Raw genomic sequence first — 144,179 nt, forward strand, 5'->3', positions numbered from 1 at the left:
AGCTTGTACGGTCAGGAATTTTTGGACACCTACGTTAGCTCTTAGAAACAAATCTTACGGTGTAGAGATTAAGGACTAGTTTGGATGGTAGAGTATATTTATTATTTTATTATTATTATTTATTACGATTTAATATTCTATCATTATTTTTTTATTATTATTTATAAAATATCTGAGATCACCTCACTACCAAAATATAATCTAAGCGAAGTTGCAAAAAGTCCTTGTGCTTAAGAGGGGTTTCCCTTTTTAAGTAATGATATACATACAACACATTATATAATATATTGTACAATAATATTATAAAATAAATGTATTTTTATAAAATAATATTACTTTTATAAGATATTTTATAAAAATACATTTTATTTAAAACATAGTTGTGTAAAATGTTATAAAAATATTGTGTGTAAATCATTTTCCTTCTCCTTTTATACGCCTTTCATTATAACCAACTAGCCATATTTTTAGGCTGATTATGGGCATGCGTGAGAAGTTCCTAGGCGGTTGCACAAGTAGGTTTGATCTTTTAATTTGTTTCTAATTAGATTTTACTTCATTTTAAATTAAGAAAAATACGTATTTCTATTGCCACAAGACACTAGAACCCAAAGATTTAAACATATTTTTTACTAATTTCAACAATAAAAAGAAAAGCTAATTATTTCTTAAAAAAATTTTTGGGTTTTCAATTTTTGTGTCCCCATTCTAAATCTTTTTTTCTTCAAAATATAAAAAATTAATGTTTGATTAAAAAATTAAAATTGCATCTCACGGGTTCGATTTTTCACAAGTAGATAAATATAAGATATAAAACATACTTATATATGTTATAACAAGACTTCCTTTTTTTTTTTAAATCCTATAATATAGTTACTATAATTATTACTCGTGTTTAATACAAGAGATATTAGGATCATCTAATCATTTTCTCTTTAGGATAAAAACAAAAAGAGAGAGAGAGAGTAAGAAATCAATATGACATGAGATTTTAACAAAATAAAAATAATCCGTTGAAAGAAAGAATAGAGAATATCAAGAGTCTTGTATTGGTAAGCCAAGAAAATTTCTATAAGCTCTTTTTTTCCTAGTTAAAAAATATTCATAACAAATACGTGTTATACAATTAAATGTTTATATTTAATATATCAATTAGTTTGTAGAAATAATTAATGGTAATATAACATAGTATAACGTATAATAAATGTATATAATATGTGGAATTTTCTTTAAAACTACGTACATAAATATAACATAATTGTATATAATATATCATTTCTCAATATAGAATATGCATATCTTTAATATAATAGAACACACATACACATATATGTTACGAACTTTCAAATGAACTGAAATAAACCAAGCCAAGTTTATATTAAGTTCATATCAGCATTGCTCATGAGCCAAATTTGAGTCCAATTTTACTTTTAAAATAATAGTAGAATTGAGCTTATAAAAATTTAAATTTTTTTTTTTTAAGTTTAAATAAAAATTGTGTCTGCTCCAGCCCTTATTTGGGGTTTTGACAGAGAACTATGGTGTCGGAGATGTGCCCCGCACGGATCATACCTCTCACCCTCTGTGAAACTAGTTTGTGCTCGCATGCCCGGTATACAAGTGTGCAATAATGCACAACGGAAATGCATCTTTGGTAGGGCAAGACTTGATGTTTACAACTTAGTACAAGAGATATTAATATTGTCACTAAATCAATATAGTAAATATCCATAAGTCGCCCTGTCTCAAAATTACTTAAAGTTATTACACTCCAATATGAGTTCACCCAAAGTCTCTAACAACATGACACTAACGTCTCTACATAATCTTTAGAGTAAATCTTAGAATTGGTCGGGCTGTTTTACTGCAAAGAGCAGCCCTCCAATGGGCGACCTCCATGTACACCTAACACTTTATCTATCATGTGCCCCACTGCAGGAGAAACGAAAAACAAACCCAGCCCCTAATCATGATTTCTCTCCCACTACAGGATAGACGAAAAACAAACTCAGCGATCTCCGTGACTTGTTCTCTCCCTCTCCGCCACGATCGATGACAACCCATCTCTCTGTCATCGCAAGAGGAACGCGAGCCCGCCCTCCGCCATAAGCAACTCTCCCCCTCCTTGATTCCTCAGAAATCTCCCTCACTGCCAGCCCCTAATTGTGACCCTCCCAGTGTTGTCAACGACATTTTTCTGGCATCAACCCAATGCCACCGACGACGGATAGAGGCAACATTGAAGTAAGACCAGCTTGGCTTTGACCCATTAGCCATCCTTGCAAAGAAGGTAGCTCCCAACCACTTGGGTCTCTGTGAGGTAAAAGTTGAGAAAATTGCCCATACCGAGAAAGATCCAAGCGGTTTGGAATGTGGCCCTAGCTAACTGAACCCTCACCAGGTGGTAAGAAAACTCAAAGGCAACAAAGAGAAAGAAATTCCTACCCAAGAAGGTTAGTATGGACAACAAGTGCAAGTTTCCATGCCTTAAAATTGTAAGTTTGTGTAAGAAGTCTAGAGGGAGACCCAGATTCACAAGTCTCCAAAGCTCACTGTACCTTTGATTGTAACAGGGAGAAAAATCAACTTTTGGTTTCAATGATTTTTTTTTTTTTCGGAGAGAAGCATGTGTTAAAGTATGGCCTGTTTCAAATAAAAAGGGATGCTTTCAAATTAAAAAAAAAAAAAAAAGGACAAGATTTTAGAGTCTACGCACTGCAATGGCAACAAAGCATGCAGCAAGATTTTCTAATTTTTCCTTGCGCAAGAAACTTCACTAGGAGCAATTTAGAGATAGAGATGGATTTGCCACATGCTCAATCGGGCCTCTATCATAGAATAAATGCCACAACCTAACAAATAAAAATCAAAATGAAATATACGACAAAATACACTTCAGGGGATGCAATTACAGATGATACCTCTAGAAAATATGCACTCCTAAGGCCACAAAACTGCAGTAGAAACTTCTCCTGGAGCAAGTTGGAGATGGAAGAAGGGCTTTATGCTATCAGTAAAAACTTCTCCAGGAGCAAGTTCGAAAACCTACTATCAGAAAATTAACTCAGCAAACGACAGGGGGAGGGCGTGTAAGGAAGTAAAACAGTGGTAATTTGAGCAAGGAAAAGATGAAGAGCAGATCAATGGAAGAAAAGTTTCGTCTCCATTTACTGTCAAAGTTTGTTGCTATACAAGTCTGTGCTCTCGAGCATATATACAGAGAACCTTTCAACAAACTAACAACCTAAAAGGCTCACACTATGCCAGCTAATTAATGTGTACAAAAAGAATAAAAGAATTATAAAAGCATACGATAATAAAATGAAAGAAACTGAATGTATGAAACGACTTGCAGTTTTAGTCTTGGTCTATATCTGTTAACACCCCCCCGCAAGATGGAGAATAGTAATTTACTATTCCCATCTTGGACAAGTGTGCTTGAAGAAGATAGGATGGTAAAGCTTTGGTGAATGTATCGGCCAGCTGTGCTTGAGATGAAACATGAGCTGTAGTTAGACTTCCTTCTTGAATTTTATCACGTATCAAATGACAATCAAGTTCGATATGCTTAGTTCTCTCATGGAATATCGGATTTGCAGCAATGTGAAGAGCTGCCTGGTTGTCACAGTAGAGAATGGCAGCTTGTGGATGAGAAACACCAAGATCATGGAGAAGATATCGAAGCCAAGTGAGTTCGGAAGAGGTGGCAGCCATGGAGCGATATTCAGCTTCAGCTGATGATCTTGAGACAACCGTTTGCTTCTTAGTTTTCCAGGAAATAAGTGATTGTCCTAAGAAAACACAATATCCTGTTGTAGATCGACGGGAATCCGGGCAAGAAGCCCAATCCGAGTCACAATAAGCTGTAAGTTGAAGCTGAGAAGAGGATGAGAGCAAAAGGCCTTGAGCAGGTGCAGTTTTAATGTATCTTAAAATACGGTAAGCTGCTGCCAGGTGTGAGGAAGAAGGCTGATCCATAAATTGACTTAATAATTGAACAGCAAAACAAATGTCGGGACGGGTTATTGTGAGGTACAACAATCTACCAATTAACCTTCGAAAGATACTAGGATCAAGAAGTGGAGTGCCTTCAGACTTGCTGATTTTGAAATGTTGATCCATAGACAGTTTAAGGGGCTTGCATCTAAGCATACCTGAATCTGCCAAAATGTCTAAGGCATATTTCCTTTGACAAATATGTATGCCTTTTGAAGATCTAGCAATTTCCAACCCCAAGAAATAACGAAGACAACCAAGGTCTTTAATCTTGAATTTGTTATTCAAAAAAGTTCTTAGAGAAGCAATGGAATCATTGGAATTGCTAGCAACCAGAAAATCATCAACATAAATCTGCAAAGCAATAAAACTGTCCCCTTCATGCTTAGTAAACAAGCTGTAGTCAGACTTTGACTGAATAAAACCAAAGGCAATGAGGGATGAAGTGAGTTTAGAGTTCCATTACCGTGAGGCTTGCTTGAGACCATAAAGGCTTTTAAGTAATTTGCAAACCTGATTTGGGTTACCTTTAGTGTATCCTGGGGGTTTCTTCATGTAAATTTCTTCATGTAAGTTACCATTAAGGAAGGCATTATTTACATCAAATTGATGCAAATACCATCCTTTGATGGCAGCAACACTAAGAAGGCATCTAACAGTTACAAGCTTTGCAACGGGTGAGAAAGTTTCAGTGTAATCTATGCCTTCTTGTTGAGTGTAGCCTTTAGCTACAAGTCTAGCTTTAAGTCTTTCTACAGTACCATCAGACTTGAATTTAATGCGATAGACATACTTACAACCAATTGCTTCTTTCCCTTTAGGCAAATCAGTGATGGTCCAAGTATGATTATTTTCGAAAGCTTCAATTTCAACATCCATAGCTTTGCACCACTCAGGATCTTTAATTGCTTGTTTATATGAAGTTGGCTCATTTTGAATGGAAATGGATGAGGAAAAAGCTTGAAAAGAAGGATTAAAGTGCTTGTAAGATAAGCAATCAGAGAGAGGAAAAGACTTACCATTTAATAAAGGACCTGTTTCGGAGTCTGATTGCTGATGTGAGGCAAGCCTGACTTGTGTGCAGTGAAAATCCTTCAGATATTGAGGAGCAGTTTTGTGTCTGGTGGATCTGCGAATTGCAGGGGCAGCAGGCAAAGGAATAATGTGATTGACTGGTGGAGAAGGGGGGGAGAGGGAAGAGGGAGTAAGGCAATCAGCAGAGACAATGGGAGGAGTATGGTGTGAAGGAGAAGAACTTATGGGAGTAGAAGGGTTGGAAGTTGGAAAATCTGATAAAGGTGCTAAGGGAGGAGAAAAAATGGGTGTAGGTAAGTTTGTGGAAGGAGGTAAGAGAGATGTTTGAAAAGGATAAGTAAATTCATGAAAAGTAACATCCCTTGAAATGAATATGGCGCTAGTTTTGAGATCCAAAAGTTTGTAGCCCTTGGTACCAAAAGGATAACCAAGGAATGCACATGCAAGACCTCTAGGGTCAAATTTTTTTCTGTTTTGGATAAGTGTGGCAGCAAAACATAGGGAACCAAAAATTCTCATATGAGCATATTCGGGTTTCTTTTTGAAAAGAAGCTCATATGGGGTTTTATTGTTTAGAATGGGTGAGGGAAGCCTATTAATAATGTAAGTGGCTGTAAGGATGGATTCAGTCCAGTAAGTTAGAGGAAGACCAGCTTGAAAAAGAAGGGCACGAGCCACATTTAATAAGTGCTGGTGCTTCCTCTCAACAATGCCATTTTGTTGAGGGGTTGCCACACAACTTTTGTGATGAATAATTCCTTTTTGATTGAAAAATTCTTGCATGTTAAATTCAGCACCATTATCACTTCTTAGAATTTTAATTTTCACTTGAAATTGTGTTTCAACAAGATTGTAAAAAGCTTCAATGCATTTTCTTGTTTCAGTTTTGGCAGCAAGCAAATAAAGCCATGTAGTTCGTGAAAAATCATCAACAATAGTCAAGAAATACTTTGAGCCATCATGGGCAATGGTGGAACAAGGGCCCCATAAGTCACAATGAATGAGCTCAAAAATTCTTGATGAAGAGTGTAAACTATCAGGAAAAGGTAAACGATGAAGTTTAGCTATGGGGCAAATTATGCAAGATTTTTCATTAATAGATGAAAGTTGCTTGTGTACAAGAGAATCTGAAATTAACTGTAATCGAGGAAATGATAAATGGCCTAGGCGACAATGCCATAGGTGAGTATTAGAAACAGAGTTTGCAATGGAAGTAAAACAATTGAAATTGTTGTTTTTGCTGTATGAGTTTGTTGAGAGGAAAGTAGATAGAGTTGAGGGGAGAACTTCTTTGCGAATGAGGTGGTACAAGCCATGCTTGAGCTCACCCTTCCCAATCGTTATCCATGAGTGCAGGTCCTGAATAAAACAGTGAGTGGAAAAGAAGAGCAAACAACAATTGAGAGTAGAAGTTAGTTTGTTTGCCGAAATAAGGTTGAAGGAAAAAGATGGCACACAGAGAACATCATGTAAAACGATAGAGGTCGTTAACTGAATTGTTCCAATGTGTGTAACAGGGGCGGAATTGCCATTAGGCAATTTCACAAAATAATTAACCGTGGATGTGATGGAGGTAAAAAAGTTGGTGTTGTAAACCAGGTGATCTGTAGCACCTGTGTCTAGTATCCAATTGATGGAAGATGTATTTGCGAATTTGTGTGTGTGTGTTGACAAAGAAATGAATGTACCAGACATTTTGGAACATGATGCTGTATGAAGAGAGGAGTGAGGTGGATTTCTGGAGTGAATGGCAGAAGCCGCAATTGGAGAATCCTGAGGTTGGATCAATGCCATTAGTTGCTGATATTGTTGCTTAGTCAAACCAAATTTGTCATCACTCTTGTCTTCAGAGTCATTAGCAAATGAAAGAGAAGTCTGATTTGCAAGCAAGCCAGAGTTTTGCTGCTGCTTGGTATGATATTTGTATCCAGGCCAGGTGGATATCCATTGAGTTTGTAACATTTCTCAATGGTGTGGCCAGTCAAGTTACAATGTGAGCAGACTGGAGGCTCAGCATTGCCAGCCTTGAAACAGGTCTCGAAGGTGTGACCAGTGATTTTACAATGGCTGCAATATGGACGATCTTTTTTGAAGGATTGGTTTGGTTTAGAGATAAATTTGGAAGGTTTCTTGACTGCCATAGCCATGGTTTCGGGGGATGGGGTGTGGGAGGTCATTTGATGGTGTCGTTCCTGCTGTTGGATGAGAGAAAATACTTTGGGGACAGGGGGAATCGGATCCATAAGCATGATCTGGTCTCGGATGGGAGAATAAGAGTCGTTGAGACCCATTAAAAATTGCAGCACACAATCTCTTTGATATCTATCCAGTAAGGTTTTCATAGTACCACAATTGCAAGGGGGAATGGGATCGTATACAGAGAGCTCATCCCAGAGAGCTTTCAATTTGCCATAGTAAATACTTACCGGATCGTGATCTTGAAGCAGAGCAGCTAGAGCCTTCTTGAGTTGGTAAATACGGGGACCATTTTTTTGGGAAAATCGTTCTTGAAGATCCAGCCAGATTTCTTGAGCATCATCAACAAAGAGAACGCTGGGCTGGAGAGAAGGATTGATGGAGTTTTGGAGCCAAGAAACTATCATGTCGTTACAGCGCTCCCAAAGTGCAAGTAAAGGGTCTGTCGGTTGGGATGGTTTTAGGAGTGAGCCGGTGATAAAACCGAGTTTGTTTTTCGCACGAAGAGCACGACGCATTGAGCGAGACCATGTGGCGTAATTGTCTGTGGTAAGAAGGTCAGCGACAAGGGTTAGGGCTGGGTTATCACCATGGTCAAGGCAGTATGGGTTCGCCGGATCACTAAGATTAAGGTATGGAGATGATGTGTTTAATTTTGGGTTTGAGTGAACTTCAGAAGAATCGGAGCTAGGAGTTGCCATTGAAAGTGCTCTCCCTGGCTCTCTGATACCATGTAAGGAAGTAAAACAGTGTTAATTTGAGCAAGGAAAAGATGAAGAGCAGATCAATGGAAGAAAAGTTTCGTCTCCATTTACTGTCAAAGTTTGTTGCTGTACAAGTCTGTGCTCTCGAGCATATATACAGAGAACCTTTCAACAAACTAACAACCTAAAAGGCTCACACTATGCCAGCTAATTAATGTGTACAAAAAGAATAAAAGAATTATAAAAGCATACGACAATAAAATGAAAGAAACTGAATGTATGAAACGACTTGCAGTTTTAGTCTTGGTCTATATCTGTTAACAGGGCGACAGAGATGAGCGACGTCTGCGATGGTGGGCGATGACAGCAAGAGAAGAAGTGCTTTAGAAAGCAACAAACGTGAGGGGTCAGGCTTAGTTGTCATGCAAATGAATAATCTAGCGTGATGCACTTTTTTGACTTTAATGTGGAATAACTCATGTGTCAAAATATGGTTGGTGTTTGCTATTGGTTGAAAAACAGCTCAACCGCTCCAAAGCGGCTCTGTAATCTTTATCAAAACAGGGACAAGCCCTCATCTCACTCCACGGGTTGTGATGGACCCTCTTGCTCATATCCACCCTCAAAGCTTACATCTGCATCAAAACTTACAATTTAGATATGCGAAACCGTAGTAAGAATACAACGGTAAGATTTCAAGAAATCTCAATAAGTAAGAAATTAAGCCAATGCATAAAACATATGTGATAATAATGAGTGTATAGAAAGAGATAGAATAAATCCGGTCAATGAGACTTACTTACCGGGGAAAAGAAAATAGAATATTATATTTTGATTTAACTTCATGCATACTTTAGATTTAGGTGCGGTTTGGATAGTTAGTTGAGATAAAAGTTGAATAAAATATTATTAGAATATTATTTTTTAATATTATTATTATTATTAAATTTGAAAAAGTTGAATTGTTTATTATATTTTGTGTACGAATTTGATAAAGTTGTAATGATGAGATGAGACACTTCTTGTATCCAAACAGGACTTAAACACAACAAGACAAAGTGAGTTTTCCTTGCGAGCACTGTCCAAAACTCTAAAAAATTCAAGGAGTCGGAAAGACGAGCATTTCATTTAACCTGATCTTAATCACATGCACACCCATCTTTAAAAGATAATTAACAGAAACCACGTTATAATATCAAAAAGGCTTTGCGGAACTCAAGTAAAATAAATGGGAAGATCTTATTTTGCAACATAACGGTGCTTGGTTGAATCATTGTTTCCGAGCAGTCCCACGTTGCTTTCGGGCACTCTAGCTTTGCCGAGTGCACTCGACTGGACTCGCCCCGCATTGTTTGTTGCTTGCTCTTTCTTTATATAAATAGTCGTTGCTTGCCATGCTTTGTGTTCGCGCGCCGCACGTTACTCACCCGCTCTACTGCTCGCCCGAAACGTCGCAATTTCTTACGTTACCTCCCTCCCTATATGTCGCGTATTTACCTTTGCTTGCTTTTGCCTTCCCTCACCCAGGCTTTGCCTGCTTGTTTGCAGGTATGACTTTAGTAATAACCATTTTACAGCTCTGTTTTAATTGAATGACTGTTATATAAAATTGAGAATTTAAATAAAAAAAAAGTTTAATATTTGTAATGAAGTAGCACTGTTATATTGATTGACTCTAAACATCAAGGTCTCTTCAAGTATTTGTAGTCTTAAAGGCATCAAGTGGGAGATAGGAATATGAAGTGAACCCTATTGCATTTAATACTTATTTAATACTGATCGAAATATTTATATAGATGTAATAATTTCTGTATGACTCACTTTATGTGTCTTTCTCTCTATTATTTGGATATTTAAATTCGAATAAAAATTTGAGTAATTTTTTATATTCTAAAACGAATTTTAAAGTAATTATAAAAATATATTTACTCTCTATTTAATAAAAGAAAATGCTATGTTGCCTTATGGCAATGATTAATAAACCCTTTTCGTGTTTTTTAAATATTAACAAAAAACATGAAAATGATCTTTCAATCATTGCTATCGGTCCGTGATGCAAGTTTATTAAATAAAAGAGAAATAATATTTATAATTTTAGAGTTGGTCAACTCTGTACGGTTTTTTTTAAAAATTTAAATAAATTTGAAATATATGAAAAAAATTATTTTTTAGTGGTGGAATTTACTCTTTTTAAAAAGAGTATATGAAACTATATCTCGTATTATTCTTTAATTTATTAAAAAATAAAAGCATTATTCTTTAATAAAATTAACTCAAACTAAAGTTGTATAATGGATTCGTTAGGAAGTTAAATCTATCTCAACTCATTATTATAATTTTTTCAAATCTTAAAATAATAATAATATTAAAAAATAATATTATAATAATATTTTATCAACTCAACTCAGTTCAACATCCAAACGCAGCCTTAAAGAGGCATACACAACTATTTTCTCGAAAGGTATAGCTACTCGCAACCCTCTAACGAACTCAACCATTATTAGTAAGTCATATAAAATTTAATAGGATGTTGCCACCATGCCGCCCAGCGATAAATCATATAAATAGGGCGTTCTTCAGTATAAATTATATATATTTTTTTATTTTTTTAAAATATTTATAAAAAATACACCTAGTTAATTCTTTAATAAAAAAGATTATAAAAAAAAAAAAATACATGAGCGAAGAGGGAGCAAAACCATGCTGGATGGTATCATTTTCCTTTTCCAATTCAAAAAGTGAAAAACAAGGAAAAAAAAAAATGTATAAATTCGGTAAAAGGCGTGCCAAAGTCGTGAAAAATTCACTGGCGAAACGGAAGCAATCGAAGGTCCTATATCTTCAGATTGATCGAGAGAGAAAGGGAAGCAGCAAGGAAATCGAGGTCCGTGAGCAGGAGGCAAACCTTCTCTTCCTCCCCCTGCCCTCTCTCTTTCTCGCTCTTGCTCAACGCTGCCTCAAATCTCCGTAGCATCGGGCGGAAGAAGAAGCAGAAGACAGAAGAAATTGAAGTTACGAATACAGAGAGAGAGAGAGAGAGAGAGAGAGAGAGAGAGAGAGAGAAGGAGGGAGGGAGGTTGAGGGTGAGGGTGAGGGAGAGGAGAAATGTCGAAGAAGAAAGCGAGTGGGAACACCATGACTCTCAAGGATTTCCATGGCGGTTCAATTCCCTCCGATCTTCCTCTCCCTTCTGCACCCGGAGTGTAAGTACCTTTTACCCCCTTCTCTTCTAAACTTTTTCTTTTGTAACTATTATTTGCTCTTCGATATAATCGTTTTCATTTTAATATTCTCCTCTGTCATTAATTTTTCAATTCATAGTGGCGACCTTTTGATTTGATTTCAAAACCTAGTTACGATTGAGCTGGTGCAGAATCCCGCTTTCAAGAACCCCTGTATCTGCTCGTACAAAGCCTAGTTATATTTCCTTTTCTTTTCTGAATGGGTTTCTCGTTCTTTATTCTCCTCAATAGAACTGTGAAGCCGTCGGATCGCTCGGGTCAAGACCGCCCAAACTCATGGGGAAACCCAATTGGGAGACCTGATAACTGGTCTCGGCCACACTCCTCTCCTGCGACGAGGCCTTTCGATGATAAGACTCCTTTTCTCACTCATACTGCCCGCATTGGCCGGAACTTTGATGAGGATGAGCGAAAACCCCTTGATGGGGTTTCGGCCCCTCGTCGGACTATCAGCGATGAGAGCATTCAGGTCCCTGCATCCCGTGTTGAGCTGAAGCCCGAGTATGGGTCAAGTGGCAGTTTAGTGGGTTGGCAGGGGTTGGCTCCGAGTGGGGTGGTGAATGCCTATGCGGCTAAGGTTAATGAGGTGACTCATGTTGGTGTTAATTCACAGAACTTAGGTGGGAATAGTGGGCTGGCAGTTGGTGGAGGTTATCCCAATGCGTGGGCAGCAAGGAAGGAGATGGTGGGGGTTAATGAACCGGTGCAACAATCTGCCTGGTCTGGACCAACAGCTGTCTTGAAGTTGGCTCGCGCCAGTGCACTTGAAAAGGTGTCTTCAGGTCGATGGCAGTCAAAGCATGCGATTCATTTTCAGGCTGATGTTGAGGATTTGATGTCACCCGAAATTGAGACCGTCTTTCAGTCCAACAGTTATGGTAGTAGTAGCTACGAGAGGGTTGATGTTTTGGGTGGAAGAGATTATCAGGACACAACCTTAGCGAGGCAGGTTGAAAGGGGTCTGCATATTGAGGATGGGGTTCGAGCTGCTAGTAAGGAGTTGCCGAGATATGAAATGGCTGTGGGTCCCAAGTATTCAAATGTAAAAGAGTGGAACGCTGCAATTCATACAGATAGGACTCCACTTGCTCATGATGATGGAAGACTTAGTGGATCTGAATTGCAACCCCAAGTGCCTTTAGAACCATCAGAGCGACCTAAGTTGAAATTGCTTCCCAGAACAAAGCCATTAGAAAGTTCAGAAAAATCTGATATCGATCATAGACAGGTATTTATAAGATTATGACGGTTTGATAACCATATTGAGAAAATGAATGAATAGCACAGTCCATGTACTTAATTCCTTTTATGTTTGTGGATTATAGGGGTGTCAACGAGTGAGTGAAACTGGTCATGCTGAAGCTTTTGAAGTGTATGGAAATATGTATCCTGCAAAACTTAGCATGGCAATCCATGAGAGTGTGCCACAAGCTGTGGAGCATCCCAAATTGAGTTTAAAGTCTCGGTTGCAGCCTCTTGAGCAATTGGAAGGAAGTATTGAAAAAGATAGGTCAGTAACTGATTTTTGCTTTTTCCTTTTTAATTAATTTTCCCTTTCTGAGATTATTTTTATATTTGATATGCTTGTGATTAAGATCACAAATACAACGTTATTAAGGGTCAAAAGATCTGTATGGCCCACCATTAGCAATCTTCTGAGCATAGAGTTGTGCATGGAGTTGATGTTTGTATGTTTTAAACATATGTAAATTAAACATGTGACAACACAAATTGATGCTAAGTTAAATGTGTATCTTTTAGTTTCTTTATTTGAGATCTTGATAGTGTATGTTTTGGAATTCGGTATGTGTAGCCTCCTGGCTTGAAATTAGAGAATTTTATTTTATTGGGACCGGGTGTTTGAGAACATCGTCCCGACTAATCCTAGGGATGCATAGGCCCTCGGTAAGGAGTTTTCCGCAAGTGCACCTCAAGTAATTCAAGGGAAAAATCCCCCGATGGCCCCTAGAGATTGTTTGCACCCAAGAAAATTCGAACCTTAGACCTTGGAGGGATCATACCACCAAGATCATGGCCTTTACCACTTGAGCCAACACCTAGGGGTTTGAAATTAGAGAAAATAAAAATGACCTTGAGTCTTGAGCTGAGATCTTGCCCATGTAATAAATGATTTTACGACGTGGCCCAAGTACACAAAACATTTATGCGGAATTTATATTTGATATACAGAATTTATAGCTTTGAAATAATGTAATATGTGAGTGGTCCTATTGCTAGTCAGTTACCATTGCAGTGGAGTGACATGTTAATTAACAAATTATGAACGCACTTGTTTTATACTTTTAAGAGACCATGTATTCTACCATTTTGGTTCTCTCTTGGATAAAGAGAAAAAGAAAAAGAATAGCACATGGTTCAAATGGCAGTAGCTGGCCTAATAATGTTTGTTCCCCTTCCTGAGTCTCACCTCCAACCACTTACTGGGTTGAACTTCAAACTGTTCCAGCTTAATGGGGGAGAGTTATAGCATGGCTACAAAGGTTGAGGGAATCTCATCAATTTAGTCAACTTAGTTGCACTTTTGGGATTAGGAGCATTTTAACAACCACAACATAACAATATTTGAATCAAAAGCCTTTAATTTGGCTCTGTAGGTACATAAATAGGTGGAGAGTAGCATTTCATTGACATCATACTTTGGGTTTTGGTTACTTGAATATTGAATTTCAATCCCCTGGTGGAAATCTGATGAAGGTCCTGTATTCTTTGAAATCATCGATTATAAGTGTTTTGGTCTTTGTTTTAAAACATTGATCACTGATCGTTGGGTGGCTACAGCTATCATGGCTCAATTTGAAGCTTGTGGAGAGATTTGCTAAAAGTGTCCAAAAATATCTTTACACAGAGACAGATATATGTGTTGTGGGTGTTTGTGTGCACGGCGCACGCCCATCTTATGCGCGCGTTAGATCATGATATTATGACTCCCAAATCACTCATTAACTAAGAGTTGGAGGGTGAGGTCATGGATGCTTGAGTTTTGTATCTACCTATTTGGAAGGTTGCTAATTCCCCTTATATGTGTTGACAGTCTTCATTTTGTAAATATTCCATTCCCACAAAGTATAGTTGTTCCAATTGTTATCTCTGACATTAAGGTAATGCTCTTTGTTCCTTTGAAGTTATCTTAATAGCAGATTGAAAGGAAATTATCTTAAGAATGTGAGATTGACTGTAGAAATTGGCTTATTCTATGGAATTGAAATTTAGTTGTCTAATAGACAGGTATGAGATCTTATTTACCAATAAAAATGGTGGACTGGTATGAGATTGGAATGATTAAGAGTAGTGACTTGGTTATTTGCCTTTAGTTGTAAAAAATCATGTTCATTTGTATCCAATTTAGTTGCAGTATTGGTTAGTCTTGTTACAACTACTTTGAGTTGATATGACTCAATATGTATGATTAAAGTTCATGGAATTCGCTGAGAAATTGGAAGCATCTTACTTATAAAATAAAATAATTGGAAGCATCTAAAAATGCCAGAACCATGAAATGGATATAATATATATAATAAAAGTTCTTGGAATTCATTGAATAGTGTGCTCTGCATTGGTAAGATAAACAAAGAGTGCATATATTTGTGTCTATATTGGCCTGCTGCTCAGTTTTACTTACATTTTTCATAAATATTCAAGAACATCAATGGCATCCTTGACTAATATTGGAAAAAGCTTACCTTAGTACGTTTTACCTCTAATTTTGGCATTCAATCTGGTGAAACCAAATTATCCTACCCAGTCAATTCTTGTAACTACTTTATATAAAAAAATAAAAAATTAATTTCCTGACCTCTGGGAAGAAGTTTTCATGTCTTGCTGTTATGGTTGTTTGGTTGGGCTGTATTTTGAAACATGGTAGAATTTAGTTTAGATTTCGACAATCATTCTTTAGTCAATCTTCCATAAGAAGTAATTGATGTACCATTTAAGTTGCTAAATCTGTCCTTAGTTCCGAAGAAATGGTATGTAATTTCTTTTCTGTGCTTTTGTTTTCACTGAATACTTGGTCATTTAATGCTACTGAAACAAATAGTCTAAGTGATGCAGGAACGCGTTGTTTGGTGGTGCTCGTCCACGAGAACTGGTGAGTTTTTTTATATAATTTTGAATTTATTAAACAATTTTGAATTTTGAATGCCAGTTACAAATTTCATGCTGCTTTTGATAAATTAGATGTAATCATCTGTTCTTTGTGCTTTTACTCCTGGCATGTCTCTCTCTGGGGTATATGGTGACTTCAGAATTTTAGAATTGTTGTTTCACTTGTTCCCCTTTTCCTCCACACATTGGACAATTTACTAGTCTGCATGGGCATCGTCTATTTAGATTGTTCAGTTTCTTTCGTATTATTCAGTGGATTCATATTCCCAGCTCAACAGCATTGCTAATCTGCTTCTCAGGTTCTGAAGGAGCGAGGGGTTGGTGATGTTGCGATCAACAACCATGACTTGGTTCAACAATTCGATAGGTAGTGAATCTCTAATCTATGTTTTGTTCTTCTATCATATTTACTTTGTTTTGTTGTTTCTAGATAACATTTTCACTAAATTAATTATTTTTGTTTTGTGAAGAACTGAGCATAATGTTCCCAGGACTGAAAGAGACATGAGAGGAAAGGATTGGAAGGAGAATCCAATTCCTGCTGAGTACAGTGAAAAAACTGAGAGTCCTCTCCTTGATCAAAGGATTGGAAAGAGATATGAGAGGAAAGATCATCGGCAAGACACTGAGAGAGTTGAAGTGCAAAGGAGGAACTGGCGTAATGAGAACCGGAGGAATAGCAGAGAGACTGAAAGGAATCAGCAGCAGGTTGAGAGGCCACCTTCACCAGAGACTTGGCGCAAGCCTGTAGAGCAGGTAAAACCAGACTCCCCCGACTCCAGTGGTCCACGCCATGGAAAAGTGGCCTCAGCCGTTGAGCTTGCCCAAGCATTCTCTAGGTCAGTCTCAGATCCAAAAACAGCTGATCACTTTTCCGGGCAAAGGGGCCATCCTGACCGCACTCAAATGCCTTTCTCACGCCTGATGGGTCCGACCCCAAGGCCTCAGATTAATGGTTACTGAATGTTTGAGTGATTTCGCGTGCAATTGGGCACATCTGTGGTCAGAAGAATGTGTGGGGATACATTGTGTAGATGTGAAAGTATCTGCTGCTGATTCTTTCCAAGGAAAACAATTGTCCTACAAAATTGATTACAACAACCAGCCTGGCTGGTGCCATCATCTCTATACATAGTTTCCTCGTTCTAGTCTAATCTTTTTGCGTTTTCCTCCTTTCACAACTATATTACGAGGAATTGTTCTGTTGTTGCCCTTTTGTCTGAGAGACGAGGTCCCTCCAGGTTGAGTTTACAATTTGCATTCATGGTATTGATAGTGTTGTTACTTCTCTTACAGCTGTATTCTAGACTGTTGTTGATGATCACGGGCGATCTTGATAAGAACTGGTTTTTCTTGCTCTTCGTGTTTCGCCACATCAATGGTAGCGTTTTGCAGTTTACTTTATACCAACTGTGTAATCAGTTCGGTCTGGTTTGGAGAGGTCATGGATTGAAGATTTCGGTCCATCAATTTTGCTGGACTAGACTGTTAGCTATTAGTCATATTCGTTCCATGAACATTTTTTTTAGCTATAAGTCATATTCGTTCCATGAACATTTTTTTTCTTTTTATTTTTTTTATTACAGAAAAATTAATACAAAAAATTAATTAAATTAATATTAAGTGATGTATTTAACATTTTATTAAGTAATTTCATTATATATATGATCGATGGTGATCCATTAGATGAAAATTACATAATTTAACTTGTATAACTATTATGTAAAATAATATATTATATATATAATATTTAAAAAATATATATTCGGTTGATTTCGGTCCTATCTAGTTAAAAAAAAAAATTCACACCTCGAGATCGACCAATAAGACTATCGGTCTAGTTGGTTTTTCCTGTCCGAGGCAATTGTCTTACACCCCTAACTAGGGCTGCAAACAAATTGAATCCGGTTGAACTCAAACAAGGGTACTTGAGCTCAATTAGCGTATTTACTTGTTCGAACTCGAATAAAGTTAAATATCCTTGTTTAAACTCAGCTCACTAACCACTAATATTGTTTAAACTCGATTCGAGCTCGAGTGAAAATAACGAAGGAGTCAAGCTCAAGTCGCTTGTTTGGGTTTGAGCTCAAGCTTGGGTTTTTATTTATTTATTAAAAAAAAAAAATTTATTCTTATCTTTTGATTGACGTAAAAAGATCTTAAATTTTACAATTTAACTATTCACCCAAATAGTTTTGATAAAAAAAAAAATATGTTATAATATAATATATATTTATAGATACGTTATGTACATATATTACAATATAAAAATATAATAGTATGCAACTATAAGTCATAAGTAATAGTTATAAATTACAACATGAATTATCATTTGTCTAGTATAACGAAAACCATAATCTGTATGAGATTAATGATATGATTTCTTAACTAAAGAAAAATATTATCAACTTAATGACTTATCAACTTACGTTATGATTTGTATTATTTATACAACAAGGAAATGTACATTCATATCCCCTTTATTTATGATTATATCAATAGGCTACAATTTATAATAAAAGTAAAAAATTGATACATAATACTAATGTTATATTATTAATACGTAATTAACTAAATTTATAAAATAGCTTTGTGTGTGTGTATATCTATACTATATATAATAAGTGGGGATAGCCTTGAACAATGCTTTTTGTTGTCCTCTGTGTTGTGATCCATTTTTTGTGTGCTTTCTCCTTTTTGTTCTTCTGCGTTTTGTGTCTGTTTAAATAAGGATATTTTGGTATTTGAGGGTGTTTTGGTCTTTTGGTTTTTTCCTTCCCGAGATTTGTTTTATTGTCTTTGTGTCTTCTCTCTCTAGCTTTTATTTCCGAAATGGCTTCTCTCTCTGCCTTTTATTTCCGAAAGCGACGATCTCTCTTCTTTGTGCATCTTTGCGTCTTCTCTCTCTGTGCATCTTTGCGTCTTCTCTCTCTGTGCATCTTTGCGTCGTCTTCTCACGAATTCTCTCTCTGGCTTTTATCTTCGAAAGCGACGCTCTCTCTCTGGTTTTTTTTTTTTTTTTTTTTCAATTTTTTTTGTGCCGTTAGTTTGGAATTTTACATGGATTTGTTGGATTTTATTATTTTTTTTTTGGGTGCCGTTTGTTTGGGGATTTTACATGGGTTTTTCAGATTTTACATGGGTTTGTGCATGCTATGGGTTTTTGGTATTTTTTGTGAAAAAAGAAACTTTTCTCTTCAGATTTGCATGTTGTGGGTTTGGATATTGTGGAGTTTTTGATTTTTTTTTTTTTTTCGAAACTTTTCTCTTCAATTTTGCATGTTGTGGGTTTGCAACTTGTTGTCTTGTAAATTTACAAAAAATTATATCTATATATATTTAATGATATAAAATCTTTTCTTAATAATGATAAGTATATATTAATTTGTGCTGGAAATATATTATTTTAATATTTTGCAGGGCAATCGACTATAAGCAACCATGTTTGACAAAGATATTGATTCAAGTGATGACACTTTGCATGTATTCCAGTCATATTATATCAGTAATGTTTATGTGAAGCCGTTCGATCCTAAGTATAAAATCGAAACTCATCAATACCAACGGATCTTAAATTCAAGGACAATAATTGAAGAAATTGCAAATGGTGAAGAAGCATTGCAGCCGCTAGTTTATGATATTGTTCCATTTAGTGAACTTCACAATTATAAAGATTCCATTGCAAAGATAGGTAAATATTTATTCAAAAATTTTAAATCCTTTCATAACTACATTTATTAACAAATTAAAAACTATAAACATGATTTATTAAATTTGTTGCCAATTGCATTATATATTAAGCCAATTAGAGAAGTGAAGACAGCAAATGGTTCCAAAATCTTGCAAGAAATATATGTGGTTGATCAAAGGTAAATATATTCTTTAAATTATGTATTTATTTTATTGCATTTTCAATAATAATTTTTTCTAATTCCATCTATTGACATCAAATTATTGTTTACTCTTGTTTTAATTTTGTAGCTTAAGCCTTGTGTGCTTGACTTTGTGGGGTCGGTTTGTTGATGCTGAATGTCAAGAAATTTAAAAAATTATTGGAACTAAACCAATCATTTTTGGCAGGTGATTGAAAGTCATTTTTTATAATAGTATTATTGAAAAATTCAGAATTTTATATTTTTGTTTTATATAAAATGTTCATACCACATCTAACACATTGTTTTAACTTAGAACTCTCTTTGTCATCTCAACCAACATGTATGTTTACAATAAATCCTAATATTCCTAGTGCAGCATCATTGCAAGAATGGTAATACATGTTTTCTTCTTTTCATTTAATTTTAAAACAAACTTTTATTAATTTTTGTTTTCAACATATAATTATGCTATATTTTCAAAAGTTATTATTTATTTTTAATTTCTTTTAAATTTTTGCAGGGCAACACTCAATGATTTCTTGCTTGAAGATGTGATTATAAAATTTTTGGATCCAACACACACATTTGCCACTGCTCATCTTGTCCGAAAAATAACGAACATTTCTAATGTTGTAGAACTACTCAAGGCTTCACAACCTACAATAGAAAAATTATATTCTTAACAATGATTTTCTAATTATTGATTATTACAACACAATCATTTTAATACCTGTTATAAATATCATATAGAAACTAAAATTTTGGATGAAAGGCAAGATAAATGTACTTGATCTCTGGAAAATCTTCTTTTACATGTCTTGCATCTGATGTAACAAAGGAACAGGCTATGATTACAATGAAAAATTTTCATGTTACCATTGTAAACATATCAGCATTGCACAACCATGATATGCACTTTTTTTTAAACCTTTAGTTTATGTCACTCACTTAAAAGATTTAAAAAATTTAACATATATTTTCTAGACATTCTAACAGATAACTACATTTTTGTTGATAATAGTTGCCAAACATATGTTGAAGTTGATGATGGTACATGACAACTAGCTGCGATAGTGTTTGGTGAAATCGCAGAAAAAACGTTGAGTTATTTAGCAATTCATTTTATGAATCATATTGGCAAGGTAACATAATATTACATTTTTTTAACTCTTTCAATTGAAATAATAGAATTATAAATTAAAACATAATTTTTATAATAATTTTTTTTTTTTTTTTATATAGGAGCATTTGCCATTCTTGAAAAATATGGCCAAAGAAATCTCAGAAAAAGAATGGATAATCGAACTTCGTGCAGATATAGACCAAATGAACCAACAACGCCATAAGAATTTTAATACCTTATCAATTAATTTTGCAGAAGAAAAAGAAAAGGGCTGATTAATATAGTTGTGATATGAACTTTACTTCCTCTTTAGAATTTAAATCAAACTACATTTTGTAAACTTATATCAAACTTCTTTTGCATATATTTTACTATGGTTGTTGCAGTTGTGTTATTTATAATTTCTTATGATGCAGTTATGTTATTCGTAATTCTTAACTATCTATATATAGTTAAGAAAATATAATTTTTTTATGATGCAGTTATGTTATTTATATTTCTTAACTATTTATATATAGTTAAGAAAATATAATTTTTTTTATAATGCAGTTATGTATTTTTTCCTCTCCACTGGGCAAACGTCCCTTGGACGTTTCATTACTACTAGTATATATATATATATATATCGCATATCTTGTAATAAAACACACAACTAAATATAGATAATTAATTACATTAAATATATATTTTTTTTCTCAATCTCTCTCTAAAACCCAAAACCCTATCCCTTCTCTCTAAACTCCCTCAAACACCAGATCCAGCTAGAGGGGGTGGGAGCTTTGGCTCCTTCCCCCCTCCCTCCTTCCTTCTCCTCTATTCGATTTCTTTTCCTATGTAGTGTTTTAGTTTTGTTTTTGTGTTTTTCAGGCGAAATAAGGGAGAATCCTCGTTCGAGACCTTCTAACGTCTCCATTAGCCAACACAATCCCCACCTGGATGCTGCCCAGCCGCTAATCTTCAAGACCACCAAATGCAGCGCCAAATGGAGTGGGGTGTAGCCCACACGCGCGGTTTGAAGCCTTGGAGCTCGTAGGCACGTAGCCCTCACGCGCCACGGAGGAGCCTTCTGTCAACGCAATGCTCAGCTTTTATGGGACCTCTGACTTCGGGACTTCCAAGATCGACTGTCGGTCTTCCTTCTAGAGTGGTGTGTGTCTTGCAAGCGCCACTGCCAAATCTTTGTGTGCTGTACGTCCATTTTTTTGTAGTATTTTTCTTAGTGTTTTCCCATTACCTGAGTGAGGTGTCGAGCCTCTTGGATCAGATTCAATCTGGGGCAAAAGCTGGTTGAGGGGGGCGAGTGATGCTATGGTTAGTGGTCGTGCGGCCGGTACTCATGCGTAGGAGTCGCCTATGCAGTGGAGGCTGCTGTTTGTGCGAAAGCTAGGTGTTCGTGCTGTCTGGGCTCATGAAGCCAATGCTTGAGGTGGGCATGCTGTCTGGGCTCACACGCCAGTGCTCTTGGCGAGCGGCGGTGGCAGAGAGTTTTTATATATTTTTGTGTTTCTGTATTTTTTTTAATGCGTTTCTTTCTGTTATTTTTGTTTTTTGTAATTAATAAAAAAGAAATAGACTATTGGACTTGGTGTCCATAGCATCAGAGTCCCATACTCCTCCTCCCTGGGAGGATGGAGGGGGCGAGTGCTTCTCTTCTTTGGAAGAGGGGTCGTGTAGTTTTGTTTTTACATAACGCTTTCTCTGTTAGGAGAGAGTTTTTAGAAGTTAAGACAATGTTCGCCATAAAGGAATTTGTGTGCGGGGGTGCCCCAGAGTAGATGCGTAGGTTGGCTTATGTGAGATAAAACAAGAATTATGATGGAGTAGGTTTCAATACCTTACTCACTTGAAGATATGTATATTTATAAAGCACTATCGTGCTGCAGTTACAGATGGAATTTAAATGTACAAGGATAAGCAATAAACTTATTTTAACAAACTAACAAACTAGTTCAAAATTCAAAACTCTGTTATTTACAAATCTGTTTTCTCATTGCTGTAGACTCGGGATCTTGTGATTCCTTTGTATACTCAGTCAAGCTAACACCCCCCTGCAAACTGATGGGCAGCAAGCAGATCATCAGTTTGGACCTGAGAAATTTAAACCGTAAAGCAGTGTGTCCCTTAGTAAATATATCTGCTATTTGATCTTCTGTTGAAACGTGACAGACTTGAATATCTTTATTTACCACTTTTTCCCTCACAAAGTGATAGTCCACTTCAATATGTTTTGTTCTAGCATGGAAGACTGGATTGGAAGCCAGTGCAATTGCTCCTATATTGTCACATCGAATCAGTGGACATTTGGCTAGAACAATGTTTAGCTCTTTGAATAACATTCTCATCCAATAGAGTTCAGCAGTAACTAGTGCAAGAGACCTGTATTCCGCTTCTGTACTGGAACGGGAGACCACACTTTGCTTCTTAGCACTCCAAGAAACTAAGTTGTTGCCCAAAAAATTCCATATCCACTGCTGCTGCGTCTATCATCTGGATTGCCTGCCCAATCCGAATCACAATAAGCATTTAATTCGATCCTTGATGGTGAGTAGTAAAGGCCATAATCGACTGTCCCCTTGAGGTATCTTAGAACACGTTTGAGTGTTGTCCAGTGGCCTTCTCGTGGGCAATGCATGAACTGACATAATTGATTAACAATATAAGAAATATCAGGTCTTGAAATCGTGCAATACTGAAGTGCTCCAACTGCCATTCTGTATTGGCTTGGATCCTTGAGTAGTAATCCATCGTGAGCTGTCAATTTCTTTCCAGAAACTGTAGGAGAGGACAATGGTTTTGCTCCAGCCATGTTTGTCCTATGCAAGAGATCAGTGATATATTTACTTTGTCGTAAGTGAAGACCATTGGAATCACGACATGCTTGCACACCTAAGAAGTAATTCAAATTCCCAAGGTCTTTAAGTTGAAAGCAGGTGCCAAGCTGAGCAATGAAGTGATGAATGGCCTGTTGAGATGATCCTGTGACAATGATGTCATCTACGTAGACAAGAATAAATATTTGTAATCCATGCTTGGTATAAATAAAAAGAGATGTATCAACTGATGACTCTAGAAAACCATAGTTAGTCAGTTGTTGAGAGAGTCTTCGAAACCAAGCTCGTGGAGCTTGTTTTAACCCATATAAAGATTTATGTAACCTGCAAACAAAATCAGGTTGAGTTTGATCAATAAATCCTTTTGGTTGCTCCATGAATACCTCCTCATCCAATATGCCATGCAAGAAAGCATTAGATACATCAAGCTGATGAATGGGTCAGTGAAAATTAACAGCTAGTGCCAGAATTAAACGAATTGTAGAGGGTTTAATTACTGGCGAAAAAGTCTCATGGTAATCTACTCCATCACGTTGATCAAACCCTTTGGCCACCAAACGTGCCTTGTACCTCTCTATGCTGCCATCTTGTTTTCTTTTAATCTTGTATACCCATTTATTTCGAACCACAGGTTGATGATCTGGTCGTGGACATAGGGACCAAGTACCATTGGCCATTAAGGCATCAAACTCACGACCCATAGCATCCCTCCTTGCAGAAACAGACACAGCTTGCGTGTAGCAGCTTGGTTCATTTTCATGATAAAAGGTGGACAATACACGAAGGGGATGTCGAGTGGAGTAAAAAGTCTGAAATCCTGGAAACTGTTTGGGCTTAAGATTTCCAGTTTTCGAACGGGTAACAATTTGTGGAATTGTTGGAGGTGGAGGCAAGTTGAGAGGTTGGTCAATTGGCGGAGATGGAGAGAAATTTGGTGTAGTGGATTCTGGTTGAATACTTGGATGAGGAGGAGGAGCAGGAGGCAAATTTGGAGATGAGGAAGCAGGATTGATGGTGATATGAGTAGTGGGTTCTGTGTTTGGAAAAGACAAGGGGCTACCATGACATGAAGGAAATGATGCAGATTGCTGCGGAATATCTGGAAGAATTGATAATTGAATAGAAGTTGGGAAGGTGAGAACCTTACCAGCAGTATCAAATTCACGTCTGGTTGAGTTTGGCACCATATCAGCTGCTGGAAAAGAGGCCTCGTCAAAGATGACATTGCGAGAGATGTAAACTCTACCAGTAGATAAGTCTAAACATCGATACCCTTTTTGTTGACCCGAATATCCGAGAAAAACACATCTTTTACTTTTGAAACAGAGCTTATGTTTTTCATATGGTGTAAGCAATGGGTAACAACTGCATCCAAAGACACGCATTTCACTGTATCTTGGAACAGATTTATGGAGTATGTAAAAGGGAGATAGATTGTTGAGAACTTTTGTTGGCAGTCTGTTAATTAAATAAACTGCTGTTAGGAATGAATCAGGCCAATATGTGTTGGGTAAACATGATTGGGCAAGAAGGGTTAATCCCATTTCTCTGATGTGGCGATGTTTTCTTTCGGCTATACCGTTTTGGGGAGAAGAATACGGACAAGTGAGACGGTGTAAAATACCATTTGTGCTTAGGAAGAATTTAAATTCATTGGAGAGATATTCCCCACCATTATCTGTTTGAAACTGTTTGATCTTGCAAGAAAAGTAATTTTCAACAAGAGCTTTATATTGTTTGAAAATATGAAATACATCAGATTTATTAGCCATGGGATATAACCATGTGAATCGGGAAAAATCATCAATAAAAAGGACATAATAACGACTACCACCTGCTGAGGTTATGGGAGATACCCAAACATCAGAGTGTACAAGAATTAAGGGACCATTTGTTTGTCGTGTAGACCTGTCATATGGAACTTGTTTTGCCTTTCCTAGAGGACACGAGTTACAAAAGGTAGACTTGTTGAAGGATTCTTCATGACTAGGTAGATGTCCAGATTTAAATAAATTATGTAAGACAAGATCAGAGGGGTGGCCTAGTCGACTATGCCAACCATCTTTATTTGTTTTTATGCCTAGCCTAGCTGCAAAGCAATGCATCTTATTGGAGAAGCTCTTGTTGCCAGGTAGAGGATATAGACCATTCTTAGCTTGACCGTGGAATAGGATCTTGTTGGTTTGATTCTGTTTGACAAAGAAATGGCAACCAGTAAGAACAAAATAACAATCATTGTCCACACAAAATTTGTTGATTGATAAGAGATTAACAGATGCATCTGGACAATGCAAAATGTTATTTAATTGAAAGGAATGTTTGTCAAGCAGAAGAGAAGTATGTCCAGTATTTTGAATTGATAAGCCTGTGCCATTGCCAACTGTGATCATGTCTATGCCTTCGAAGGGATGCTGAGTAGTAAGATTTTCTGCATTACTGGTTATGTGTGCATTAGCCCCACTGTCAGCATACTATATTTGATCGTCAAGTGTAGCGTTGGTTTCATAGCCATGGCAGCAAGTTCAGCAGGGGGAATTCGACCTTGAAATGCATAATTGAACCTTTCATAGCAATCAAGTGCTATATGATTTATCTTACCACAAATTTGGCAAGTAGGCCTTTGGAATGAAGTATTTTGTGACCGAGAGTATTGCTGAGGAACAGAACTGGAACCACAACTGTTGAATGTAGCTGGAGCTCGAGGCTGTCTGGAATTATTGGACAGACCTGGCTTTTGAAATTTTTTATGAAAGGTTGGTACTTTTGACTTGTTTGCAGCAAAAGCATAGTGAGTATCTTGAGAGGTTTGCTGGTGACTGTCTAAGAGAGCCTCAAAGCTGAGTAGTTCAGCTTGAAAGTCTTCCAAGGTAAGATCATTATCTCGAGTAGCAAGAGTGTATGAGGTAATGAATGGAGTGTAACTTACCTTGAGTCCTCCCAGTAAGTGAGCAATAAGGTCTTGATCATCCATGGGTTTGCCAGCTGCTGCCAATTGATCAGCAAGGGCTTTAGCTTCATCAATATAAGCAGTGCAGGTTTTATTACCTTGAGAGAGTGTTTGAAGCTGTCTCTTGAGCAAAGCAACCCGTGACCTGGAAGCTGAAGCAAAGCGGATTTGGAGAGAATCCCAAGCTTGCTTAGCAGTCTTAGTTCCATACAGAGAAGCAACTAATTTCTCTGAAATAGAAGCAAGAATCCAGCTTTTGACACAATTGTCCTTCCGGAACCATATTGTATAAGCTGGATTGGGGGCATCCTGTGTGATTTCTGCAGGAGCCGTGATGGTGCCATCAACATGGCCAATAAGATCATGGCTATTAAGGAAGGCCATGAACTGCATACTCCATGCCATAAAATTGGTACCAGTTAACTTTTCAGTAACAGGTTGAGAAGTGGCATGAATGTTTACATTTGAGTGAGGCATATTTGAAGTATTGCTTTAACTGGAAGACATTATGAAAAAAAAATTTAAGGTTACGGAAGTGTTGAGAAAGGAAAGGATCAGGCGTGAGCCGTGCTACTGGCTGATACCATGTGAGATAAAACAAGAATTATGATGGAGTAGGTTTCAATACCTTACTCACTTGAAGATATGTATATTTATAAAGCACTATCGTGCTGCAGTTACAGATGGAATTCAAATGTACAAGGATAAGCAATAAACTTATCTTAACAAACTAACAAACTAGTTCAAAATTCAAAATTCTGTTATTTACAAATCTGTTTTCTCATTGCTGTAGACTCGGGATCTTGTGATTCCTTTGTATACTCAGTCAAGCTAACAGCTTATAGTCTGGATTTTCCTTATATTGATAAGTCACATCTGTAACTTTGGTTTATTGAATGAAATAAAGTCTGTTTCTATAAAAAAAAAATTACGTTAAATATCTTCTATAAAAACAATTATACAAAATATTTATGCACATTTTGAGAACATAATAAATATGGTAAACTATAAATAAATATAGTATATAATTAACTATATAAAATACAACGTATTCTCTTTAATTGATAAGAACAATACTTCACGTTCAATCATATAGGTCAACTAACAGTCTAAAAAGAAACCAATAAATATTCTCTCGACTTGTGACTCAAGATGAGAGATGGGTCTGACATGGATCATTATATAAATGTGACTTGGACAAAAGTATCATATGGCTGAAAAACCAATAAAAAAAATTCAGTATTCCTCTATAAATCAAAGAAATAAGAATGTAGCCGTGATGAATCATTATATCAAAGAAGGAAAATGATAGAACTAATGATAGTTGGGTCCGACATGGATCCCTGCAATTTTTTTTTTGGTTTATTTTTTGTATTTTTTTACTTAGTGATTAATGATATGTTTTTTTAATGTATTTTTTTTTTTAAAAATATTAAAGATATGAAAGAAAAGAGGATTTGGATGATATGAATTATAAAAAGACAAACAAGTAGACAATTAAATGAAGGGTGCTTAAACAAGATGTTAATAAGATGCTTGAAGAAGAAGACCAGAACTGGAAACAAAGGGCTAAACAACAGTGGCTTAAGGAGGGAGATAGAAATACAAGCCTTTTTTCATAAATGTGCAAGTCAGAGAAGAAAAACTAATTTCATTAAGACCATTGTCAGTGAGGATGGAAGGGTACTTCAATCTCCTGCTGAAATTACTGCTGAGTTCCAAGTTTTCTTCCAAGATTTATTTACAACTTCTAATCAACATTGTTTATCAAGCATGGAGCAGTGTGTGACATCAACTATGAATGCTTCTTTAACTAAAGATATTAATGTTAAGGAGATTGAGGATTCTGTGTTTTAGATGAATGGTCTTGTTTCTGCTGGACCAGATGGTTTTCCAGCCATCTTCTATCAATAACATTGGCACATAGTGGGTAAAGGAGTGTGTGCAGTAATGATGGAGGCTTTCAAATCCAACTCTTGGGATGGTTCAATCAAGAAAACTTTCATGGCTCTGATTCCAAAAGTTTCTAAGCCTTCTAAAGTAATTGAGTTCAGGGCCTATTAGTCTTTGTAATGTCCATTACAAGATTATAGCTAAGGTGTTGGCTAATAGACTTCAATGCATTTTGTCATCTATCATCTCCTCATCTCAAAGTGCCTTCATTCCTGGGCGATTAATTACTGATAATTTCATAGTGGCTTATGAACTCTTGCACACAATGAAGAATAGGATCAAGGGAAAGAGTGGATATTTGGCTTTGAAGTTTGACATGAGTAAAACTTATGATAGAGTTGAATGGTCATTCTTGGAAGCTGTTATGATAAAAATGAGTTTAGATAGAAGATGGATTGAATGCATTATGAAGTGTGTATCAACTGGCTCATACTCACTTCTTATTAATGGAAGCCCTCAACTGAATTTCATTCCTTCTGAGGCCCTAAGTTCCATCTTGAATCATGCTGAGTCTACAGGGTACATTTCTGGCATTCCATTAGCAAGAGGACAGTTTCACATGTTAATCACGTTTTCTTTTCTGATGACAGCTTGATATTTTGCAAGGCCAACTCTATTAAATGGAGCAGGTTACAAAGACTTCTATCCACCTATGAAATGGCTTCTGGTCAAAGGGCTAACAATGACAAAACTTCAATATGTTTTAGCAAGAATACGAGGGCAGAGGTGAAGAACATTCTGATTAGGATTGATGGGGTGGAAGTTATTAAATCATATGAAAAGTACATTGACCTTCCTGCCATGGTGGGTAGATCTCGAATTGCCTCTTTTAATGGCATTCTAGATAGAGTGAGGGTAAGACTTTCAAACTGGAAATTGAAGTTTCTTTCTTAGGTTGGGAAATAAATTTTAATTAAATCTATCATTCAAGCAATACCTACTTATAGCTTGGGGGTTTTCAAAATCCCTAAAGGCATCTTGCATGAGATTAATAGAGTGATGCTAGCCTATTGGTGGGGACAGAAAGCAGATGAGAGGAAGATTCAATGGATTCTAAAGCATCAATTGGGAAAAAGAAAGGCTATGGGAGGTTTGGGATTTCGAGACTTGGAGCAGTTCAATATGGCTATGTTGACCAAGCAAACTTGGAGGTTAGTGCAGAATCCCTCTTCTTTGGCATCTCAAGTATTAGCTTCAAAGTATTTCAATACAGGTGAATTCTTGACTGCAAACCTAGAAAGGAACCCATCCGATCTATGGAGAAGTTTCCTGCTAGATAGACCAATTCTTCAGGAAGGTTTAATTTGTAGGGTAGAATGGCAAGGGCATAAGGATCTGGTCTGATAGATGGCTTCCAAAAATTTCTTTCAAGATTCAAAGTAGATGTTCAATTCTCCCTGAAGATGCTCTAGTCTTAGACCTCATTGATGAGACCACATGTCAGTGGAAGGATAAACTTATTAGACAAATTTTCAACCAGGATGAAGCTGATATGATCACCAGGATACCTGAACCAATGTGGAAGTGGAGATAAACAGATTTGGAAATGTACAAAGAATGGGATCTTCACTGTGAGATCAGCTTATCACATGCAAATTGACCTCAAGGAGAGTAAGTAAGCTCATTTTTCTGTTAATAGGTCTAATCAGGATAAGTGGAGTGCATTGTGGCCCCTAAAGTTGTCTAATGTTGAGAAAGTTTTTTTGTGGAAGGCATGTCATGAGGGTTTACCTACAAAGCTCAAGTTATATCAAAGAAAGGTTGTTGATAATCCCATGTGCCCAATTTGTGACCAGTCTGAGGAACTTGTTGAGCATGCTTTATGGTCCTATGTTGCTGTAAGAGATGTGTGGGTTTGCAGCTTCAAGAGATTGCATAAAAGCAAGATTGCAGATTAGTGCTTCAAAAAATTGTTGTTTCATCTGTTTGATAAAATGGAGGAAGGGGAGCTTAAGGAGATTGTTGTTATTATGTGGAAATTGTGGAAAAGAAGAAATGTAGTGGTGTTTGAGAACTAGTTCACTACTCCCTTAGCATTGTTCAATCAAGTAGGTCAAAGACTTATGGATATAAAGACCAATAATCAAGTCTAACAAATCAAAGTTCCTAGAGCAGATGCTGTTCTATCTCCTTGGGTGCCACCACCTCGAGGCATAGTCAATATTAATTGGGATGCATCAGTAGATTCTCAACAATGTTTGGTTGGTCTTGGAGTTGTAGCAAGGGACTGTGAGGGACAGGTTTTGGCAGCCATGAGGATGAAACAATCACTGCTACCAGACCCTCTCCTTGTTGAATCGTTGGCTACTTTCCATGCTTCTAAATTTGGGCTTCATCTTGGTTTTCAACGGATTATCTTGGAAGGGGATGCTCTTAATGTTGTGAATGGTATAAAAAAATGGGACTCAAGGATGTGATAGTTCCAGTTTATTCATTTCTGATGCAAGGACTGTTTTGGCAACAATGGACAACTACTCACATTAGAAGAACTTCTAATGTGATTGCACATGCTTTGGCTAGGGAAGCTTGAAATATTGCTGATTCCATTTTTGATGTACATGAAATACCTCATTATATTGCTGCTCTGTTACAAGAGCTTTGTTATGAATAAAGATTCTAATGTTCCTTCCCAAAAAAAAAAAAAAAAAAAAAAAAAAAAAAAAATAAATAAATAAAGGGTTTGCACATTGACTTTCAAATAGAAAATCTTTTGAGAGATTTTATACATAAATCGGTACAATACACACTATATATTATTAATATGAAAAGAAAATCTAGTTTGTCAAAAAAGTCTATAAATTTAAATTTTATAAATCAAATCATGTCAAATAAAATATGTGGATGAGTAATATGTATTCTACCCACCTACTTGTGGATAGGAGTAGCTCATAAATTTGTATCGTATGAGTAAAAAATCATTAATAAATCTTGTGAGTAAGAATGGAATAATTTGAGTGAATATATTTTATTAGGTTTTGAAAAACGATTGAGAAAAAGTTGAATAAAAATATTATTAAGTTAAAAATTTGTTTGAATATAATTTTTGAATATAATTTTTATTTTTATTTTTAATAATGATTAGATAATAACTAAATGAAAATTTTAAAAATTTAAAATTTAAAAATAATTTATATTTAAATGATGCTTAAAAATTAAATTACCATAAATTTTGAAAATTTGAGAATTTCTATAATTTCCAAACAAGCCCCCAGGGGTTTGGTCCGGACCTGAAGGCTGAGGTACGCGTCTTCATCTAATTAATAAAACCAGACAAACCGTACAGGCGAAACCGGTAACAAGCGAAGGTCCTAGAGCTCCAGATTGATCGATCGAGAGAGAGAGAAAAAGAGAATCAAGTTCCGTGAGCAGGAGGCAAACCGTCTCTCTCGCTATCGCTATACGCTGCCTCAAATCTCCAAAGCATCGGGCGGAAGCAGAAGAAAGAAGAAATTGAAGTTACACATAGACAGAGAGTGAGAGAGGGAGGTTGAGGGAGAGGGAGAGGGAGAGGGAGAAATGTCGAAGAAGAAAGTGAGTGGGAACACCATGACTCTCAAGGATTTCCATGGCGGCTCAATTCCCTCTGATCTCCCTCTCCCTTCTGCACCTGGTGTGTAAGTACCTTTTAGCCCCTTATCTTCTAAGCCTTTTCTTTTGTATATATTGTTTGCTCTTCGATATAATTGTTTTAAGTTTAATCTCCTCTTCTATTTTTCATTGTCAATTCATATAAGCGAGCTTTTGATTTGATTTCAAACCCTAGTTACGATTGAGCTCGTATAGAATCTCGCAAACAAGAACCTCTGTATCCGTTCGTATATCTCCTTTGTTTTCTGAATTGATTTTTCGTTTTTTTCGTATTTAGAACTGTGAGGCCGTCGGATCGCTCGGGTCAAGACCGCCCAAACTCATGGGGAAACCCAATTGGGAGGCCCGAAAACTGGTCTCGGCCGCACACCTCACCTGCGACACGGCATTTCGATGATAAGACTCCTTTTCTCACTGATACTGCCTGCATTGGCCGGAACTTTGATGAGGATGAGCGAAAACCCCTCGATGGTGTTTCGGCCCCTCGTCGGACTATCAGCGATGAGAGCATTCGGGTCCCTGGGGCCCGTGTTGAGCTGAAGCCCGAGTATGGGTCGGGTGGGAGTTTAGTGGGTCAGCAGGGGTTAGCTGCAAGTGGGGCAGTAAATGCCTATGCGGCTAAGGTTAGCGAGGTGACTTGTGGTGGGGTTAATTCCCAGAACTTAGGTGGGAATAGTGGGCTGGGAGTTGGTGGAGGTTATCCTAATGCGTGGGCAGCAAGGAAGGAGGTGGTGCGGGTTAATGAACCGGTGCAACAATCTGCCTGGTCTGGAACAACTGCTGTCTCAAAGTTGGCTAGCGCCAGCGCACTTGAAAAGGTATCTTCAGGTCGATGGAAATCAAAGCTTTCGCTTAATTTTCAGGCAGATGTTGAAGATGTGATGTCACCCAAAATGGAGAGTGTCTTTCAGTCCAATAGTTACGGTAATAGTAGCTACAATATGGTTGATGTTATGGGTGGAAGAGATTATCATGATGCAACATTGGTGAGGCAGGTTGAACGAGGCCTGAATATTGAGGATGGGGTTCTTGTTACTAGGAAGGAGTTTCCAGAATACGAAATTGCTGTGGCTCCTATTTATTCAGATGTAAAAGAGTGGAACCCCACAATTCATATGGATAGGACTCCAGTTGCTCGAAATGATGGAAGACTTGGTGGATCTGAGTTGCAGCCCCCAGTGCATTTAGAACCATCAGAGCGACCTAAGTTGAAATTGCTTCCCAGAACGAAGCCATTAAAAAGTTCGGAACAACCTGCTATTGACCATGTACAGGTATTTGCAAAACTACGAGGGTTTGATAAACATATTAAGAAAATTAACGTAAAGCACAATTTGCATTCCATGCACTTAATTCCTTTTATGCTGTGGATTATAGGGGCATCGACGAGCGAGTGACACTGGTCATGCTGAAGCTTTTGAAGTTTCTGGAAATGTGAATCCTGCAAAACTTAGCATGGCAATCACCGAGAGTGTGCTGCAGGCTATGGAGCGTCCCAAATTGAATATAAAGTCTCAGTCACAGCATCTCGAGCAATTGGAAGGAAATATTGAAAAAGATAGGTCAGTAACTGATTTTGGATTTTTTCATTTGCATCAATCTTCCATTTTTTCTGTTATTTTTATGTTTTATTTGTTTGTGATTGAGATCACAAATACAACAATATCAGGGGTCAAAATATCTGTTTAGCCCAACATTTGCAATCTTCTCATCATAGAGTTCTTCATGGAGTTGATTATTGTATGTTTTAAACATCTGTTAATTAAATATGTGGACAACAAAAACCAATGCTATGTTAAATGTGCATCTTTTGGTTTCTATATAGAAATCTTTGTTTTGATAGTTACTGTATCAAAATCTTGATGTTAAATGTTTTAAGCATCTGTATAGAAATCTTGATGGCATATGTTTCAAGATTCTGTATATGTAATTGATCTTCTGGCTTGAAATATAGAAAAAATAAAAATTACCTTGAGTGTTGAGCTCGGATATTGCCCATATTTTAATGGGTAATCAAATATTTAATTGAAAATGCGAAGGCATAGCCCGAACTATTGTATGACGTAATATGCTAGTCCTATTGCCAATCAGTTACTATTGCTATAGGGTGAGTTGCTAATTAGCAAAACTTGAATGCACCTTTAAGAGATTATGCGTTTACGATTTTGGATCTTGGATAAAATTGACAAAGAAAATATAATAACATGGTTCAAATGGCAGTAGCTGGCCTCATAATGTGGGTTCCCCTTCCCAGTCTCACCTCTAACCATTACATGGGGGAGACTGATGAGTTGGTGGAATCTCATCAATTTAAGGCTATGTTTGGGAAGTGAGATGAGTTGAGAACATCTCATCTAAAATCTTTTCATAATTTCTTTCCCAAACATCGCTCAAACACAAAACACTTTTCAATTTTAAATCTTCAACTTTTTCATCTAATCATTACCTAATCATTACAACTTTTCCAAATTTCCAAATAAAACACAAAAACAATACAACTTTTTCAAATTTCAAAACAAAAATAATATTAATAAATTATATTCAAACACATTTTTAACTTTATAATTTTTTTATTCAACATTTTTCTCTCATTTCCCAAAACCCAATAAAACATCTTAACTCAAACATTTCACTACTATTCACAAACTATTTCACTACTATTCATAAAATTCTCATCTCATCTCATTACCCAAACATGCCCTCAACTTAGTTGCACTTTTGGGCTTAGGAGTATTTTAACAATAACAACATAAAAATATTGGAATCAAAAGCCTTTGTTTTTGGCGCTGTAGGTAGATCAATAGGTGAAGAATAGCATTTCATTGATTTCATACTTTGGGTTTTGGTTCATGTATTAGAATGTTGAAGTTCAACCTTCTGGTGGAAATCTTATGAAGGTCCTGTATTTTTTGTAGTCATCGACTATAAGCGTTTTGTCTTTTCTTTAAAATAATGATCATGGATCTTGGGTGGTTACAGCTATCATGGCTCAATCTAAAGCCTGTGGAGAGATTTACTGAAAGAAGTACTCTTCCCGTTCTATTATTAGCATATATCATACGGGCAAAATCTAAGAAAATACCAAATGAATATTTGACCATAGTGGGAAGAATCAGTACATGAAATTATAATGAATTTGAAAGAAATTTTATCGAGAAGTAATCTGTATGGAATTTGTGGTGCATCTATAACTGCTCAAGACATCATCTTACCACCTTCTGTGGAAATTGTTGATAATACACAGCGTATTTTTTTAATAAGTAATACAGTGAACGCAATGGAACCAATAAATTTGTGTATTAAATTATGAAATGTCTAAAAATATCTGCACATACATACAGATGCGTGCTTGTGCGTGCGTGTGATTTATTGTCACTCTTGAATCACTTATTAAGTCAGAGTTGGAGGGTGAGATCATGGATGTTCGAGTTTTATATCTACCTGTTTAAAAGGTTGCTAATTCCCCTTCTACCTATAAAAAAGGTTACTAATTCCCCTTTTATGTTTTGACAATCCTCTGTAAATATTCCATTCCCACAAAGTATATTTGTTCCAATTGTAATCTCTGACATTAAGGTAATACTCTTTCTTCCTTTGAAGTTATAAAAAAGTGGATAGAAAGGAAATTATCTTGAGCATGTGAGATTGACTGTAGAAATTGGTTTATTATATGGATCTGAAATTTAGATGTTTTATAGACTGGTATGAGATCAGTATGATAAAAGGTAGTGACATGGTTATTTGCCTTGTTGTAAATCATGTTCGTTATTATTAAATTTAGTTGCATTTTTGGTTAGTCTAGTCACACCTACTCTGAGTTGATGACTCGATATGTATGATAAAAGTTTCGTGGAATTCACTGAATAATTGGAAGTGTAAAAATGTCAGAACCATGAAATGGGTACAATATGTAGAAATAAAGTTCTTGGAATTCATTGAGTAGTGTGTTCTTCATTAGTAAGATAAAAAAAAGAAAAAAAGAGTGCACACACTCGTGTCTATGTTGGTCTGCCACCAATTACATACAATTTTCTTAAATAGTCAAGAACATCAATAGTATATTTTATCGCAAATTTTGGCATCCAATCTAGGGCGAAACCAAAATAGCCTACCCAGTCAATTCTTGTAACTACTTTCTTAAAAAAAATGTGACTTCTAGTAAGAAGTTTTTATGTTTTACTGTTATGGTTGTTTGGTTGTGCTTTATTTTGAAACATGGTAGAACCGAATATACCTTTCTAGTTTCCACAATCATTTTTTGATCAATCTTCCCTAAGAAGTAATCGATGTATAATTTACATTGCTACATCTGTCCTTAGTTTCAAAGAAATGGCATGCAAATTCTTTTTTGTGCTTTTATTTTCACTGAACATTGGGCGTTTTAATACCACTGATACAAATAGTCTGATTAATGCAGGAATGCGTTGTTTGGTGGTGCTCGCCCACGAGAACTGGTGAGTTTAATATAATTACGAATGCCAGTTACAAATTTGCTTTGTCAGGTCTTCATGCTGCTGTTTTTAATTAGATGAAATCAGTTGTTCTTTGTGCTTTTACGCATGGCCTTTCTCTGTGTGTGTGTGTGTGTAGGGCATATGGTGACTTCAGCGTTCTAAAATTGTTGTTTCTCTTGATCCCCTTCCCCTTTTTTCTCCACACTTTCAACTATTCACTAGTCTCTGTGGTTACTGTCTATTTGCATTGTTCTCTTTCTTTCCAGTTATTATGTGGCTTCATATTCCCAGCTTGACAGCATTGCTAATACTGTTCTCAGGTTCTGAAGGAGCGAGGGATTGGTGATGTTACCATCAACAACCATGATTTGGTTCAACAATTCGATAGGTAGTGAATCTGTATTCCATCTTTTCTTCTTCTATCATATTTACCTTGCTTTGCTGTCTTTTTCCTCTATTAATTATTATTGTTTTGTGAAGGGTGGAACATAATGTTCCCAAGATTGAAAGAGATATGAAAGGAAAGGATTGGAAAGCAAATCCAAGTCCTGCTGACTACGGTGAAAAAACTGAGAATCCTCTCCTTGGTCAAAGGATTGGAAAGAGACATGAGAGGAAAGATCATCGGCAAGAGATTGAGAGAGTTGATATGCAGAGGACCTGGCGTAATGAGAGCAGGAGAAATAACAGAGAGACTGAAAGGAAGCAGCAGCAGGTTGAGAGGCCACCTTCACCAGAGACTTGGCGCAAGCCGGTTGAGCAGCCAAAACCAGACTCCCCGGACTCTGGTGGTCCACGGCATGGGAAAGTGGCCTCAGCGGTTGAGCTTGCCCAAGCATTCTCTAGGTCAGTCTCAGATCCGAAAGCAGCTGATCGCTTTTCAGGCCAAAGGAGCCTTCCTGGCCGGAACCAAATGCCTTTCTCACGGCTGATGGGTCCGACCCCAAGGCCTCAGATTAATGGATACTAAATGTTTGAGTGATTTCGTGGGTATTCGGGCATATTTCTGGTCAGAAGAATGTGTGGTGATACAGCATTGTGTATGTGCTAGATGTGAGAGTACTCGCCAAGTGATAGTATCTGCAGCCAGCTGACTTTTAAGTTTCTGCTGAAAAATATTTGTCCTACAAAATTGATTACAATAACCAGCCCGGCTGGTGTTATCATCTCTTTACGGACGTCCCCATTCTAGTCCATTCTATTTTAATTTTTGCCTTTTTCCTTCTTTCATAACTGTGTTAGGAGGAAGTGTTCTGTTGTCACCTTTTTCTCAGAGCTGAGTTTACAATTTGCAATCATGGTATAATTTATTGGCAGTTTTGTTACTTATCCGACAACTTCTTGATAAGAGCTGATTTTTCTTGGGAGGTCTCCTTCAACACCTTCCTATACACAATCGCGTCTACAATCTGGGGGGTATTGCAGCTCCATTTTGAAGGAGGCGAATATGTTCTTGCTTCCTTACCGTACCATAGTAAGTAGCCTGATGACTTCTAGAATAAGTGGAACTAGGAAAAGCCTTAATCTTAGCTACTTGGTGTGCACTCGACCAATGTTTCATGTGGTAGCCAGAAAGAGAAGAGTGGAACTCGTCTAGGGAGTTCATTTTTAGGGTACAAGAGCTGGATCTAAGGCCTTGTTTCGATTCAGAAAGTGTCTCATTTCATCTCATCCTTTCCACATGCCCTTACATGTGGGGAGGATGACTTTACGTATGCTTGAGCCTTTGTTGGTAAAATTTCAAAAAAAATTGGCTGGTTGGAAGAGTAAGTTGCTCTCATTCAGTGGTAAAATTGTCCTTATAAAGCATGTTCTTAATAACATGCATATTCATTTATTGTCTGTGCAAAATTTGCCTAAAGGAATATATGCAAAGTTGAAATCAATTTTTGCAAATTTTCTTTGGGGGTTGAGCATAGAAGTTAAAAAGCGTAAATGGGTTTCTTGGAGCCGCATTTGTTTGCCGATTGAGGGAGGATTAAGAATTCGGGATCTTTATGAGATTCAACAATCTTTGTTCATGAAGTTTGCATGGAAATTAATTATTGGTGGTTTTATTTGGTCGGAATTTTTTTCTTCTAAGTGTGTGGGAAATGAGTAGATTTTTAAAACAACTATGGTAGTACTGAAGGGTTCCCATTTCTGGAAGGGGGTTGTGCAGGTTTTGCCTTTGATGTTCAGCAATTCGAGATGGTTGGTTAGAGAAGGATCCTTGAATTTTTGATTTAATAATTGGCTTGGGGATGGTCCTATTGTTAACCAGCTAACTATGGTGGGGGATTCTAATTTACAAGTTCGACAAGTATGGGATGAAGCTTTGTGAAATTATGGGTGGTTGCGGCAGATTGTGGATGAGAAAACAACGGAGAAAATTCATCAATCTTGGATGTGTGTTCGTGAGGGGAAGGATGTGTTGGTTTGGGAGCATTTAACTGATGGTCTTTTCTCCACAAAATCGGCATGGCAGCTAGTTAGATCGCATGGTACTGTTAGTAATTGGCAAAAGTGGCTATGGCGAGATCATGAGCCAAAGAAGATGCCATTTTTATGTTGGAGAGCACGTCAAAATGCCATTTCGGTGGATGATTCTATTCAACAGCTTGGTATTTCTCTTGCCTCTAAATGTCATTGTTGCTTGTCAAATAAGGTTGAGTCCTTGGATCATGTTCTTTGTGATGGGGAGGGTCCAAGAAAGGTTTGGGATTTTTTTGCGGCTATTTTTGGTGTTCATCTACCTTCTACGCGGGTTTGGGTTGTTAATATTTGGTGCAGTCGTGCTTCTTATTGCTCAGAAGTTCGTTGGCTTCGTGGTATTATTCCTATTCTTATTTCTTGGGCTCTTTGGAGAGATCGATGTGCGTCTTGTATGAAGGATGTGCAATATGATTGGAGGGGAATTATTCGCATGGTCAAAGAGTTGGTCATTGATTTGTCTACGTCGATGAAAAAGTTCAAGAGTTTGGGTTCACTTGATAGATGGGTTTTGTGTGAGTTTAATTGTCCATTGGTGCTGGTTGTTGTGCGTTGGCCAAGGTTGATTGTTTGGTCTCCGCCGAAAGTGGGTATGGTCAAGCTTAATGTGGATGGGGGTTCAATTGGGAATCCGGGTGTATCTGGTAGTGGAGGTATTGTTCGGAATGCAAATGGTCGGGTACTTGGGGGACTTGCACATTGTTATGGGCATGCTACTAACACCATTGCTGAGTGTCATGCTTTATTAGATGGGTTACGTCTTTGTCAACAGTTGGGGTTGAGGGATTTGGTGGTAGAGTTGGATTCTAGTGTTGTTATTGGTTGGTTCATCTCGGGGCCTTGTAACTATTGGTATTTGTGGAATTTTTGCGAGGAAGCTCAGTCTATTATTTCTATTTTTAATATTCAGTTTGTTCATGTATTTAGAGAAGCAAATATGGTATCAGATTTTTTGGCAAAATTTGGTTCTAATGGTGGGAATTGGGATTTTTTGGGTGAGGAGTATGGGGTGGGGAGGCTTAGGGGTCTTATTAGAACGGATAGGTTGGGTATTCCGTACGTTAAACGTTAAGTTTTGTTGGGTCATTGTTGGTGATTCTTTGGTGTAATTAGGGTTGTTCCTTCGCCGTAAGTGAGGATTTATTAATAAAATTGGGGAGGGGTCACTCCTGGACATGTGACTCCAACTCTTTCTTAAAAAAAAAAAAAATACTACAACTTTATCAAATTTTCACACAAAGTATAATAAACAATTTAACTTTTTCAAATCTCAAAACAATAATAATATTAAAAAATAATATTTTTTTCAACTTTCATTTTTTATCTAAAACCATCTCACTTATCTCTGAATCCAAACCAGTCCTAAGTTTTCTTATCTTTTCAAGTTGCAGCGAATTCCTTCAATTATTTGCTGAGCCCAACTCTCCGATGGGAGCAATTATACGGATAATGTTAATTCGGTTTTGAGGCTTGAATCTCCTGGGGTTGGCTCCAATGGTAAGGATTTTGATTATCCATTTATAGGTCTACTTCTTTACAACAAACTTCAACTTCCCTTACAAATTGACAAGACTACTATTGCCAAAATGCCCATGTCACCATTGAAAGTCCACTTGCTGTTAGACTAAAAACAATTCTAGAATGCAGAATTACACTTTAGAAACAAGAATTGATAGGTTTTAATGTCAAGAAATAAATACCTCTGGCCATTGATACTATTCACTGTTTTGCTGCGTTTCTCTCTGTGTTTGGCACTTCCAAACTCTTCTCCACTCTATTTAGATGGTGTAATACCGAAGGGAATTGAGTGAGTGAGTAAGTCTGGGGACCAAACACTGTATTTATAGCCGAAGCCTCCGTCAAACTTCGGTTTTTTACGTGTCCCACGTGATCCTATTTTCATGGGATCAATTATCAACGTGATGGAAGAGTGTTGGACCACTTCAAGGACTCTTAACTGATAGACTCGTTCTCACGGACGTTTCCGTGAGAAACGGTCAACATTCTCCCACTTGGTCCACACTCCTAATCAAAGATTTCATCTTAAACCCATCGATAATCTCCATTTAAGTAATAAATACATGAATCATGGCGATAGGTCCTCTAATGACGAGTATTACTTTCCATGTATTACTATGTATTTATTCTTTAAATATTATAATTTATGTGGGAACAATTTCTTAATGAATAAACCCTATGTTTATTCTTGGTCCAACATAGATGAATTTTTCTCAAAATTTAAATTAAGATGCACATCAATATGAGAAAAAAATCAAAATATTTATGAATTTCATTAAAATAACATTGTTCATACAATGAAAAATTACATAATGGAACCAAGTTCCATGTTCACTACATGATCATTGAATTTCAACGATGGCATGCCCTTAGTCAAAGGATCAGCGATCATTAGTTCAGTGCTTACGTGCTCAATGACCACTTTATTTTCTTTAACACGTTCCTTTATAACTAAATATTTAATGTCGATGTGTTTACTCCGACTCCCACTTTTGTTGTTTTTAGCCATAAAAACAACAGCTGAATTGTCGCAATACATTCTTAATGGCCTAGAGATCGAATCTATAATTCTAAGCTCAGAAATGAAACTCTTAAGCCATACACCATGTGAAGTAGCCTCAAAACAAGAGACGAACTCGGCTTCCATAGTGGAAGTGGCAGTCAAAGTCTATTTGGCACTCCTCCATGATATAGCTCCACCGGCCATAAAAAATATGTATCCTGATGTTGATTTGCGTGAATCAATACAGCCAGCAAAGTCAGAATCTGAGTAGCCAATTACTTTCAGATTATCCGTTCGTCTATACATAAGCATGTATTCTTTGGTTCCTTGAAGGTACCTCATTACTTTCTTTGCAGCTCTCCAGTGGTCTAAACCTGGATCACTCTGATATTGTCCCAACATTCCTACAACAAATGCAATGTCAGGTCTTGTACAGACCTGAGCATACATTAGGCTTCCGACAGCAGAAGCATATGGAATGTTCTTCATTTGTTCCCTCTCAATGTCGTTCCTTGGGCATTGGTTCAAATTGAACCTATCACCCTTCACAATAGGAGCTACACTTGGTGAATAATCATTCATCCGGTATCTCTCTAAAACTTTATTAATGTAGGTTTCCTGAAACAGACCCAAGATACTTTGAAATCTGTCTCTATGGATCTTAATGCCAATGACATAAGATGCCTCACCCATATCCTTCATATCAAAATTTTTAGAGAGGAATTGTTTCACCTCATGCAGCAAACCCTTATCATTAGTTGCTAGTAAAATGTCATCCACATATAAAACAAAAAAACATATTTTACTCCCACTGACCTTCTGGTATATACATTGATCCATAACGTTTTCTACAAAACCGAATGAAGAAATTACATTATGGAATTTCAAATACCATTGTCGAGATGCTTATTTTAAACCATATATGGATTTTTTAAGCTTGCAAACCAATTGATCACCATCACTAGAGTGGAATCTTTCAGGTTTTTTCATGTAACCCTCCTCCTCTAGATCTCTATTGAGAAATGCTGTTTTCACATCCATTTGTTGCAACTCTAAGTCAAAATGGGCTACTAATGCCAAAATAACACGCAATGAATCTTTCTTAGATACAGGAGAGAAAGTCTCCGTGTAATCGATTCCTTCTTTCTGAGTGAATCCTTTAGCAACGAGTCTTACCTTGTATTTCTCAATGTTGCCCAATGAGTCTTTTTTAGTTTTAAAGACCCATTTACATCCAATGGCTTTTACACTATTAGGCAACTCAACAAGATTCCAGATTTCATTACTCTTCATAGAATTCATCTATTCCTTCATGGCATTGTACCATAATTCTAATCTTTTGCAACTCATGGCTTGTGAAAAGAACTTAGGATCATTTTCGGCTCCAATGTTATAGTCAGATTCTTGTAGATACACAACATAATCACTAGGAATTGCCGATCTCCTTACTCTAATAGATCTTCTTAATGTTGCACCATCATCTTCCTGAGAAGTATGTGGTTCAACTTGTTGTTCAAAAGTTGTTGGCAACTCTTGAACTACTTGATCTACTGGAACGTCATCAGCAGCTTGTGGAATGTCAATGATTGGTTGTTCAACAACAGTTTGCACTTGAGGGGTATTGTAAACAATAACCATCCTATCACTTGAGGTGGAAGGTTGAGATTCTGAATGATCATTCTCAGAAACTATGTTCCTGGTTTGATCACTCCCACTGATCAAGTCATTTTCAAGAAACTTTGCATTTCTTGATTCCACAATCCTAGTGCTGTGAGATTGACAATAAAATCTATAACCCTTAGACCTTTCAGCATATCCAATGAAATACCCACTAATGGTCCTTGGGTCTAGTTTCTTCTCTTGTGGATTATAAATTCTCACATCAGACGGGCATCCCCAAACGCGCATATGTCGCAAACTTGGTTTCCAACCTTTCCATAATTCAAATGGTGTTTTAGGAACAGCCTTAGTTGGAACTCGGTTTAATATATACACTACCGTCTTAAGTGTTTCAGCCCACAATGATTTAGGAAGATTGGAGCTGCTAAGCATACTCCGCACCATGTCCAATAATGTTCGGTTTCTTTTTTCTGCTACACTATTCTGTTCCGGTGAACCAGGCATGGTGTACTGGGCAACAATCCCATGCTCTTGAAGAAACTTTGCAAATGGCCCAGGTGCTTGTCCATTCTCTGTGTATCTACCATAATATTCTCCACCTCTATCTGATCTCACGATCTTAATTTGCTTATCGCATTGTTTCTTTACTTTAGCCTTAAAGATTTTAAAGGCATCTAATGCTTCATTCTTGTTATGAAGCATGTAAAGATACATATATCGTGAGTAATCATCTATAAAAGAGATGAAGTATTTCTGACCATATGAGTCCATGTCTGAACTACATATATCAGTATGTATGATCTCTAATATTTTTGAACTCCTATTAGCACCTTTCTTTGACTTGATGGTCTGCTTTCCTTTTATGCAGTCCACGCAAGTCTCAAAATCAGTAAAATCCAGAGTATTAAGTACCCCTTCATTTACTAATCTTTTAATTCTATCTATGGAGACATGACCTAATCTCCGGTGCCATAATTTAGAGGAATCCTCATTAATAACACATCTTTTAGTGCTAGTGTGAACATGCATTGAATCATAAGTGATATTGTTTTGTAAATTAATACAGTAAAGACCATTAGACAAAATACCATTCCCAACACAATCAGATTTATAAAATAAATTGAATGTTGAATTTGAAAAATTAAAGGAATATTCAAAAGGTACTAGTCTTGAAACTGAAATCAAGTTTCTAGAAAAACTTGGAACATAAAAGGTCTTTTCCAACTTTAAAACAAAACCACTAGATAAAATTAAATAGCAAGTTCCTACAGCTTCCACATGCGAGCCCATCTTGTTTCCTGATAAGATGCTTCGCTCACTTCCCACTGGCTTCCTTAGGTTTTACAAACCCTGCAAGGAATTTGAAATGTGGATTGTTGATCCAGAATCAATCCACCATGTGTTAATATTGACATTAACCATATTAGATTCATAACAAACAAGTGATGTTGGATTACCTTTGTCTGCAAGCCATTTCTGGAATTTGGAGCATTCCTTCTTCATGTGTCCTTTCTTTTTACAGAAAAAATACTTGGAATCTTTCTTAATACCACATTGGGGAGGTATTTTGCCTTTTCCTTTCAGTTTGGCTTGAGATTTGCCCCTTCCATGCGTTGCCAGCATTGCACTTTCACCTTATTCCATCATCAGTCTCCCTTCCTCTTGAACATACATGGTCATGGGTTCATTAATTGACCATTTATCCTTATGTGTGTTGTATGAGATTTTGAAGGGTCCATATTGATGCGGGAGGGTGTTCAAGATGTAGTGCACCAGGAAGGACTCTGACATTTCAACCTCGAGTTTTTTCAATTGAGCCACATTGTCCCTCATTTGCATGATGTGCTCACGCGCACATTTCACACTAGTGAGCCTTAGGGATGAGAACTTCATGATTAGGGTGTTTGCTAGTGCCTTGTCTGAAGTGACAAATTGTTCATCAATGGCCTTTAGCAAGTCTCGGACCTTTTCATGCTGATTGACAGAACCACGAATACCAGCAGAAATTCTAGTCTTAATGAACATCGTGCTGAGGCGATTAGATCGCTCTCATCGCTCATAACGTGCGATGGCTGCTGCATTGCTGGTATCAGTGAGTGCTGGTGGTTCGTCTTTCCTAATAGCATAATCTATGTCCATCCACCCTAAATGAAGAAGAACTCTTTCCTTCCAGACTTTGTAATTATCTCCCTTAAATTCAGGGATATCATAATGAATATCAGAGAAATTTGTAGGTTGTGTAACTGCATATAGATTACATGCTTACGTTAAAATTGAGGCCTAAATAAATATTCATATGTTACCAATGTAAATCATGCTTTAAAAATTGAATCTAATGACATAAAATTGCCTGTGGGCTAAAATTTTAATTCAAGTAGATCCAATTAATCTATATGATAGAATTTTATCAAATTATTTACTTAATTCATAATTCTAAAGGGTATATTATAATTTGATGTATATTCTATCTTAGACTTTTATGATAAAACTATCAAATTATTTACTTAATTCATAATTCCTGTGGGTAATTTATGAATAACTTGATATTTTATTCTAATTAATAATATAAATATAATAAAAATTCCTGTGGGATAAAATTTATTATATTAAGTATAATTAATTACAATTAATGTCTAATATTCTTTATGTAATCCTAGTCAATCATAATAATTTTACTTAATTAAAGATGCTGTGGCTATTCTCTAATTAACATAAAATTATATGGATCACTAGACATTTAAATTGCATAAGACTAGGTTAATATTATGAATTACAAAATTTTAACTAATACTAACATGTTATTATTATGCACAAAATATTCATAATATAAGCATAAAAAATGTATAATCAAAACTGCATAACATTTAATTTCATGTTATAAACTATATACTCATCCAAAAATTGCATGTATTAATATAAAGTAAAATTAATCAATTCATGCAAACTAAATATGAGCATAATAAACAAATTTACACTACAATTATCCAAATTGCATATAATTAAATAATAATAATAATAATAATAATTATAAGCACAAAGGGCATGAGCCCAAAAAAAAAACCCACTTTTCAAGTTATCTAAATAAAAAGTGGAAGAGAAAAAAAAAAACTTTTCAAGTTTTTTTTTTTCTTCTTTTTAAACAAGCCCATATAAACGACCTGTCGTTTTCCTTATTGTTTAAAACAAAAAAAGCTATGTAAATGACATGTCGTTTTTCTCAACCTTATAAACGACGTGTCGTTTAATATCGTACTGGTTAAATGGCTTCCAAACAAAACGACATGTCGTTTTCATCAAATTGAAAACAACGTGTCGTTTAGCATTATACTGGGTAAAATTGCTTCAAACAAAATGACATGTCGTTTTCATCAAATTGAAAACGACGTGTCGTTTATCATTATACGAGATACAGACTCCTGAAGTAAACGACATGTCGTTTTCATCAAATTGAAAACGGCGTGTCGTTTAGTATTACTGAATGAAACATTACTTGCTTAAACGACATGTCGTTTTCAATAAGGCTGAAAATGACATGCCGTTTGGGTCATCTTCAACCTCCAGACAGCATGCAGAAACACGATTTTTAGACCATTTTTCACCTCAAAAATCACATTTTTAAGCACAGAAAGTTTAGAAAAACTATTTCTAAATTATTTCTAAACTTCTTTCAAGTCAAAACCATCTAAAAATCAAAACTTAAAAATTTTGAAAAATTTCGGCCAAAAAACAGAGATGAACCGAATTTTGATTTTAAACATCAAGGCAGAGGTAAACCTTTCTCTGATACCAACTGTTAGACTAAAAACAATTCTAGAATGCGGAATTACACTTTAGAAACAAGAATTAATAGGTTTTAATGCCAAGAAATAAATACCTCCGGCCATTGATACTATTCACTGTTTTGCTGCGTTTCTCTCTGTGTTTGGCACTTCCAAACTCTTCTCCACTCTATTTAGATGGTGTAATACCGAAGGGAATTAAGTGAGTGAGTCTGGGGACCAAACACTGTATTTATAGCCGAAACCTCCATCAAACTTCGGTGTTTACGTATCCCACGTGATCCTATTTTCATGGGATCAATTATCAACGTGATGGAAGAGTGTTGGACCACTTCAAGGACTCTTAAGTGATAGACTCGTTCTCACGGACGTCTCCGTGAGAAACGGTCAACACTTGCTATATACGTTTATAAAACCTAGGTGTTCTTAGCAACTATACTGCTTAGTACACAAATTACCACCCTTTCTAGTTACATTTACCTTTTTCATATAATTTGGTACTTGACAAACCTCTTCATTTACTCTTCTTCCACCGTTATCAACAACTGCTATTTCTACCCTCTTCTTACGGCACATAACATGCTCCCATCAAATCACCTTGTGTAAAAGATGCGGGTATTTGGAACGAAGAGACCAATAATCTTCCCAAGTGGCAACTTTTGGAGTAGTGGTGTTATTCCACTATATTAAAACCTCCATGATGGGACGATTATCTTTTTTATGGCTATGATGTTCAATGATATTCTCTGGTTCTTGTAAAATTGCACCATCAATATTGATCAGAGGCAATTTCAGAAGGAGAATCACATATTGGCCTAATTTCTCTTTCAAACATGATACATAGAAAATAAGAATTTGAAGGTAAGGCTGATTTATAAGCCACCCGACCCACTTTGATGACTTGAAAATGACTAGAAAAGTGGGGAAAGTTTGATGTTATGGCACATCGCCAAAGAACGTTGGCGATAAGGCTGCAACCTGAGGTAAACCCAATCTCTTTAAGTGAGCTCCGATTCCTACAGCACGCACATCACATTCTATGATGAATACCTCTGAAAAATCTGGAAGTGCCGGCATAGGTGGACTCGTGACAGCAGCTTTAAACTGTTTAAAAGCCTTAATTGTCTGTTTTAGTCCACTGAAATGCATTTTTTTTTTTAACTAAGCCGTCAAAGGAGCTGCATTTTGACCATAAGCTTTAGTAAACTTAGGGTAGTAGCCTGTCAGTCCTAAAACCCTCTCAACGACTTCAGATATTTGGGACATGACCACTGTAACATAGGGGGTAATCTTATTAGGATTAGCCTCGACACCCTCTGTGGAAACTATATGGCTTAAATACTTCACCTCCCATGACCAAATTTACACTTCGACCTCGGCATATAACTGATGAGATTGCAAGGTTTGCAACACAATCTTAAGATGCTGTAGATGATCTTGTAAGTTTTTGTTGTAATACTATTATGTCATCAAAGAAAATAATAACAAATTTGTGTGAGGTCTGAAAACATCGTTTACGAGATTTTGAAAAGTGGAGGGTGTGTTTGTAAGACCAAACGGTATCACTAAAAATTCATAGCCTTCATGAGTATTAAAGGGTGTCTTAGGGATATCAGCTTCCTTCATCTTGATCTAGTGCTAATTTGATCTCAAATTCTGCTTAAAAAGAAAAGGTAGAGCCTTGTAACTCATCAACTCGTCAACAACTGGCATGGGGTATTTTTCCTTCACTATGGCCTGGTTTAACACCCTATAATCTATACATTCGCCAGCAACCGTATGCCTTCCTCATCAACATAAATGGAGAAGAAAATGGAGACTGACTTGGCCTTATTACACCAGATTCTAAAAGCTCCTGAACAATCTTCTCAATCTCAAAGTTTTGACAATATAGATATCTATAAGGTTTGATACTTAGAGGTTGTGTTTCTTCTTTCAAATTAATCTGATGGTCATGGGACCTCCTGGGGGGTAAGCCTCTTGGTTCCTCAAAAATCAATCCATAGCTGTAACAGTTGCTCAATTACTTCATTAATTGTACAAGAGCTATCCTCATATTGAAGTAATTGTAAAATTACTCCCTTATTCTCCATTTTTGGTACCTTTTTCAACTCATTCTCATCAATTAAAGACTACTTGAATGCAACCCAATTAAACATCTTCGTTTTCTAAACCCAAACTCCATTTGGCAAAATTTCATAGAATGGGACCAAGAGTCCTCAATCATTGAACCGCTAATACAAGATCATAGCCACCCAAGGATAACAAATTGAAATCTGATGACTTCTAGAAAAGTGGAACTAGGAAAATCTTGGAGCTCATTTGGACACTTAGAATATGTTGAAACTCTATGAATAATAGTAAAATGGTTTGTGAATAGTAATGAAATGGTTTGAGTTAAGATATTTTATTGGATTTTGGAAAAAGAGAGAAAAAATTGAATAAAATTATTATAAGTTGCAAAATTGTTTGAATATAATTTTTTAATATTATTTTGTTTTGAAATTTGAAAAAGTTGTATTATTTTTTATATTTTGTTTGGAAGTCTGGAAAAGTTGTATAGGGTTTTTTGTTAGGATAATGATTATGTAATGATTAGATGAAAAAGTTAAAAATTTGAAATTGAAAAGTGTTTTGTATTTAAGTGACATTTAGAAAGGAAATTATGAAAAGTTTTGAAAATATCTAAAAATTTTTTAGTGCCCAAACGAGGCTTTAGAATATCTCAGAATTATGTGAATAAGTAGTGAAATGATTTGTGAATAATAGTGAAATAATTAAGACATTTTATTGGGTGTTGGGAAATGAGAGAGAAGAAATTGAATAAAAATATTATAAAGTTAAAAAGTTATTTGAATATAATTTTTAATATAATTTTTTTTTTGAAATTTGAATAAGTTGTATTGTTTTTTGTGTTTTGTTTGGAAGTTTAAAAAAGTTGTATTGAGTTTTGTATTTGAATAATAATTAGGTAATGATTAGCTAAAAAAATTGAAAATTTGAAATTGAAAAGTATTTTGCGTTTGAGTGATATTTGAGAAGAAAATTATGAGAAGTTTTGAGAATATATGAGAATATCTCATTATCCAAACAATACCTAAGGGTATGTTTGGGTTTTGAGCTCATCTCAACCATCTCAATCTAATCATTGATGTGGCCTATTACTTTTTCAACTTCTTATAAAAAGTTAAAACATATTTCAGCCTAGTTTATACATTCAAACACATTTCAATTGACCTAAAAAATTCACTCAAACATCTTAATTAACCACTATTCACAGATCAACTGAGATAATCTAAGATCACCTTAGCACCAAAACATAGCTAATTTTACCTACTTGGTATGCTCTGGACCAATGTTTCATGATGCTAGGTAGCCAGAAAGAGGAGAGTGGAACTTTTATCAAGAGCTCATTTTTATGGTACAATAGTTGGATTTAAGTTTACTTATCTTTTCAAGTTGCAGCGAATTACTTTCATTATTTGCTTAGCCCATCTCCCCAATGGGAGTGATTATATGGATGATGTTAATTTGGTTTTGAGGTTTGAATCTCTCGAGGTTGGCATTCGGGTTCTGGCATGGGAACCCGGGTTTCAAACCTGGGCCGGAACCCGGATCGGGTTAGCTTGGGTCAGACCCGAGTCGGAACCCTGATGAATCTGGAACCTGAGTTTACAATTCGGTACCTTTTTTTTTTCAATTCATATAACATCAAAACATTAAGTTATGTACATTCTTAACAAGGATGTAGAAGGAAGGTCATAGGTACAGTTCCAAAGAGTATAGATTGATGTAGTATGCATGTCATCAATTTCCAAACAAACACCATGAATGATGGAGGCGGTTGTGAGAGTTGATTACCTAACTTCAGCATCTTAAGAACATTTGTCTGCCAGGTGCTCCAATCGGTGCATGAAATTCCTATGGGTATTACTAGAAAATATAAGAACTAGTTGTTTGCTGAATATCAATAAAAATTGCCCCATGTTTGGCTTTTCATGAGTGCATAGGTAATCTACAAATGTTCCATTACTGAGCTGTGTGGGACACTCAGAATTCACTCAGTAATTGATAGTTTTATTTAATAATAATAACAAACAAAACCGGGTATCGAGTGTATCAAGGTTTTGTAACTCGGGTTTCGGCCTGGAACAATTCCGGGCTGGAACCCAGAACCGAAATCTGGTTTATTAGGTTCTAGATCGGGTCAAGAAAATATTCGATCCGGATAAACAATCCTAATCTTGGTCGAATTATCGACTTATAGGCCTACTTTACAACAAAAACTGACTAGACTACTATTACTAAATGGCCCACGTCACCATTGAAAGTCCACTTGCTATTTACGTTTCTAAAACCTAGGTGTTATTAGCAACTATGCTACTTAGTACATAAAACGCCACCATTTTTAGTTACATTTAACTTTTTCGTAACTGTTGCTTGACAAACCAAGAATTTTACTCTTCTCCCACCATTATCAACAACTTTCATTTCTACCTCCTCGTACGGCACATAACATTCTCACTCCCATCAAAGCACCTTACCTACAAGGTGTTGATATTTCAAACGAAGTTCCCAAGTGGCATCTTTCGGATCGGTGTCTTTCCACTATATTAAAGGTTAATATATTGGCCTAATTTCTCCTTCAAACACGATACATGTAAAACCGGATGGGGCATTCATGAATATTAAAGGCTGTCTTAGTTCATCTTGATTTGGTTATAACTTGATCTCAAATCCTTAGAAAAAAAGATAGAGCCTTGTAAATGAAGAAGAAAATGGAGATTGGCTTGGCCTTATTACACCATATTTTAATAGCTCCCCGAATAATCTTCTTAATCTCAAAATTCTGACAATACGGATGGATACTTATAAAGTCTGACACTTGCAATGTTTCTTCTTTCAAATTAATTTGATAGTCATGGAACCTCCTTAGGGGGTAATTAAGCCTCTTCATTTCAACTTCCCTAAGGAACTGACTAGACTGCTATTACCAAAAGGCCCATGTTACCATTGAAGTATACTTGCTATTTACATTTCTAAAACCTACATGTCATTTGCAACTATACTAGTTAGTACATGAAATATCACTGTTTCTGTTTACATTAACTTCTTCGTATATGTTGCTTGACAAACATCTCCATTGTACTCTTCTTCCCACCATTATCAACAGCTTAACTTAGCTTGACCAAAACAAGTATAACACAAAAAAGGAATTTTACCTGAAATAAAATAAGACAAATGTTTCTCTTTCTTGTCATGTACTTCTAATTCATATCAAATACTAAAAGAAAATTATTTATTTGCGACTAGTTATTTTTAGCGAAATGATTATTTTCAGTTAAAATGAATATGTTTTCGTAGCTAAAATAGTCATTTTAATCACAAAAAAAAAAGTCACAAATACATATTTTTCTTGTAGTGAAATAACAAATTCAGGTATACGTACTAGAATTGGTGAAATTTTAAAGAAGAGATCAAATGGACTTTTTTTGCAGTGAGGCTGTGACAACCCAAGCTAGTTAGGAAAAATGAAAAATGAAAAATACATACACAATACTTTTCACAACATATTTTATAATCATGTTTTAAAATGAGGGATATTATTGTAAAATATTTTATAAAAATAACATTACTTTATAAAAATATCCTTATTTTACATTATGTATTATGAAAAGTGCTGTGAAGAGTGTTGTGTGTGTACGGTAAATTCCCTGGAGAACGCGTCACTCCTCAAGGAATCATGACTATCAGGGATTGCGACATTCCCTAGATCATCAATGTTGCTCGCATCTCACGGCTAACTCCTCGATCATCAAGGATTCGAGTGTCGTGACCACCAGGGAGCAGCATGTTTTCCCAGCTTGAGCGTCACTTCATTGCCATGATCATAAATATACTCATTGACTTTCTTTCAACTACTCTTTACATATATATATATATATATATATATATATATATATATATATATATATATATATTTTATAAATTGCTTTATGATCCTTGGGTTTGATAATTTTTCAAACTCGTTTATGGGGTAGAAAAAGTTTCACAATCATTCTTATGGCATTACCCATATATCAACATGATTCTCCTTTTATCTCAATTTTGTTTAATTGATTAATGAAAATTACTGATCATGTGGCAACTCACGATTAATTAAAAATAAGCATGTAACTTGTATATAATTAGCTTTTTAGAAACTTAAAAATGCCTAGTCAACATACGCCACTAGCTCCAACAAAAAATTATATAAAACAAAAAACATAAAAGATGTTAAAAATAATATAGAATAAAATAGAAAATTTTAAAAAATTAATTTCCAAAGTATAAATATGTAATATAAATTCTGTAAAACTAAAACTAATTATAATTAATATAGGTACTGAAAGCAGAAAAAAAAACCTAATGTAGGAATACATATTTTTTTTTTAATAAAACAAAGATCTTAAAAAAAAGATAAAATTAATAAGATTTGAAAAAAATGTTCAAATATTACCGTATTATGATGGATTATATTCGTAATATTCATCTCATCTCAGCATCTTAAAAAGGCCTAAGGGTTTTGTTGGCTAGTACTTAGCTAGGGGTGATCTAGCTATATACCAGCGAGCAAGGTTTCCTCATGGGTTTGCCATATTAAATGTTGCCATCTACAAATAGATGCATTCAGCCTTTAATTTAAAAAAAATGTATGCAAAAAGAAATCATGAATAGCTAGGTATTTGCGACGAGGAGATGAATTTAATGACATTTAAGGAGATCTAGAAACCTAAATTTCTCGATCCTTTATTCTCTCAATATATCTTCCACTCCCTCCTCCTCCATCTCGATCTCATAATCATTCGATCCATGGCATTTTCTACTGCCAATGCAGTAAGTTTTTGTTTTATTTTTGATGATCTGTATCTCCTAAATATATATATATATATATTTCCTAGCTATTAATTTTCTTTAAAAATTAACATGCGCGCAGTTTTAAATTAATGTCTTAAGCTGATGATTCTGTTTGTTTAATTGAAGGGAGGTTTTAGCGTACTGGAGCATGCAACAGTGTTGGAAGAATGCAGAAAAGGAGTGCGGAAAATAGGAGAAGATTTATTTGAAAGTTTAAACATGATTGATGTGGTTCAACGCCTGACCATTGACCACTATTTCCAGGAAGAGATTGATGAAATTTTATGAAGGCAATACGTAAAATACGTTACTGATCTTGGCGACTGTGGTCATGAGCTTCAAGAGGCTGCACTACGCTTTAGACTATTGAGACAACGAGGTTACTATGTGCCTGCTGGTGAGTTAGTTAGCTATAATTACTTTTGAGTACTCAACATCATGTCAATTAATTAAGGTGGTTAGTGTTTTATATTGGAATTTCAAAACACATGCATGCAGTTGAATATCCTATATATATATGATCGTCTAAGTTCTAACCACGTTCATGAACTTAATTCTAAAGAATATCAACATGTTCATGCATTTTGTAAAATATTCTACTTCTCAAAATCAAGGGGTAAATTATATATAGGTGTATGTCACAAATATTCTTTGTCTAAGCTTAATTAATTAACTAATTAATTAATCAACCTTTAGTTTCTTCACAAGCACTATGTCATGAAACCATTAATGTGGTTGGGCCATTATTATAAAGGAAACAGTTCTTTTGGATAAAAGGTCAAACCTGATGTTGTTAGGACTTAGGAAGTTTTAGGCCTCGTTTAGTTATGCAGTTTAGATGAGATGTTTTGTTGAAAGTTGAATAAAATTTTGTTAGAATATAATTTTTTAATATTATTTTTATTTTGAGATTTGAAAAAGTTGAATTATTTATTATATTTTGTGTGGAAGTTTGAGAAAGTTATAATAATGAGATGAGATGAGATGAGATAATTTTGTGTATCCAAACCGGGCATTCTGATCCCTAGCAAACTTTTGCTTCTTTTGCTATTTTTTTTTCTGCTTTTTTCCTTTTATGTATAAATAAGTGCTATGATTTACTTGTCTTTGCCTTTTTTATTTGGGAAAAAAGTGCTAGATAATATTTTATATCGAGTACTTTTATTCTCTATACTATTAGAACTAGAATTTCCCTTGGTCTTCTCAAATACTCTCTCGTTCTTTTCTTGGTTCTTACCCTTCTTAAATATTAAGCTATGTCCTCATGATCATGGCATCACATCCTCAGGTCATTTAGCAAACTCTTCTTAAAAAACTTGAGGGCAATAAACTAGTTTTTCTTTGGTTGGGGCAATGTGCGTTCATGGTAAGTCTTTACTCTGCTCTATTGTAGTGACCTTGGGTTGAAACCTCTTTCGTAAGGATCTTGAGACTTTGCTTACTACCCTACTGTCAGGAATTCTTCACCTAAATTGAGACTTGAGTTGACAATGTCATTCAGTTGCGTAATTCTCATGAAAAGACTCATCATCTTTATCTTAATTTCTTCAAATGGGTATTCATGATTTGCAACTATGAGTTTTAACCGACCTAGTTTCACACATGGAAATTCATTTAAACTCCTCAAGAGAAATAACCAAAAAAACCCGTATTTAGGCCTTTCTATTTCAATTACATTCATTTAGTTTATCTCTAGCCCAATTCTTGATCACTATTCTTTGGAAACTCAACCCCATCAACACTTGTGTTAGAAGTTTCCACCCTTTTGCAATGTTTAGCCACATCGGTTCATCTATTGCCTTTAGGAAAGCTCTCGTCAAAACTTTCCAATATGAATAATTGCTATTGTGGTGCCCCCGACCCCATGTACGGAAACTCAGGAATCGAGACGCCCGAATGATGACAACACGTTCATGCATCCTAACGATAGTGCCAAGTGTGTGTACATGCAACGGTGTACAATGAACAATGCAGTAGATAATTTAAGTAAGTCGACTAAGTATCAGAATTGTTTAATACAAATTTTACATAAGTAAAACGTTTAAAAAATAGTTATACAGTTATCCCGAAAAATATAATACAAAGCCCAAATATATAAACGAGTGATCCCATATCACTCCTCCGGCGGAGCCGAATCCTCAGGCTCACCCTCAGCATCATCTGCATCAAAATCTGCGTTACCATAAAACGGTACCACAGGTAAGTAATAATCCAAACAACCATCGAGAATAAAAATGCATTAATGCAACTAACAATTATGCATGCATATGATGAAATATGCATTAGACCCAAAACAACATTTTCCCTGAAAATGAATATTTTCCAACGCACTCAAAAATCCCATTCTTGGCCCAAAATATTTCCATAAAACATTTTCCCGCCATTTTCTCAGAAAATGGCCCAAATCAATAATCCATCATTTTTCCAGAAAATGATTCACATAAAATCCTTTTATCCAACACATGCCATTTTTTCAAAAAATAACCCATTAATCCATTTTTACCGTATGCACCGTGATCTCTTCTAGGGACCATCTGTACACCTGGACTCCCTTTGTCACACCATGGGTAACAACCATGCGAGTGACTTCGTAACGAGCGATGCCCAGTTCTGCGCCCAGTGTGTTTGTGGCCAAACATCCTCTAGCCCCCGCCAACAGAGGAGCCACGGAGTCGACACGAGAGCGTTACCATCTCGTCCAATCCCGTTGTAGTCCAGCGACAATCCAGGGGACGTCACTCAGTATATTCCACTCTCGAGTGACTAGAGGAGCTCCACCGAGATAATGCCTCATCTCGACTTGCGGTCGTGATATACACACACACCTAAAAACCATTTCTCACATGAAAATCCAGTTTTCAAATATACACATGATCATGTATGCAATTATGCGAAAACCCAATTTTCATTTACAAACATGAATATGCGTGCAATTATGCAATGTACATGATACGACACAATATCCAACAACCAACAAATCCCAACATAGTCCAGTCACACAAACAAGTCCATCCTCCAATCCAACTGACCCCCTTACTCCTTAGACTCAGTCCGACACAACCAACCAGTTCACAATAAATATAAGTTAGTGTAAAAATACATTTAAATCTAAAAAATCATTTGGAAAAATACTTACAATGCTATAATATATTTTTTGAAGGATCACAGATGTGCTAGAAGTAGCGACACATCAATGTAATAGTGAGAAAATGCACAAGGCCGTGGGTCTCAAAATGCTAGATTTTGAACAGAGACAAACGAAGACTTGAGGTTACTAAGGAAGGACTTAGGGATGTTGGTAAAGCTAATGGTGGTGGTGGTTGGTCGTGGGTGGCGGCGTGGACGGCGGTTGAAGTCCAAAAAGCTCAAATCGGAAATGGGGATTGATGGGCTTCACTGGTGGCGGATCAGGGCTGAGAATGGGTGGGTTAGCTAGCTGGGGAGTCTTCGATGATGTGGTGAAGAGGTGGTGGCCAATGGCTGCACGAAGACGGCACGAGAGCTCAAAGGGTGTCGCGGCTTGAAGCCGTGCGTGGAGGCTCACGGCGGCACGAGAGGGGTTGAAAACGGAGGGGTGAGGACGCCTGCAGGTGGGGAGATGGTTGGGAAGGGCGGTGACGGCAATGGGTGGCTCACGGCGGCGCTGTGGTGGACGACGCATGGACGGGGGAGAGAGGGAGAAGTCGCGAACGGGAGAAGAGAGAGAGAGGAGAAAAAGAAATGAAGGGAAAAAGAAGAGAAGAAGAAAAGAAAAGAGGAAAAAGAAAAAGGAAAAAGAAAAAGAAGAAGTGAGGGAAAGAAATGAGGTACTGTCCTCACATCTTGGGTCACAAAAATGATCCAATGAAAATGATTTCAAAACAGCAAGTTAAATAAAATAATTTAGACGTAGTGATTAAATAAAAATAAAATAATTAAATCCAACAATAAAATAATTTAAAATAAAGAGCAATTTAAATGTATAACAATAATTAATATTAAAAAAACATATCAAAATAATTTCACAACTTAAAAATCATAAAAATAAGCCAACGAAAAAATCTGATAAACTTAAAACAAGAGAACCAATATTTAAATTAATAAAAATAATCCTTCAATTAAAATACACTAAAATACGAGGTGTTACAGCTACCATCAAAGTAAGAGGCTAACCAAAGGGGTTGAGATGTATCCATCTTAACCACCTAATGTAGGTTCACACTCAGGAATTGAATCCTAATTGAGTGAACCCCCACTCTAATAACAACTTAATAATCAGTAGTTCAAATCCCAAATATACCCTTAGAGGGTAGTGGATTGGTGTTTTCCAAATTTATTGAACAATTTAAATTAACAATTAACTAAATAAATAAGAACACAATAGACAATATACACATGAATCTCGGAAACAAAGTGAAAACTCATTTAAAGAACGTTTTCAAAATCTAAAATCACTTCGAGTATAAGTCACCACCTAAAACTTAAAATTAAAATTATGTTCATTGCAACCAATTTAGAAACACTTACAAGATCCGTGAAGTAACTAATTTGGCATGCAAGACCATGAGTGACCCATTTGATCCCTACAATTGGACAGCTCTGGACCTCCAGCCATTCTATGCTTTTTCGACGAGCACCTACTCAATCTCTACATCTTGAAAAATCTGGATATCCACTTGGCCTATCTATTCCACCACGAGCAAAAACTCGATCTCTGCAACCATGTAGCTCTAAAAATCCTTATAGCAAATGAAACAAGTCCACACCAATGGACTCAAAAAAGTTGAAGTGACGGATGGTCTGTCAATCAAGAAAGAATATGCCTTGAAAGATCAATGGATCTCTTTAGGATTTTCTCTTAAGAATATAATAAAAGTAGGAGCTTTGAGCTCTTTCCACACCCTAGAAGTCATGCATATTAATCTATATATACTTGGGTTTTTATAGGTTACTTAAAGAGTCCAAATCAAAGTAACATTGTGTTTCTTGGGATTTTTACTTGAGCAATTGTTGAATGAGGTAATAAATGGAAAATAATTATATTAGATTTATTCTATTTTTAAGTCGGTGTGTAGAACACACCATCTGTATAACCTAAATAGTAAGATTTGATTTGTAAGATCCAAATTTTAAAATTTATCTTTCAAATTAAATTTGCTATATAAGCAGTATGTGGTGTAAAGAATTTAGAATAGCACTACTCATTAGATTAAACTGTTTGATAGTTTAAAAGGTGGGATGAGGGACTCCAACACATACTGCAAATAGATTAATACATGGCAGGAAATAAAATACAAATAAACGGGAAATGGTTGCTAAAAGCCGATCCCACGTTTCTTGAAGTAGTGTGGAGAAATTGTGATCACCGCTTGACATAGTTCCAAGAAATGTTCGGGAGAATTGCTCTATAAGATCCTAGTTGGAGTAGATGTTCATAAACCAAGGTGGGTCATGCTACACTGCACAGGGAGATCAATCTACATCTATTCTCATGCCATTAACATGGTCGCACAAAGCCACAAATCAAATAATAAGAAAAGAAAAAGGAAGAAGAAGAGGAGAAGAAGAGAAGGAAAGAAAAAGAAGAAGAAGAAGAAGAAATAAATGAAGAAAAAGAAGAGGTGAGGAATGAGAGGTGTGGGAGATGGAAGGTTGAGAGGTGGCTGGAAAAACATAATTGAATAGAGGTAGATTAGGTTGTTTTTTTGTTTTCCTTTTACTTTATGTAAGCGGTTAAAATCAGTGTTTTAAATTTCGTACAGTATCGGCCGGTACGATCGAAATTTTTCGTACCGGCCTAGTGGCCAGTACAGGTATCATAGGTGTTTCGTACTGGCCAAAATACCGACCGTACCAGCCGTATCAGCCTGTATTTCGGCCTGTACTGGCCGATATTTCGGTTTTAATTTTTTTTTTCATTTTTTCAAACTACAAGCTTATTTTTTGATCTCCAATTCAGACTAGACTATTTATAATTTATTCATATATTAACTATCTTGAAACGGTACACGAAATGATACCGATACCGAAATATTTCGTTCCAGTGCCTTGACCGGTATGACATCCGGTACGGTATTCAAAACATTGATTAAAACTCAACCCTTTACTAGTCCGTCCTTAGTATCTACCCGCCTGCCTTGAATAATAGGTGGATTTCCCGCCTGTTACCCTTCGGGCCCAGTAGTTTGGGCCGGAGTGCTAAATTGCAGGGGCCACCACGCCGCCCTAATCAACACCAATCAAATCCAACCATTGAATAATATATTAGACCTAAAGCAAGATACTAAAGACATTTGTTTTTGCTTTTAAGAAACTCAAAGGCTATAGAATATTCAAAAAATTTTAAAAATGAAATCAAATAGTTCAAATCCATTAAAATTGAGAATTCGTTAGAATTAGGGTTTTAGGGTTTCGCTAGACCTTCGGTAGAATTTCAATTGGACAAGTTATACGATTCTAGATTTTTCAGTAGTTGTGTAGGATTACATCTATTATTTTCTTTTACTCTCCAAGTAGTGCACTAGATCTTTGACATATGTTTGTTTGAGAGAGATTAATCTTTCCATTTCCTATTTTCTTTAATTTTCCATTCAATACTCAATCACCTATTAACCCATCATAACGCTTACTTTGGATATTGATTTTCCTTAATTAACGCCACGGCTATCACAAACCATGTGGTCTTACAATATGAAAGTGTAGCATGGTCTACGTGCTTGGGTATGTTGGATTGACAATATGAAAGTCGCGCGACTATCTCCCAACATATTACCATTGCATCGAGGAATTCCTTGTGAACAATATTTCTCTTTCTATTTGAAAGAGGTTTCAATATTATACTTAGTACTTGAGGTGTGAGGCCATAACAAGCATGAAAAGACAATAGATCAATCATTATTATCCCTTGCGTTCTCATTGGGAATGCATGGCTTGGTACACTTAACTAGTTTTGACTTGTTGGTAGTGGGCTTTCACCTTGAATCAACTTGTTGGGCCCATCTAATCGGTTGAATTTGTGTTTGATCATACACTCGATTATTTGGTATCACTAGAATTAAAGACATTTTATTGCATTTGCTGTTTGAAACAGATGTATTTGACAGCTTTAGGAACCAGGAAGGGAAGTTTAATGAACATTTGAGTGAAGATATCAACGGATTGATGGCTTTATATGAAGCTTCACAGGTAAGTATTCCAGGCGAAGTCACGCTTGATGAAGCTAGAGACTTTAGTGAGCAAGTGCTGAATGCGAAGGTGAAATATCTTGATAACAATCAAGTTAGAGCTGTTGAAAATTATTTAGCTAATCCTTATCACAAAAGCTTGGCAAGGTTCATGGCGAAAAGTTTTTTAAATAGTTTCCAATGCAAAAGTGGAGGGTTGATGAATGATTTACACCAACTAGCGAAAATGGATTTCAATATGAACCAATCCATGCACCACAAGGAAATTGACGTAGTCTTGAAGTAAGTTTCTAATAACATTACCTTGTTCTATTATCATTACCAACATCATAACTTGCCTTGATTTAATGTAAATCTCCGAGTACTCTTAGATGGTGGAAAGATACTGGTTTGGCCAAGGAGCTAAAACTTGCTAGGGACCAACCATTGAAATGGTACATTTGTTCCATGGTCTGTCTTTTACATCCTGAAATGTCAGACGAAAGGGTTGAGCTCGCAAAACCCATTTCTCTCATCTACATAATTGATGACATCTTCGATCTTTATGGGACGCTGGAGGAGCTCACCCTCTTCACAGAAGCTATCAACAAGTATGCATCTATTGTACATGATTAATTCTCTGATCAGCTTTGGTTTTCAACCCTTATAATTCAATAATATATAGTTGTTTCATGCAGATGGGATATTGCTGCCCTTGAACAATTACCCGAATGCATGAAGATATGCTTCAAGGCTCTCTATGATATCACTGATGAAATTAGCTACAAGATATATCAAAAGTATGGGCTGAACCCTATAAAATCTCTGAGAAAGACGGTAAATCATGTCTATGGAAGTATTTGATATTCCTAGCTTATGTCTAATTGTAGCTTGTTTATGAAAACTAAAAGCATGGCACCTCCATGATTGTTTCAGTGGGCGAGTTTGATCAATGCCTTTTTAAAGGAGGCACGATGGCTTGCTTCCGGGCACTCTCTAAACTCGGACGAGTATTTGAAGAATGCAATTGTAAGCTCAGGAGTACACGTAGTACTAGTTCACACCTTATTTCTTTTGGGTCATTTTATGACTAAAGAAGATCATGAAGATTTTGTTGAGAATATGCCTGGCATTATATCTTCTACGGCAACAATTCTTCGGCTTTGGGATGACTTAGGCAATGCCATGGTACGTATATATAAATGTACTTATTGCCAACAGATCAAAATCTAGTTCAATATTTAGTTTACACACTGACTTTGAGCGATGCAACTCACACAGGGAGATTAAATTGTTTGTGAGAAGAAATCTTTACAAATCTGATTTGATAGCATAGATTAACCTAGCTAGATCAAATCGAAGAATAGTAAAGAGAAAAAAGAATAATGTAATTACGTACTTTGTTCTCATGACTACCCATCAATCAATTTAAAAGGCAAAAGAAACAAACAGACATGGTTGCAAAGATGCACATGACCATACATGATATTTATGCATGGATTTCACCTATGTTTTAAAAATTGGATAAACTACTTAACGGTTTGACAAGTAATAAACACCCACAACTTTCTATAAAATTGTATTTTTATTGCTTAACATTTTGTCAAAAGTCCATCACACTTTTACTACAAAACAAATTACTTCAAACTCACCATGCAAGAAAGATTTTCAGTGAACTCGAGGTTAATTTCTTTGCTCCATACCTCAATCATCTCCTACATAAATCCTAATATCGACCAATCTAAACCTCTGAATCATTCCAAATTAGGATGCCACAAATGAGCAAGCTAGTTCTAGCTCAACCTCTCCGCTCGAAAGCAAACATATAATCATGAATAAAATTCTAATTAATTGAGAAAGATCAATCTCGAAAGCATAAATTACTCTTTACAATAACCTCCTTTCTTAGGGCTAGAGCTGCTTAGACAAACCTTTAGGCTTCCTGCATAACAAAATTTTGAGGTTTATGCACATGTTTAAGAACATCTATGGAAGACACAAAGCCTACATGAAATAATCATAGAATAGAATATGTCAAGTAAACCATTCCTTAGTTTAAGTAACTGAGAAAATATGCTTTCACAATTCAAAAAAACCTCTACACATAATCAAAACTATCCACTATTCCTATCTATAATGATCTATGACACATCGATCATAGAAGAATTTATTGACATAAATTGTTTGTAAAAAACTTGATTAACTTTTCCAACTCCTGTTACTTTTGAAGGCTTGATTAAAATTCTAAATCTTTCAGGATTACCCCCTTCTAGGGTAATCCTTATTGAATGGCCCCAACAGAGTTGAAGGAGCTAAAGGGTCAACTACAGGAGATTTTAATGAAATAATTTATTAGGCCAAGCATTTTACCCAAGAGAGCACCAATAGTATTTGTGAAAAAGAGAGATGAGACTCTTAGAATATACATTGACTATCAAGAACTGAATAAGGTGACTATAAAGAAAATATGCACCCATTGCCAAGGATATATAATTTATTTGACCAGTTGAAGGGAGCAACAATGTTTTCTATAATTGATCTTAGGTCAAGATATCACCAATTGAGGATTAAAGAGTGAGCGACATACCAAAGACAACCTTTTGGACTCGGTATGTCCATTTCAAATTTATGGTGATGCCTTTCAGATTAGCAAATGCCCTAGCGGCTTTTATGGTCATTATGAATAGTGTTCGGCCATTTCTAGATTTATTCATACTAGGCTTTTATGGTCATTATGAATAGTGTTCGGCCATTTCTAGATTTATTCATAGTAGTCTTAGAAGATGAAAATTTAGTATATTCCGGAGGTGCTAAGTAGCACGAGAGTCATCTAAGATTGGTGTTTCAGACACTCAAGGACCATCAGTTGTATGCCAAGCTCAGCAAGTGTGAGTTTTGGCTGGATGAGGTAAGGTTCCTCGATCATGTGATATCCAAGGAGGGTGTGACGGTTGACCTGAGTAAGATTGAGGCGATAGTAGGATGGCAGCGACCTACCTCTGTGCAAGAGCTGAGGATTTTCCTAGGATTAGTTGGCTACTATTGGAGGGTTTTGGAGGGATTCTCTAGACTGTCGAGTTCACTCAAGATATTAACTAGGAGAAGAATGTTAAGTTTGTCTAGATTGATAAGTGTGAACAAAGCTTCAAGGAGCTAGAGAGAAGGTTGAGTACGACCCTTGTTCTAACCTTACCCATGCCTCATAAGCCATTTGTAGCATTTAGTGACGCGTTGAAGTACGACCTAGGTTGCGTTTTGACACAAGAAGGTAGGGTAGTAGCCTATGCATCCTGAGAATTGAAGGACCACAAGAGGAATTACCCAACTCATGACATGGAGTTGGCTGTGATAGTGTTTGCCTTGAAGATATGGCAACATTACCTGTACGATGAAGAATGCTAGCTATATACCGGTCACAAGATTCTGAAACATCTCTTCACCCAGAAGAACCTTAACATGAGACAACAAAGGTGGTTAGAAGTTATTAGCAACCAGCGATGTGGAATTAAGTACCACCTGGGCAATGCCAACTTGCCGATGCCCTAAGCCGCAAATAAAAAATGGGAGACACAAGAGATCTCTCGGTAGTGGACTCATTTTTGGATAGGATGTGATACCTGATGATAAAGGACAAATCACTAGAAGAGGTTCTCACTGCCCTACAACAGATTGAGGTATGTGATTTTGATGAACTAAAGGGCCAGCAAGGAAAGGATCCAGAATTGCTAAGGATCTGATAGAGAATTTGTAGAGGCGAAGGACCTATGCATTTCTACTTGGGCGAGTATGGGATCTTGCTGTTCAAAGGGAGGAAAGTCGTTTAAAGTAATTTAGAGATTTTAGGATGGATACTGGTCAAAGCTCATTCTTCACCATAATTGATACTCCTCTAGAGGAATGAAAATGTATTGAAATCTTAATAAAGGATTTTGATGGGAAGGAATGAAGCAAGATATCGCCCGCTTCATCGAGAGATGTGCTATGTGTTGCAGAGCACCAAAGCCCGGGGGGGGGGGGGGGGGCCTGCAACCTTTACCTACTCCTTAATGGGAATGAGAAGATATAGCAATAGATTTTGTGGTTGGATTGCCTAGAACCCCAGGTGGGAAGGATGTCAAATGGGTGATTGCAGATCGATTGACTAAGAGTGTTGACTTCTTATCGATCACCACTACGAACACACTACATAAACTCACTCTGCTGTACATAAGGGAGATCGTTAGATTACATGGATTCCCTAAGACTATATATCGAACCGAGATTCGAGGTTTACCTCCCACTTTTGGAAGATTTTACAGAAGGCAATGGGGACCAAACTAAAGTTCAGCAGTGCTTATCATCGTCAAACTGATGGACACTTGGAAAGGATGATACAAACATTGGAGGATGCGTTGAGGGCCTGTATATTGGATGTTAAAAGACCTTGGGAAAATCTTGTCCCACTCATCGAATTAGCATACAATAATAGCTACCAAGCGACTATCCAAATGGGCCCTTACGAGGCATTTAATGGCAGGAAGTGTAGATTGCCGATATGTTGGGATGAGGTGGGGGAAGTCAAGGTAATTGGACTAGAAATCATCCAGGCGATGACTCAGCAAGTCAAGCAAATAAGGGGAAGCTTAGAGTAGGCAGAAGAGCTATGACAACAATAGGACGGAGTTGACCGTTGGGGACAGTTACTGGGTGTACCTCAAGGTATCACCTATGAAGGGTGTTAAGAGGTTTGGACTAAAAGGAAAGCTAAACCCAAGATATATTTGGCCATACCATATAATGAAAGAGTCGTCCCAGTAGCATACCAATTGACATTACGTGCAAAGTATGAGGGAATACATAATGTGTTTCATGATTCCTCATCAAGAAAAAGTTTTGGAAACCAACAACCTCGAGTAATTCAACCAAATCTGGTTCCAGTACAATTGAATCTCACTCATGAGAAGAATCCTGTATGAATCGTTGATTGGAAAGAGCAAAGATTGTGATCTAAAGTCATATTGTTAGTAAAGGTAAAGTGGGGATACATGGGAAACAAAGAGTTCATTTGGAAAAATGAGCGGGTCATGTAGGAGCAGTTTTTACATTTATTCAATCCGTAATGATGAGTAGTAACACACGATGAGAGGGTTATTTGAATAGTTTCTATGTGAGGGCATGCCTATAAATAAGCCATAAACCCTTTCTCTTTGAACATATCGTCAAGGACTTACAGAAGAATAGACATTGTGACAGAAAAAATAACTACCTGTAAGACTACATTGCCACCCAAAATAATGCACCGATTCCTAGAGGAACGACATGAGAGAGAAATATTAGAGTCGGAGCGAAGGAGGTTAGAGGAGGAGCGTCGCCAAGATGAAAAAGTACTTAGAGCAAGGGTTTCTCTCCTGGGGCAAGCAACGGTTAATGACTAACTGTATCAGATATGGAAACTTTTCGGAACAATATGAAAGATGCTAAGAACAGTTGTAGTGTCGTACGCAGAATGTTGGGGTGAATCTCCTATGTAAGAGGCATTTGCATTTTCTGTAACCTTCTCCTTTCTAACATGAATAAATATGTTTTGGATCATTATGTTTATCTTATGTTCAATTTCTATTTTCCAAGACTTTTGAATGTGTTTGTTGTTTTTCACTAATTTGTGATCCCAGTGTGTATATCTATATCTCTGTGTAAGTATGTGTACCCTGCATCAATCTTCATGGGGCGGGACAGAGTTCCCCGTGCCGATTCCTACAAGATGTCACCATAAGCTTCAAATGAGTAGAGGGATTTCCCTTGAATGATTGGGGTGGGGTGGTATTTTGTTGGCCTCACGGATGTAGAACCCCCAGGCATATCACGTTATGGTGTCTTCGAGTTGGTTGGTTGGGTAGACGTTCCCTGGTGCAACATGTTATCTCTGTGTGGAAGTCGACCTATGTTGGGGTATAGGCGAGTTGGCTTGTACCATGTCGATCGGATAGAATGGATTTCCCCGATGTCGAGCGGTGGAGCAATTAATGCCCTGTTTGCCCATCAAGCGATGAAATCTTTGTGTGACAAATATCTATGTGATGAATCTCTATGTGTTGGTAAATTGTACCAAGTGAAATCGATGTGCTTCTTTGGATTTGACCTACTTGAGCGACGGGTGATTCCTCGCCTAAATAGTACTCATGCTTTAAAGTACAATGCGTAAGAAGGTAGCTCCTCAGAGGGCGATTCCTTGCCAAATCATACATATATGTGTCCTTTTGCTGTTTACACAAGCTGTTCATTGCATCTTCAGGAATATTATCTCTCATTAGCGATTTTTGTCGTGACTGCCTAACCTACCTATGATTTTACTCTCAGAACTATAGACTTTGATGCAGATTTAGAACTAGGAGTGATGCTTCAAGAGGAAGAGCCGACCCTGCCCAAACCCTGAAGACGAAGGCCTATCTTTGTCATAGGAGCCATGCATTATTTTGAGTTGTACTTAGTATTTTGGAAAGGGAGGGGGGCAACTATATTCAGTCTAGCGCCTATTATGCAATGAACATACCATTTTGGGTTGTATATAACTCTAAGTTAGTGTTTACGAGGAATGACAATAATCATTTCTAAAATGTGTTTTGGACTCTGGTACTGCAAGGTCTAATTATTGACCAAACCTTTATCATTTTCCTTGCAATCTTATACCTATATCCCACACATGCGCTTAAACTTTGATGAGGCACCACGAAACCTCGCCAAGACCTTAACACAAGGAACGGGGCACACTAGTAGGCATCAAATGAGATTGAATTGATAATATCTTGATGGGGGTGTACATATATGTAGGAGTTGGTGGATGATGAGGGTAGGCCTTTCTGAGTTGTGGTGGCCGATGGTAGCTTAGTGGCAAACAAAGATTCAAGATTTAAAGATTTTGAGGTTTTCAGCTTTGATTGGTTTTTTATGGATTGTTGAGATTAAGGTTGAAGAATTGGCTGGTGAGAGAGAAAATATGTCAGTGTAGATGGAGAGGGTGCTTATGCTACTAAGGTTTGATAGGGGCATGCGGGAGGTCTGTAGAGGCGTACTGTACACTATGTTAGCATGCTTCCAAAGTGTTCTAAGGAATTCAAAAAACCTTGTTTTGGGGGTAGTGGCCAATGTAACCAACAACAATAACACATAATAATCAATCCTTCATTTTGGAGATCAACATTGACAAGTTGGCCATTATATTTTAAAGATATTCTCTACAGTCCCATGGAATTGTTAAGGTATCCAAAAAATAGTGGTCTGGGTATAGTTTTTATGCCTTTGAGTAGATGTTGTGATACTCTATTCCTATCATAAGATGTTATGACATTAAAATTCCTCATAAGTACTAAATTTTAATGACATGCTATGCTATTTTGGGATGGAATGGAGATATCATGTGTTGTACTTCAGGATTGCCGAATAACTATTCCTTTGATTTGGGTTATTTGCAAATAGGAAGGAAAATTCAATTATTGAAGTAAAAGAAAGGGACATTCTATCACAAGATGTCATGACATTAAAATTTCTCATTTAAACATTAAATCTTAATGGCATATCATCCTGCGATAGGATTAGAGTACCATGTATACATTTCAAGACTACCTAATAATTATTCCTTTGACTAGAAATTTTTGAAAACATGAATGCCAAATCAATTATCCAAGTAAAAGAAAGGGACATGTCCTTTAGAGCACAAAGAGTGATGCCATGGAAAGTTTACTTTTGTTTCCATATGAGTTGTGCATAAACTCATCCAAAAAGATGGGGCTTAATAATTTATGCATTACACATACTTATCTATTTTGATTACAAATACATATATACATGTATATTTTTTTGCATGCACATGCTCAAGTGATCGCATATGCATGTATGCAAGTTACATGAATAAGTCTTTACAAATGCATGCTCTCTTGGTGAAAATTTCATCATGAACATGGCACGTACGTGCAAGTATAGGATGAGAAGCAAGAAGGTCGTGATGGATCATACCTAGTGTACTACATGAAGGAACACAAAGATTGTTCAATCAAAGAGGCACGAGAGAAAGTTGCCAATATGATTTTAGATGCATGGAAGTGCCTAAACAAGGAGTGCCTCTTTCCGAATCCATTTCCACAAACATTTAGTAAGGCTTGTCTTAATATTGCAAGAATGGTTCCATTGTTGTATAATTATGATGACAACCATGGCCTTCCAAGCTTTGAGAAGCATGTGAAATCATTGCTTTATGAAAGTATCTGTATAGGGCATTCTTAAGAAATTCAAACTCTTACTTACTTTGCTGAAAACTCATGTAAGCTTGTTGGATGATAGCCTTTCCATATAATAAAGTCACTCATATGTCCTTACCTCAATCTCTTAATAAGGAAAATTAAGGCCATTTATTAGCCATTTAAATAAATTTTTGTGCTTGTTAAGCATAGTTCTTATAAAGTTTTATTTTAGGTTTAATTTTTCCCTTTATATTTCGCAGAATAATTTAGATAGTGTTCAATGTGAATAACTTTTCATTTTTTTCAAAGCCAAATGGAGGAACCCCATTTGAGATATAATATAAGCAACATCTGTTAGATAGACAAATTTTCTTAAAAGAAAAGAAAAGAAAAGAAAAGAAGAAAGATGTAAATCAAGCAATTTAACTAGTCATACCAGCATATGGATCCTAACGATAAAAAAAGAATGTAAAGACACTACAAGAAAAACGGATATTTCTGACCATTTTTTTTGTAACGAAAATTACTCTTTGCGATGAAAACAAATTCATTTTAGCTGGAGATAGTCATTTCGTTGAAAATAACTGGTTGCAAATAAATAGTTTTCTTGTAGTGAGAATTGGAGTAACATACCTAAATCTTGAGTGAAAACTCAACAAACACATCCCAATAGTTGAACAAATTTATATTCCAAAACCATACAGATAAAAAAAAGGATAGTGCTACTATGCCGTCCAAATTTGACCGCTGGGCGTGCCCTTAGTGCAAATTGCACTTTTTTTTTTCTTTCAAACATTTTTTTTTAATTTTAAAAAAACACTAATACACTAACTTCATTTTCTTAACCATTAAGTAAAAATAAATAAATAAATAAAATATATGAGCAGTCAAATTGAGGGGACAAACTTTGGAGACGTACTTCTGATGGTAAGTTCACTGTAAATAGTGCTTACCACCTGCAAGTGGTCCTCATGCAAAGCACCATGGGCCAAACCTTGAGTAGTTCTCCACTTACTAATCTATGGTCCAAGCTCTGGAAACTAAAAGTCTCTAATGCAAGTAAGGTATTCCTTTTGAAAGCTAGTCACGAGGCTCTCCCTACCAATTCACATTTGTTCAAGAGGAAAGTTTTAGAATCACCTAAATGTCCCATCTGCTATGAAGAACCTGAATCTGCTGCTCATACTCTTTGGAACTACAGGGCAGCACAAGATGTGTGGGGTTTTAGCTCAAGGAAATTACAAAAGAGTCCTGCTCTGGTACCCTTATTTCTAGATCTCCACATGCATATTTTCTCAACCTTAATGTGGGAGGACCTAGAATTCTCTGTTGTGATAGCTCACCATCTATGGAAGAGGAGGAACTCTTTTGTCTTTGAAGCAATGTTTACCCCTCCAAGAACTTTGATATCTCAAGGCTTGCTACTCCTCTCTGAACTCCAGGCTGCTAATCAGGATAGAAGGCCTCTACCAAGGGATGTTAGCACCTCAGCTCAGCATTGGTCAGCTCCTCCTCAGGGATTTTATAAGGTCAATTGGGATGCTGTTATTGACAAGGTCAATTGTAAGGTGGGAATTGGAGTAGTAATTAGGGATTGCGAAGGCAAAGTGGCAGCTACTCTTAGCTCTATTCGCGATCTATCCCTAAACCTCAGCTCGGAGAAACCTTTGCTCTATCTACTCAAGGTTGTATTGTTGTGCACTGAATTGGGCCTAACCAAAGTGATGCTCAAAGGTGATGCTCAAGCTTTGGTCAATGTTGTCAAGAGCCCTCAAGAAAATTGATCCTCTGTAGGTTTGCTTATTAGAGATATCAAAGTTATTCTAGGAAAAGTGCCTATTTGGTCTATTATGTGTGTACCTAGGAATTTATACATTGTGGCTCATGTTTTAGCCCGAAATGCTTTACTCCTCAGTGAAGAGGTTATTCTACTGGAGGATTCCCCTCCTTGCATTCTTCATTTGATTCCATGATTAATGAGATCAGTTCTATTGTTTCAAAAAAAAAAAAGTTTTCTTATAAATCGGGTTAAAATCTACACAAAAAAATAGCAAGTGTCATTCAAGATGTGATAAGTACATTCTTTTGAAAGTCTTATGTAAAAAATCTTCGTGTGTCCCTTTTAACATATGAGAACCACATGATGCCCAAGGGACGTGGTAATTAGTTTATAGATGGGTTGTAATTCGGAGAAAAACTCTATCCTAATCGCATTAGGTAAAAGTGCCCTCAAACTGAGGTTGGCAATTCGTATTTGTGGATCATGTAAGTGTCATGCCAAGTTATGAGTATTTGACTTTATGGGTTAACTTGAAGATGATCTGTTTATTTAAATGGGTTAAACCTAACTAAACCTAACCTGATACATATAAATAATAGGTGATAAGACAAGAACCGCATAACTTATTTTATAATCAACTTAAGTTAGGTCAACGGCCTGGACATGACCCAACTCATGAACCTATTTCATACAAATGGTTGAGCTAATTACCTACATATTTATTTTAACCGGATTCGTATAAGTTTATATATAAAATAAGATAACTATATAAATTATTCACAATCATAACTAAACTCATGATAAAATATTCCATAATCAATATCCAAACTGCTAATACAGAAAAACAAATTAATATTCTTTAAATTTTAATAGTCACAATATGATGGCTAATATCTTAAAAAACAATAAGATTGCATACCAAACAAAAATATTGTCAAAATCCTTTAGATATTAAGTACTCAATTAATAATAATATCAATATTATATCCCAACAACATAGGCATAAATCCAAATATTTATAGATTTTGAAGATGAAAGTGGAGTGTCATCCTTGGTCTTGTTGACAATATAACTTATTCGGATTACACGTCTTGATTGGGGTTTCACTAGTTGACCTGTTAATTAATCATATATTATGGGTCACTATAAGAAATCAGGTCTTTTCCAGCGCTCAAAATCGTCGCAAATACCCATAATAATCGTTGCATTTGATCATTTTCGGTGATTTATAAATTGCTACAGGTTCGCTGAAATCCTAAAGCCGTTTTTTATCAATTTTAGCGATAGGAAAAAATATCACAAAAAACTATTATTTCTAGCGATTTTAGTCTGTCGCAAATGTTCAAAAAATTGATAGAAATGGTCTTCCCGTTTACAATTAAAATCGTTGAGAAAAGTTATTTTCGGCTATATGTATCATCATAAAAAGTTAATAAATCGCCGCAAATAACTCATTATTTTTTCCCACGATTTTAAATTATCGTCTTCATTAAGTTTTTCCAGCGGGCAAGTTTCACCGCAAAGGTGTTTCCAATGAATATTACATGCCGGAAAAGGTGTTTCAGAAAAAATAAAAAAAAAAATGCACATAAAAGTTCTTTTGAAGTGCATATGCAACTTCAACATAAAATTTGCATAAACTACCCTATTTAGAAAAGTTTAACAGCTATGCCAACATAAGCCTCAACCACAGTCATCTATCAATAAAAGGAAATGTCACAATTAAAAAAATGCATAACTGAAAGAAAAAGAAAGGTGATAACTCCCCCTCCTCCAAAACATTAAAAAAAAAAAAAAAAAGGTTGGTGTGTGCAAGGAAAGAAGAATCTAGTTGAGCTTTTTTCCCCAAAACATCCAACTAGCACTCAGAGTAGTTCCCTACTACCAGGCCCACGCAACGCAACATTATGTGCACTCCCAAAATCTACAATTAACTATCAGCCAAAACAAGCATACCACCCTGCTGAAAAAGGAAAAGATTGATCAAGCAACTTATTAATAATTCACCTGATTTAAAGTTAAGGTTCCGGTCTTATCACTGCAAATAGTTGTGGCAGAGCGCCCATGGTCTCACATGCAGAGAGCCTTCGCACCTGCAGCATAACTTCGGTTATGAACAACATACTTCCAATCGCACAACAGGCATGTGTGTGTGCCTCAGCGTCTATGAGTAAGGTCTCCCATAAGCACAAGGATGGAAAATCCCCAACATTACATACCAGGGCCTTGTCTGCCATCATTTTTCTCATGGAATAGGCAAGGCTGTATCATAGTAAAACAAATAATAAGTCTGTGGTAACATATGGGAACATTGAAAAATTAAAACATTTTCAGCCACGCAATCAATAATGTCTCAAATGATAAACAAGAAATAAGCAGCCAAGACTGTGGGAATACATGTATAAGAATTACACTCCTGCCATAAAATAAAAGGGTTTAAAATTAGAATATTTGACCATTTAATATCTCAAGTAACAGTCTAAAGGAACTTTAAGAAGATTTTTATTTTATTTTACAAAAACATTCATCATTTGCCAACTCCGATATATAAGTATATACATTCCAATATGCACATCGATATGGGTTGCACTAATAAGAAATTAGAAGCAGCACCATCTGCAAGTTAATGGGAAAGTAGGCTTAGAATATCTCAACTGCTTTAGCCACGAAGAAATTGGTGATGTTGGTAATACCAATCTGAGCTATATATAAATTGAAGGTAATACAAGAACTATGGAAAGAAAATAGTAAAATGAAAGAACGTGGGTTGACATGTTGGACAGATTAAGAAAGTCAAGAATCTGAACAAAATTATATATAACGCCAGGCAAACTTACGTCAAGAATCTTAATTACAAGCTTCCCTTTTCCCTAAGATTGTTTAATCTAGGCAATTGCATCAATGTTTCATATCCCACTATCTTTTATTTGGTACTAATAGATATTAGAATATATATAAGATATACTTGCTAAAAAAGCTAAGAAAATCCTATATTACCAGCATGGTGCCACTACCATCTGCAATTTTGCAGCCAGACATCAGAAACGGATTTCTGGAATCCTTGTGAACCTGGAAAAAAGTTCATTCTTCAAAAAAGAAAAAAGAAATATTAATAGATAAATTTAAACGACAAGACGGGTAGGAATGCTCACAATCTTGCTCTCTCCAGTCATACTTGATTCATCAACTGCGAGAGAATGACCAGAAATTAAAATTCCATCCGCAGGGACCTGCAGAAAGATTTAGAAGGTCAAGTCAACTTTAAATAACAATAGTAATATATTATTTTTTATTGGTAAAAACAAATTTTACTGAATAAAGTAAATAGACAAAGTCCAAATACACAGAAAGTACACAAAGAGAATACCTAGTTACAAGTTAGGAGCTACATATGAATACATGAGAATCATGAAAACTAGCCCCGTTGGGGACAATAACAGAAGCCCAAAGGAATAGGGTGTGAAAGAAGAAACTTGCTACAAAGTATGTTATTCCAACGTGGCCGCAAAACCTGCTGCTTGAGTAACTTAACATATTTTCATTTAGCAAGAGACTTTTATTTGTAAGGCCATATGTATATGTATATAATGTATATGTATATGTATATGTATGCACTGATATATGCCTGAATACCATTCAAGGTCAATTACCATTATACTTTGACATAATCTACTCCCACATTTGAAACATTAAAAGACTCACCTTGACAATTTGGCCGGTATCATATGCAGATAGTATCTGTAAATCACATATTGATGGTTTTAAGTTCTCATTCAGGGGGAAAGAATCTCAAATGTTTCAAATATAAACACAGATATCAACAAACCCTTAAACAAACTAGCGATCACACATATAAACACAAAACCCAATCTCCAAACAGAACTAAAACAAGAAATCAAGCAAATATAACAGGAATTAAAAGAACCCATAAATGTGAAAACATAAGCCAATATCAGGGGTAGTCGTGGTGGTCGTTTGGCGTGGAGTGGTGGCTCGGGAGGAGCACGGTGGCACTGGCGAGACCTGGTGGCCGTGGGCTACGAACAGAGCAAAGGAGAGAGGGAGGGCCTTGGACTGAGAACTGGGCAAGGCGTGGAGGAATTGGCGACAGTGTCGACGTGTGGGTGGTGGCAAACGGCGCCCCTAACGGCAGCGATATAGAGAAATTCGAGAGAGAGAGGGGTGAAGCCAGATTCGGGGAGGCAAGAGATCTGGCGGGGGCTAGGGGAGAAGGAGCGGGTGGCCTTTGACGTGAGGTGGCAGTGGCGTGGTGGCAATGTTGGCGACAGGCTGTGCGCGACGACGTGGGTTGTTTGCGTCGGATGGATTGGAGAGAGAGAGGGGGCAGACTGGATGGAGGGAAATGAAAAGGAAAACAAGCGGGGCTTTTAATTTAATTAGCTTTTTGTGGTGAGTTTACATCGCTGCTAATAAAACTTTAAGTGGCCACATATATTTTACGGCGACAATTTTTGCCGCAATAATTATCTATTGTGACGTTTCTTGCATTCGACGGAAAATAAATTTCGCTACAGTTGTTTATTGCGGCGAAAAAAAATCACCACAGAAACTTAACAGTTAATTTCTCGATCCGTATTTTCCAAGCTTGTGTTTTAATTCACCGGTGAAACTTAAATCGCCGAAAATAAGTATTATTTTCATTATTCTTTTTGCAACGATTAAAAAATCGCTGGAAATAATTTTTCGGTGATTTTGCAAGTTAAATAATCACTGCAAAAGAGCACTTTTGCAATTGCAACGATTAATGAACTGTCGTAACAAGTTTTCTAATATACCAGCGAATTTTTTCATTGCAAAAAAATGAAAAATCGTTGCAAAAGACCAATTTAGTATTTGCGGCGAATATTATCATCGCAAAAAGTGAAAAAAATCGCTGCAAAAGACCGATTTCAAAATTTTATATAAAAAGATCGCGATGGTGTAAAAATCGCTGCAATTAAAGGCTTTTTGCTGCGATTTTTTTTTTGACAGACATAAAATCGCTGCAAAATGCCTTATTTCTTGTAGTGGGTTGACCTACATGCACCCATTTATATAAAATGAAAACATGCTTCTTTCGAGTTATGCTTGTGTTCAATTTAAGGTCGTGTCATATATTGCCATGCCTGGTCTCAAAGTTGGTCTGTGCTCAATTTTTTTAAAATATTCCAGTTTGATCCTCAAAAATAAATAGTGTACATGAATATTGGGTTTCTTAGTATGTACTACTAACTATAGAAGCATCTAATATGTTAAAGTCTAGCTATGTAAGCCTGTATGTCGTCCATGCGAAACAACAATATTACACAAGCAAAAGGCACTATAGAGCCCCTAGCTATATCTCATTGACATTCTCTTTACTCTCCTTTTAGTTAGGGTTTTGTCCGTATAAGATTTGTCTTAATACTAATATGTACCTAAAATGCTATACAAACAAATTTCAAGAATAAATATATATCCTGACAAATTGGGAAACATTTTTTATCATCTTCTTAAAAGGGATTCATTCTCTTCACTCTCCTTTTAAGAAGAATGTAGAGTAGGCACTCAAGAAAACTGCTTATTTGTGGCCAGCTAATTCTAGCGAAATGACTATTTACAATTAAAATGAGTCTATTTTGGTCACAAATAGTCTTTTCGCCACAATTAAATGGCCACAAAAGCCCGTTTTTCTTGTAGTGAGGAACGTACATTCCTTTAAGATAATTATATAAGTATAGATTAGCTAGCGAACTAATGATTTTAACCATGAGATCAATGAGAAGGTTAGTGAGTTTGTCCATAGCTTCATATAGAGTTTCTTTTTTTTTTTCATTGGATAAATATTTTTCAAACGAAGGCCTTTTTGAAGTAGATTCTTTCAATAATGGTCATTTTGTTCCATTTATGGAACATCCCTTTTATGGTGGCACTTTAGGTCTACTTCGTTGCTAGAGGCTGGGCATTGGCCTTTATATTCTTTGAGGGTTTAGTGGCCTAGAAGGTGTTATCACCTACTTCATTGATTGTGATCAGTAGTTCCGCATCCTTGATTTATACCCAATCTATAATCACAAAGGTAAGACTATTTGAAGAATGATGGATGCATCTTTTTTAGGTGGGTTAGGGATTGAATTTTTAACCACTATGATTATTAATGCCTCATTTAATGATGCCACCATCAGGTTTTTTGAGAAAAATGATAAGAGAAAATTAGGGTGAGTTTCTTCTCATGAGGTGTTGTATCCATATTCTTAACTTCATCATGGCTGACAGTGTTAGAAATAAAGTTGGTTGGGTCCAGTCCATTGAAAGCATATCACTAATAATAAGAGAAGAGATCAAGCCAAGAGATCAAGCAAGTAAGAGATAAGCCGAAAGATGTTGACTTAGATACAAAAAGCTGAAAGTGACATAAGACAAATAGGACACAACTGCTCCAAAGAAGGAAATAGACCTCTATAAAAGGAAATCTCTACAAATCTATGGGCTCTCTCAACGACTTCTCTATGCACGGCCTCCACCACGTACAGTGACTCCGAATGATCTTCTCTCAAGGGAGGCATCATCTTTAACCTTCCAAAATCCTAAATTCCTTCATTGTATTGAGAGATACGTGAGGCCATGAGAGATTGTAAAATCATCAATTATAGTAAATATCACCCAAAAAAAAACCCGTGGATGTAGGCTTTATGTTGAACTACATAAATATATGTTTCTCTCTTTATTTATATTTTATTTTCTTATTTACTGTTAATTCTCATGGATGTACATTCAAGCACCGTATCGACGTCCAAACCACCATTGGCGCTTTCTGATTGTATCATTGTGGGCCAGGGATGACACTTTCTTCTGTTCTGGCCTGTTGTGCAAATTTATGCATAAACAATTGTTGTCGTCTATGGGATCGACTTATTCTCTATACTAGAAGTGGGTGAATGATGATTCCACGACATGTAAGATCCTTTATAAATAAGCAGATAAGTTTTCTCAACTTTTTACCTCTTATTTTTATTTTGTTAATACTATTACTGCAAAAGAGAAAAAAAAAGGTGAGAGAGCCATGTTCATGCATGGCATTATGCATGTGGGCATGCACGGTGTACATGGGTGTGCACTGTGCATGTAAGACATGCACCCACTATGCATGCCATGCATAGTGGAGTGATGGGTGCACATCATTGTGCACCCAGGGAGCTCACGGGGGTGGGTTGCCTGTCGGCCACCACTCTTAGGCAGTAAGGCCCGCATCTGGCAACCCTACAGGATGGTTGGGCAGAGCCGAGGAGAACAATCCCGCCTAGTTCTCACCATCTAAGGACCTGGAGGCCAACCAAGTAGGGTTGTGCAAATCCTCTACCAGCTCCGACTTCAGCCGACCTCCATTCCCATTCCGACTCCAACAAAGTCAGAGTATTCAGAACTCGAAGTTGGAGTTGGAGTTCCTCCGAGAATGTATGACAGAGTCAGAGTTGGAGTTCAAAGGCATTGGAGTCTCCGAATTCCGACACCGAACTCTGACTCTTTTTAAAAAAACATTTAGATGTAAAACGACATCGTTACATTTGAATTTCTTTTAAAAACCTAACTAAACGACATCGTTCCATTTCAACTGGAACGACAATGTTTTCTTCACACGTCGGTTTCTTCTCCCCCTCACTCTTTCTCGACTTATTTGTTCTCTCTCTATTTCTCTTCTTCTCATACTCCGTTCTGCGCATTTGTCATCATCCTGCCGTCGTCACGAGCCTAGGCCCACTGTAGAATACTTCCGGTCAGCCTTTGCGAAGCTGTAAGTATATTACCACCTCCTCATTTGATTCACAATTGGCGTTTATTTTTTATGATTTTGAATTTTAGGGTTTCAAATTTGGAGATTTTGTTTCCATGACTTCATTGTAAATCTAATTTAATGATCCAATTTATTTTGTTGTTTGAGGGCTACATAATTTTGTTGCCCTATTGTGGAATTTTGATTTTTAGGGTTTGAAATTTTTTAGGATTTGTCTCCCAATTTCGATACCTTGTATAATGGCCATGCATATTGAAATTTGGTTAAAGAAAGATTGAATCATTTGATAAACAAATGTATACAATCTAATTTGTTTATCAACTGATTGTAGCAGAAACTTTCGAAAGTCATTTCTCCATAAGCAAGGTTCAGTTAATTCTCACCCCATGGTTTTGTAAAGGGTAGATGCAGCAATTGGAGAGTCTATTTAGTTTACTATCACAAATTCTCTATTCAAATGTGCAAATTAATGGGTGTGGTTGAGAAGAAACCCTCTGTTTGTTTACCTTGAGTTGAGCAAAAATGCCTATGGTTTTCTCATCAAAAGAACTTTGATAGTTCATTGGTGTAATGTGCATTTGCGCCTATATCACAAGCCTAAAAGCATGGCCAATTAATACGGGTTGAAACAACTTGCATTTAAATCAAGAAAAACTGCTACTGCTAGTTTTATAATATCTGAATTTTGTTGACATTATAGTTTGAAAGGTTCAACCATGGCACTTTGTTGACTATCTTGAATATCCACAGCCAACCTTCTTTCTTGTTATTTGTTTGGTGCTTCATGCAGTTTGATAAATGAGAAATACTTTAATCACGAAAGATAACTTATTACCAAGAGTTAGAGAGATAAAATGAGATAAAATAAATGTGATAGCAAACAGTATGAGAAATCAGGCTTTTTCTAGGGATTTTCAAATCATCGCAGAAGATCATTATTTGCGGTGGTTGTTCAAGTCGCCTCTAAATTCTTGCGCATAGCTGGGAAGTTGTGGGGAGAATTTATTGTTTACTTTATTGCGGTGACTTTTATACCTATTGCGGCGATTTTTGTCGTCACAACAAAAGATTGCTACTGTACCGGTTTTTTTTTTATTTCCGTTGAATTTGAAAATCGTTGCAATAGATATTTTTCGCAACCAATATTGTCGCCGTAAAAGTAATATTTTGCCAATTAAAATGTATTAGAGGCGAATCACCAGCGTCGGGAAAAATAATAAAATTTAAACCCGCGCGTTTTCCCCATTCCTTTAATTCCCTCCAGGCGTATCCTCCCCTCACTTGACTCACTCAAAAATGAGCAATACAAAGGCTATCCAAAGTGCAGAAGGACGTCGCGTAATAATTAGGAATAAATTCCTAGATCGTCTCCTCAGGAAAAATTACTTAAAAAATTAAACTCGTTTAAAATGGTGAAAATATTCATAAAGAGAAAATAAAAATAGTGGTATGTACAATGAATGGAAGAGTACAACGAGAATGAAAAAGTCACTAGTCATTGACTAGATTAATATTTTTGGATTTTTGAGTGCCGAAATGAAACGTAAAAAACTAACAAATTAAAATTAACAATCAAGGAATCAACTAAGCTAAACAATCTTAATTAATCTAAAAATTAAATAATATAATTGAAATTATTTAAGTCCTAATTAATCTTTAATCAATCTAATATGCAATGAAACCAAGAGATTAATAAAACTATGCTAAGAATTAAATTAGATTAGAAAATAATTGACAAAATACGAGCTGAGAATTGAAAAGTCTCAAAATCAAGATTCTGGGGTTCATCCTTGTATTTAAATCATAAATTCTCAAAATCAATCCATAGCAATTGTAATCACTATTAAATGAAATCTTAAAAGAGCAAGAAAAATAACGACATTAAGTAAAATAAATTGCCCAAACTTCTAAGCCAAAAATCTCAAAAATACTCTATAAACTTCAAATTAAAATTAAATAAATAGTAGAAAGTGAAAAGAGCAAGCCGAATTAATGAAGATGGATGCGGCAAGCAATGGAGGAGGGTGGGCAGCGGTAGTGGACCCTTCGAGGTTCTTCAACGGCGCTGTATGAGTCTTCTTTTCCAAACAAAAAAAATCCCAATGAATAATAACCATCCACTGTGTTGGGTCTGTCCCCCACATGAAAGAAATCTTACTTTTTCAAAATGCCCCATCGCGTCCCGCTCCATTGCGTGGCACGGTTTTCTTTTTCTCTTCTTTTTTCCTTTCGTGTGTTGCCCAGTTACCTTTTGGTGCTTTTTTGACTTTTCTTGCTTCTTTTTTTTTTTTCTTTCTTTCTTTCAGCCTTTTCTTTTGGTGCTTTTTGACTTTTTTCATGCCTTTTCATTTCTTGATCTATAAAAATAATAGAAATTTGAAATAAAATAAAGAAGAATAATAGAATATAAAAAATATGTTGTGCATGTAAATGAACATTGTCCAATTAAATCACAAGTTATAAAATTAAATATAAATCATACTATTAACTAATTTAAATCACAACTTGGATTTATTTATCTTAACCATTTTTCCATCTAAAACCAATAATAATGTAATGAAATAATTAAAATATATTAGTTCTAAATGTATAAGATATGCAATAACTCAGCTCAATCACACCGCCCAACTAGCGTTTTGCTAATCCTTGAGGAAAATAGTAAAAATTAATTGAGATGAATATTGCGTAAAAATCGAAATCAAAACAGAAATAATCAAACACAATTTTGAATTCTCACAAAAGTGACGCGTTACTACTCAACCCCCAGTGGGTATACCCACCAAGACTATCTCAACAATTTTTCACATAGAATTGAGGCAAATGTCTCAGAAGTCAAATGTATGTGTGGAGCTAAACTGGTTGTGTTCCTCATTACTGGCCATGATTTCTCATAGGATTTTTCAAGCTTAAGATTAATCATTGTTGATTCTAACTACCTCAAAACCCAAAGGACTAGTAGTTTTCATGCTAGCTCTATTTTTAAAGGTTGAACACTCAACCCCCAAAGTCTTGGATAACTGTTTCTCCCTCCACTTAGGAAAGCTCACTAAGTCGCCTTTATCCCCTTTTTTTTTCTATTCTTTTCAAATCTCTTTTTTTCTTCTTTTTCTTTATTCTTTTTTTTCTTTTTTTTTTCTTTTTGAAGCATGGCTCGGTAGTCTTGCAGTTTACTTCTCCTCTATTAAATCAATGAACAATAAATTGAGGAACACTACAAATGTAAGCATGTGCAAAATGTCCTTCAAAATTTGCTCTTTGTTCTATATAAATCTTACCAAGTCTCATCTCAATAAATATAACATCCCGGTGTTTCAAGCTACACATCAACAAAATATGATGCATCAAAAATCATGCTCATGATTCCGCTTAACTACTCCACCAAGATGCTCAAATTTCATAAAATACTAGAAATAGAGTGTGTGTCAATCATATGTGTATCAATGCATATCACATTAATGCAATATATATATATATATATTTAAATCTGTGCACACATGCTACCCCCAACTACTGAGAGACATGGTCCTCAATGAATCGAACGAAAGAAAACAAAGTGCACAGGAATAAGCAAGCAAAAAAAAAAAAAAATCAACATGAAATATAAAATATAAAATCAAAGCAAAACAACAAATAAAAAAAAAAAACAAAATGCAAGTAAAGAAAGCTGTAAAGGGGGAAAAGATCAAAACACTTCTTTGGAATCTTGCACAAGCAAGATCTCTTTGTGTGGATCAAAGGTAGTCATAAAAGGTTTTAGATGTTGTCCATTGACAGTGAAGCTATTGCCATTCTTCAGATTGACAATGTCTACCACGCCGTGAGGATGAACATTCTTTACAATGTACGGCCCATTCCATTGAGATTTTGGCTTCCTGGGAAAAAGATGCAGTCTTGAATTGTAGAGGAGCACTTTCTGATCAGGGACAAGATGTTTGTCATGGATCTTCTTGTCATGCAAGGCCTTCTTTCGCTCCTTTACCAAGCGGGAATTATCGTAGGCCTCTCTCTTTATTTCATCAAGCTCTGAAATCACATCAACAACATGCACCTCTGACTCGTCGCAATCACCAGACATCTTGCAAGTATTGAACACATTCATTTCCAATGTCATATTCCTGAATGTGAGTTTCAGTACTCCATTTCGATAATTTATCAGTGCATTGGAGGTAGTAGGAATGGGCGCCCAAGGATGACAGGCGCCTGGTAAATAGTAGTGGTTGGCTGCTGCATATCAAGAACTACAACATTCACTGGTTAGTAAAATTTGTCTACCTGGACCAGCATATTCTCAACAATACCCGTCAGCACCTTGACTGATCTGTCAGCTAACTGTAGCTTGATGGAGGTTTAGTTCACCTAATCCCAACTCCTCATACACTAAGAAAGGTAGCAAGTTCACACTACTCTCCAAATCAAGTAGAGCTCTCCTAATGCTTGACTCACCAATCAAAATGAAAATGTGGGGAGAGCCGGGATCTCCAAACTTCTGAAGAGTCTCGTTCAATATAAATGCACTGACTTGTTCCGTTAGAAATGTTTTCTTCTTTACATTCAGCTTCCTCTTCAATCTGCACAAGTCCTTCAAAAATCATGCATACGAAGACACTTGTTGTATGGCATCCAAGAGTGGAATATTAAACTTTACTTGCTTGAAGATCTCCTAAATCTCAATGTGGTATTTATTCTTTTGGCTAGCTGCCAATCTCTGAGGATAGGGAACCATAGGTTGGTACCTCCTACTAGCTTCAACATCTACAGTCACAGGCTTCTTTGACTCTAGTCTCACTACCTCTGGTTCTTTTTAAGCTTCATCAATATATGTTACATCTTCAGGTGTAGGAACAACTACCTGTGTGTCCATATTCATCTCTGGTTGGGGAACTTCCTTTCCACTTCTCAAAGTAAGAACGGCCTTCGCTGTCTCAAAAACCTCCCCTGAGATATTATGCACTTGTTATTGTTGTTGCCGGTATACTTGAGGATTAGGCTGAGGCTGTGCTGGAAATTTTCCTTTCTCTTGAGTGCTCAATGTTGTGTTTATTTTATTGATATTGCCCCGCAAGTCATTTATGGCCTGAGTGTTTTGATTGTTTGTGGTGGCCTGAATCTGCATGAATTGCTAAAGTGTATTGGCCATTTATGCCATGTTGTCATCTAGAGACTTCTTCACAGATGATTGAGGCTGAGAACTCTGTGTAGCTACATGAGGCTAAAATCCTGGAGGTGGTACAAAAGAATAGCTCTGAGAACTCTGATATGGCTGATATTGGTGTTGTGGAACAGCCTGATGAAATGGCCGCTAAGAAGGTGGCGGAGACCGGCCAGGCTGATCATTCCTCCATGAGAAATTTGGGTGATTCCTGTGTGACGCCCTGACTCCCACGTACAAAAACAAGGGAATCGTGACGTCAGGATGGTGACAACACGGTCACGCATCCCAACGAAATGTGCTCAAGTGTGTGTGCAACATGCAAAGGTGCACAATAAAAGTCGCAGCGGATAATATAAATAAGTCAACTAAGTACCAGAAATTTAAATACAAATATTCAACACAATTTATCTTTAAAAATATACAATCATCCCAAATATAATACAAAAGGTAAATACATAAACTGATAAAAACATAACTCACTAAACATGAGCAATCCCAGATCACTCCTCCAACGGAGCCAAGCTAAGGCTCGTCATCATCATCTGCATCAAAATCTGCGATACCATAAAATGGTACCACAGGTAAGTATAAACCAAACAACTCTCGGGATAAAAATACATTAATGCAACCAACAATATAGCAAAATACATTTAGCCATAAAATACCATTTTTTCCCAGAAAAATGATTATTTCCAACACACGCCAAAAATCCCATTTTGGCCCAAAATATCCGTAAAACATTTTCCCATAAAATGATTCACACAACCAACCCATTTATCAGACACTGTAGGCGGGAATCACAGGCGGGACTCTACCACCGTCCCTGCTTACCACCATCCCTACCGCGTGCACCGTAGGCGGGAATCACAGGCGGGACACAACCACCATCCCTGCTTACCACCATCCCTATCGCGTGCACCGTAGGCGGGAATCGCAGGCGGGACTCTACCACCATCCCTGCTTACCACCATCCCTACAGTTCCTTTACACACAATGAATACTTAACAGAGCACTGTAGGCGGGAATCACAGGCGGGACACAACCACCATCCCTGCTTACCACCATCCCTACAGTCTCTTTTCCTTTTACTCACATGAAAATCCAATTTCAATAAACACATGAACATGTATGCAATCATGCGAAAACCCAGTTTTCTTTACAAACTTGATCATGCATGCAATATGCGATGTACATGAACAAGCCATAACCAACAACCAACAACCACAATTCACAATGCAAACAAACACACAACTCCGTCCACAATCCATCCGACCCCCGAAACTCCTCGGACTCAGTCCGGCAAAACAAACCAATTCACAGATAATATGTGTTAGTGCAAAAATATATTTAAATCACGAAAGTTCTTTAAGGAAAATACTTACAGTGCAATATAATAATTTTCGGAGGATCACGAAGCTGCAAGTGGTGATGTCTGAGCAACACCACAGTGTAAAATACACTGTGGCCGTGGGTCACAGATACCAACTTTCAAACTGAGGCAAACGAAGACCCAAGATTGATAGGGTAGGGCCTAGGGAGGTCGGTGAAGCCAATGGTGGTGGTGGTTTGCCGTGGGTGGAGGCGCAAGGGGTGGTTTTAGGCTAAAAATGCACAAATCGGAAATAGGCTTGGTGGGGCTTCACCGGTGACGGATCGGAGGTGGGGTTGGGTCCAATGGATTGCCAAGAGGTCGGGGATGAAGTGGTAGGAAGATGGTGGCCAATGGCGGTGCGACGGCGGCGCAACGGCGGAAAGAGTGCCGCGGCTTCATGGGCTTCGTGGGGGCTAACGACGGCACGAACGGAGGTGATATTGGTGGGGTGAGGTCGCCGGAGGGAGGGGGAGCTGGTCGGCTGGGCGGTGTCGCGCACGGCGGCGCGACGGCGGTGGGCTGGGGGAGAGGAAGAATGGACGGAGAGAGAGGGAGGGAGAGGGAGTTGCGCGCGGGAAAGAGAAAAATAAAGAAGAAAAAAAGAAAAGAAAGAAAAGAAAAAGGAAGGAAAGAAAAATGGAGGGAAAAGAAATGAGGTCCAATCCTCATAACTTGGGTCACAAAAATGATCCAACGGAGATGATTTTAAAACCACAAGTTAAACAAAATAATTTAAACGTAATGGTAAAGTCAAATTGAAATAATTAAATCTCACAGTAATTAATTTAAATATTAAAAGCAATTTAAATGCATAACAATAAATAAATATTTGGAAAGCACATAAAAATAATTTTCACCAAATTAAAATCATAGAAATAAACTTACTAAAAATCCAACCAATTTTAAAATAAGAGGATAAATTTTTGAACAATAAAAAAAATAATCCTTCAGTAAAAATACACTGAAATACGGGGTGTTACATCCTGCACCCCAGATTATATATATTCGAGAAAGGCTAATTTTGTGCTTTATTTACCCAATTCGATGATTACATCTGCTCAGAGCCACTCTTCTGAAATACTGGCATAATCGGGCAATCTTAGGTCTTGTGGTTCGAATCAGCGCATATAGAGCATGCCTCTACTATTTTCACGGCCTTCACTTTTTCCATCTCCATGACCTCTAATCTTCTAGTCAATGCAGTTATTTGGGCTTGAATGTCAGTGTCCCCCTTAAGCTCATATTTGCCCCCACCAGAAATAGCCCTCAGTGGCTGTGTTGTCAATGAAACTCGATCAGCTCGAGTGTTCCATTGTTTTGCGCTCTTAGCAAGATAGTCAAAAAATGGCAATGCTTTATCAGGTTCCTTGCTAAAGAATTCTCCATTGCACAGTTTGAACAAACTGTTTGCATTGTGGAGTGAGACCAGTGTAAAAATAATTTACCAACCTCTAGGATTCAAAACCGTGATATGGACAAATGTTCACCAAATCCTTAAACCTTTCCCAGCTGGCCTGGAAAGTTTCGTCAGATTTCTGATTGAACTGGCTGATCTGCTCCTGTAAATACTGAGTTCTCTGAAAAGAAATTTTTTTTGTAAGAACTTACGTTGCATATCAGACCAATTAGAAATAGAATTAGGCCTCAAAGAATTAAACCAAATCTTCACTTTATCTTTTAAAGAGAAAAGAAATAAACGAAGTCTAATAAATTCATCAGTAGTGACTTTATTGATAAAAGTAGTGCAAGCCAACTCAAAATCTGTCAGTGCTGATAAGGACTCTCAGAATCCATCCCGTGGAACTGAGGTATCACTCACATCATGTAATGCTTAAGAGAAAAATTATGTGCATCATCAGGTAAAATAATGCATGATGGTGTAGTGGTGCGAGTGGGCTGTAAATAATCCCTAAGAGTGCTTGGTTCAGATGCAGCCATAGTTTGTTCAATTTCAATGTCCTCGTCTGTAGAAAAAACAAAAGAGCTATCTATCTCTAGGTTGTGTATACTACTCTCAGTGCTCGATGTAACTCTAACCAACCTATTTAAATTGTCCCTCATCCATAACATGAAACATCAGTCCAAATAGCATAAGTAAGGTTCAAGTGACTGAGTAGTAGGTGATAAGTGAAATGTATAATCAGAGATAACACAGTGAAAGAAACATTTGAGATAAAAATAAAAATAACGAATCTAAATTTACGTCAAGCAACTATTCCCCGTCAACGGCTCCAAAAACTTGACTCACTCAAAAATGAACAGCACAAAGGCTATCCCAAGTGCAAGAGGATGTCGCGTAATAATTAGGAATAAATTCCTAGATTGTCTCCTCAGGAAATGTTATTTAAACTCAAACTTGTTTAAAATTGTGAAAATATTCACAAAGAGAAAATAAATATGGTAGTATGTACAATAAATGGAAGAGTGCAACGAGAATGAAAAAGTCACTAGTCATGGACTAGATTCATATTTTTAAATTTTTTAATGCCGAAATGAAACGTAAAAGACTAACAAATTAAAATTAACAATCAAGGAATCAACTAACCTAAACAATCTTAATTAATCTGAAAATTAAATAATAAAACTGAAATTATTTAAATCTTAATTAAGTTTTCATCAATCTAATATGTAATAAAACTAAGAAATTAATAAAACTAAGTTAAGAATTAAATTAGAGATTAGAAGATAATTGAAAAAATATGAGCTGAGAATTGAAAAGTCCCAAAATCAAGATTCTAGGGTTCATCCTTGTATTCAAATCATAAATTCTCAAAATCAATCCATATCAATTGTAATCACTGTTCAATGAAAGCTTAAAAGAGCAAGAAAAATAACGACATTAAGTAAAATAAATTGCCCAAACTTCTAAGCCAAAAATCTTAAAAATATTCCATAAACTTTAAATTAAAATTAAATAAATAGTAGAGAGTGAAAAGAGCAAGCCGAATGAATGAAGATGAATGTGGCAAGCAACAGAGGAGGCTGGGCAGCGGCAATGGACCCTTCAAGGTTCTTCAACGGCGCTGTGTGAGTCTTCTTTTCCAAAAAAAAAAAAAAAAATCTCAATGAATAATAATCATCCACTGCATTGCGTCTGTCCCCCACATAAAAGAAATCTTACTTTTTCAAAATGCCCCATTGCGTGCGTGCATTGGTTTTCTTTTCTTTTTTTTTTCCTTCAGTCTGTTGCCCAGTTACCTTTTGGTGATTTTTTGACTTTTCTTGCTTCTTCTTCTTTTCTTTCTTTCTTTCAGCCTTTTCTTTTGGTACATTTTGACTTTTTTCATGCCTTTTCATTTTTTGATCTAAAAATAATATAAATTATAAATAAAATAAAATAAAATAAAAACGAATAATAGAATATCAAAAATATGTTGTGCATGTGAATGAACATTGTCCAATTAAATCACAAGTTATAAAATTAAGCATAAATCATGCTATTAACCAATTTAAATTACGACTCGGATTTATTCATCTTAACCATTTATTCATCTAAAACCAATAATAATCTAATAAAATAAATAAAATATATTGGTTTTAAATACATAAAATATGCAATAACTCAACTCAATCACCACCCCCCCTCCCATTTCTCCCCAATCCATCTTCTCCCCTGATCCCCACTCTTCATGCCTTCAACACGCCGCTGTCGACCCACCGTCCACCTCCACCGTTGCCAGCCAACCCAGCCAAGCCCCTTCCTCGCAACTTCTCTCTTTCTCTCCCGCAGATCTCCCTCTATCTTCTCCCTCGGATTCCCAGTGCCGCCGCGTCCGCAGTCGCCGCACCACCTCCAGCTACCGGCGTAGCTATCCCCCCAACGGTCCCCAGCCCCTCCACCGAAGCTCTCCCTCTCTCTCACCAGCGATCTGCTCTCCCCCTCACGGATCTCGCTCAAGCTCCTATACCCACCATGCGCCGCCTTCCTCCATGGCCTTCCTCCACGGTGTAGCACTGCAGAAACCGCAACCCACTGTATTTCAAAGTCTAGAGATTTCCAAAACAGAGGCTTGCGATGTTGGAAATTCAAGCGAGGAGTCATGACTTGCAACAATATAGTGCTTTGCCCTAGATGAAGAGCATCAGGAGTAGACCTTAAATCTTGTTGAAAATTGGGAAATATGAATCTAAAACTCATTTAGAATTTAGGTAAATGGCTGTTATGTTCTTTTGTGTGAGTGCAGATCTCTAAATATTATTTCTCTTGATTAATTGCTTGGAATAATTCATTCAATTTTCGCATCAAAATTGGCACTGAATTTGACTCCTTTTTTTTTTTTCTGCCATAAGCATAAGCTAGAGGTCCCAAACCATCATTTCTAGAAGCCTCTAGAACGTGTTGTGCTGTAATTGAATCTGATTAACACTTTTGTGACAATTAATATTGAATTTGTGATTTTTTTATCGTATGTGTACAAAACTCTTCGTTAGTTTTTGCATTTTCTTTTAATTCATTCTAGAGCCTTGCGGGCATGGGGCCATGTCAAGTGTGGAAATTGGGTAGGAATCATATGCTTCCTCATCCTGTTTTTTTTTTTTTTTTTTTTTAAAAATCACAAATGGTTGATTTATGTTGTTTCTCAAATTTACCTGCAGCAACTTACTTTCTGGTCAATTGAAAATAAGTTTTTTGGTGTAAATATTACTAAATGGATTCTAAACTATTGTACCATTCTACTCTGGAGAAATTGCTTTTGAACCTTATTGTTTATCTATGAGTTTGCTCTCCTCTAGTTAAAAGTTTTCATGTATCGACATGTTCATGTTCAGGCCTTTTTTTGGCTCGTCTATAAGGGTCATCAATTTGAAAAGCGGCGGTGATGCAATCTAGAAGTAAAGTCAAATAAACTCCATGTCTATTTTCTTGGAAGCAAAAATTAATTGCTTCTGATTGAGTAGATCTGTTGCATGTCTCAAAACCTTTTAATACGACAAACACAAATAATGCATTCACATTCTTAATGTAGATATAATTTATTTTGGACTGTCCATAAATCATGTCGAAAGATTCATCTTTCTAGGTTTGCCACGCGGAATTGAATTTTTGTACCAGTTTGTCGTTCTGCCTTCACTTGAACCCTACTGATCACTAATAGAATGTGCATTCCCATTTAAGCCATTCTAGATAGGGTTGTTCTCCAAGCACTGGTAGTCTCTACTACTCCTATAAAGCTAGCTGTGTCTATCGTTAATGACACCATCATCAAGAAAGCAGCCTAATACAGTGTGTGCAAGTTTGAAAATCATTTGGAGATAGGTACGGTAATAGTCTAGGTAGAGCTCTGAATATTTCTCATACAATGCCATTTTTTGGTTTAACCGCACAGCCACAATAACCTTCCCCAGGCATGAGTACTGAATCTATTGAAAAATTGTTTATTCATCAGTACTGAAGTTGCTCATGAGTTCAACATTTCTTGTTCATACATACTAGTTATATGTGATAAAGATAACAGTGTGCTATATTTTCTATTTGCATGTTGTTTTATGGTAATTTGTGTATTATTGCTTCTCCGCGTGTAACGCCCCAAACCCAGCTGGCCTGGAGAATTACTACCTATCACTTAAGAACATGTTTTCCAACACAACTAAAATAAAACTCCAAAACTTTATTAGCAAAACTCAATCTCAAGTACTCTAAATAACCACATTGAAACTCTACAAAGTTATTACTGCAGCAAAATAAGCTAAAGAGTCCAAAATCACCCGGTAGTCATAACAAACCAAACTAATAACTTCAAAAGTCTTACTAAACCCAAGCCCAAGATAAAATTAAATCTAAAAGACATAAGACATCATAATTCCTTCTTCTAACATCCTCTCTCAGCTTAATCATGCCCACCAATCTAATCCAGGTCCTCAGTTGGACTCTCCACATCATCTGAAAAATATTATGAAGATAGGGGGTGAGTTATCAACAACTCAGTAAGCAGAAATCATATGCTAGCGTGTAAACATGAGCATTTACAAAGTAGAGCATGCAGAACAAAATATTTTCCAGAGTTATCATGCAGAACAGAACATATTTTCAAAAGTAACAGAGCGATGGTTTTAAGACAAGTAAAACTCATAGTGCTTTGGCATAACATAAACTGAGTATCATCATCAGATCAAAACAGAGCATCAAACAGAGCAGAGACCATGTTTCACCCCCGTGGTAGGGTTGTGCTAACCCCGGTGGCCAAACCAGGCAGAGACAGAGGTGAAATCTTTCCTTTATTCTTCTCAGAGCCCCGAGTGTGCACACAGGAAAGACCACAATAAAACCACTTTGTTTCCAAAGTGGGTGCACTCAGAGACAGAGAAGTTGGTACCAACCCAAACAGAGCAGAGCATAACAGAGCAGAGCAGAGCAAAGCAGAGACAGAGTCAGATACGAAAACCAGTACACCATGCCAAAGGTTTTCCGATGTTATATCAAAATAATACAGAGTATCAAAACAGAATCAGACAGTTTACACACACTGAACACAAAAGCCAGAATATCTTTTCAAATAAATGCACAACTTTTCATATACTCAATATCGCTCATTTTTCAGATTTCAGAAATCACATGACAGAATTTAGCTCATGTCTACACAATGCATGTCAGAACATATTTTTCTCTTTTTCGTACAGATTTCATGAGTATGCAAATAAACGACCGAGGTTGGTTTTGTTTTTCCAAAGTTCTCATTTCACCACAAAAATATGCAAAGTTTTCAGAAAATCAACCTCAGTCTCAAATAATTCGTGTAAGGCCTAGCATAGGAATCCCGCTTACCTGACTCCTGCAGCGCATTATCTATGACTTGAATACGGTCTCTATCTGTCTCGTCACCTATTCATAAAAATAATATAAACTAAATATTAAAGTCCAACAACACAAAATTGGTCTCAGACAACTTAATACCCAATTTCTAGACCATAATTCAGTAAGTTTAATCAAACTCAATCAGCCAAAAATAATCCGGACAGCCCACACTTCCACCCAAAATATTCTATACCAATCTCAATATTGTCCAATACAAGCATCAAAACCAATGCCAACTCAAATTCCAGTAACTCACACTTATTCCTACAGTTTGCAGTCCCAAACAATTACTAACAATTTAATCAGGACGACACTACACACTTCTCTCTCTCCGTTCACACTCCACAACAGGAAAAAATATCTCAACACTTCTAGATGTTAAAAGGCCCCAACAAACCCTTCTAAACATTTCCAATACATCAAACCAATAATCCAAAAATATATCATCACTTCCTAAAAAATCATCAATATTCACCATGACCGACGTCAAACTCAAAACACCAATATTTAAACCCGAAACAACCAACAAATTTCCTAGCATAAACCAATCTCACACAAACAACTCCATCATCCAATCCAACCGATCCCCTTACTCCTCGGACTCAGTCCGGCACAACCAAAAAATTCACAGTAAATATGAATTAGCGCAGAAATACATTTAAATATCAAAAGTTCTTTGGAAAAATACTTACAATGCTATAATATAATTTTTGAAAGATCACGGAGTTGTACGAAGCGACAACGCAGCAACAAAACAGTGCCAAATGCACTGTGGCCGAGGGTCTCAAAGACCCACTTTTGAACGGGTGCAAACAAAGACCCCAGATTGATAGGGTAGGGCTTAGGGATGCCGGTGAAGCTAGTGGTGGTGGTGGTTGGCCGTGGGTGGCAGCGCAATAGGCGGTTGTAGTGCAAAAACACCCAAAACGGAAATATTGATGGTGGGGCTTCACCGGTGACAGATCGGAGGTGAGGTTGGGTCTATTGGGTTGCTAGGAAGTCGAGGATGATGTGGTGAAGAGATGGTGGCCGGAGGTGGTGCGACAACGGCACAGCGGTGCAAGGAATGCCGCGGCTTCGTGTGGTGCTTGGAGGCTAACGGCGGCGCGGCTGGGGCTGGAAACCGGAGGGGGAGGTCGCCGGTGGGTGGGGGTGCTGGGAAGCCGGGCGGTGTCGACCACCGCCGATGCACGGTGGCGCTGGGGTGAGAAGGAGGATCGGTCGGAGAGAGAGAGGGAGGGGGGTTTGCAGCGTGCGGGAGAGCCAGGGGAGAAAAAGGAAAAGAAAAAAAAAAGAAGAAAAAGAAAAGAGGAAAGAGAAAATGTAGGGAAAGAAATGAGGTCCATCCTTATATCTTCGGTCACAAAAACGATCCAACGGAAACGATTTTAACACAGCAAGTAAAATAAAATAATTCAAACGCAGTGATTAAAGTGAAAATAAATAATTAAACCCCACAACAAGTTAATTTAATTTTAGAAGAAATTTAAACGCATAAAAATAATTAATTTAGAGAAAGCACTTCAAAAATAATTTTCGTAAATTAAAAATCATAAAAATAACACAACTAAAAATCCAACAATTTTAAAACAAGAGAATAATTTTAAATTAATAACAAATAATCTTTCAATTAAAAAAAACACTAAAATACGGGGTGTTACACCGCGTACTACCACTATTGCCACGGCTTAGTCCCTTTGCCCTATGAAGCTGAGCCCTTTATTGATGTTCAATTGCCAAGTATGCCACTTCTGAAGTATGACGAAGTTCCTAGCTTCTTGTACCCTACCTCTCCGTACCCATTCTTGAGGAGGGCCACTCTGGGCCAGTACAGGAACCTGGACAATAACAAGAGTTAAACCAGCATGATATCTAAATAAGAAGTATATAAGAATACTAGAAGTCCTAAAAGAATCAATATCAATTCACTACAATAGATAAGTAGTTAGAAACAGACCTTATAAATCATGAGGGGCAAACCACTAAACTACCATAACCTTATAAATAAATTTTTCTGTCATTTTTTTTCTTCTTCCTCATTTTTTTATTTTTTCTTCTTCTTCTTTTTTTTCTTTTTTACTCTATTTACTCTATTTCCCTTTGTCAACCAGGAAGAGGAGTTAGCACTTAAAACAATAGACTTTGGGCTTTCGGTGTTCTTTCGGCCAGGTACACATTTTTGTATTGACCATAGAGATCATATTATATAGTGCAGGCTAGTGAAGAAAAAGAGAGGTGATGGTACTGATCAACCTGTTTATAAAAAGTTTGTGTTGAATATGCAGCAAAAGAAAAACATGGGATTGTTTGCTACCTTCACTAGCTAATCCAAAACCATGGCATCTAAATCAATCATTTCTATTTTAAAAAGCTCCAGAAAAAGTCACTTTTTTATGGAGTTAAGTGCAGTGGATTAGAATATGAACATTATAGTTGATTGCAAATGCAAAATTAATGGACAAAGCACTAATTATTACTCATCTTTTGTTTTTATTGGTTTTGAACAATAGGATGCTCATAAATATGTGACGCCCCGACTCCCACATACAGGAACGCGAGAATCGTGACATCAGGATGATGACAACACGGGTCACGCATCCCAACGAAATGTGCTCAAGTGTGTGCAACATGCAAAAGTGCACAATAAAAGTCGCAACGGAAAAATTAAAAGTAGTCAACTAAGTACCAGAATTGTTTAATTCAAATATCCAAAAGAAATAGCCGTTAAAAAAGTTATACAGTTATCCATTAAAAATATAATACAACTCATATACATACAAGAGTGGGAAACAAATTCCATAATCCAAAAGCAACCACATGTCATTCCAGTCACGGAGCTGATTCCTCAGGCCCTTTGTCCTCATCTGCATCAAAATTTACAGTACCATAAAACGGTACCATAAAAATGCATTAATGTAACCAATAAACAGATCCCAAAACCTCATTTTTTCCGAAAATGATTTTTTTTCAACACACGCCAAAAATCTCATTTTAGCCAAAAATATAATCCGACATTTTCCCAGAAAATGATATACACAAAATCTAACCATTTATTGGACACTGTAGGCGGGAATCGCAGGCGGGCCTATACCACCATTCCTGTTTACCACCATCCCTACCGTGTGCACCATAGACGGGAATCACAGGCGGGACTCTACCACCATCCCTACAATTCCTTTCCATACAATAAATACATATCAGAGCACTGTAGGTGGGAATCACAGGCGGGACTATACCACCATCCCTGCTTTCCACCATCCCTACCGCATGCACCGTAGGCGGGAATCACAGGCGGGACTCTACCACCATCCCTACCGCGTGTACCGTAGGCGGGAATCACAGGCGGGACTCTACCACCATCTCTGCTTACCACCATCCCTACAGTCTCTTTTCCTTTTTCTCAAACCAGTCAATCCAATCATTTATAACATACTCAAAATCATTTCTCCCATGAAAATTCAATTTTCAAATATACACATGAACATGAATGCAATTACATGAAAATCCAGTTTTCATTTACAAACATGAACATGCGTGTAAATGCAATGAACAAGACACGACACCAATATCCAACAACCAACAAATGTCAACATAATCCAATCACACAAACAACTCTATTCTCCAATCCATTTGACCCCCTTACTCCTCGGACTCAGTCCGGCATAACTAACCAGTTCACAGTAAAATGAGTTAGTGCAAAAATACATTTAAATCACGAAAGTTCTTTAGGAAAATACTTACAGTGCTATATTATAATTTCTGAAGGATCACAAGGCTGCAAGAAGTGGCAGCACAGCTACAGAACAATGCCAAATGTACTGTGGCCGTGGGTCTCAAAAACTCACTTTTAAACGAGGACAAACCAAGACCCGAGATTGATAGGGTAGGGCTTAGGGATGTCGGTGAAACCAATGGTGGTGGTGGGTGGTGGCGTGGGCGGCGGTTGAAGACCAAAAAGTCAAAAACGAAAATGGAGTTTGATGTACTTCACCGGTGACAGATCGGAGCAGAGAATGGGTGCATTAAGTTGCTAAGAGGTCGATGATGATGTGTTGAAGAAATGGTGGCCAGAGGTGGTGCGACGGCGGTGCAACGGCGCAAGGAATGCTGAGGCTTTAAGTAGTTCGTGGGAGCTCACGGCGGCGCGGGAGGAGCTGAGATTGGAGGGAGGTGGTTGCCAGAGGGTGGGGAAGGCCGTGGGCTGGGCGGTGTCGCTGGACGGAGGCGCAAGGCTGCGGGCTGGGGGAGGAGAAGGAAAATGCATGGGGGAGAGAGGGAGCGGGTCGCAGCGCGCGGGAGAGTAGGGGAGAGAAAAAGAAAATGAAGGAAAAAGAAAAGAGAAAAAGAAAAGAAAAAGAGGAAAATAAAATGGAGGGAAAGAAATGAAGTCAAATCCTTATTCTTGGGTCACAAAAATGATCCAACGGAAAATATTTCAAAACAACAAATTAAATAAAGTAATTCAAACGTAATGATAAAATGAAAATAAGATAATTAAATCCAACAATTTAAATGCATAACAATAATTAATATTAAGGAAACCTATCAAATTTTATTTTCACAAATTAAAAATTATGAAAATAAACCCACTAAAAATCTAACAATTTTAAAACAAGAGAATAAATTTTTTGAATTATTAAAAATAATCATTCAATAAAAATACTCTAAAATACGGGCTGCTACAAAATATATGAAGCAATATAGGATCGGCAGTGGCTGGGTAAGGCATTCGCTGCTCAGCCTCTTTTCCTAGCTAGGCCTACAGTGTTAAAGCAATTGATCTATCTTCGGGCTTTTCTCTATATACGGCTCTCCATAATTATTAGGTGGTATTGTGATCATGTGCATGCTTTGGTGGTGTCTGAAAAAGTGGTGTATGAAAAAGTTTATATATATATATATATAAATATATATACATAAATGCATACATATATATATATATATATAAAACTTTGTTTCTTCTTTTCTCTTCTAGTTGATAGGTTTATATTTCTTTTAACTTCTGGACGGCCGAGTGGCAAATTAGTGAACTTTTTAACTTTATGGGATTAGATTGTATGTGTATGGAGAATGGCTATTGGATGTGCTTTGTCCTATGAATGTGTTGTTCATCGACTAGCTCAACAAAGGGATTTTCATGTGCTCCTATTGAATTTTAGTTGTCTTTGCTTTTGTTGTTTTATGAAGATAGTAGTACTAGTACTAGTGAAACATTTCACTAGTATTTTTTTTTTTATAACAAATTATTTGCGGCAACGCAAAAGGACAAGACTTTGTCGCAAATAAGTTTTTGCAACGATTAACTATATCGCAAAACTCTTTTAGCGTCATGATCAAAATTCGTCGAAAATATTTATTGTTCGTATAAACTTATTTGCAGTGATATATAATAGCCGCAAATACTCTTTTCGGCGACAATTACCCGCTGCAAATACATAATGGCGACAATAATTTAAAATCGTTGGGAAAAATATCGAGTCATTTGCGGCGATTTTCCAACTTTTTGTGATGAGTTTTATTGCTGCAATTAACTTTTCTCATCAATTTAATGGTAAACGGAATGGCCATTTACGTCTGTTTTTGCAACAGTTACAGCGGACAAAAATTGCCGGAAATAGTAGTTTTTTGTAACAATTTTTCCCTATCGCTGAAATTGGTCAGAAATGACACTTTAATTTTGTCGAACATGCAACAAATTAGAAATCGCTGCAAATAATGAATTGAAATTATTAGCGGGGGTATTTGCGACGATTTTGAGTGCTGGAAAATGCCTGATTTTTATTTTTATTTTTATTTTTTTATATATAGGAAATAGACATCATTTCATTCATTCCTAAGGAAGATACATCTGTGACTCAAGATACAAGCCAAACTAAACTGATGTTGTAAGCTTCCCAGTACACTAATATTATGCGACGGACATTGTCCAAACTTTATAAAACTCTCAAAAGGGAGTATCAATCTCTGTATAAAACAGAGATTAAAAAAAACCTCGCACCCAAACTCCATCCTCCAAAAGAGGAGAAGTAAATAAAACACCCATCCTCCTACCAGAGGAGGGAGGAACCCACATTGCTATGGACATAAGTCCAATAGCCTATTTCACTTTATTTTCCTACAAACAAAACCCAACAACAAGTACCAACAAAAAACACACCGACATTAAGTCGAAAACACATAAACAGAAACAACAAACAACCACCAAACACACAGAAACGGAAAAGCAGTAAAGGGAATCAGTGGTGGCGCGTGAATGACATGCACCACTCTGGGAAGGAGCCAATCGGCCGGTCAAAGCAGTGCCAGTGAACTGGGCCCTGAGCTGCCGCACATGACACCGACGCAGTCTGATACGCGGTGGCTCGAGTGTGCCATGCGTTCTCTATGATCTGAGCGTGGGTGTGACGCGCCGCTCCGAATGGCACCCAAAGTAGACGGCTGCAAGATCGGGGGGTGAGGGTTCTCCCAATAGTGCGCATGTAGGAAGATGGTCACCGGAGAAGCTTAGATCGACTACCCTCCCCTTATTCGGCCGAAAACCTAAAAAAGCAAAAAAATACACAAAAACCCATCGAACACGATGGTAGAGAGGGAGGAGAGGAAGGGGAAGAGGAAGCCGAAGCTCCCCCTCCCCCCAGTTGCGGTCGGACGAGAGAGTTTTAGAGAGAGAGAGAGAGAGAGTGTCTACGAAAAAGGCATGATTTGTTGTAGTGAAAGAAATATGTGATAAATTTAGTATGTACAAAAATTAGCTTATATTTCGGTCTTGTTATTTAGCAAGTTCATATTTCGGATTTTTTTTCCTAAAAGAAGTCTTATACAAATTTATTTACTTTTAAGGACAAGAGAATTGTATAATCTCTCCTCTTAATTGTTGCTTTTCATATCCTTTTTAGTTTTTGCTTGCATGACTCCTATCAAATTTGCATAACTATCGTCGAGAGATTTTCACAATCTAGCTTTTTGTTGCTCGTTATATAATGTTGGCAATGTGAATAGAGCATCTAAGTTCCACTTGATGGAACTATGGAATTCCCTGATTAACATGCAATATTTCTTTCTATTTAGGTGTGAAATGGATTGGAAAATTATGTGTCATAAGATAGTAGGACATTGAGAGTTTGGTTTATAATACATAGTCTGAGGTTGAGTTGTCAAATTGTGAGATTGGTATGATTAATGGAAGACAACCAAACAAGCGGGTACAACTAAACCAACAATATCCTAGCTAAGTTCAGCATCCTTTATTACATCTTGCATATTGGATATATACTCTTTGTAGAACTCGATCGTTTTGTATAAAGTATAGCTTAATTAACTAGTGCTAAATCATTTTGTACATGCATGCCCTAGTACTAAAGCTTAATGATCATCACCAATTTGTGTTTTCTTTTTTCTTTTTTTGCTAATCGAGCATGAGAACTATATATATATGTACCTGGATTTAATTGCGAACCTTTAACCATCATTTGCAAATATACACACACACATAACTTGTGTCCAAAACCATTAGAAAGGATTCCCCTTCACCAAACATATAAAAGAGTTTCCTATATTATACGAACATAAACCATGTAAATTAATTGGGCTCCAAGTTGAGCGAAAGTCAATAAATTAAGCTTTAGCAATGTCTCACATGAACTAATCTTTTAAAGTTGGAAACTCCATTCCCTATCTTCTTTTACTCAAAACATATCATGCTCTTGTTCAAGATGACATTACCTTTGAATTTTTATTAATGATCATCCTCACTTGTGGCAAAGAAATATTGTATTCCATCATAATTTCATTGTAGAGGCCACAAAGAAAAATACATATGAGCTAAACTAGAGAGAATAAATTAAAATTACTATTGTAGAAAAACTAGGCAATCCCACTGTAACACCCTGCTCCCCAATAAAGACATTTTTAAAATTTTTGGGGAGCTAGTATGTTACTAAACTTGACTAAAAACTTTTCTTTTAATGACACGCTAGATGCGAAAGATTCCATAAATAAAACAAATTTTATTAAATACTTCAAATCCAAAATAGAGTCTGCAGAAGCACTTATTTAAAAAAAATACAAAAATCTCATGTGCTTATCAAAATAATTTATTTAAACCTTAAATTATAAACTAAATTATCTATGCCTCTGTCTCGCCTCCCTAGGTCAAGTCTTGTCCTGCAGTCTCATCCTCATAAATGTTGTCACCTAGCGTGGTTTAAAAACATAAAAAATATACAAAAATGAGTTGAAGACTCAGTAAGAAATCCATCACAACGTAAACATAATAAACATAAGGTTGCGATAAAAGTTTTCATGATGAGAGCTTAAATTCATGACTATTCATAATTATGCTTATTTTATGCATGATTGATTTATCTAAATTAACTGACTGATCTGACTTAACTAACTGATCTGACTGGCCAACACACTTAACCCTATGTGCGAGGTTGTGCACCAACCCACGTCTCGCGGCCGCAAGGGGAGCCGCTAATAGTTTTCTGGCATACTATGGTGGACCACGCTTGAGTCCGTGGTTTGCACATCTACCCTGATCTGAACTGCATTGGTACCATGCATCTGAATGACCATCTGATTAACTGATCTTATCTTATCTTGCACTTAAACTTAAGATAGCTTATATGTCTTATGACATGAGATGCATGATATAACACATATATAATTATAATTTCTGAATCTGAACATAATGTGAATGACATTATCGTATGCTATGTCAGACGACATGTTTCCATGAGTGGTACATAAAAATGGCTGTCAAATAACTAGCGCTAATAATAATCTATATAAGCTGAATTGTGATGATCCTAATTTGTGATCAAATTACTTATCTCGAAGCTTTAATCCAATATTTCCGGCACGTAATCGGTCGACTATAAAAATAAACACGTAATTTGCATCAATTTCTAATTAAACATGTGATTTTATTTAAAATCTAAACTACTAAAATATCCTATATTTTCTATACCTAAAATCTTCCTAATACTAAATTATTCTCAATTGTTAATCCTAAAAAGGCAGGGGCATTTTTTTAATTTAACTAAGTCACCTAAAATTTATGCTACGGATTGCATGCAATCGAGATTGGACTTACGCGAGAGGCAGTGGGTTTACCGTGAGCAAGGCAGTGCAACATGAGGCTGGGTTGCCCTCGACGGTGGCAAGCGCAGTGGCAACTCTTGCGAGCTGGGCGACTATACAACTGAGAGAGAGTGTGATGAGAGAGAGATTTCAGGAGGGAAGAACGCACGGCATGAGGGAGAGAGAGGACTGGGGGGTGCCAAACATCCCTTGGCGGCGGTTTCTGTAGGGTCTCGACATGGAGGAACTCTCAATGAGAGTGGAGTGCAATGGCTCATGTTGGGGATGTACATGCTCTATTTTGAGGGGTTAAAAACAGGGGAGGATGCGAAACATGCCTAGTGGTTGCCGTGTGGGTGGTCTGCTAGACGGCTAAGGAAAGTGGTTTGTGAAACACCAAAAGTGAAGGGTGTTGTGTGTGCAGTAAACGACGTTAAGCAACTCAGTAGCGAGGTTATTTTCAATGGTTTACAGTGGAGGGAGATTGTGTGCTCGTGGCAAAGGGGCTGAGTGTGGGTTGGGCAACGGCTCGAAATGGTTCTCGGTCTGCGGCTTGGAGTGGAACTACCTTAAGGCGGTGCGGCGTGAGGTTTCTTCATGCAGGAGATCTAACCCTAGGGAAAGAGATGCGTATCGAGTAAGAAGGCTAGACATGCATGCCAAGGAACAAACATGCATGCGGAGGAAGCAAATGTGATGAAGCCATGCATGCAGTGAAAAACAACGACATGAATCGTGTAGAATGTGGAGTCTGATACAAGATCTCACAGTTTGGGCTTTTTGGCCCATTAAATATAATTTAGGCCCAATAAAAATTATCAATATTCTGACCTTAGAATTATTGGGCAGGGTCGTTACATCCCGTCTACCAAATAGATCATAAACTAATCAAATCATGTTGGGGAAGTTGAGCAGTAGCACACAAAAGTGGGTGGTGGTTCCAAGTGATAGATAATGCAAAATTACTACATTTACATAAATGGATAAAACGTTATATATAAGGTACTTTTAACAAAAACATCTTACAACCAAATCTCATTCGGCTAAAATAGTCTCAAATCTATTCCAAAAACATTTGAAAACACCATGAGAGGCTTACATTGGTTGGTGCAAGTTTGCACCAACTTGGGACCAAATACAATGGTTATTCTTCACTAATACTCAGTAGTTGTTGGTGCAAGTTTGCATGACCATTTGCTTTTAATAATCATATTCATTTTTGTTGGGACTTGCAAAAATAATATAAATATAAGATGTAGTACATATATATATATATATACATTGTTGTACAACATATAGATGCAGTACATATACAATGATACATATACATATATATTGTTGTACATATACGGCTGTACATATACATGTTGTACATATATATATGCTGTTGTATCTATATATATATATATATATATATAGAGTACATGTTTTTTTTTCTAATTTGTTTACTTCAAATTTATGTTTTTAGTACAATTGATCTAGATATAGATGCTACACCTAGTGGGACGATCATCCACAAGGGAATGTCACAGTTCTTACATCGATAGGTACTTCCACACCTAGACCCACATCCAGAGCAACTACTTCCTATGCAAGTAGTCGAGTCCCAATAGATGTAGAAGATGAGGATATGTTTAATGAGCAGGAGCAGATGCATATTGAGCACAATTAACCACCACGACCTACTAAGAAAAGGTCGTGGACATGGGAGCATTTCACCAAAATTCCTGGTGATGGTGCGAACCCGCAAGCAAGATGCCACCATTGTGAGCAACTTTGTGGTTGTCATTTGAAGAAGCAAGGAACCTCTGTACTAATAGCACATCTTAATGGTTGTTAGCGATATAAGATACACAAGGGATTGGTGGTCATTGATTAGACCAAGCTCAATTATGAAACTTCTACAGCTACTGATGATACGCAGATTAAGAAACTGTCAATCCATCAATGTAGTGAGAAGATGTTGTGGGAATTTCTTGTAGAGATGATCATCTGTTAAGAGATTCTTTTTACCACAGTTGACAAAAAAGGCTTCCGTAAATTTGTGCACATTCTTGATCCATGATTTCTCATGCATTCACAATATACGGTGATGCGAGATTGTTTGAAGAGGCATGCGAAGAAGAAGGTGGATATGAAGGAGATGTTTATTACCACTGGCAAGAGAGTGTCATTTACAACTGATACCTGGACATCTATACAGACTGTTAGCTACATGTGTATCACAACCCACTTTATTGATGGTGAGTAGATGTTGCAAAAGTTGATTATTGGCTTCAAAGAAATTGTTGATCACAAGGGTTCATCCATTGGGGCAGAGATGGATGATTGTATAAAGGATTGGGGAATTAGAAAAGTGTTTTGTATCACAGTTGACAATGCCAGTGCAAATGACACTGCAACTGATTGGTTCAGACGGAATACGACGGTAAAAAAGGATATCATTTGTGAGAAGAAATTTATCTATGTTCGATGTTGTACTCATATTATCAACCTCATAGTTGTTGAGAGGTCGAAGGAATTGATGATTCCATTACTAAAGTCTGCAACCTTGTAAGATATGTGTGGGTTTCCCCCAAAGATTTGGCAAGTTTAAGGCAATAGTCAAACAACTTGAGATCTCATGTTCTAATATGTTGTACTTGGACGTTCAGACCCAATGGAACTGTACATACATGATGTTGGATGTGGGTTAGAAGTATCAAAGAGCGTTCGAGCTGATGGAGATCGAGGATGAGGGCCTGAGGTATACTTTGCTGGAGTCAGTAGAGGGAGAAGGGGGCTCGGTGCGCTGGACACAATTGATTGGACCAATGTGAGGTATTTTGTTCAATTTTTAAAAATGTTTTATGACATAACTCTGCGGATATCTAGATCCAAATATATAACTATGAACTTGTACTTCGAAGAGCTTTCAAGGCTTCATGACCACCTACAACAAAATTGTGCTACATTGTGGGATTGCTATTTGCTATGCCTACAAGGATGAAATCTAAATATGATAAATATTGGAGGAATTTTGAGAAGATAAATAAATTATTATTTGTGGCTACTATCCTTGACTCCCGATATAAGTTGGTCATTATAGAGTTTTAGATTAGGGACGGCCTCGGGGAAGAGAAGGCTGGCAAGTTTATTAGAAAGTTGAAAAGTGATATTGATGACTTATATAGCCACTACAACAACAATGGTCAGTCTTCAACCGCAGGTGGTAGCTCGTCACACCCGACCAATTCGACATCTTTCTTAGATGAGACACATGCACATAGTTCATCTATATTGGTGCCATGCTATCATCAAAATCGTGCATCGAGGAATATTACGCAATCTAGGTCTGAGCTTGAGCGTTATTTTATGAAAGATGTCGATGCACCTAGTGATGCATTTCATTTATTAACTTGGTGGAAGGTTAATTCCATCATGTTTATAGTCCTTTCCCGAATAGCCCGATATTTGCTAGCCATTCCTGTCACTATAGTTACATATGAGTTAGCATTTAGCACTGGAGGTCGCATGTTGGATGCTAATTGGAGTTCATTGGCATCGATAACCGTGGAGGCCCTCGTTTACACACAAAACTGGCTAAGTGAAATTTCCATTAGACTAGATACCGTTGATGTCGAAATCTATAGACATGAATCGGGTAACTTTATATGTTTTTAAATGATTATTTAAATATTTTTAATGTTTTAATTATTTAAATTCTAATTTTTATGATTTTGTGGACCTAATTGTGAACCCTAGCATAATTGTGGATGACTGAGATGGACGCACTGTGGGATGGAGAACCCCATTTATTGGTGAGAAATGAAATACCATTAGCAAAAATGTTTTGTTTGTTTTTGTTAGTTCAAACTAATGTTTTAGTTCTTTTTCTTTTTTTTCAAAACAACAATGCAGGATGCTTGGGTTTGGAGGCTGAATGGTTGGCTAATAGTGATGAAAAATTAGAAATTATTGTCAATTTATAATTACTAATTTGTAGATTTTGTTTTATTCTGATACATTATTGCATTGTACAATGTAAACTGGTTGAGAACATTGGGTGTTTAATTAATGTTTGGTTGTGATTGTGCTGGCTGTTTGGGGAATCCTTTGCATTTTTTTATTTACATTGTGTTTGTCATTGTGCATTCACTTCTCTTTAGTTTTGTAATGTATGTAATTTAATCATTGTATTTAAAGTTTTTAATTATTTTTTATAGTAGTTTTTGGAAATTGGTAGCCCACTAGGGTGTTGGAATTTTTTTACAGTATGTCAAAAGCCCACATATCATAATAGGCCTTAGGCCTTCGAAAGTGGGCCCATGGATTTGAAATTGGGCCTTGGGCCTTGGGAAATGGGCCCAAGGATTCAAGATTGGGCCTTTGCATAATCACACTTTGATCGAAGTTTTGAACTTCGATCAGAGCTCTGAACTCCGATCAAAGTCGAACTCCGACTCCAATCGGAGTACACGATGACCTCCAACTCCAATCAAAGTCGGAGGTCGGAGATGACCACTCTGACTTTATCAAAGTCAAAGCCCACCCCCACAACCAAGACCCCCCCGCAAGCCGGTGAGGTAAGCGGTAGCAGCCACTTGAACCATTGGCAGTTTCTGTTGTTGACATAGTTCCTCCTCCCCCCAGAAAAGTTCGGGAGCGTCCACTAGTCAGACTGGGCGCATATGCCATGCACGGCTCACAGTAGTGGGTATGCAGCCTACCACTCCCCTGCCCCACGGGGGCCAAGCTCGACTACCATGGCCAGACTTCCAGAAAAAGCTAGTGGAAGTTTTCCTGCCGACTCCTCCCATGCCCTCTCACCAAATGCTTACTAGCTCCCATCCTCTCACACGGGCACATCACTCACATGTGATCGAGCCATATGAATTGTGGCGACGAACTGCATTGTCAATAGTTTTTGTCGCCACCATGGCATTCCTCAGCCTAGGAGCCACCCACGGGCTCAATCTTGTCCTATGAAACATTGTGCCCACCCACCCCTATGGGCATGGCCATCTTATGGCCACCTCCATGCCGAATGGCGTGGCCATTTGATCCTCTGACATTTCTTGATCGCCACCAAAGTTTCCTCGCCTTCTCCATAATAGACAACCATTAAGCCACAGGCGAGCCTGTATGAGCACGCCCAACTCACCGCCCCTATGGCGGGCAGTGACTACAAGTCAAAACAAACTTGTGGTGGCAAGCAACGAGCTCGCCACCCAAGGGACATAGTGGGCAAGCTCCCTTGTCTGCCCACTACCTACCATACAACAAGCAAGCTCCTTTTCCCTCCCACTATGGCTCATTTCTTCCGTGATAGGTTTCTACTCTATCTACCTCCATAGCAGCACAGTCAAGTACATATCCTGCAAGATCAGCACGATCAAACGTATATCCCGCCTTGCATCAAGTCGAGTGTCCTCACACTCACAAACGAATACAACCACTTTCCTAAGGGTGTCAATCCTTACCAGCGCAGTTGAGTCCATCTCCCGTCTAACCAAAGCCAAGTGTTCCTACACTCGCATAGTGACCAAAGGGGTCTTGATTCTTGCAAGCAAAGCAAAGGGGATATGCAAGCCAAAAAAAAAAAAAATAATAACCATCAACAACCAATCTCAATGAAGCAAAATTGGAAATAACGGTTAAATGACCCTGGTTTGCTATTCTTGAACCGATATATGAATTTTAGTTTTGTTAACAAATTTGGTTTTTGGAGGTTTTCTCCACAAAATTCCTCATGATTCCACAAGAATCCAAAGAGATTACGGTAATCAACCCTCGCCAAGCAAAAAGCTTGGAAGCTATCCACATAGCTTGGAGCATTACTTGCAGGGTAACTCCAAGAACCATTCGGGCACTTCAGCCTTGATCTTCATCAAAACAGAGGCACACGCTAAGTAACAACTCTCACCCAGACCTAAAACACTAATCCTGAGGCAATGACAATGCTCACCCCAACCAATTAAAGGACTATCTAGCCCTCGAGCTCTACTGAAATGCCTCGAGCCTAGCCTGAGCACTACTAGAATCAAATTCTCACCAAACATCACTCCCCTTGGCTCAAATTTACAAATCTCAAACTTGTGATTTGGATTATCTATACTAACCTATTTGGTCTTTGGTGAAAACCTATCATTGCAACCGAGTGCGTCTCTTGCCATAGCAAAGAGGTAGAGCATCGCTCCCCCTGCAACACAGAGGTCTACTATAGCTCCCACAAAACCAACGCAGTTGAGCATCTCTCTTGTTTGGCTCAACCACACTTGAGAAGTCGGGCTAGCCTCCCTCAATGTGGTCAAGCACCTCTCCCACTGGGTCTAACCCCACTCGAGCACACGGGTTTCCCCTCAACGCAGTCTAGCACCCCTCCTATCGGTCTAACCCCACTCGAGCAACCAGGTTGCCCCTCAGTGCGATTAAGCATCTACTTCAGCAAATCTGAGTTCTGAACTCGCACTGGCGACCAAGTAGGAAACAGCTTCCTTAAGCGTTTCTCTCCTCGCCACTTAACGTAGTTGAGCTCATCTCTTGCCCAGCCTCTAAAGCTGAGTTCCGCACTTGCACCGACAACCAAAGGGGGAAACAGCTTCCCTAAGTGTTTTCCTCCTCGCCACATAGCGTGGTCGAGCTCATCTCTCACCTAACCCCAAAGCCGAGTTCCAAACTTGCACCAGTGACCAAAGAAGGAAACAACTTCCTTAAGCATTTCCATCCTCGCCACCAACGTGGTTGAGCCCATTTCTCACCTAGTCTGTGAATCCGAGTGCTCTCATGCTCGAACATGGCCCTTAACGCCAGCGTGTCTTCTGCAGCAAATGCCAAGTGTGGACACTCATGTCACAACCGCTGCCAGTCGGTTTCCTCCGGGAACCAACCTCTGAGCTCAGTAACAGCCTAGCGCTGGCTACCTTCGAGAACAAGTCGATGGGCTCAATAGTTGTTTGAGATGGACCAAGGGGTCATCAGGCTCCCTGACCACTCAGCACAGGTTACAACAAACAAACCCTAAAATCAACTACAAAATGGAAACGTCGATAGAAAATGACCTGAAAGGAAGAAAAATCCACTACTACCAGTAAAATAATAAATGATTACGAAAATACGCACTCTTTGCTAATGATAAATAGTCACCTACAATCATCAGTACACTCGATTATTAGGCAAACGTTCATACAAACAAACTTCCTAGATGGCCATCCTAGAAGATCCTTCATACAAATTTCGCGAATTCTCCTCGAGGACCACTCACGAGGATCTCCATTACATTACACAACAACAAAAAACTAGGGACAAGTTCCCATAATTTTTCTACGATTTTTCAAACTATCTCTATCACAGCTTGAGTTGAAGATTCTTAAGGCCTTCTTCTTGAGTAAATCAACCTTCAAAATCGTAGGCATCTGTTAGGGATAAAGTTGAGTGGGTCTAGCCCATTGAAAACCTATCACTAATAGTAAGGGAAGAGATAAAATCAAGAGATAAGGCAAGGAAGAGATAAGCTGAAAGAGATTGACTCAGATACAAAAAAGTGAAAGCGACATAAGGCAAGTAGGACATAATTACTCCAAAGAAGGAAATAGACATCTATTAAGGAGGACATCTCTACATATCTATGGGCTCTCTCGACAACTTCTCTACGCACGGCCTCCACCATACACAGTGACTCCAAAGGATCTTCTCTCAAGGGAGGCATCATCTTCAACCTCCTAAAATCCTAAATTCCTCTATTGTATTAAGAGATACATGAGGTCATAAGAGATTGTAAAATCTCCTATTATAGTGGATTTCGCCCCTAAACAACCCATGAATGTTGACATGATGCCGAACTACGTAAATCTCTGCGTCTCTCTCTATTTATCTTTGATTTGCTTATTCACTATTTATTCTCATGGATGTACATTTAAGTACCATATTGACATCCAAACCACCGTTGTGGGTCAGACATGACTCTTTCCTCCATTCGGGCCACCTGGTGTGCAAATTTATGCATTGACAGACAAATTGATATATATATATATATATATATATATATATATATACACAACTTTGTCACAAAAGTAAGGATGCATTGAGATGTATAAAGTTTTCATAAGCTAGATTTTACAAGTTTAAAACTTTGTAAATTTAGAGGAATTGGAGAAAGAAATTATTTTCTCGATATTCATACAAAATGAAAGTCAACGTACTTGATATTGTTGTTAGTGTGTGACCAATGGTTTAACCATGAGGTCGTAGCGTTTTGGATGTGAAAATGCGCTGAAAAGTTGTCAGATCAACTAGGTGAATGTGAAAGGCCTTCCTTCTTAAACATTTGTATGACCAATAATATCGACTACAAATGATTTCAAGTGCTAATTAATCAAAGGGTGTCCAAGTGCTTATTAGATAAGTGTGTGCACATTTACAACTGAGTTTGGTATTTTATAAGGAAAATGATAGGTACAACGATAAAGTATACCTATCATTTGTACCGATTACTTTATTTTTATTTTTTAAGATTTATATTTATTTATTTTTAGTATTGTGTTTGTTTTTTTTTATATATTTAAAAAAAAATACATAAAAAATGCTTTAGAAAAGAAACAAAAAAACTACACCGTCGATACTTTTTATGGATGACTTTATCTAGCACCACCCATTATACAATGGTGCATGACAGATGAGTTTGCCAAAGTCACTTTAGATTCCACCTTCACGTGGATCATATATTGGGACCATTTTGAAATTTACTATTCCAAATACTGCTAAGACGTCAATTTGCACACATAATTCATGTATGAGGAGCTAGTTAATTGACATTCTGGATTAATTCAATTGAATTTATTGCAAAGATTTTATAAGACTCATAATAAATTAATTAAAAAATATTACTTATATGTTATTTCATATTTATATATATAATTGAAGCAGTTATCGCGTTATCATAGAAATATCTTTTGATCGCCCTAATTGCTCGAGTATAAGTTGTACACATGTTTTGTTTTCATGAATACCTCATATCTTGTCTACACACTCCTTATTTTTGCACTTTTATTTTTCAATTTATGTTTAGAATCTAAGACATTCAAGCTTTTTTGTTGCTGATTAATGCTGGTTGCTATTTTTTTTTTTTTTTTATATGGAACATAATACAATGTTGCCTGATCGTGGTAGCTACAGAAGGACTATATATATATATATATGAGTAGTGCAAGGATGCCGCCCAGCATTGACCGCTGGGCGTGCCACCTAGCACAAATTCATCCTTTTTTTTTCTAATTTTTTTTATTCATATTCTTTTTATCATTTTTAAATTTTTTTAAAAAATATAAAAAAAAATATCAATACACTAATAGTTATTTTCTTAATTATTTAAGTAAAAGAAATTAAAATATAAGAGTTATCAAAATGAGGTGTCAAAATTAAGTGCCAAATAACATTTATATATATATATATATATATATGTTAAACAGAGAGTCAATAATTCGCTATATAGATGCACGAGTTTTTAGTGGTTAATTCACATCACATAACATTAATGAAAGACATTTATTTAGTACTGTCTTATGGTTTTGCGGAAAGACACGATGATGACTTGTGCGTAAACAGACATATATATACATATACGCGTTTACAATAATTAAAAGAAAAAGAAAAACGTGGCTCAACTCATCATGATGACCTTAATATTGTTGGATCCTCCACCACATATAATTTTCTGACATTATAATTAGTTTATAATACAAAAAATTATATTGTGAATATTAGTTTATATTTACGTTCATTTGTTTTTTCAAATCTATCCTATTTATTATATGAGCCCTTTATAATTTTGTAAATATTTTGAAGACTAATGTCAGATATGTACATTCCTCATGTGTTATGCGCCCAAGCTGTCTCTCTTACTATTTTTATTTTTTCATGTAGATGCCAGAAAAACAAATATCAATTCCAGAAATCAGCTTATACGGTCACGATCTATTTAATTATGTCCAGCATTTTTTTTTAACCATGAATATTAGCAAGAGCTGTACGTAGGAATATTTTGTCGATATAGAGTCGAAAGAACATATATATATATATATATATATATATATATATATAGATATATAGGCTTTTTGTTGTGGCCAGCATTGAAGCTAGGGACATTCGTACGAGTTCTTATTCATGGTACGGGGTCCATGCATGCATGATAGGCCGGTTTCCTAGTTCTCTCGTGATGATCAATTAATGTTGATATTTGTTGGATGCTTTATTCTTGTTTGTTTGTTTCTAACCATCATCATCATCATGTCAAGATCACAAACATAGAAATACTAATTATGTTTGTTAACACGTCATGAAATTAAATAACACATGATATTTAATATATTAAAGTTTGAAACATGTGTTAATTATCTTTCTCCTATATAATTAATTGCAAAAAGTATTTAAATTATGAAACTAGGATGGATTTTAATCCTTAACTTCATAAAAGAAAGAAATCTCCACAACCACCATGTGTTGTAGATCGATGAAACTTGGTGCGCGCCCCCGTACGTGAAGAACATGATTAGGTCTCAAGAGGTATCTTTCAGGGCATTATTATTAAATATCAAGATTTTAGTATATGCATGTGATTTTAATATGAAAAATTATATAATATGTTTCATGTGACTTGTTATGTATGACATTTCAATAAAGGAAGACATATAACCTCCATATATATATATATATATATATATATATAATGCGTTATTTTTCATAGGAAAATAGTCAATTTTTATTGTATATAGTTGATGATCACGAAAAAAACGTTTTTGATCTTATAATTGTATATTGTTAATGAAAAGAGTACCAGCGGATTAATTACTTAATTTTTTAGTTACGGCCAGTACTCTTACATTAATTAGCTAGGCATCTTATACTGGTGTTATGAAAAATGATATAGCTGATACAATGCACTGTGTATATATTGATCTATGATCATGTGGATCATGATCAACGTACGTCTTGAGTTACAATTGATCATATAATTACCAATGTGTGAATATTACCAACCATATTATTGCATGTGGCGCACACAATAGCTAGCTCTACAGTAATTATCAGCAGCGTGAAGCACATGATAGATATATGCATGCGCCAGTACACCATTCTATCTTTTTTTTGACAACTTTCTTTATTGAAAAGAAACTAAATATTCATGTCTTTTAATTTGTGGAGCATCATGAAAAAGAAAGGAAGGGAATCTTCCCACGCAACAGTCAATTCAAAATTATGATCGATTTGAAGTGCGTCTCAAGGGTAGTAATCCTAGCTGGATTTAATCATGACTTGTGTAAGCGTCGTGCACTCATTTTAAAAAAAAGTATGATCCACCAATAACATTTTTTTTTTATGTATTTATTTAATTTTTTTTAAAAGAAGTGTGCGGCGTTTGTTGTAAATATCATTTATAATTCCTTATTTGACCAACAATATTTGTGGCAGTGGGTAAGACAAATTTATTGGCCTGTTTCTCATTTTATAGCTTTTACTTTTTTTTTCAAATACTATCTTAGCTATTAAAGTACTAGGAGTTACTGATCTATATTGTCAAGCTGTTGTGAAGAATATACCATCTACATCATTTATATTGTAAGATTTGATTTGTAAGATTTAAATTTTAAAATTTATCTTCCAAATCAATTATGCCATATAAGCATTTTTTTTAGATGTACTATACACACCGGTTTGAAAATTGAATATTTCTTCAATGTATACCTCATTTTGGACCTAAGTATGAACTAATTTTCAAATATAAATTACAATAACTAATGTATCAAAACAATAATAAAAAGAAGAAGAAGAAATGGCTGGCTAGCTAGCTTGGAGGGTACGTAATTAGACCCGTGTGAAAAAAATAAATCGCTTTTTTTAGGTTCCTTTTAAGAAAAATGAACCAAAATCTCTACTGTTAAATGGATGAAACATGGAATAAGAACCAAAATCTAACAAATTCTGCTTGCATGTTTTGTTTGTATCCGCAAACGTGTTGAACGTGTGACTTCCAAAATGATTCGAAACAACCTATGATTCTTAACGTGTGGCTGCCTATAAATTGGGTCGATCCAAGCATTCCACAGACCATATATCTCTTGTGGATACATCATACTCATTCTCGCCATGGTATCCATGTCCACTAAAACCTTATTTGCAGCTTCCTCCATCAATCCTCCAATTGCCTCCAGCAGAATTCAGAAAACTGCAAATTCAAATCCCTTCAGCCTTACTTCATTGCCAAGTGCCCACAAGCATTGGAAAATTTCCCAAGATCATGATACATTTGCTTCTACTCCTTTAGAATATCCAAACTACGGAACTAAGAAGCATGATTTTGTAAGAGTATTGTGCATGTCACCTCTGATCTTTATCTGTTCGTTTTGATTCATTTCTGGAGCTGTTTGACTGATCTCTTTGTCTGCAGGGCGGGCTCAGCGTCCAACATTCCCATAAATTAGAAGCATGTAGGCGTGCACTAAGGAAAGTAGGAAAAGATGATGGTTTCGAATGTTTAAACATGATTAATGCCATCCAACGCCTCGGCATTGACTACCACTTCGAGGAAGACATTGATGCAATTTTAAAAGGGCAATATGCAAAATACATTGCTCATGGTGATTGCGGTCAGAATCTTCACGAGGTTGCGCTACGCTTTCGACTGTTGAGACAACGAGGTTACTATGTTCCTGCCGGTGAGTTAGTACTCCCCGTTACCTGTCTTGTTTCTTTCTCAGTTTAAAATAAAAGCGATAATGAGACTAATTCTCAACCGTCTATTGTTTATAACAGATGTATTTAACAACTTCAAGGACAGGGAGGGAAAGTTTGACAAAGAACTGGATAACGACATAAACGGATTGATGAGTTTCTTTGAAGCTTCACAGCTAAGTATAGAAGGAGAAGACATACTAGATGAAGCTAGCAGCTTTTGCGAGCAGCTTCTGAATGAGTGGCAAATCAAACATCCTGATGACAACCAAGTCAGTGTTGTTGGGAATACTTTAGGGAATCCTTACCACAAAAGTTTGGCAAGGTTCATGGCCAAGAGGTTTTTTGGTAATTTGAGCGGCACAAATGGATTATGGTTGAATGATTTACACCACCTAGCAAAAATGGATTTCAATATGGTCCAATCCATTCACCAGAAGGAAATTGTTCAAATCTCCAAGTAAGTGTAACAACAACTTGATGATTTACTACTTTACAACTGCAGTGATTATTTTCCTTATCTAAAAGTCAATCTCTGTCATCTTAGATGGTGGAAAGATGTTGGTCTGGCACAGGAACTGAAGTTTGCAAGGGACCAACCGCTCAAATGGTACATAGTTTCCATGGCCTGTCTTACAGACCCAGACCTATCCGAGGAAAGGGTTGAGCTCACAAAACCCATTTCTCTAATCTACATAATAGATGACATTTTCGATGTTCATGGAACGCTTGAGGAAGTCACCCTCTTCACAGAAGCCATCAACAAGTATATATGCATCTTAAAATACAGGATTACTTCTTTTCTTATCCGTCTCAACCGGTGTATATATATTCATAAATAAAATGTTTTAATTTGCATGCAGATGGGATTTTGCTGCACTTGAGCAATTACCCGAATACATGAAGATATGCTTCACTGCTCTTAATGACATCACTAACCAAATCAGCTACAAGATATATCAGAAACATGGGTGGAATCCCGTAGATTCTTTAAGAAAGACGGTAAATACATAATACTTTCTATGCATTAATCTTATCTAATAAATGAAGGCATTGATCTTCATCATGAAAATCACGAATTATATATTGCAGTGGGCGAGTTTGTGCAACGCTTTTCTGGTAGAGGCTCAATGGTTTTCTTCTGGGCAGTCTCCAAAACCAGAAGAATATCTGAAGAATGCAGTTGTTAGTTCAGGGGTACATGTGGTACTAGTTCACATTTTCTTCCAATTGGGACATGGCATAACAAAGGAAACTGTAGATCTTGTTGACAACGTACCTGGTATTATATCTTCACCTGCCACAATTCTTCGGCTTTGGGACGACTTGGGAACTGCCATGGTAAGTATGCTAGCTACTCTTGAATATTGGTACTTCATGTCCTAGATCGTTCTTTTTCAGACTAAAATAACATGCATGTTCTTGATGAGATTGCAGGATGAGAGTCAAGATGGCCACGACGGATCGTACATAGATTATTACATGAAAGAACACAAGGATTCTGCAGTCAAAGAAGCACGAGAGAAGGTTGTCGATATGATTTCAGATTCATGGAAAAGACTAAACAAGGAGTGTTTGATCTCTCCAAATCCATTTCCAGCAAAATTCAACGAGGCTTGTCTTAATATGGCAAGAATGGTGCCCTTGTTGTATAGTTATGACGACAACCATGACCTCCCAAGCCTCGAGGAACATATGAAATCCGTGCTGTATGAAAGTGTGCCTATATAGGGCAATATCCTAATGAAAAAATAAAATAAAGCCTAAGCTTTCTTCTTATATATGGGCGGGTGGGTATCCATACCTGCCATTCGCCCGTTTGCTTTTATTTTAAGATGAATCCGCCTGCTCGGGATGATGATTTTTTGCTCGTTACCCCCGCGGGCCGGGTAGATTGGGAAGCCAGCTTGGATTCTAGAGGCGCGCTGCTGATAGCTTTCTAAATCTGTCTTCTAAGTGCAGAAGCTATCAAAGTAACACATGAATGACTTCTATAGTCATTTTCACAGAGATAATAGTATTCATGCTGAGCAAATATATAATGAAGTATATTTTGTGTGAGGAACTTGTTTGTGAAAGGACTATTTACGCAACTAAGAAAAAAAACAAGAAAAGTATATTTATGTATTGATTTGGAGTGTATTAATGAAGAATGGTTTGGATCTTTTCTCTATTTTTTGAATAATTTTCTGAATGCTTGTAAACTTAAAAGAAATGGAAATTGAAAGAAATGAAAAAGGAAAATTAATGCTAGAGAAATGGGTGCAGGAAATGTAGAGATTGCAATAATATCAAAACAAGTTACTCAAAATGTCAAACACTTGGGCTACAACTAGTCTAAGCAATTGTAGCCCAAAACCTTGAAGATTTAAAACCAGATTTCTAGTCACAAGTATCTATAGAAAGTAAATAAATTTACTATGAATTGCAACCATGAAAAAATTTGAAAATATTACCAAGTTTCTGCTGTGCCTTACGTCAATAGTAGAACAAGAACAAGGATTTCTGGTTTTGACTAATCTCAACAAAATCAACTTGCAAAACTATAGAATGGATTTTTTTTTTCATATCATAATCACTCTAATCAGTAGTTTAGAGCAAGAGAATCTAATTCTTGTAGCTCAAACTGTAAACTTAGCCTAACATCATTCTCTTAGGAAAATGGAAAATAAAACAAGTAAACTCCAACTCATAAAAGGGTGCTCTGTGCAAAAACAAAGCTGCCGAAAAAGAAAAAAAATTCCAGATCAACTCTCCCTAAGAAAATAAAAATCCCTAAACAAATAGTTTGAAAAAAAAAATGCCAAAAACGAGAGAGAGCTCCCGCATAGAAATTCCTTTTCTTTTATACCGTGCGTGATTTCCTTCCAGGTTCCTATGTTCAAGCCCCTACATTTTTCGTCGTTCCAGGTCCTGTAGTTCGCGTTTGTGAGTTGTTCTGCCTCCAGCCTCTGCAGTGTGCCACTATCCTTCCACTCAGTCCCGTGTGAGCTGCTCTTCTTGTGAGGCCACAATCCCTACAGTCCTGCGTGCGTGAGTCCACTCCCAACTTGAGGCCAGTTGCTGCCTTACTGTCCCACATCCCACTCATCCGTAACTTCTTCATCCTCCCTTTTCCTTTTTTTTTTTTTTTTTTTTTTTTGGTGTGTTTTAGATCCCTAGCCCCTTAGCTGCGTGGGTCTGCTATCTAGTGCATTATTTTGGGTGTTGCTGTGCTAGTTGGGTATTCGCAAGATTACCCATGTGCTTTATCATCTTTTCTCATAATGCCCTACAACATATAAGTAAGATATGAGAGGAGTAAAAGTTGGGATATTAATTTTGATGTGGACCAGTTGCATAAATCTTTTTAAGAGCAAAATATCATGATTTTAACGTTGAGTCAAGTACTAAAAACTACTACATAATTAAGTGCTTATTTCATTTTTTGGTTAAACAATTCATTCACTTTAGTAGCTTAATCATGTAGTTTTTGACATTTTATCACACCCCCCCCCCCCAACTAGCTTCTTGCTAGTCTCTAGCAAGTAATGTGAAAAAAAATTGAAGGATCCAAGAGTCAGCCATTGAACTTAAAAGTCTCTACAAAAAATCAAATAATATTGAGGTCTTGGGCATTAGAGTGTAGTCAGGTCAGGTTATAGTTCAACACAAAGGCTTATAGAATTCTCAAAAACTCAAACAAATGAAATGTATTTAAGCTACAAATCTTTGAGTGCATCAAGTGTGTGAACAAATTAGCGTTTGTTGGTTTCAAGATTTCTCACAATAGTTTTAGCCTAGCAACTTTTTCAAGCAAAACAAAAAGGTTTTTACTCCAATTCAAAATCATTACATTAGCGACTTTCACACTGAAAGAGCTTTTTTAAAAAAAAAAAAAAAGAAAGAAAAGAATCCGTGTGATAGGTAGCCTTTTCCAATGCACTTTGCACCAATTTTTTTTTTTTTTTATTGGAGTATCTCTTTCACTTTTCCTAGGCCATTAAGATATGGTTCATTGTAGTTCTTGTTAATTGTTTAGAAGAAACCACTGGTTGGCATCAAACAAACAACAAAAAGTCTCTGCTTGTGTCAATTAAGGTCATCAATCAATAGCTTTGAAATAAATTTCCCAAGTTTGAGTTGCTAAGACTTATCATAAGACTTATTATAAGGTCTAGTGTTGAACTTAAACCTAAACCAATGGGAATTAGTGTAGCCCAAGACTGCAACTATCTAATCTTAAGTAGAGAAGTGTGAAAACAGTAACTTGGCAACAAGAAAAAAATTCAGACCCCACAATTATAAATCTTGAGAGACTAAGTGGTAGAAGACTCTCCTAAACCCCCAACTAAAAATGGGCAGTGTCCTCACTGCAAATCATGAATAAAACAAGGCATCAAAGAAAATAGGGTGAAGGAAAATACCTGAGATGGTTGAAGGGATCATGAAAGTAAAAATAAAACCAGAAATAAAGGAAATAAATAGTGCTGAACCTGAAAAGATAGACTGAAGAAAAAAAAAAAAACAAGGAAAGAACAAAACATATAAGTGAAACAAATAAAAGTAGAAAAAAAAATTAAAGCAAAACAGAAATAAACTAAGGATCGTGAGAATAAGTGGGATCTTCCAAAGGAATGGAAGTATCCTCATGTGAAAGTTTTGCCAAAAAATGTTTAAGTCGTTGGCCATTGACTTTGAAAGTATTTCCATTTTGAGGGTTAGTAATCTCAACAGTTCCATACGGAAATACAACCTTAACTACATAAGGACCACTCCACCTCGATTTTAATTTGCCTGGAAATAGATGGAGGCGAGAATTGTAAAGTAAGACTTGTTCATTGGGCTCAAAATTCTTCCTTTGGATGTGCTTGTCATGTAATACTTTCACGCGCTCCTTTGACAATTTAGAATTGTCATATGCATCTCGCCTAAGCTCATCCAGTTCTGAAATCTAAAACTTTCTCATAGAACTAGCATGGTCAGTGGAAAAATTAAATTGTTTAACAGCCCAATATGCCTTATGTTCAAGTTCAACGGGAAGATGACATGCTTTTCCATATACCAAGTAATAAGGAGACATGTTAGGAGAGGTTTTAAAGGCTGTCCTATAAGCCCAAAGTGCATCAGTCAACCTTAAAGACCAATCTTTTTTGTTGGGGTTGACTGTTTTTTCTAAGATGTGCTTAAGCTCCCTATTAGCTAATTCAGCTTGCCCATTCGATTGTTTGAGGGTGATATGGAGTGGAAACCTTATGGTGTATACCATATTTTTTCATGAGGGCAGCAAAAGGTATTATCACTAATGATAGCTCTAGGTATGCCAAACCTAGCAAAAATATTTTCTTTCAAGACTTAAGCACTACCATATAGTCATTTGTTTTACATGGAATGGCTTCAACCCACTTGGAAACATAATCAACAGCCGCTAGGATATACAAATAATCAAAAGAAGATGGAAATGGTCCTATAAAATCAATCCCCCCAAAAATAAAAAATCTCAATGACCAAAACGGGTTGTAAAGGTGTCATGTTTCTCTTAGTGGCTATGCCTAGTTTTTTACATGGTTCACAAGTTTTGCAAAAATTATACGCATCCTTAAACATATGCAACCAATAAAACCCATTTTGTAAAACTTTTGCAACGGTTTTATGTGCAGAAAAATGTCCCCCACAGGCCTTATTATGAAAAAAAGAAAGAACAGCTTGTACTTCATGATCAGGCACACATTTCCTTATGATTTGGTCAGAACATTATTTAAACAAGTAAGGATCATCATAGAAGAATGACTTTACCTCATGCTTGAATTTTCGTATGTCTTGATCACTTCAATTGGGTGGAGTTTGTCCTGTCACCAAAAAATTAACTATGTTAGCAAAGCAAGACAAATTTTCAACTGCATTAATTGTTCATCGGGAAAAGAGTCAAGGATAGGGACAGTGTGCTCATTTTCAACAAATGTAAGCCGAGACAAGTGGTCGGTGACTATGTTTTCAGCACCCTTCTTGTCCTTGACGATAAGGTCAAACTCTTGGAGAAGAAAAGTCCATCGGATTAAACGTGGTTTAGCATCCTTCTTCGACAATAAGTACTTTGACGCTGCATGGTCAGTGAAAATAACCATATGAGAATCAAGAATATAAGTTCGAAACTTGTCTAATGCAAAAAATACAGCAAGCAATTCCTTTTCGGTGGTAGAATAATTTCTTTGGGCTCCATTTAGAGTTCTTCTTGCATAAGAAATGACATGTGGGAACTTATTTCTACGTTGTCCAAGAATAGCTCCTATGGCTACATTGCTAGCATCACACATTATCTCAGAAGGGATAGACCAAACAGGGGGCTGTATGATAGGGGCTGTAGTGAGCAAAATTTTTAGCTTATCAAAAGTATTTTGACAAGAAGAGGTCCATTCAAAAGGAACATCATGCATAAATAACTCACACAAGGGCTTAGAGATAGAACTAAAATTTTGAATGAATCTCCTATTGAACCCAGCATGCCCAAGCAATGATCTGATCTCTTTTACTGTTTTGGGTATAGGAAGCATGGAGATAAGCTTAATCTTAGCTTTATCAACATCAATACCTCGTGATGAGACTATGTGACCAAGAACTATGCTTTGTTGAACCATGAAATGACACTTTTCCTAATTGAGAAGCAAATGCTTCTCTTCACACCTTGCTATAATAGCTTGTAAGTTAGTCAAACATGCATCAAAAGAACTACCAAACATTGAAAAATCATCCATGAATACTTCCAAACAGCTCTCAATCATGTTGCTAAAAATACTAAGCATACATCTTTGGAAAGTAGCTGGTGCATTACATAGTCCAGAAGACATTCTTCTAAATGCAAAAGTGCCAAACGGGCAGATAAAAATTGTTTTCTCTTGATCTTCAGGCGTTATTTCTATTGGGTAGAAACTAGAAAATCCATCAAGAAAGCAATAGAAATCATGGCCAGCAACGTTTTCTAACACTTGATCAAGAAATGGCAAAGGGAAATGATCTTTCCTAATGGCGGCATTCAACTTCCTATAATCTATACACATTCGCCATCCAGTAGAAATCCTGGTAGGAATTAGTTCATTTTTCTCATTTTTCACAATAGTAAGCCCAGATTTGGTGTTCGCAATAGGGTAGATAATTCCCACGTCAAGTAGTTTCAAAACCTCTGTTTTTACTACCTCTTTCATGGTAGGATTTAGTCTCCTTTGCATCTCCCTAGAGACTTTAACATTTTCTTCTAAATAAATCATATGAGTGCACACAAGAGGATTTATACCTTTTATATCCACGATTGTCCATCCAATAGCACATAGGTGCTGCCTTAAGACTTCCATTAGTCTCTCTTCTTAGTCATGAGTGAGTTGGGCTGAAATCACCACTGGGAAGGTGTTGTCCGGACCCAAAAATGCATATTTCAGGTCATTCGGCAATGATTTCAGCTCTATAGTGTTGGAATTTCATTTGCTGATGGCTTCAAACTTGCTGCCAATGGTGGGAGCTGCTCAATTTTTGGCCTCCATTTTATATTCTGCATTAAAAACAGGAGAAACATTAATGGGGGTGTCATCAGTGATAAGATCACAAAATATTTTCTAACTCAAACAGCAGGTCAGTGGGCTGGTATGCCAAATAAGCCTCTTCCTCAAGCATGCTTTACAACAAATTTACTTCTTGTACATCTTCCAAGTCTTGAGGTTGCCTACAAATATTAAAAATGTTTAGTTCAAGGGTCATGTTCCTATAACTCAGCTTTAAAATACCACTCCTACAATTTATTAATGCATTTGAAGTAGCAAGAAAATGTCTCCCAAGAATCACAGGTGCTTGAAAAGAAGATTTTGGTATCAAGTGAACATCCAACACAACAAAATCTACGGGGTAAAAAACTTTATCTAGTTGAACTAAGACATCCTCAACAACCCCTCTTGGCATTTTAATTGATCTGTCCGCTAGTTGTAAAATGATAAGAGTCAGTTTCAATTCCCTCAAACCAAGCTGCTCATAAACATTATAAGGCAGTAAATTCACACTTGAACTAGATCTAATAATGCTTGGCCAATTTTTAAACTTCTTATAACACAAGCAATTGTTGGTGAACCCGAGTCTTTATATTTTGGTGAGGTATTGCTTTGAATTATGGCACTGACCTGCTTAGTAAGAAATGCTTTCTTTTGCCCATTTAATTTCCTTTTAACAGTACATAAATCTTTTAGAAACTTAGCATATGTGGGAATTTATTGAATAGCATCCAACAAAGGGATGTTAATCCTAACTTGTTTGAATATTTCTAAAATTTCAGATTGGTGTTTGTCTTTGTGCATGGGAGCCAATCTTTGAGGAAAAGGAGCAGGTACAGGACATGAAATCTTTTCAATTTCATTTTGTTCAACCTCACCCTTTTCAGCCTCATTTTGTACAGATTTAGAGACCTTACCAGCCTTGTCTAAACCTTGAGTTGGAATGTTCACCACCCTACCATTTCTCAAAGTAGTGACTACCTTTACTTGCCTTACATTTGAACTCTCAACTGCTCCTTAAAGTGGCTGACTTTGTAGATTGGGTTGAGGTTGTGCAGGAAATTTTCCTTTTTCTTGGGAGCTCCAAGCCGTAGTCATCTTTGTAAGTGTGCTCCGAATGTCATTTATCGCTTGAGAGTTTTGATTGTTGATTGTTGCTTGACCTTGCATAAACTGCTACGAGGTGTTTGACAGTTGTCGTACCGTCTCCTCAAGTCCTTTCTTTTGTATTGGAGGTGCTTGAATTGTGAGTTGAGAGGGTCCCGGAGCCAAGGCTGCTGGAGCTACTTGCTGGTCACTCCTCCACCCAAAATTTGGGCGGTTTCTCCATCATGGATTGTAAGAATTAGAGTAAGGACTAGAATATGGTTTATGTATCATATTTACAGCATTAGATTGGCCCAACAATATTTCTTTGAATGTAAGGATCATGGGACACTCATTAGTTGAATGCCTATGATCCTCACATATGCCACACTTCTCAAAATTTTTATGGACAACATGCACTTCATTCACTTTTTTCAATTCCATGGCTTCCATTTTTCTGGTCAGCAAGGTTCTTTTAGCATGCAAATCATCATCTTCCTTTAAAGTATATTTTTCATGATCAGACTCAACTTGCCTAAACCTATCATGCACATCAATTGTGTTCCAAGATTGAGCATTTTCAGCAAGGTAATCAAAATATTCGAATGCTTCCTCAGGCTCTTTGTTGAAAATTCTCCATTACACATGGTTTGTACAAATTGGCTCATTTTAGGTGTCAAACTTTCATAAAAAAAACTTATCACAAGCCAATTTTCATAACCATGATGAGGACAAGCATTTAAAAGATCCTTGAACCTTTCCCAACTTTGATAAAAAGTTTTGGAATCTTTTTGGGTAAAGTTCATGATTTGTCTTTTAAGTGCATTTGTCATATGTATTGGAAAGAATTTATTCAAAAATTCAGTTTGCATTTCCTACCATGTGCCTATGGTTCTAGGTCTTAATGAATTCAATCATATTTTAGCCTTATCTTTCAAGGAAAATGGAAACAAATTTAGTCTAATAACCTCCTCAGTGCATGTCCGGTCTATGAATGTAGAACAAACCTCTTCAAACTCTTTAATATGAAGGTAAGGGTTCTCGGATTCCATGCCATGAAAATGTGAAATTAATGGAATCATTTCAGGTTTGAAATTAAAGGCATTTGCATTCAAAGGTTGGATTATGCATGAGGGTGTGCTAGTTCTGACAGGTTGTAAGTAATCTTTAAGTGTCATGTTCTGATTTACTACTTTCCTATCATGATTCTCATTTTCAATCATGTTACTATTAGTGTCAGAAGATGACTCAATAGAAAGTGATGTTGAGGTAAAAGATGTTAGTGATTATGTCCTAACCAACGAGAAGTTTGGTCCCTAGTCCAACCAGTCATACAAACAAGAGCAGAAAAAAAAATATGTAAGACAAACAAGAAGAAAAAATAATAAAGTAAAATAAAACAAAGAAGAATGTCACCCAAGCTGTGAAGAGGTTCACTGCACTATAAACGTCTTCCCAACAGTATGAGAATGCTCCGATAAACACCAGTGATCCCCGGCAATAGCGCCAAAAACTTGATAGCTTTCTAAATCTGTCTTCCAAGTGCAGAAGCTATCAAAGTAGTACATGGATGAGTTCCATGGTCATTTCCATAGGGACAATAGTATTCATACTGAGCAAACATGTAATGAAGTGTATTTTGTGTGAGGAACTTGTTTGTGAAATGGCTATTTATGCAACCAAGAAAAGAAACAAGAAAAGTATATTTATGTACTGATTTGGAGTGTATTAATGAAGAATGGTTTGGATATTTTCTCTATTTTTTGAATAATTTTCTAAATGCTTGTAAACTTAAAAGAAATGGAAATTGAAATAAATGAGAAAAGAAAACGTATGCTAGAGAAATGGGTGCAGGAAATGTAGAGATTGCAGTAATATCAAAACCAGTTACTCAAAATGTCAAACACTTGGGCTACAAGAATGTCTCCTCCTTTTCCAAACACTGATTAAGAGGTCAAACTCTATAACTCAATTATCGATCTAGTCTAAGCATTAACAATCAGAAAATGAAGATTTAAAACTAGATTTCTAGCCGCAAGTATCTATAGAATGCAAATAAATTTACTACCCATGAAAAACCTTGAAAATATTACCAAGTTTCTACTATGCCTTACGTCAACAGTAGAACAAGAACAAGGATTTCTGGTTTTCACTTATCTCAACAAAATCAACTTGCAAAACTACAGAATAGATTTTTTTTTATCATATAAGAATCAATCTAATCAGTAGTTTAGAGCAAGAGAATTCATATCTTGTAGCTCAAACTGTAAACTTAGCCTAACATCATTCTCTTAGGAAAATGAAAAATAAAACAAGTAATCTACAACTCATAAAAGGGTGCTCTGTGCAAAAACAAAGCTGCCGAAAAAGAAAAAAAATTCCAGATCAACTCCCCCTAAGAAAATAAAAATCCCTAAACAAATAGTCTGAAAAAAATGCCAAAAACGAGAGAGAGCTCCCTCACGGAAATTCCTTTTCTTTTATACTGTGCATGATTTCCTTTTAGGTTCCTGCATTCAAGCCCCTGCATTTTTTGTCATTCCAGGTCCTGCAGTTCGCGTTTGTGAGTTGTTCTGCCTCCAGCCCCTGTAGTGTACCACGATCCTTCCACTCAGTCCAGTGTGAGCTGCTCTTCTTGTGAGGCCACGATCCCTGCAGTCCCACTTGCGTGAGTCCACTCCCAACTTGAGGCCAGCTGCTGCCTTCCTCTCCCACGTCCCACTCATCGTAACTTCCTCATCATCTCTTTTCCTTTCTCTTTTTTTTTTTTTTTTTGTGTGTGTTTCAGATCCCTAGCCCCTTAGCTGCGTGTGTCTATTGTCCAGTGCATTATTTTGGGTGTTGCTATGCTAGTTGGGTATTTCCAAGATTACCCATGTGCTTTATCATCTTTTTCCATAATGGCCTACAACATATAAGTAAGATATGAGAGAAGTAAAAGTTGGGGTATTAATTTTGATGTGAACCAGCTGCATAAATTTTTTTAAGAGGAAAATATCATGATTTTAACATTGAGTCGAGTACTAAAAACTACTACATAATTAAGTGCTTAATTCATTTTTTGGTTAAACAATTCATTCATTTTAACAGCTTAATCATATAGTTTTTGACACTTTATCAACTGCCCAAGCCTAGTAGTAACGTATATATCAACCATTTGGAAACAAACATTCACCCATTCGCATTTAGATTCCATATATATTAAATAAATTTACTTATTAAACTTCAACTCTATCATCTATCACTGTCATAATTCTCTTCTAAAATTAATAAGAGCGATCGATCTTTAACCAATAATCAGATAATTGTTTACTTAGCGATATGCTAGATTATTGATAAGTGATTGCGTTAAAATAATGGCTTAAATATAAGAGTAATACTAGATACATGTATATAGTGTATGAGCATTTGAAAAAATCTACAAATTTATAACTTGTCGCAAATAACTAGTAATACCCAGCTTGAGGATGGAAAAATTGGAATGATATTTTGAGAGTGATGTTATATTAATCATTCATCTAAAATTAGAACACAATATATATGTAGAGTAGTATTAAATTTAAAGTCCAAAGACAGATAGATATGTATTAATAATTACTTTCGTGGGATTATTTTTACCAAAAAAGTTCTAGGTTTCATCTAAGTTCGGCCTGTTGTAAGATGTAAATGGCATTTATGTAATTTTTAAATAAAAAAGTCATTTTTATATTTTTAAAGTTTTATAATTTTACATATGTCATTTCTTCTCTCTTTTTTTAGATCTCATTATTTTTAATAGTTTCTCAACTCTTTATTTTTTTCTTTGTTTGTTTTGTGTGCATCTCAACTCAACTTTGTGATTTTTTTAATATTAATGTATTTTACCTCCAATATCTCAATCTTTTTCTTTAATGTTTTCAACGTATATTCATTTTATAAATTGTCAATTCTTCAATATATACACAACCTTACATATACATGCATTTATTCTATTAATTATCAGTTCTTATAAATATAATAGAGCTACTTTCGAAACGATACACTAGAACGCATTGGTAATGAGATATTTTGTTCTAATGCTTAAACCAAAATGATCACTAGAACGAAATTTAAACTTTGCTTACTAGATTAAAATAGACCGAATCAAGTACTAAGAAGTATCCAACTAAGGAACTTTAGGTGTCAACTTGTTGGGTTATTTAGGTTTGTCTCAGATTATTAGGATTCGAGTCATCAGTCAGACAACCCTAACTTAATCTAAATAACAAAGTGTGTCAGCCAAGTTAGGGTCATTTAGATTCATGTAGAGTCACGGGTCATCCATCTTTTTTCCATTCTTCAAAACTATTTTATAGTGGATTTACTTTGATTATATAATTATTTAATGAATTTCTCATAAATTTTATTTATACAAGATTTTTTTTATCCCTAAGCAAATGGTCAGTCAGAGTGGACCATTCAGATTTTGGAGGACATGGTTCGAGCTTTTGTTGTTGGACTTCAAGGGAAGTTGGTAAGGTACTTGCGACTAATCAAGTTTACATACAATAACAGTTATCATGAGAGTATCGAGGCCACACTATAACACCCCGTACCCGGAAAGGTCAGAGAATTACTACCTGTCTCTTACAAACCTGTCTTTCCAAGTACCTAAATCTCCAAGGCTTCATAAATAACACAATCTCATATTTTCCAAATAACCATAATACAAACTCCACAAGTCATCATTTTAAATTAAAAAAAATCAAGGGGTCCACAATTTTTTCAATAATCTCAGCGAAATTAAACGATACATCTTTAAATCTCAATAGGTCCAAACAACTCAAAGTACTTCAAATACTCAAGTTATACCCTTCTACTAACAATGGAACTCGACCTTCTATCCATATCTAGCCAAGCTCCAACTCAAAGTAATCATGACCCCCAGCTGGGAAATCAATGTCATCTGAAAATATATGAAGATAAGGGGTGAGTTATCAGCAACTCAGTAAGCAGAGAACATATACTAGTAAGTAAACATGAGCCATTTTTAGAAAGTTTGGTATGCAGAATTAAAACATTTCATTTTCATATGCACATCTCGAAACATGTTATCAGAAAAATCAGAGTGACTTTTCAATCTTTTCATCTTCATAAACCATTTTCATATTCAAAAACCTACTTGGCATAACATAAATGCACATCTTCATCTTATCATGTCATATCATATCATATTATGTCATATACCATGTTTAACCCCCATGGTAAGGTTGTCATATCCCTGGTGGCCAAACCAGACAGTATCATGTTGTGAAACTTCCATTTTTCAATCTCGGAGCCCCTAGTGTGCACACAGGAAAGAACACATAAAAGACCACTTTGTTTCCAAAGTGGGTGCACTCATATAATATCATATCATGTTGGTACCAACCATATCACGTGAACCAATGTCATCGTGTCAGAACCATATTCAAAATCAGAATCAGAATAGATAAGTATGCCAAAGGTTTTTCATATTCATATCATTTCCATTTGATAAAAAACAAACCCAAATCAGTTTCATATCATATGTACAAAAATTCACAGATATCATATTTGCTCTTTTGCACATTTTAAAAACATGTCAAATATTGCTCATGTCTATACATTTCATGTCAAAAACATTTTTTTTCTCTTTCATACGTATCTCATGAGTGAATGCAAAACATATACTAAGGTTGTTTTTCACCTTTTCTTTTTAAAATAACATGCATATTTTTACAAACCAACCTCAGTTCATTTCTTTTTATGCAAATATAGCATAGGAACCCCGCTTACCTGGACTTCTTAGCTTTCCCAAAAATTTTCTCAACAATACCGAACAATTATTAATCATCACCAATAAGGTAATCACGTAATTCCCGTAAATTTCAATTGAACATGTACTTCAATATTTAAGCCTAAGCTTCTCAAATAACTTATTATAATTTCTCAAAACTTAAAATTCTCATAACCTCAAAATATATCATTGCTTTCTAAAATCATCAATGTCCCTTTAATAACTTTGACTAAACATTAAAAAACAAAATCTAATTTACTTACTATTGAAGTGTAACTATAAAATCTCATACTAGATAATATAATTATAAAAAGAATTTGAGTCCAACTACTCATATTTATAACAGTGAAACTTTAGCTTGCTAAAAAAATCTCAGTCTAATAAAATTACTAAAACAGTTTATCAAACATAATGAAATCAAGCCTAATAAAAAAAATACAAGTTTATCAAGATGATGTATATCTAATTAATCTCAAGCCCAACCCACTAAAAAAAAAAAAACTCACTAGATTTAAACACCAATCAATTAAAACTGAGCCCAACAATATAAGTCTTGTAGCCCATTGAAAAGCCTTTCCAAAAATAAATCACGCTTTTAATTAGAAGAGTAGAAAGGTAAAAACCAAAATACACCCTCCTTCTTACTAAGTAATCGATATATACCCTATGTTTCCTTTTTAAGTAAGTATGAACAACAACAAAAATAAAAACAAGTAGAGGCCCAAAATGTGAGCAGCGACAGGTACTTACCCATGGAAAACCGAGGCAGTGGCATTGTGGGAGTGCGACGAAAGCTGGGCTACAATGGTGGTGACTTCCCCGACAGCGTTGCACAGGGGGAGAGAGAGAGAGAGAGAGAGAGAGAGCAAATGTGAGAGAAGAGACAGAGGGAGAGTAAGCCGTAGGAGGGAGATACGGCGAGGGAGGTTGGTGGCTTACCAAGAGATTGAGCTGGCGTGCGGCGGACAGAGGGTGGTGGGACGACGGCTGGCGGCATGGGTTGGCAGGTTGATGGCACAAGGTGGAGGAAACTCCTCTATTTCTTAGTGTAAAAATATGGGTGGTGGTCTTTACCGACAACTAAGAACCGGAGGGGAAACTCAAAGGGGCAGTGGTGCACGGCTGGGGTGGTGAATTCAGAGTGACTGAGGTACCGGCGTGGGCTGTGTTTAGAGGAGTTATGGCATGTGGATCAGCTTGTTGGTGGTAGTTCACTGGTTGTTAACTGAGCCCTACGGTTTGGTGTTTTACAGAGGAAAGATGGCTAGTGCATGGTGATGTGGCTTGGACTGAGGTTCATAGTGAGAGGTGGAGACTCAGACAAGTTTGAATGGTTGAGAGCGTGAAGAGATAGTAGCGGCATTGAAACTAGGTCAAGGATGCTTAAAACATATATATATATATATATATATATAAGCTATAAAAAGTAAAGGGTAAAACCTAGAGGAAAAGGATGAATGGGCATGCATGAAAATGGAAGGTGGACATGAAACCGTGCGACGTTAATTCTGGAGATGCTTCCACAGGCCTGGGCCTGACAGTGGGCTGGGTCTTACACACATTGTATGAAGTGTTGTATGGGCGCAGTGTCGATCACCGTTGTATTAAGATGAGGTAGGTGAAAGGAGGATGATGGGAACAGAGTTAATTCAGACCGTGTATGACATGGTATTAGTAATCCATAAGAGACTGGCAATAGCTTAGTAGAGACAGAAGATGTATGCAGACCACGAATAAAATGAGCTACAATTTGAGTTAGGACACAAGACTCAGGGTTGCCCCGATGAAGGGTATTATGAAGTTTTGAAAAAAAATGCAAGTTGAGCCCAAGGTATATTGGACCCTTTAGACTTCAAGATATTGGAGAGAGTTGGAGTTATAGCCTAAACACTAGCCTTACCACTTTAGTTGTATGTGATGCATAACGTATTCCACACCTCAATGTTGAGGAAGTATATCTATGACCCTTTGCACATGCTAGGATACGCACCACTACAAGTTCAAAAGGACCAAACTTATGAGGAGGCGCTCATAAAGATCTTCGAATGGAGCAAATAGATACTTCACCATAAGACTATCCCGATGTTGAGAGTACTATGGGACAATCATTCAAAGCAAGAGGCCACATGGGTTAGCGAGGAGGACATGATGGACAAGTACCCTTCTCTTTTCGATTGAGATATATGCTAATTTCAATGGAGAGACTTCTATAAGGAGGGGAGATTGCAACCCCCAAAATGATTAGGAAATAAATTGTTTTTATATTATATTGTATTATTATTGTTATTATTTAGTTTGGTTGTTGGTATTATTATATATGTCAATCTATGTCATTATTTTGTGTGTGATTTAAAGTCATTATTTATTCTAGTTAAGTTATTGGATGATTTGATAATTTTTTTATTTGTTTCCAAGTATTATATTTTTAGAGCCTAACTAGGGGTTGGACATTATATTAGGTTTTACTTCTTTTACAAAAAATGATATTTGCAATTCTATTGTATGCAAACTCTACGCACTCTCTTTGAAAGAACTAGGTAAATATGAGACTCACATGTAAAAATTAATTTTTTAATGATAAACCCCACTCATTTTTAAATGAAGTGTGTAGGATTTGCATACCATAAAAATGTATCTAGTACTATTCTTATTTTATTAGAGTTAATAGGAAGGGGTTGGATTTTTAAATCTTAAGGAGTTTTAGGGTTTAGATTCTTGGGCTTATAACTTGGTTGGAGATGAAATTGGGTTAAGATGTGATCTAGGACCCAAGACCCAAGTCCGCTAGACTTGTGTGTTGGAGCTAATTAAGACCTATAACCCATTGGAAGGCCCAACCCGTGACCCAGTTACACCCTAAAACACAAAACCCACACCACCTATAGAGACCCGATTCAGTTTGGCATTTAAGCCTCATGCTCGTATATAAATATTTGGAAAAATGTTAGATAAAATCCTAGAGTGTGTAAACACTACGTACTTCTATTAAAAAAATGAAAAATTTAGAATTCACATAAAAAAACTTTTTTTAATAGTGAACCCTACTCGTTTTTAAATAGAGTGCACGATACTTGCGCACTTATGACTATTTATTACTTTACTAAAAGAATCGTACAACATGTAAAAAAGTCGTACTACATGTATTTACGCTTTTACTTGCAATTTTTCTAATTTTCTTTTGAAATTCAAATTTTAAAATTTAAATTTCATGATTTTTAGCATATCATTAATTGGCATTTGGAGAAGTAGATTTTTTGTAAGCTTTTCTGAAGTACATTTAGTATTTTCCTTGCTCAAATATTTGGGTCTAGTAGAAATCATTGCACGAACGTAACATACGAACATCAATTAAGCCGCATGCATGTTGAAACCATCTGTTTGCCATAGGTCCAGTCACAGCCCTTCCCAGCAACACAGGCCCCTCGTCTTGCTCTTCCCCACGGTGTCGTCTAGGTCTGTCCAATGCCACCCTTACAAGCCAAGCTCACAAAGAACTGGCTGGAAGAAGCCATTTTGCCAATGGCTTGTATCAAACTGTGATAAAAACCTCCATTGTATTCATTTCCCCTCGAACGCCTCTCACCACCACGCCTTCAAGCAATGCCATACCTCCTACATGCATCTCCCAAGGACCACTAGTAAGAGTAACCACCACCTAACGCCCTCAGCTCTGCATAGCAACAACGTGCACCACCACCCACTGATCTAGACAAGAGGACAAAGGCTGTAGGCCACCCAACACACAAACAACCCCGCGTGATGCTTACAGCCACATCTCGAACCACTGCTATTTTCGCCACCAACCACTACCGTCTGTAAGGTATTTCGCCCCTAGGTCAGCCTAAGCCTCTCCGTACCTACAGCCTAACCCTTATTCACATCTTTTATGTCAATTTAACATGGGCTTTGTGCTCTGTTCCTAACTAAATGATATTGAAATAATGTTTGTATATTTTTTTTGAATGGATATTACAATGAATATGTGGTGGCAAATATATACAAGTGTAAGCCAACCACGATCCCAGGATTAAAGTAATGAGATTACAGGTTGGATGTCTAATTGTCCAAGCGATAATGATAGTATCTTGTACCTGAACCAGTGGCTCACTTTTTCTAAGTAATGGGAAAGAGGACTAAAACATGCCACTGAAAGACACTACTGAGACAAAGATGGGCTGTCAAGAACATAGAGGATGTAGGATAGGCAGTTGGTCAGATCTAGTATGGATCGTACATGGATGGATTTCAATTCCAGGATTAAAGTAAAGAATCTGTCAATATATAAATACAAATGGTAGCTAGTTGTCTGCATGAATTAAGGAGGATAATATCTGTTTGTGAGGTGGAGCTTGATTCACGAGATAATTGATCGAAGCTTTCAATGTGGAGGATTTGTTGGCATGATGCATGGGAATTGTATGTGTGCTGTCACGCCCCTGCAAGCTCAACAGGGAGGAACAAATAGTGAGCTTCGAATGAAGTGTAAAAAATTCTGTTGCAACTAGAGGCTTAGTGAGTACATCAGTAGGTTGGTCTTTACTGAAAATAAACTAGACTTGGAGCTATCTGAGACCAATTCTTTCTTGAACAAAGTGAAAATCAATCATAACATGCTTTGTATGAGCATGAAAAGTGGGGTTGACAAAGAGGTACATGGCTCCAATATTGTAACACCACAATGTGGGAGGATGGAATAAATAAACACCAAGTTCTCAAAGAAGATCTTGCAACTAGATTAATTCGGCTGTGGAGTTTGCTAATGCTTTGTATTCAGCTTCAGTGCTAGTTCTGGCAACTAAAGGTTGATTGCGATAGCTCCAAAAAAATAAGTTGTCTCCTTAGAAAATGAGATAACCACAAGGGAGCGAAAATCATCTAGGCAACCTGCCCAATCCACGTCAGAATATGCCTGTAAGAGGTTGGAAGAAGTAGGTGAGAATGAAGACCATGCATAAAGGTGGCTTTAAGATAGCAGAGTATTCTTTTCACAATCATCCAGTGGTTTACAGTAGGACGATGCATGTATTAACACACACAGTTTACTGCAAATGAGAGGTCAAGTCTAGTAAGTATGACATATTGGAGACCTCCAACTGTAGAACGATAGAGAGTGGGATCATGAAAAGCATCACTGTCACGTAGGCTGAAAGCATGAGAGAAAGACATGGGAGTGGCTACAAGCTTGGCATGGGTCATATTGGTGTGGTGAAGGAGATCCCAAATATATTTTTGTTGTGAAAGAGAAATTCCATCCGAATTGAAAGCAGCTTCCACACCGAGAAAATAATGTAGTTGGCGAAGATCTTTGATTGGTAAGCTAGACCAAAGATGGTGTAACAAAGAATCAATTGTAGAAGAAGAACTAGTGAGAAGTATGTCGTCAACATAAACAAGACAAAAAGCTCCAAATTTTCAGGTGATAGATTAAAAGTGAGCTATCAGCTTTGGAGGAAAAGAAGCCGAATTCAAGAAGTCGAGAGCTCAGTTTAGCAAATCATGAGTGGGGAGCCTGCTTACAGCCATAGATGGTCTTTCTTAATTGACAAAGCCCGATGGCTGGGTCATTAAAACTGTTTCGATAAGGTCACCATGCAAGAATGAGTTTTGCACATCAAGTTTTCTGACTTGCCATTTTCGAGTAACTACTAGACTGAGAATGAGTCCGATGGTCTGTGGTTTAATGACCGGACTGAAGGTTTTGCCATAATTAGGACCAGGTTGCTAATGAAAACCTTTGGCCACCAACTGAGCATTATGGCATTGAATGTTACCATTCATATTGTGTTTGAGATGATAAACCCACTTGCATCTGATTACTTCATCTAGGATTTGACAGGAACAAGTTGTCATGTACCATTGCGTAAGAAGGCATCAAATTCATTATTCATGGCTTTTCTCCATTTTGAGTGTTTAAAAGCAATGGAGAAACACGTTGGTTCATGATCAACAGAGCCGCTGGTGAAGAGCAGAGCATAAGGCAGATAAGCTATTGTGAAATCGGGATGTGTTTCGGGGCACCAAATATTATTTTGGAGCCTAGTGCGCATCAGGTGGACACGAGGAGCAATAGGTGGATTTGTTGGATTGGTACGAGAGTTGTGGGCTGGTGTAGAAATGGCAGCTAGCTGAAGAGTACTATTTGGAGAAGACAATGGCAATGTGGCATCATGTAAGGGAGATGCATGAATATTTAATTGGACAGTTGGAGGGCTGTCATGTGGACTTGGTGTACAAGCATGAGTTGGACCAGCTGAAGGACCCTGCAAATACAAAGTTAAAAGGGCCTCACGTGATTGGCCCATGTTAGAAGGAAGGCTGGTGCTTGGGATAAAATTTTGAAAAGGAAAATGAGGCTTATCGAAACTGACATGCTGAGAGATGTATATTCGGCCAGATGAGAGATGAAGACAAGTGTAACCTTTGTGTGAAGGACTATACCCAAAAAAGACACAAAGTTGAGATGAGACCAATAGTCAAGCTTGTGTTCATTGTATGGGCGGAGCTTGGGCCAACAAGCACATCCAAAAGTTTTCTAGAAAGTGTAATCAGGCTTTGTTTGGAAGAGACAATCAATGGGAGATTTATTTTGAATAATGGGAGAAGGAAGTTGATTGAAAAGAAAAAAAGCCGTTCGAAAAGCATAAGACTAGTATTGTGTGGGCACGTGAGCATGACCCATAAGAGAGAGCCCGGTTTCAACAAGATGGTGGTGTTTTCTTTCAACGGGTCCATCTTGCTCATGAGTGTGGGGCAAATAATTTGATGGACAATACCAAGAGGCTTAAAAAATGTATTTAGTTGTCTATACTACCCACCACAATCAGTTTGGGCAGATTTGATTTTCCTATCAAATTGACGCTCAACGAGCTATTGGAAAATGTGAAAAGTAGACTCCGCTTCAGGTTTTTTGGTCAAAGGATAAAGCCACATGAATATGTTGTAGTCATCTAAGAAATGACATGGTATCTGTAGCCTTCTATAGAGGCTAGAGGAGAAGGATCGCAAACATCTGAGAAAATTAAATCCAAAGTTTGAGAACAAGATGGTGACAAATGAAATGGTAAGTTATGACTTTTAGCTTATTTACATGAATTGCAAATAGCAAAAGTCTTATTTCTAGAAACGGGGAGTTTATACGAAAATAAAATTTTCTTGGCTAAGGGGACTAAGGGATGTCCAAAGAGACTATGCCAAACATTAAGTGAAGCTCATTTGCCAAGGAAGGCATATTTGAGTGGAGCATTGGATGGAGATGGTGAAAAGGTGTAAAACCCATCTTTAGTTGGTCTGTGGAGGAAGAGTCTCTCGGTATTGAGGTCCTTCACACAAGAATAAGATGGATGAAATTAAAAAATACATGATTATCATGAGTGAATTTGCTAATGGACAACAATTTTGTTAATAGAAAGAACATGCAAGATTTGTTGCAGGTATAATTTTTTGGAAATAGATAATAATCAAGAAGCACCACTAGGATGGATAGGTAGACCTACACCATTACCAACCATTAGTTGATCAGTGCCAATATGTTCTTCAGCTTGGAGGTAGATTGTTAAGATCAGAGGTGAGATAATGAGTGGCAGTTGTGTCAGGGTACCAGTTTGAATCATTTTGAGTGGGTGCGGCTAACATGTGTGCTTCAAGACCATTTGTTTGCTCAGTTTGATATACAAAATCTAAGCGATGATAGCACTTGAGTGCTGTACGGCCTGATTTATTACAAACTTGGCAAACTAGTCTTGATCCATTGTAAGAGGAACTGTGACCACATCCCTGTCCTCATGAATGATTATTTGACTAATAGGACTAGCTTTTATTACCAGTAGTTGAGCCGCGAGAGCTACCTTGAGTTAAAGAATGCCAAGAGACCGTGTTGGTAGACTAGCAATAGCATTGAGTAGATTCAAGGCATATTGATGCTACTACAGCCAAAGCTCATAATTGAGGTGGACATATTCTCTTGGAGATTCATTGGTTAAAGTCGATGTGATAAGGGAATCATAGTCAGATCGAAGGCCTACAAGAATATAACTGATCAGTTCACAATTAGTGAGAGGTTGGCCTATGGCTGTCAAATTATTGGTGCAAGTTGTCATCTTTTGAAAATACTCAACAGTGGAGAGAATGCCATTTTTCTGTGAGGACAAGTTGACATGTAGGTTGATGATTCTCGCAATGGACTGAATCACGAACATACTCTCAAGTGCTTACCAAAGTTCACGGGAAGTGTGAAGGCTGATAACATGAGCAAGAACTCTTCGAACATAGAGGAAACAATGGTTGAAATGACGAATTGATCCTGTTGTTGCCATCGATGATAATCAGGAATAGGAATAAACTCAAAACATGTGGTGTTATTGGCAGGGGCTGGAAGAAGTAAAGGAGGGGTTGGGAATGGAGCCATCCATGAAGCCATATAAGTGTTGACCTGTGAGGTACGGGACCAGCTAAGCTTTCGATTACAAATAGTTCTTCTGGTTCAATTTGATGGTAATAAGATAATTGATGTTTGTGAGAGGGAGAGCTGAGGTAGATGAAGCAGAGGAAGAACTCGTGGTGGAGGTAGAAGACGCCATAAGAAAATAAATGAGGACGTTAGGTACAATTGGCTCTCGATACCATAGAAGATATTGAAATAATGCTAACCGCAATTGATAAGTGTGATTTTTATTACTCTTTTATTTATGAAAAGTGTCAATTTTTCTTCAATACTATTGATTTTATTTTATTTTTATATATTATTCTTCATTTTCTTGGATTTGAAGCGATGAGAAGATTTAGTGCAAAAGGAAAGCATTTTGGTACAAAAGAAGAGACTACGGATCTAGAACGATGAGAGGCAACGAGATCTAAAGAGAGCCGAGGAGATTTAGGCGAGGAAACTCACAACCAGAAGGTGCGAACAGAATTAGGTGATAAGCGAGATATTTTACCTTTTGGGTGAGAAGACTTGGCGCAAGGCTCCAGACGACTAGATTGGGCGACTAGTCTAAACGACCAATTGAAAAGACCAATATAAACAATATCATGGGCAACAACTAGTAAAGGTGAAAAGCTTTACCGCTCAGTAGGTTGGTGAGAGGAGTCTTCCATCTCGGCCAGGAACCTTACATCTTGGCCATTGGGCAAGGAAACTAGTTATATTCAGCACACACAATATCTACCTAGTGGGATCCTTCCTAGTTTCGCAATCCATCTGTTGGCCCCCAAATCCTCCCGAACTCCATAAATCAAGCCGCTTATTACTAAATCTTCAATTTTAGATAATTTCGTTATTCTCAGGATAATTTCTTTTATGTTAACATTTGTCTTTAAAAACTATTTTCCAGATCTTTAGGTTAGATTGTAACCGCATTTATCTTGTTTCCAGATTTGAGTTTTGACATCTATTTATTCTCGTCTTGTAGGATGAATAGAGGAGAAGGGAAAATCTGAGTTCTAGATTTCAATAGTCCGGAGTTTATCATTTAAGTTCCTTTCAAGCAGGCGGATCTACAGCGCAGAGGCAAGAGATGCATGCTTCATCAACCGACTCCAACGAAGAACGCTAGTTTCATTGTTTTTCTTTTCAATTTCATTATAAACTAATTTTATTTTCTAGAGTTTTGATGTAGTCTAGCATTAACACACAAGTTATATTCTAAATTATTTTATTTTCAATATTTTCATGATTGAGTGTTTATTCCTTGTTCTTAATGCTTGCAACTTTCTAGCTAATTATTATTTGATTTATTGAATCACAATGAGACCTAGAGATGATTCGTGATTAAAACTCTAGGATTAAGCACCATTAGTTGAGCGAAAGTAAAGATACTTTACCGCGGTTAGTGTGATTTTCAAGAAAAATTTAAAGAACTTAATGAGTCTCCAATTATTTAAATACACATAGAGATATGGAGCTATTAGTTGGATATATTTTTGGTATTGTTCGAGAGAAAATATTGAATAGTTAAAGGATTTTTATCATCAACTGTGGATAATTAGAATTCTATAACAAGGAAGAATAAATTGTGTTGGATTTGCTAGGTAAAGTCAAACGCTCTAGATTTATTCTTATTATCTTTAAAATCTTAATTTTAATGTTATTTTCTTCAGTTTAATTTAGATAATCTATTCTTCAAATTTCAATTTTCCAAATAGTAATTAATTTAGTAAATTTCAGTACTCAATAGCATAATTATTCCTTGTGGGTTCGACATTTGTTTTCTTTAAAATATTTTACTACTTGTTACAATTATGTGCACTTGTAGATATTTTTAGCACAACAGTGATCCCATGATTAAATGAGAGAATCTGTCAATATATAAATACAAATGGTAGCTAGCTGTTTGCATGAATTGAAGAGGATAATCTTTGCTTGTGATCTGGAGCTTGACTCATGTGATAGTTAACAGAAGCTTTCAATGTGAAGGATTTGTAGACATGATGCATCGGAATTGTAGGTGTGCTGTCGTTTACATACCAAAAATAGAGGAAGTCACAACCCTCCTCAACCGCTGGCCACACTCTTGTCACCGTGTGGAGTCACTCCCTAGGGTATAAACATATTCCCTTACCTCTCCTAGACATGATCTCATGCATTAATTTTCCCTATGAGGTGCAAACCGAACCACTTATTTGTGTGTATGCATTAACGTTGTGTGCCACTGTAAGGAAACCAAACATGAGGGCATAACTAGCAGGGTAGTCTAAACTTGAGGTGGATGACTTGTTGGCAACTACCAATATATGGAGGAGCAAGGGGACTCAAGGAATGAGAGTGGGTTAGAATGGACGCGTGTAATCATAGGTTTGTGTTAGTGCAACAACCATAAGATCCGTGTAGGAGTTGTGTGGTAGAATGACATCCTTCAAGTCTTGTTAGCATGTGTTTTAGTGTTTAGGGCTCCTTTCACACTCAATTTGGAGAAGAGGTGCAAAACGGGTTCGGTTTGGTGGATGCCCTCTCTCTATTACCGATGATTTCTTCAACCCGTTAATCGTCCACTTGTTACTCTAGCCAAAAAAAAAAAAAAAAGGTGTTTGACTGTTTGGAACCATATATAAGCATTGATCCATGGTCACATAAAATGATAATCTCCAAGTCACACTTCCCTCACTGTTTGTTACACTAACACTTCACACTTTTACATCACTTGTGCCCAAACCCTTAGCACCCATTTGCAATGTAAGGACGCTTATCCCATTGTATGGATGTTTATAAGTTCTATTTAACGCTCGGTAATATGCAATGCTAGCTTATTTTGCACGAGGATTAAGGTAAGTAACTATGATCATGTCTTTCCATATTTATTTTTGGTAAATTGTAAAGCCGTTTGCAACTATATACTTAAAGTAAATGTTTATAAAGGTATAGGTATATGTATGAGCCTTTGTTGGTAGCCAATTTTCATGAACTGCATCTATGATGAAGGTAATTGCATGAGATTGTGAAACTGCATAAATGATAATGTGATTGAATATTATATAGTATAATTATATATTTTAATGAATGAAATGAAAGGTAAGATAAGGTAAAGTTAAAAGAAAGAAAAGAAGATGAAAATGTATGACTGCATGTGATTATTGATGTTAATGTACTGGCCATGACAATGAATAAAGTACCATTCCTAAGTAGACTAGGTTCTTATCTTCTAGTTACGAAAATAGACATGACCGTAAGGGTCCCTAACCCTAGCACACTGGGATAACAGTGTGTAATGGTTATTAAGGAATGAACATTTATTTTATTCTTGAGGTTATTGCTTACGTATTCTATGAGTTCATGCTTTTTTGAGAACGCTGATGTCAAATGAATACCTAGACTCAATGTTACTGCATGATGTAGTTCCTATTAGGAATTCAACTCATTTTGTGTTTTTATGTTACCCCATCTCAAGTGACGAAGATTATGTTGTCCAGGAGGATGACAATGAGACTTCAAGCACTAAGAAGAATTTTTATATATTCATAGTTTGAATGGTTTTGTAGCACATGAGTGTTATGTTTCATTTAATAAGTGTCACTAACAGTTTTAGTTTGGAGAGGCTTTATTTTTAATAAATTTTTTTGAATTTTCAGAAATATTATAGAATCATTAATTTTTGGAGGACGCTAAAATATAACTGTTTTAAAGTTAGTAACATTCACTTCCTCTAATTTAAAAATCTTGGAGGGACGGGTTGTTGCAATTAATTACTGATTAAAATTTGTACCTTTCCACCTACGAAGATTAGATATGGCTTAAAGCCCTAATTTCCATTATCATTATCTCTCGTCCTATAGTACTACTGGTCGTGTCTAGAATATTAAAATACTTATGAATAGTAATGAAATTGTTTGAATTAACATGTTTTATTGAGTTTTAGAAAAAAAGAGAGAAAAAGTTGAATAAAAATATTACAGAGTTAAAAAATTGTTTGAATATTATTTTTATTTTAAAATATGATAAAATTGTATTATTTTTTATGTTTTGTTTTGAAGTTTAGGAAAATTGTATTGAATTTTGTGTTTGGATAATGATTAGATGAAAAAGTTGAAGATTTAAAATTGAAAAATTTTCTATATTAGATTGATGTTTAGAAAGAAATTATGAAAATTTTTGAGAATATCTAAGTATTGTCTACACAAGCCCTAAATCAAAGTTCTCGAATGAGCTAAAACCCCTTAATTGGATCAAATTAAGTTTCACTTTTTATCTCTCGCTCGTTTACATTCAATGCGCAATTAACACCTTCAAATAAACGAATTATGCATGTGAATCTACTTATATTGGTCTAATTTTTAACAAAGTGCTTATTGTCTTGAATATTCAAATTCCATGCATGCGTCACTACAACACAATTGATTTTTAGTGACAGTTGGAAAATTATGACAGACCACAAACCGTCACTAAAAAGCCTTTTCTGTGACAGTTTCTGGAAACCGTCACTAAAGACAGATGAGATTTTTTTTATGTTCCAACATATGGGAAATTTACATTCAAACGTCACATATACGTTCGAACATTATGACTACTTACGTGCGAATGTGAAATGTTTTGGCGCCAACGTTCGAACATTAGTAATTAATGTTCAAACGTAAAATGTTTTGCGCCAACATGCAAACGTTAATTACTAACGTTCGAACGTTAATTCTAAATTTAAATTAAATATGACTCTAATTTAAAAATTATGTAAATTTTATAGTGCATAGTTTGTGAATAAGTCAATATAATTGACTTGTATATATTTATATATACACAATTTGTAATATATAAATATATATTTATGTTTATATATATTTGAGAATTGAATAGTGAAAAACCATAGAAATATTAAATAATATTTTTCTTTACATATAATAAAAGTAAAATATAAAATATGATCGAATTTCTTAAACAACACTTAGATGATAGCATTGTTCGCGAAATTCGAACTTCGTACCTCCTCAGTCAAAGTATCAACCTTATCGTTAAGGATACCTACACGATGGGCGATCTAGGAGACAGACGCCTCTATAGCCGCGACCGATCGATCGATCTTACGATCGATATGCGCAGTCAGCTGTGAGATCACCGCATCAACCCAAGCTGGCCGCGCATCTCCCGCAGATGTACTCGGCGGTTGCTGACTACTACTCCCCACATGACCTGGCTCAAGCTACGTTGGAGGAACTAGATCCTCTACAGGAGTGGCTGACGTCCCCTCGCCTGTCCAATGCTACGTCGATGCATGGTCATGTCGAGGGGGCTTATCTAATCTTTGACCCACTCCTCTGGCTGAGTTGGTACTCCTCGTGCAAGTAATAGCAGGCTGATCAGGACACCATATAGAAAATTATCCTTGGAGACGATGTTCGCCTTGTATTTTACGTGCGAACATAAAGTATACACATCCAAACGTTTAAGCATGAATAAATTTAAAAAGTAGTACGTTCGGACGTTCTAATTAAACGTTCGGACATACATTTTATGAAAAATAACGTTCGAATGTAAAACAATACACGTTCAAACGTAGAAGCCTTAACGGCTATGTAATTGAAACGCCATATGTTCGAACGTCTTGGTGAAACGTTCGAACGTTACGACTTAGCCATTATTGAAATCTCAAAAATAATATACAAGGTTCTAAATGTCAAAATGTCACCGTAGAAATGAAATATACTGTGGCGCCCCCAATCCCCCTTATAAAAATACACAGGGATCGAGACGCCAGGATGGTGACAACACGGTCACACATCCCAACGAAGTGCCAGTGTGTGTACATGCAACAGTGTTCAAATAAAATAACGCAGCGGATAGTCAACTAAGTACCAGAATTTAATTACAATCAAACATCAGTAAAGATTTAAATAGCAGTTATACAGTCATCCATAAAATAATTTACAATAGTTTTGAAATAAACAAACGAGTGATCCCAGATCACTCCTCAGGCGGAGCCGTCTCCTCAGGCTCGCCCTCCTCCTCCTCATCAGCATCAAAATCTGCGACACCACAAAATGGTCTCGCAGGTAAGTATAACCCAAACAACAACGTAATATAAAATGCATTAAATGCAACTAACATGCATGCACATGAAAACATGCATTTTTCCACAAAACATCATTTTTCCCGAAAATGATAAATTTCCAACTCACACCAAAATCCCATTTTAGTCCAAATTATCCGTAAAACATTTTCCCAGAAAATGATTTACCCAAAAATCAACTCGCACTATTTTCCCAGAAAATAGTGCATTAATCCCAAATGCACCATGCATTATTTCCATATGCACCATGGTCTCCCCTATGGACCATCCGCACGTCCTGGCTTCGCAGCGGTGCTCAGTTCCGCGCCCAGCGCGTACGTGGCCAAGCACTCACACTACGCAACGAGCGATGCCCAGTTCCGCGCCCAGCGCGTACGTGGCCAGACATCCTCTAGTCCCCGCCAGCAGAAGGACCACGGAGTCGGCACGAGACCATCTCGTCCGATCCCATTGTCGCCCGGCGACAACCCAGGGGACGTTACTCAGTATATTCCGCTCCCGAGTAACCAGAGGAGCTCCACCGAGTTAATGCCCCATCTCGGCTTGGGGTCGTGATACACACGCACCAAAAATATCATCACATAAAATCATAGCTTTTCAAATCACATGAACATGAATGCAATACACGAAAACCCAGTTTTCTTTTACAAACATGATCATGCATGAAATAATGAAATGCACATGTACCAACACAATGTCCAAACCAACATATACCAATCCAATCAAATCCAACCAAACAACTCCAATCACAAATCCATCCGACCCCCGAACTCCTCGGACTCAGTCCGGCATGCCAAAAACACAGTGAAATGGGTTAGTGCAAAAATACATTTAAATTACGAAAGTTCTTTGGAGAAATACTTACAGTGCAATATAATAATTTTTCGAGGATCACGAAGTTGAAAAAGGCGACGTTTGAGCAACACCACAGTGTAAAATACACTGTGGCCGTGGGTCACAAATACCAACTTTTCAACGAGGACAAACGAAGACCCAAGATTGATAGGGTAGGGCCTAGGGAGGTCGGTGAAGCTAGTGGTGGTGGTGGTTTGCCGTGGGTGGCGGCGCAAGGGGCGGTTTTAGGCCCGAAAAGTGCAAATCGGAGATGGACTTGGTGGGGCTTCACCGGTGACGGATCGGAGCTGGGGTTGGGTCCAATGGGTTGCCAAGAGGCCGGGGATGAAGTGGTAGGAAGATGGTGGCCGGAGGTGGCGCGACGGCGGCGCAGTGGTGCATGGAACGCCGCGGCTTCAATGGGTTCATGGTGGTTAACGGCGGCGATGGAGGAGCTGGAAATGGAGGGAGGTGATCGCCGGCGGCAGGGGGAGCGGTGGAGCCGGGCAGTGTCGACCACCGACGGCGCACGGCGGCGGGCTGGGGAGGAAGCCACGCACGGCGAGAGAGAGAGAGAGAGAACTCGCGCACCCCGGGGAGGAAACCGGGAGAAGAAAAAGAAAAGAAGAAAAGAAAAAGAAAAGAAAAAGAAAAATAGAGGGAAAAGAAATGAGGTCCAATCCTCATAACTTGGGTGACGAAAATGATCCAACGGAAACGATTTTAAAACCACAAGTTAAATGAAATAATTTAAACGTAATGGTAAAGTCAAATTGAAATAATTAAATCCCACGGTAATTAATTAAATATTAAAAGTAATTTAAATGCATAATAATAAATAAATATTAAGAAAGCACATAAAAAAATAATTTTCACCAAATAAAAATCATGGAAATAAACTCATTCAAAATCCAACCAATTTAATATAAGAGAATAAATTTTAATTACATAAAAATAATTCCTTCAGTAAAAATACACTAAAATACGGGGTGTTACATCCTCCCCCCCTTAAAAAAAATTTCGTCCTCGAAATTGGCAAGGTCAACATTAAGACTAAGACAGGAATAAGATTCAACTAAGAGCAGACTAAGAACATACCGCCAAAATAGTCCGGCAAGG

The 144,179-nt window shown here is 36.8% G+C and overlaps 2 protein-coding genes, 1 long non-coding RNA gene, 1 other non-coding gene and 1 pseudogene across 7 annotated transcripts; 4 read left to right on the plus strand and 1 right to left on the minus strand.

Annotated features, from left to right (window-relative positions):
- Positions 1-10,660: 10,660 nt before the first annotated feature.
- On the plus strand, positions 10,661-37,394 carry LOC121268677. Of its 4 annotated transcripts, XM_041173016.1 has the most exons (7): positions 10,680-11,014; positions 31,505-31,641; positions 31,893-32,889; positions 32,993-33,177; positions 36,033-36,069; positions 36,390-36,457; positions 36,550-37,394. In XM_041173016.1, the coding sequence occupies exons 2-7, from the start codon at positions 31,544-31,546 to the stop codon at positions 37,037-37,039; spliced, it is 1,875 nt and encodes a 624-aa protein (XP_041028950.1). In that variant the 5' UTR covers positions 10,680-11,014; positions 31,505-31,543; the 3' UTR covers positions 37,040-37,394. The 4 variants fall into 4 exon arrangements, with proteins under 4 accessions (XP_041028948.1, XP_041028951.1, XP_041028950.1 ...); XM_041173014.1 differs by lacking the exons at positions 31,505-31,641; positions 31,893-32,889; positions 32,993-33,177; ... (1 more) ...; positions 36,390-36,457; positions 36,550-37,394 and adding exons at positions 11,405-12,401; positions 12,499-12,683; positions 15,245-15,281; positions 15,598-15,665; positions 15,769-16,656 and having other exon boundaries at positions 10,661-11,134; XM_041173017.1 differs by lacking the exon at positions 31,505-31,641 and having other exon boundaries at positions 10,678-11,134.
- Positions 37,395-43,846: 6,452 nt separating this feature from the next.
- On the minus strand, positions 43,847-44,310 carry LOC121268678. Its single transcript, XR_005941204.1, has 2 exons — positions 44,140-44,310; positions 43,847-44,032 (listed from the first exon to the last, which is right to left on the minus strand). It is a non-coding gene; the product is annotated as an uncharacterized LOC121268678 (long non-coding RNA).
- Positions 44,311-53,313: 9,003 nt separating this feature from the next.
- On the plus strand, positions 53,314-72,324 carry LOC121267145 (annotated as a pseudogene).
- Positions 72,325-112,762: 40,438 nt separating this feature from the next.
- On the plus strand, positions 112,763-115,149 carry LOC121268679 ((3S,6E)-nerolidol synthase 1-like). The gene is made up of 7 exons (XM_041173019.1): positions 112,763-112,998; positions 113,087-113,354; positions 113,452-113,830; positions 113,918-114,136; positions 114,234-114,372; positions 114,463-114,711; positions 114,808-115,149. Exons 1-7 carry the CDS (start codon positions 112,786-112,788, stop codon positions 115,099-115,101), a joined length of 1,761 nt encoding a protein of 586 aa, XP_041028953.1. The 5' UTR covers positions 112,763-112,785; the 3' UTR covers positions 115,102-115,149.
- A 7,532-nt stretch (positions 115,150-122,681) lies between these two features.
- LOC121268723 lies at positions 122,682-122,788 on the plus strand. The gene has a single exon (XR_005941234.1). It is a non-coding gene; the product is annotated as a small nucleolar RNA R71 (small nucleolar RNA).
- Positions 122,789-144,179: the final 21,391 nt, after the last annotated feature.

This window comes from Juglans microcarpa x Juglans regia, chromosome 5S (assembly GCF_004785595.1).
Source record: "Juglans microcarpa x Juglans regia isolate MS1-56 chromosome 5S, Jm3101_v1.0, whole genome shotgun sequence".
Lineage (NCBI taxonomy): Eukaryota > Viridiplantae > Streptophyta > Magnoliopsida > Fagales > Juglandaceae > Juglans > Juglans microcarpa x Juglans regia.

Excerpts from the sequence above, each read along its gene's own strand:
- LOC121268679 (XM_041173019.1), top strand. The coding sequence starts at position 112,786 with ATGGTATCCATGTCCACTAAAACCTTATTTGCAGCTTCCTCCATCAAT. Across the intron at positions 114,137-114,233 it reads TTCACAGAAGCCATCAACAA|ATGGGATTTTGCTGCACTTG; the intron begins GTATATATGCAT and ends ATTTGCATGCAG. Across the intron at positions 114,373-114,462 it reads TAGATTCTTTAAGAAAGACG|TGGGCGAGTTTGTGCAACGC; the intron begins GTAAATACATAA and ends TATATATTGCAG.
- LOC121268677 (XM_041173014.1), top strand. The coding sequence starts at position 11,037 with ATGTCGAAGAAGAAAGCGAGTGGGAACACCATGACTCTCAAGGATTTC. Across the intron at positions 11,135-11,404 it reads CTCCCTTCTGCACCCGGAGT|AACTGTGAAGCCGTCGGATC; the intron begins GTAAGTACCTTT and ends TCTCCTCAATAG. Across the intron at positions 12,402-12,498 it reads CTGATATCGATCATAGACAG|GGGTGTCAACGAGTGAGTGA; the intron begins GTATTTATAAGA and ends TGTGGATTATAG.